The 132,122-nt window shown below is 36.6% G+C and overlaps 29 protein-coding genes and 3 long non-coding RNA genes across 42 annotated transcripts in view; 18 read left to right on the forward strand and 14 right to left on the reverse strand.

Annotated features, from left to right (window-relative positions):
- Window positions 1-857, forward strand: part of LOC118434100 (probable serine/threonine-protein kinase DDB_G0276461) — a 5,504-nt gene extending 4,647 nt beyond the window's left edge. The window contains exon 9 of the mRNA XM_035846895.1: window positions 1-857. This exon is cut by the window's left edge and continues 1,238 nt beyond it. Coding sequence (XP_035702788.1) covers window positions 1-151 — 151 coding nt within the window. The 3' untranslated portion in view covers window positions 152-857.
- Window positions 858-13,838: 12,981 nt separating this feature from the next.
- On the forward strand, window positions 13,839-17,044 carry LOC110842514 (pyroglutamyl-peptidase 1). The gene is made up of 10 exons (XM_022088267.2): window positions 13,839-14,018; window positions 14,184-14,432; window positions 14,508-14,633; window positions 14,729-14,868; window positions 14,966-15,064; window positions 15,217-15,268; window positions 15,372-15,453; window positions 15,553-15,598; window positions 15,679-15,712; window positions 15,799-17,044. The coding sequence occupies exons 2-10, from the start codon at window positions 14,411-14,413 to the stop codon at window positions 15,948-15,950; spliced, it is 753 nt and encodes a 250-aa protein (XP_021943959.1). The 5' UTR covers window positions 13,839-14,018; window positions 14,184-14,410; the 3' UTR covers window positions 15,951-17,044.
- A 5-nt stretch (window positions 17,045-17,049) lies between these two features.
- LOC110842512 lies at window positions 17,050-21,334 on the reverse strand. Its single transcript, XM_022088265.2, has 17 exons — window positions 21,180-21,334; window positions 21,032-21,061; window positions 20,721-20,913; window positions 20,450-20,623; window positions 20,234-20,385; window positions 20,123-20,170; window positions 20,042-20,060; window positions 19,895-19,982; window positions 19,606-19,827; window positions 19,326-19,535; window positions 18,882-19,244; window positions 18,556-18,780; window positions 18,364-18,476; window positions 18,069-18,302; window positions 17,919-17,987; window positions 17,449-17,860; window positions 17,050-17,370 (listed from the first exon to the last, which is right to left on the reverse strand). Exons 1-17 carry the CDS (start codon window positions 21,298-21,300, stop codon window positions 17,164-17,166), a joined length of 2,880 nt encoding a protein of 959 aa, XP_021943957.1. The 5' UTR covers window positions 21,301-21,334; the 3' UTR covers window positions 17,050-17,163.
- Window positions 19,688-20,271, forward strand: LOC118438431. Its single transcript, XR_004836789.1, has 3 exons — window positions 19,688-19,829; window positions 19,905-20,017; window positions 20,131-20,271. It is a non-coding gene; the product is annotated as an uncharacterized LOC118438431 (long non-coding RNA).
- Window positions 21,335-21,348: 14 nt separating the features above from the next.
- LOC110842515 (frataxin homolog, mitochondrial) lies at window positions 21,349-24,986 on the reverse strand. Of its 2 annotated transcripts, none has more exons than XM_022088269.2 (4): window positions 24,584-24,985; window positions 24,116-24,480; window positions 23,891-24,002; window positions 21,349-21,642 (listed from the first exon to the last, which is right to left on the reverse strand). In XM_022088269.2, the coding sequence occupies exons 2-4, from the start codon at window positions 24,457-24,459 to the stop codon at window positions 21,397-21,399; spliced, it is 702 nt and encodes a 233-aa protein (XP_021943961.1). In that variant the 5' UTR covers window positions 24,460-24,480; window positions 24,584-24,985; the 3' UTR covers window positions 21,349-21,396. The 2 variants fall into 2 exon arrangements, with proteins under 2 accessions (XP_021943961.1, XP_035714571.1); XM_035858678.1 differs by lacking the exon at window positions 21,349-21,642 and adding an exon at window positions 22,421-22,979 and having other exon boundaries at window positions 24,584-24,986.
- An 18-nt stretch (window positions 24,987-25,004) lies between these two features.
- LOC110842513 lies at window positions 25,005-27,580 on the reverse strand. Its single transcript, XM_022088266.2, has 5 exons — window positions 27,303-27,580; window positions 26,212-27,208; window positions 25,984-26,144; window positions 25,547-25,773; window positions 25,005-25,454 (listed from the first exon to the last, which is right to left on the reverse strand). Exons 2-5 carry the CDS (start codon window positions 27,139-27,141, stop codon window positions 25,042-25,044), a joined length of 1,731 nt encoding a protein of 576 aa, XP_021943958.1. The 5' UTR covers window positions 27,142-27,208; window positions 27,303-27,580; the 3' UTR covers window positions 25,005-25,041.
- Window positions 27,581-28,233: 653 nt separating this feature from the next.
- LOC110841994 lies at window positions 28,234-29,099 on the forward strand. The gene is made up of 4 exons (XM_022087699.2): window positions 28,234-28,438; window positions 28,507-28,605; window positions 28,706-28,768; window positions 28,846-29,099. Exons 1-4 carry the CDS (start codon window positions 28,352-28,354, stop codon window positions 29,026-29,028), a joined length of 432 nt encoding a protein of 143 aa, XP_021943391.1. The 5' UTR covers window positions 28,234-28,351; the 3' UTR covers window positions 29,029-29,099.
- A 2,678-nt stretch (window positions 29,100-31,777) lies between these two features.
- On the forward strand, window positions 31,778-34,579 carry LOC118438419 (phospholipase A1 VesT1.02-like). Its single transcript, XM_035858635.1, has 7 exons — window positions 31,778-33,166; window positions 33,243-33,391; window positions 33,453-33,716; window positions 33,795-33,914; window positions 33,986-34,048; window positions 34,159-34,342; window positions 34,437-34,579. The coding sequence occupies exons 1-7, from the start codon at window positions 32,910-32,912 to the stop codon at window positions 34,522-34,524; spliced, it is 1,125 nt and encodes a 374-aa protein (XP_035714528.1). The 5' UTR covers window positions 31,778-32,909; the 3' UTR covers window positions 34,525-34,579.
- A 136-nt stretch (window positions 34,580-34,715) lies between these two features.
- LOC110863258 lies at window positions 34,716-36,723 on the forward strand. Its single transcript, XM_022112516.2, has 8 exons — window positions 34,716-35,196; window positions 35,284-35,407; window positions 35,471-35,598; window positions 35,681-35,790; window positions 35,868-36,016; window positions 36,101-36,178; window positions 36,240-36,372; window positions 36,448-36,723. Exons 1-8 carry the CDS (start codon window positions 35,101-35,103, stop codon window positions 36,674-36,676), a joined length of 1,047 nt encoding a protein of 348 aa, XP_021968208.1. The 5' UTR covers window positions 34,716-35,100; the 3' UTR covers window positions 36,677-36,723.
- Window positions 36,724-36,855: 132 nt separating this feature from the next.
- LOC110847614 lies at window positions 36,856-39,260 on the forward strand. Its single transcript, XM_022094593.2, has 11 exons — window positions 36,856-37,431; window positions 37,509-37,632; window positions 37,719-37,754; window positions 37,838-37,932; window positions 38,005-38,032; window positions 38,097-38,178; window positions 38,251-38,402; window positions 38,504-38,541; window positions 38,610-38,655; window positions 38,741-38,849; window positions 38,922-39,260. The coding sequence occupies exons 1-11, from the start codon at window positions 37,381-37,383 to the stop codon at window positions 39,154-39,156; spliced, it is 996 nt and encodes a 331-aa protein (XP_021950285.1). The 5' UTR covers window positions 36,856-37,380; the 3' UTR covers window positions 39,157-39,260.
- On the reverse strand, window positions 39,261-40,357 carry LOC110847634 (microsomal glutathione S-transferase 1). Its single transcript, XM_035858688.1, has 4 exons — window positions 40,144-40,357; window positions 39,984-40,067; window positions 39,798-39,880; window positions 39,261-39,695 (listed from the first exon to the last, which is right to left on the reverse strand). The coding sequence occupies exons 1-4, from the start codon at window positions 40,174-40,176 to the stop codon at window positions 39,452-39,454; spliced, it is 444 nt and encodes a 147-aa protein (XP_035714581.1). The 5' UTR covers window positions 40,177-40,357; the 3' UTR covers window positions 39,261-39,451.
- Window positions 40,358-41,325: 968 nt separating this feature from the next.
- LOC110847625 (TM2 domain-containing protein almondex) lies at window positions 41,326-43,280 on the forward strand. Of its 2 annotated transcripts, none has more exons than XM_035858652.1 (7): window positions 41,326-41,744; window positions 41,835-41,962; window positions 42,054-42,163; window positions 42,238-42,315; window positions 42,402-42,523; window positions 42,602-42,837; window positions 42,926-43,280. In XM_035858652.1, exons 3-7 carry the CDS (start codon window positions 42,107-42,109, stop codon window positions 42,970-42,972), a joined length of 540 nt encoding a protein of 179 aa, XP_035714545.1. In that variant the 5' UTR covers window positions 41,326-41,744; window positions 41,835-41,962; window positions 42,054-42,106; the 3' UTR covers window positions 42,973-43,280. The 2 variants fall into 2 exon arrangements, with proteins under 2 accessions (XP_035714545.1, XP_021950297.1); XM_022094605.2 differs by having other exon boundaries at window positions 42,074-42,163.
- A 984-nt stretch (window positions 43,281-44,264) lies between these two features.
- Window positions 44,265-48,375, reverse strand: LOC118438407 (mucin-5AC-like). The gene is made up of 5 exons (XM_035858622.1): window positions 48,302-48,375; window positions 46,868-47,593; window positions 46,746-46,784; window positions 45,507-46,673; window positions 44,265-45,413 (listed from the first exon to the last, which is right to left on the reverse strand). Exons 2-5 carry the CDS (start codon window positions 46,881-46,883, stop codon window positions 44,557-44,559), a joined length of 2,079 nt encoding a protein of 692 aa, XP_035714515.1. The 5' UTR covers window positions 46,884-47,593; window positions 48,302-48,375; the 3' UTR covers window positions 44,265-44,556.
- Window positions 47,818-56,010, forward strand: LOC110859805 (dynactin subunit 1). Of its 5 annotated transcripts, XM_035858600.1 has the most exons (20): window positions 47,818-48,240; window positions 48,405-48,494; window positions 48,920-48,964; window positions 49,811-50,847; window positions 50,937-51,249; window positions 51,548-51,680; window positions 51,782-51,965; window positions 52,034-52,161; window positions 52,230-52,346; window positions 52,466-52,653; window positions 52,789-53,155; window positions 53,226-53,402; window positions 53,484-53,657; window positions 53,746-53,871; window positions 54,019-54,073; window positions 54,719-54,844; window positions 54,951-55,147; window positions 55,225-55,287; window positions 55,353-55,577; window positions 55,658-56,010. In XM_035858600.1, exons 1-20 carry the CDS (start codon window positions 47,993-47,995, stop codon window positions 55,793-55,795), a joined length of 4,131 nt encoding a protein of 1,376 aa, XP_035714493.1. In that variant the 5' UTR covers window positions 47,818-47,992; the 3' UTR covers window positions 55,796-56,010. The 5 variants fall into 5 exon arrangements, with proteins under 5 accessions (XP_035714493.1, XP_021964495.1, XP_035714495.1 ...); XM_022108803.2 differs by lacking the exon at window positions 48,920-48,964 and having other exon boundaries at window positions 47,819-48,240; XM_035858602.1 differs by lacking the exons at window positions 49,811-50,847; window positions 50,937-51,249 and adding an exon at window positions 49,350-49,379 and having other exon boundaries at window positions 47,823-48,240.
- Window positions 56,011-56,012: 2 nt separating this feature from the next.
- Window positions 56,013-57,194, reverse strand: LOC110859820 (U6 snRNA-associated Sm-like protein LSm4). The gene is made up of 5 exons (XM_022108823.2): window positions 57,022-57,194; window positions 56,854-56,895; window positions 56,607-56,705; window positions 56,337-56,529; window positions 56,013-56,267 (listed from the first exon to the last, which is right to left on the reverse strand). Exons 1-5 carry the CDS (start codon window positions 57,022-57,024, stop codon window positions 56,134-56,136), a joined length of 471 nt encoding a protein of 156 aa, XP_021964515.1. The 5' UTR covers window positions 57,025-57,194; the 3' UTR covers window positions 56,013-56,133.
- Window positions 57,195-57,336: 142 nt separating this feature from the next.
- Window positions 57,337-65,950, forward strand: LOC110842297 (translation elongation factor 2). The gene is made up of 13 exons (XM_022088004.2): window positions 57,337-57,487; window positions 58,143-58,357; window positions 58,435-58,628; window positions 59,105-59,153; window positions 59,292-59,946; window positions 60,266-60,385; window positions 60,533-60,644; window positions 60,760-61,226; window positions 61,482-61,691; window positions 62,004-62,199; window positions 65,182-65,243; window positions 65,326-65,508; window positions 65,621-65,950. Exons 1-13 carry the CDS (start codon window positions 57,485-57,487, stop codon window positions 65,687-65,689), a joined length of 2,535 nt encoding a protein of 844 aa, XP_021943696.1. The 5' UTR covers window positions 57,337-57,484; the 3' UTR covers window positions 65,690-65,950.
- On the reverse strand, window positions 62,423-65,262 carry LOC110842298 (adenylyl-sulfate kinase). Its single transcript, XM_022088005.2, has 7 exons — window positions 64,736-65,262; window positions 64,392-64,630; window positions 64,219-64,330; window positions 64,035-64,153; window positions 63,126-63,966; window positions 62,742-63,064; window positions 62,423-62,678 (listed from the first exon to the last, which is right to left on the reverse strand). Exons 1-5 carry the CDS (start codon window positions 64,866-64,868, stop codon window positions 63,838-63,840), a joined length of 732 nt encoding a protein of 243 aa, XP_021943697.1. The 5' UTR covers window positions 64,869-65,262; the 3' UTR covers window positions 62,423-62,678; window positions 62,742-63,064; window positions 63,126-63,837.
- Window positions 65,853-67,297, reverse strand: LOC118438432. Its single transcript, XR_004836790.1, has 2 exons — window positions 66,914-67,297; window positions 65,853-66,856 (listed from the first exon to the last, which is right to left on the reverse strand). It is a non-coding gene; the product is annotated as an uncharacterized LOC118438432 (long non-coding RNA).
- Window positions 67,298-67,441: 144 nt separating this feature from the next.
- On the forward strand, window positions 67,442-70,393 carry LOC110858633 (receptor expression-enhancing protein 6). Its single transcript, XM_022107465.2, has 7 exons — window positions 67,442-67,591; window positions 67,855-68,019; window positions 68,863-68,985; window positions 69,051-69,074; window positions 69,412-69,497; window positions 69,559-69,715; window positions 69,792-70,393. Exons 2-7 carry the CDS (start codon window positions 67,893-67,895, stop codon window positions 69,818-69,820), a joined length of 546 nt encoding a protein of 181 aa, XP_021963157.1. The 5' UTR covers window positions 67,442-67,591; window positions 67,855-67,892; the 3' UTR covers window positions 69,821-70,393.
- A 148-nt stretch (window positions 70,394-70,541) lies between these two features.
- Window positions 70,542-71,392, reverse strand: LOC110858643 (bis(5'-nucleosyl)-tetraphosphatase [asymmetrical]). The gene is made up of 3 exons (XM_022107476.2): window positions 71,083-71,392; window positions 70,895-71,013; window positions 70,542-70,806 (listed from the first exon to the last, which is right to left on the reverse strand). Exons 1-3 carry the CDS (start codon window positions 71,198-71,200, stop codon window positions 70,600-70,602), a joined length of 444 nt encoding a protein of 147 aa, XP_021963168.1. The 5' UTR covers window positions 71,201-71,392; the 3' UTR covers window positions 70,542-70,599.
- Window positions 71,393-71,415: 23 nt separating this feature from the next.
- Window positions 71,416-76,160, forward strand: LOC110863626 (SURP and G-patch domain-containing protein 1). 2 transcript variants are annotated; one of them, XM_022112974.2, is made up of 15 exons: window positions 71,416-71,553; window positions 71,639-71,898; window positions 72,117-72,165; window positions 72,349-72,461; window positions 72,561-72,944; window positions 73,057-73,180; window positions 73,267-73,886; window positions 73,984-74,131; window positions 74,326-74,372; window positions 74,730-74,814; window positions 75,040-75,091; window positions 75,168-75,290; window positions 75,363-75,523; window positions 75,620-75,749; window positions 75,854-76,160. In XM_022112974.2, the coding sequence occupies exons 2-15, from the start codon at window positions 71,682-71,684 to the stop codon at window positions 75,878-75,880; spliced, it is 2,280 nt and encodes a 759-aa protein (XP_021968666.1). In that variant the 5' UTR covers window positions 71,416-71,553; window positions 71,639-71,681; the 3' UTR covers window positions 75,881-76,160. The 2 variants fall into 2 exon arrangements, with proteins under 2 accessions (XP_021968666.1, XP_021968667.1); XM_022112975.2 differs by lacking the exons at window positions 71,416-71,553; window positions 72,117-72,165 and having other exon boundaries at window positions 71,760-71,898; window positions 75,854-75,880.
- Window positions 76,161-76,845: 685 nt separating this feature from the next.
- On the forward strand, window positions 76,846-79,738 carry LOC110863339 (aldehyde dehydrogenase family 3 member B1). The gene is made up of 10 exons (XM_022112621.2): window positions 76,846-77,292; window positions 77,360-77,516; window positions 77,668-77,784; window positions 77,892-77,933; window positions 78,015-78,071; window positions 78,182-78,270; window positions 78,376-78,621; window positions 78,713-78,956; window positions 79,019-79,227; window positions 79,294-79,738. The coding sequence occupies exons 1-10, from the start codon at window positions 77,233-77,235 to the stop codon at window positions 79,624-79,626; spliced, it is 1,554 nt and encodes a 517-aa protein (XP_021968313.1). The 5' UTR covers window positions 76,846-77,232; the 3' UTR covers window positions 79,627-79,738.
- An 11-nt stretch (window positions 79,739-79,749) lies between these two features.
- On the reverse strand, window positions 79,750-81,994 carry LOC110843591. Of its 2 annotated transcripts, none has more exons than XM_022089566.2 (5): window positions 81,861-81,994; window positions 80,588-81,206; window positions 80,426-80,495; window positions 80,163-80,330; window positions 79,750-80,079 (listed from the first exon to the last, which is right to left on the reverse strand). In XM_022089566.2, exons 2-5 carry the CDS (start codon window positions 81,203-81,205, stop codon window positions 79,940-79,942), a joined length of 996 nt encoding a protein of 331 aa, XP_021945258.1. In that variant the 5' UTR covers window position 81,206; window positions 81,861-81,994; the 3' UTR covers window positions 79,750-79,939. The 2 variants fall into 2 exon arrangements, with proteins under 2 accessions (XP_021945258.1, XP_035714531.1); XM_035858638.1 differs by having other exon boundaries at window positions 80,163-80,354.
- A 108-nt stretch (window positions 81,995-82,102) lies between these two features.
- On the reverse strand, window positions 82,103-87,344 carry LOC110848255 (aldehyde dehydrogenase, mitochondrial). Its single transcript, XM_022095429.2, has 16 exons — window positions 87,085-87,344; window positions 86,531-86,697; window positions 86,226-86,409; window positions 86,123-86,146; window positions 85,558-85,707; window positions 84,202-84,247; window positions 84,077-84,127; window positions 83,936-83,994; window positions 83,797-83,856; window positions 83,574-83,660; window positions 83,480-83,495; window positions 83,219-83,266; window positions 82,884-83,135; window positions 82,624-82,777; window positions 82,492-82,537; window positions 82,103-82,369 (listed from the first exon to the last, which is right to left on the reverse strand). The coding sequence occupies exons 1-16, from the start codon at window positions 87,205-87,207 to the stop codon at window positions 82,277-82,279; spliced, it is 1,560 nt and encodes a 519-aa protein (XP_021951121.1). The 5' UTR covers window positions 87,208-87,344; the 3' UTR covers window positions 82,103-82,276.
- A 155-nt stretch (window positions 87,345-87,499) lies between these two features.
- On the forward strand, window positions 87,500-91,923 carry LOC118438425. The gene is made up of 3 exons (XM_035858662.1): window positions 87,500-87,924; window positions 91,063-91,139; window positions 91,250-91,923. Coding segments are annotated over exons 1-3 (711 nt in total). The 5' UTR covers window positions 87,500-87,922; the 3' UTR covers window positions 91,882-91,923.
- Window positions 88,776-90,736, forward strand: LOC110855057 (piggyBac transposable element-derived protein 4). Its single transcript, XM_035858627.1, has 4 exons — window positions 88,776-89,008; window positions 89,075-89,650; window positions 89,712-90,300; window positions 90,361-90,736. The coding sequence occupies exons 1-4, from the start codon at window positions 88,782-88,784 to the stop codon at window positions 90,538-90,540; spliced, it is 1,572 nt and encodes a 523-aa protein (XP_035714520.1). The 5' UTR covers window positions 88,776-88,781; the 3' UTR covers window positions 90,541-90,736.
- Window positions 91,924-92,060: 137 nt separating the features above from the next.
- On the forward strand, window positions 92,061-98,076 carry LOC110843600 (integrin alpha-PS3). 2 transcript variants are annotated; one of them, XM_035855891.1, is made up of 19 exons: window positions 92,218-92,730; window positions 92,798-92,952; window positions 93,049-93,097; window positions 93,174-93,394; window positions 93,634-93,798; window positions 93,889-94,427; window positions 94,507-94,627; window positions 94,729-94,908; window positions 95,024-95,224; window positions 95,298-95,464; window positions 95,570-95,723; window positions 95,799-96,247; window positions 96,383-96,586; window positions 96,682-96,756; window positions 96,855-96,968; window positions 97,052-97,376; window positions 97,445-97,650; window positions 97,785-97,838; window positions 97,912-98,076. In XM_035855891.1, the coding sequence occupies exons 1-19, from the start codon at window positions 92,528-92,530 to the stop codon at window positions 97,972-97,974; spliced, it is 3,645 nt and encodes a 1,214-aa protein (XP_035711784.1). In that variant the 5' UTR covers window positions 92,218-92,527; the 3' UTR covers window positions 97,975-98,076. The 2 variants fall into 2 exon arrangements, with proteins under 2 accessions (XP_035711788.1, XP_035711784.1); XM_035855895.1 differs by lacking the exons at window positions 97,445-97,650; window positions 97,785-97,838; window positions 97,912-98,076 and having other exon boundaries at window positions 92,061-92,730; window positions 96,668-96,756; window positions 97,052-97,193.
- Window positions 97,976-100,965, reverse strand: LOC110842412 (medium-chain specific acyl-CoA dehydrogenase, mitochondrial). The gene is made up of 16 exons (XM_022088152.2): window positions 100,807-100,965; window positions 100,528-100,627; window positions 100,319-100,440; window positions 100,188-100,233; window positions 100,028-100,104; window positions 99,919-99,942; window positions 99,750-99,830; window positions 99,566-99,683; window positions 99,222-99,343; window positions 99,029-99,125; window positions 98,924-98,967; window positions 98,822-98,855; window positions 98,690-98,757; window positions 98,451-98,621; window positions 98,323-98,385; window positions 97,976-98,184 (listed from the first exon to the last, which is right to left on the reverse strand). The coding sequence occupies exons 1-16, from the start codon at window positions 100,825-100,827 to the stop codon at window positions 98,098-98,100; spliced, it is 1,275 nt and encodes a 424-aa protein (XP_021943844.1). The 5' UTR covers window positions 100,828-100,965; the 3' UTR covers window positions 97,976-98,097.
- Window positions 100,966-101,298: 333 nt separating this feature from the next.
- On the reverse strand, window positions 101,299-103,003 carry LOC110842415 (coatomer subunit epsilon). Its single transcript, XM_022088156.2, has 8 exons — window positions 102,983-103,003; window positions 102,777-102,899; window positions 102,510-102,676; window positions 102,223-102,375; window positions 101,997-102,132; window positions 101,818-101,920; window positions 101,623-101,744; window positions 101,299-101,554 (listed from the first exon to the last, which is right to left on the reverse strand). The coding sequence occupies exons 2-8, from the start codon at window positions 102,870-102,872 to the stop codon at window positions 101,435-101,437; spliced, it is 897 nt and encodes a 298-aa protein (XP_021943848.1). The 5' UTR covers window positions 102,873-102,899; window positions 102,983-103,003; the 3' UTR covers window positions 101,299-101,434.
- LOC110842414 (syntaxin-18) lies at window positions 102,987-104,646 on the forward strand. Its single transcript, XM_022088154.2, has 3 exons — window positions 102,987-103,146; window positions 103,291-103,375; window positions 103,474-104,646. Exon 3 carries the CDS (start codon window positions 103,492-103,494, stop codon window positions 104,584-104,586), a length of 1,095 nt encoding a protein of 364 aa, XP_021943846.1. The 5' UTR covers window positions 102,987-103,146; window positions 103,291-103,375; window positions 103,474-103,491; the 3' UTR covers window positions 104,587-104,646.
- A 472-nt stretch (window positions 104,647-105,118) lies between these two features.
- LOC118433795 lies at window positions 105,119-107,032 on the forward strand. Its single transcript, XR_004833582.1, has 3 exons — window positions 105,119-105,741; window positions 105,899-106,796; window positions 106,896-107,032. It is a non-coding gene; the product is annotated as an uncharacterized LOC118433795 (long non-coding RNA).
- On the reverse strand, window positions 106,850-108,636 carry LOC110855546 (DNA replication complex GINS protein PSF1). Of its 2 annotated transcripts, none has more exons than XM_022103956.2 (5): window positions 108,420-108,636; window positions 108,239-108,339; window positions 108,025-108,147; window positions 107,693-107,909; window positions 106,850-107,594 (listed from the first exon to the last, which is right to left on the reverse strand). In XM_022103956.2, exons 1-5 carry the CDS (start codon window positions 108,501-108,503, stop codon window positions 107,451-107,453), a joined length of 669 nt encoding a protein of 222 aa, XP_021959648.1. In that variant the 5' UTR covers window positions 108,504-108,636; the 3' UTR covers window positions 106,850-107,450. The 2 variants fall into 2 exon arrangements, with proteins under 2 accessions (XP_021959648.1, XP_021959654.1); XM_022103962.2 differs by having other exon boundaries at window positions 108,407-108,607.
- Window positions 108,637-132,122: the final 23,486 nt, after the last annotated feature.

The following is a 132,122-nucleotide window of genomic DNA, read 5'->3' on the forward strand; positions in this document are numbered from 1 at the left end:
TTGTTCGGGGGAAGATGAGAAATTTGGTGGTTCTCCCCCTAAGAGGAAACGTTTGTGGGATTTTGATGCGTCTGATAAAGTGAAAAAGGCAGAATTGGCAGTTTGCTGCGATGAAACGACAAGAACTAGTGGATTTGAGTCAAAGGAGTAGTCCACGTTATGCAAAAAAACAGAATAATTAGGAATATCTAGCCATACATACTTACGATTAGCGGAATCGTGATTAAACTCAATTTCCTCAGCTTTCTCATTATATGATGAGAGAAAATGAGATTCGATAATGTCACGACCTCCTCCTTCCTTATCAGCCGTAACAACTTGAATGTTTGAATTGACTTTACCTTATTAACTCTTTATCACTAAATGCATACATACATATGCTGCATAATCTAAAGCCTATGCTTTAATTAACGAGGAAAGGTTAGCTGAGTGAAGGAGGCAGGATCAACTGCCCACTTTCTTTTCATAAGAGTTAATTATCCGTAGAAAATGTCTTCGGGTCGTTCATCCGTTACAATCGATTCCATTGTTTGTTCCGTTATTTTGACACAAATTACACTCACAAAGTTACAAATATTTATTATATCTACAGGTGAATGGCTGCGATATGCCGTCATCCTTGAAATTGAGCAAAGTATATCATAATCTATTTGTCATTCTTATTGTGATTACGTAGAGAAAGCATCCAGTTTGAATAGATTAAGTCTACTTAATTTTATTTCTCAGCCAAGTAAACTTAATTTGGCAGCCCCAAATTAATTTATCACTCGACTAAGCACGACGAGAGAGGAGATGCGTTCACCGTGAATGCATTTTTTTTCTCATATAAAGTATAAATTGAATCAGCAAGGAAGGAAAACGTGTATATGAGCATTGTTTAATAATGAACGTATATAAATAAAATTGATCAATAAAATGTTTATAAAAAGAGTTTTGCTTTTCAAATGAGCATATTATTTTTATTATCATCCGAATGTTGACCTGTATTTTTATCTTGTTTTTCTTACATATTTATTTCATAAAGGTTAAAATAGGAACGAATAATTTATAACTACCTTCAAGTAAAAGTAAGTTTGAGTTAGAAAGGCGACGACGACCAGAGTTGAGTACATTTGAGAAATGAATGTTTGATTTTCTGAGCAGAGAAAGCAGAACAGTTGGCTGAATGCAAATTACCCATGATGACATTTAAGAAGAAGACCATCATTCTCGACCAGCGTACCATGAGCCCAAGAGCAGAACCAACAACCAGCCAAGCATTGCATTAACTTATTGAAACTTGACATATTAGACATGTGAACGAGAAAGTGATGGGAAAGGCTGTGCAATAGAAATGCACAGTCGCCTTTCTACGTATACATGAATCTTTTGGGTGAGATCAGTGAGACGGTACAAAAATGTCTCTCCAAAGACCTGACTTTTGTGATATATTTCATAAGAAAAAAATTGAACTTGAAAGTGCAAGCAAATTTAATTGAATCAGAATTGCACAAACTTTATGTTTCACCAAAACTTGTATTCCCGTCGACAATGTATGCGCCCTGTAAGCAGGTTATAATGATAAGGCTGGCTTTTCCCGAGTGGTGCATACATATAGCAGCATTGTAAAATGGGAATGTTAAAGTTTGATGATGGGCAATTTATTAGGTTGTGAGTATGTACATGCATATACACACACAATTACATATACATACACAGAAGATGAGCGGTACTGGAGGTCTAGAATTGTCGTTCAGAGACACGGACAGAAGGTAATTTAATCATATTAAAAGGTTAGACGGTGGTCTTCTCTCCTTCACCAAACCACTCAAATAGCATTTGATTAAACGTCCATTCAAACTCAAGTTGGCGTAACGAGTCATAAATCTAAAGCTTTTTACTCCTGTTCAGCTCAGCAACAATAACATAATAATAATAATGAGTTCTCTCTCTCATTCTTGGCCTCTTTCATTTCTCAGTTTGTTTAGCTTATGTGCTTATCCTGCGAGAACTGAATTTACGGAAAGCATAACTATTATTGAACCTTCTCTCCTGTTTAGCACCTCTTTCTTTCCAAAAATTGAGCAACAGCCCAGCAAGAAGAGGGTGAAGAGTTCAACCGGATTTGAGCCTTTTACCACAAGACTCAGCTTTACATATATAGTTCATCTAAAAAATATGATATTTGCGTATGTATGTAAAAGCCCGTTTATCAAGAAAGTCATTAGTGTGAGAAAATTTAACACTTGAAGTGACTAAACATATGTACTATTTATTCTGATGTTTATAATAATTGTATTTTGTAATGTGTTGATAAATGTGGCCTTAATCGAGAAACCAAGGAATGTCCATTAGTCAAATTCAATTAATCATTTTACTGTATGATAATTTAATTAATTAGATTCAATTAACCTAGTCGAACATATATTTTCCGACACCAATACGAAGGGTGCATAATGAATGGATTAGGTTAGGTGGTGCTTGACATATGAATACATGTGTAGACAGGTGTGCTAGTGAATAATTTTAATATTTTCTATGCATTTTCATTGTCCTGACACAACTGCAATCAATAAAAACCTTTTTGTCATGTGACAATAAAGTAATGGGAACCGGAAGCATAATTAATTAGTAGACGTTTCACGTAAGACTTTGTGTGTATTTTGAGTCAACAGAGTCACAGGAAACGAGATTCTTACATATTTATGTAGATCGAGTGAGATGTGCTACAATTATTCTGCTCTGATGGTTGCAAACCTTGCATCACGTCAGTTGGTGCAATAATTATGTAATAATAATGCAATCAAAAAGGGCAACCCATGATGCAGAACATTTTTGGTGATCTATTTTACCCGTGTCAAATGAGAGGCACTCTGTCACAAACTGATGTAATTCACACTTATCATGTAAACTACTACGCAGATAGAAATGCACCCATTTGACTTTTCCGTTGACATCTGCTCCCTGTTGTGCGTGCACATACGTATAAAAGTCAGACTCTGCACAGACCCGTAAAATGTAACAGGAGACGATTAGTCTCAGTTTCCTCCGCCGGTCTGATTGATTTGTTTAGACTTTTAGAATTGACATATGAACACCCTTATACGTATTAAATGCATTCAGTTGCACCCCTTCATCCCTTGCACAGTTGACACGGATATTTCGGTAATACGCACTCCAGACGCAACAGTCCTTGGCTTCCTTTCTGTAATAATAATGATGATGATCTGTAATTGGAGCCGTTCTAAAACATTTAATTAATGAGGCATTCAAAATAAAATAAAAATAATTGCACTGATTTTTATACTCGTGAAAATATTAACCTTATGTCCACCTCCTTAACAAAGACTTTTAGCAGGTCAATGGATAGTTACTGTGAACATTTGCCTACAAATGTACATAAGTACGTATGATGCTGTGCTTTTGCTCAACATTAACAACTTGCCTACTCGTAATACGAGATTGTTTCTTTCTGGATTTACTTTATCGACATAATTAAGGAATTATGTTGGTGTTATTAAAATACTGGTTAACATAATATGACAAGGTAAGCTTGAGACTATCTACATACGGCTTCGTCTCATTGTTGCTTCTGTATAAATAATTCTGGTTCGTGAGATTTGTACGAGTTTGCCCCATTTCCTCCCCAATTACACCATCACGATGGAGAGGGTGACATATAATAAGGTCACAGTGTAATAATGGGAACTATAATCCCTCGAGAGGTAAAAATGGTCATTAATCATTAAAACCTTGTATCCTCTTCAGCCTCCACCAACTCATTTTGATGCATAATGCTTCCATTACTGCGACTTTTGCACAAGTTGACAGTTTTTCAAGTAATAACAAATGGAGGATATTTCAGTGAAATGTAAAAACGGTATTTCGCCCATGAATGAAATTGATGCGAGTGTAATGTGTACTCATTGGGTTGCTGCTGGTTGTATACTCAGTTCGTAAAAGATAAAGCTTCTTCATGCATGAAATTCAGCTCAATATCCTAAATTAATTTATCTTATTTAAAGATTCTGCTGTTCGATCGTCTCCTCTTTTGTCATGAGAATGACAGCCAGTGTTCGAGTGCACACAGATTAATCCATCTCCTCTTCCAACAGCAGCAGAGCAAAGGCTTTCATTGATGTGACTACTTTAACATTCATTAATTTAGTTCTTGGAGTGAGCGAGTGTTAGTTGGTTTGAATGGAGATTGGGTGGCTTGTTGTTTGAAGACTGGAAATGGTTTAGTTAAGCATCACGCTTAAAATGTTTCAATAGAAATTCGATACCAGAATGGCAAACAGGGAAAGTCGCGTAGACCATTTGAATAATTTGAATAACCTGTCGTATTCTGCTAACTATGTAACTAACAACCACACACCAAACACACTTGCATATGCATGCATATTTTCGTGAAGACAACCTCTTTTCAAATATGAATTAGAGTATTTCAGGTACCCACGTGGAAAATTTCCACTGCGAAAACAACATCGCGCAAAATGATCGAACTTAATCTCACTGATTTTACGTATCAAAACGACTTTCTCCACGCTGCAAATGCATAAACATTTATTATAACCAAATCGATGAAGCTCCATCTTGAGAAGTATATGTACAATTGATAAATTAAGTCCTTCCAATACCTTTATTTTTTGGGGTTTCCGCATTGGACCAAATAGCATGTTTAAAACAGATACAAGTTGCAATACTTAAATATAAAAGAAATGGTAATTACGTGACTTTAAACGTTGATGGTTTAAAAAGTCTGTCGCTGCTGCCTTGTTAAACGAGGCATAAAACTGAGTTTCCTTTCAATGCATTATTGAGCCAAATGTCTTGTCATACACGGAGACGAGTATACATATACATACGTAGTTGTAGCATTACAAGCTGTCCCACCTACAAAGTATCTTCTTCCCTCGCAGAGAAATTCGGGTCACGTCCTCTCCAGCATAATTCCCTTATTGGGAGTACTTACACATATAACTGGGTAACTAGCCATAACGAGGAGCATTAAGGATAAAGGAAATTGGGAAAAGCAACTTCACTTGGTGTTTAAGCACCATGCATATTATATGGATGTGATGCCCAATTCGATTCAATACTCTTTGCTCATGGGGAAATCGAGAAAGGATGGAAACAGGAAAAGGTTTTAACATAACATTTATTTTATGGGTGGAAGAACTTGGAGAAAATACAACAAACTTTTGCTGAGGTAAGTGCGTCACAGCTTACACATGGCCATCAGCAGGGCACAAGTGAAAGTACGCTTTCTCCCCGTCCGTTGGGGGGTATTCAGCGTAAATACATGTGTGTGCATGATGACAAAAAATATTTCAAAATTACAACACAGTCAGCAGAAAGAGAGGAAAATAAACAGGTTGGAAATGAAATATTCATTAGAACGAAGAGGGCGCGTTGTTGTGGGATGAATAGAATTGAATAATAGTATAAAATTAAGGTGAAGCCTGCTCATTCACTCGTCAGTCCCATCTGAAGAAGGAGGAGAAGAATGTATTAACCCAAGACAGACAATGCTTTTAACCTGTTTCTTATTTGATGGCGTTTTGTAACAATCAAAAGTTCTTTGCTTTCTCCCCAACCGAGTTTGTGTCGGGTTCCGGTTGCGCGACTTCAATAATTTGTGTCTACCTTTCTCTCTGTCTCTCTTCATTCTCTAAGTCTATTATTTGGCATTCTTCAAATTAATCGAAACTTGCCTCTTCTTCTTCTTGCTCTTGTTTCTGAACTCTAGTGATCATCCCAAAGTTTTTCATTTGTTTCCTTCCCACCCATCCACCCAGCGCACCCAGAGGAGGAACAGCCCCGTCGTCCCATTCTTTGATTTGATTAAGTCAAGTCCTGCTCCTATTTTCATTTGTTGTCTGAATCTTGTCTGGATTGGTTTTACACTTGATGTCGACTTGATTCATTTGTTTCAAATGACCTTTTTTGTAATCAAAAGAGAAAATGGAATCGTGGCTTTTTGGTCAAAATAAAGTTCTCGAGTTATTCCAATTTGTTTTCTACTTGTACATACTTTCTCTCCCATTTGTATTACGTAAATCGGATCCGTCTCATCTTGTGCATCTTGAGACTAACGCTCATCAGTCATCATAAAGACTGCTAAATTTATCTATTTTAGTCGTAAAACCAATGCACACATGATGTTTAAGTTTATTCAGTTAAAGTTAAGGAGGAAGAATTAAACCTATGTTTTCTGTAATTGCTGCGTCCATCCTTTCTAATCAGTGATATTAACTGATTGCGACTATTATGTGCATAAATAGCTGCACACTTACTTATTAATATACACAATACTTTTCGTAGCTTCCATTATTTGGATAATGTGTATTTGTGGACTCTTTAATTTATTAGATGGATAACCAGGGGACAACCACATATTTATGACAAATTACGACACATAAGTAGGTATACATGTGTACATAATACATATGTATGTAAACATTCAATACACATGTAGTGACAAGTATTGGGTCATCAAGAGATGCAATGCTTGATTAAAAAATTAAACTTTGTGAATATTCCTCACTGTATCGTCCACCTGAAGAATAATAAATTGGAGCTGATGTCTGTCAGAGCCAACCAACTAAAATCGGATTCATATATTTATCATGACTGTGAATGCCTGGGGTCAGTTGTATTTAGATGGATGAAAGGTTTGCTTTCCTTTGTCTCTCGGACAATGGACTTATGACAAATAGCTTGCAGGTCTGCTTTCAATTATACAAGAAAATACCAATGTATTCTTGTGTAAAGCTTCGTCGAGCAAGGGCACACATACGAAAGATGAAAGTTCTTTGTAACCTCTCTGTTTTCAGAATAATAAATCATGTAATAATAATTCTACTAAATAGAAGAAACAAAAGTCGAGTGGACAGATGAATTTAACTCGGAGTGAGATTGTACTAATTTGTTAATTGTAATCGTAATCTTGTCACACACGATATTCCGCCAGGATTAAAATTGATTAATCTGCTCAGTCTTTTGTGTATGAATTACTAATTGCTCCATGTATCGTGGGGTCACCTCACATATCTCGCAATTTAATACAAGATAGTGGAAACACCAAGTAAACTAAGGCTAGAATTAGGAGAGACCTGGATCAATACATTACTACATGGTTCGGTATTTATACTTTCCCCACGTAATATTTTTCTTTGCAATCGTCGTGTATGTAATTCTGACAAGGCTCGAGTTAATGGAAAAGTGCAGAGAGTCGAAAAATAGGATTTAAACCAATCCTACAACTTATTTGTGCTCAAGCAAAAGATCCTCCACTCACAACCACCATCTCAATCTGTTTCTCCAATCCGGCTGAAATTGAACGTTAGATAATGCGTATTACTTAAAGAGAATTAATGAAAAAAAATGCTGAGAAAATGCCAGGCTGCCCAGAAAAATCCCAAAAAATGACGAATTCAATCAATCTTAAACCTCCAAGCATTTAGTTTTTGCCAATCTTTACGTAGGACGTTATGTCACTGTCAGTTTTCAGCAGTGAAAGGGCACATCCTTCAATTTCAATACCTGAAATGACTTACGAGAATATACATTTATCTATGTGCGTACATGTATGTATGTATAAGGTTTAATATCTATATGTTGATACTTCTAGATCATAGAAGAGATTGCAAAATTAATTTAGACTCGAAATGGTAAGTATACATATGTCTCAAGTCTCAACCCCTTCATAGCTCAAAGTATTTCAAGAATCAACCAGAATTATGGTACATTTTGTGCGCAGTTTATCTCAATCCTTCCTTATGAATAGAACCGATAATTCTTTAATATTAATAATACTAACTGGACATGGGATATCCATTGTAAGGAACAGGTTACACAAAAATACGCAGACCCCTATTTGACATTTTTCTTAATTCGCTAATTTTAGCTGTGTGAAATTTAACAAACATATTTCAAACCCAAAATATTTTTTTAATTCTATAAGTGTACGAATTTTGGTGAATTAAAATTTTAATTCAATTTCGAAATTCGAAAACATTTATTCTTAAAATTATTTTATACTAATTTACTTTTACAACATGTAATTTCGAGTTTTTTAAAGATTTTTTGTAATTTCGAACAATTATAACAGTCAGATAAAAAACCTGAGAAAACTCAAATTTGCGATGCCCAAGGTTGCTGAATTTGCCGTCGGTGCAAGTTCCGAATAAAATTTCGTGTGTGGAATGTGGGTCATAAAAAATCTTGGTTGAACATAGTTTGGGCTCTCATTGTGGATCAGTAAAAAAATCTAGATTTGACAACCAGCTTATTGCAGATCTACATATATATTTTGGATTGCAATTTCCAAGTGCTGTGGGCTCCACATATGCAGCACTAATCTCATTGGTAATCGATGCCAAGTCAATTACTACTGCCAACACAAGCTCAGATGCAATCTGCCATCAACCAAGAGCAGGCTGAGGGTGACCGATTTAATCCTTTAGCTTTATTATATCCAATTCAGCATTGAAAGCAACTTAATCAAAGCGATCTTCGGGGATTTGGTGGGTCCGAGCAATCCGAGTAAAACTTTGCTCATCAAACATAATCGACTTTGGTACAAAATGACAATTGTGTACCGACAATAAAATATTTAATCTGGATTTAAATTCGGATAAACAAGACGCGTTTGGCGAACTTGGCGTAGATACAATTTGTGTATGTACACAATTCCAATGCAAGTTGTGAGTTTGTACTTGTGTGTTGTTGTCCGTATCACATTCAACATTTGATTTCATTTATTTGTACGCATAACACATCCCAACAAAGTTGATACGTTGATACGTTGTAAGGGCATATAAATGTGGAGTGTCAAGGGAATACGTGTGGATGTAATATTGCACAATGAGGCACAATAGACACTTGGAATGGGATAGGTCCATCGTTTGTTTCCGTATCCCAGGGGCCCCCTGTTAAAAAAAGCCCATATACGTGCACCGATACTTTCCACTGAAATTTTCTCTAAATCTCTCTCATGTATGTACGCATTCAGAAAACTAACGTTTTGAATTATATCCACATCCACAAATCCGATTCGTATGGAAGTGATTTTGTTAATCATCAATACATCCACAAACCTGTCTCTGTTCTATCTCGTCCCCCCAAAAAACATTGTTGTCCAAACACCTAAAGGATGTCCGGAAATAAAACAGAAAGTCAGATTTGTTGGATTTTCACTTTGTCCTCCCACCGTACGTACGTATGTATATGAGGATGATGTTGTTCCTCGAGAATGGAGACTCACGGGAGACAATTTGTTCCGCATTTTTGCCTTGATCAATGGCATCAGTGAATTGTATTATCCTCTCTGACTTCAAAATAACATCCAACATCTTTCACTCTTGTGTGTCTCTCCAACGAGTGTGAAAAACAAACAGACCTAAAACTTTTATCGTTTACCAGACTTGCTCTTTTTTCCACTGCAATGCTACGAACGACATTTGTTATACGTGTCCATTTTAATTTATGGACATACAAATATATGTATGTCGCTCACTGCAAACCCTGCAAATATCCATCCATGCACCAACTTCCCTATATGCAGATTCAATTTATGACGTTATTCAAAATTTAAGTTTAACTGAATAAAATAAATGACTCAGATACCAATATGCAGGAATTTTTGATGTCTCGCCCATGTATTTACTTGAGCACGACAATAATAAGTGCGTAACAGAGCAGCAACTTTTGGTTTCCCATATAATACTGATTGTCTATGTGTGGTTTCCCATATAATACTATAGTATGCTTTCATTGCATGCATTGCATCGTTAATACCACATAAGGACGACAATTGTATTGACCAATAACCTTTCCTGGTCAAATCGTATTATCAACTGCAGACCAAATAATGAGATTTTTATTTCCAAGTTTGACGAGGTGGTCCCTTGGGATTAAATTAAGGAAGCCTTTGGCTTTCCCTGCCTGTACCACTGCCAACTATCGCTTTGCTTTGTTGGGTGGGTCGGCCGGCCGTCAGTGTGCGTGTAAATGTGGTGGACCTGAGGATTCTATTATTCCACCTTAATTGTCCATGCCAGCCAACCTTCTCTAAAGAACAAACCAACCCAGTATTCAAATCAAGTCATAAATAGGCTCATTTTCAGCGTGAGAAGCCTTACTTGAATTTTTTTGGAAGGCACACTTCATTTTTTTTTAGCTTATTCATTGAATATGTCTGTGCTCACACCCGAAAATTGGCACTTTCCTTTCATTTTCTCTCCGCATTTTCCCATTTTTATGGAAATTCACTTTTTATGGAGAGGAACCTTTATTCGACTGCTGTGCTTTTCCAACCATCGCACCACTTTATTATCGCAGTGGCACAAGAGGAGATCGGGCTCGGGAAACCTAATAAAATTACGCATTCTACCATGATCTAACCATCTTATTTAGTACATCGTTGTGCTCTCTGACAAGGGAGTGAGCCCGTTTGTTGGCGATGTAAGGGTTTCAGTGAGCATAACGCCACTAAATTACTTACCTCACCTTCATAACCAAACTGACTGAATCGGCTCTCACTTCATAAAGATATGTATCATGGAACCAGGAATATAGGAAACATCGTTATTAATACTATTGAGCTGAATTTGATCATAAATCTGTACAAAATTACATAAATGCAAATCTGTGGTTTGATTGGATCCCTGAGGATGGGGGGCTGTTGGCGGAGGACGTAGATAAAATCAAATCAAAATTATTGACGACTCACTGTTTTATTATCATTGGGAGAGAAATCCATGATGCTCCGCTGTTGCGTTCCTAAAATAATGAGTCGAGCAAGTAGAGTGTGAATGAATTGTGAAGTGAGATTTCAATTATGGAAATCGGTCTGATAAAATATTTCATTTTCTCATTTCGTCCCTTCGGCTATACGTACAATATGTACCACCTCGGATATTCACTTACTCGCCACTCAATTTTAGTCAGTATAAATAAATAGTTGCCTGTCGAGCATTATAAGAGGGTGATACACAGATATTATTTCCCACCATTTAGATATCTATGTATATATGCACATTCAACGCATCTTATAATTTTTAGTGGTTGGGATTTGGGAAGTGAAACATTTAAAAAAACTGCAGAATAATTGAAACATTCATTTAATCACTTAAAATATAATCCAGAAATATGTAGATAAAAAAAAATTGAAACCACTACAATTTATTGTTCCACTTTTGATTGATGTCATGATTCAATAATGTCATAATGATTCCATGCAGATAATGGATTTATTTTAGCCAGCACAGGAAAGATGGTATTTGCTACGTATGTGTACTTTGGACGTGGTGCTGTAATTTGGAGACGGAAATGACACATGCACTTACAGGAAGAAGGCAGGAAGGGAGAAAGGTGCGTTGCTTCCAATAACTAACAAACATAATACACAATAATAACATCATTATGACGACGATGGGAAAGCGCTTTGTTTGCTGAGCAACTCTATTACACGTACCGAAAAGCGGACACTCCTTGTAATTTACTTATCCATAATTCATCAAGCAATAAATATCCGTATTATCTTGTCTTTGTCAGGCAATTCTATCGTTAGTTGGGATTTTTGAACAATGCAACAATGTGTATCGGCTATAAAGCTTCCACTACATAAATGTCCTTTTGAAGAAATTTAATGCCGTTTTCTCGTCGATTTGTAGTCCTATCATAGATACACACCTACATAATCTGAGGATAAAATCAGTCTCTATATTTTTATAATGCACCTTCATTCCCAAAAAATTGTGGCCGCTAATCAGTGCTACGTCGTTCACCATGCAAACACATTTTGTGTACACTGCACGTGCTTCTCAACCAGTAATGATCTCTCTATCTGAACAACAAAAGTCTTCTTTTTATTGCTCTTCGTTCATATTTACAACAACTATAAGGGTTGCTCCCTTTCTCACTCAAAAGGGTCAAAAGGCTGCAGTGCATTTCATGTGGACATATGCTCTATTTCAAATCGGCTAATTCGTAAATAGAAAGAGGACATCAATATGAGACACAAGTTCGGCGCTTGCCATCTCCATTCGCCATGATATTTTCCATGGCCTTGGTTTGTGAACCGTTCAATCAGTACTTAATTCAACACGGAACATTAAGTTGATTATTTGTTGTTTGCCATTTATTACACACACGAACAATTTCATGCCTTGTTCTTCGTTTCAATTTATTTTATCTTGGAATCAATCTATCCATACTGTCCGTACAACCTGTGTAGCTTGCTTCAAGCAAGCAAGCCTGCTGGATCTTCATTATCCTCATCTCAGGAATATATGCTATACATGTAGCGAGATATATGTACATACATATGTACGTACGTATGTATAGCTAATTGAAATGTCTGTTTCTGAACAGGGTTTGCAAACTACATATAATCACTTGCGATTAGATACATATGAAAACCTTTGCACAGTACTGTTCGGATATGTCTGGTTGCATAATGATCGGAAAGTACGTAGGTATTCGGCATTGTTAAACCGATGTCCATCCAGTTTTATTCGTAGGAAAGAGTGATCGAACTTTCCGTCCCATCCGTATTTATTGCATGACTATCTAGGACAGTGGACAATCGTTAAGTCTCTTGAACCGGAACACCCTAGCTTTCTCTCCATTAAAGTCAATGGTCACCAGTGGACACATGCGATCAAATTAGAAACCCTTCCTTGGCTCCAATTCAAGAAAGATTTATGACAGTTCAACTCATGGACGGACACTTGAACCGCTTTCAAAATTGTACAATTATTTCTCATCAGCAACGCTTTGCTATGATTTAATATTTATTTTTAAGGATTACAGTCAAAACAAGGCTACGCTAGCTTCATTTCTTTCTTGGAATAAGAAAAAGGTCGTAATCTTACAGAATTAATTGTAAAATAATTAGTTTTTAAGCCCTGGGGACATCTCAGTTCTCGTTCGGTGAGCGAGCTACTCGTTCTTTACGATTATTCAATTATTCCTAAGAAATGATAATTAGAATTTGTAATGAAAATTAATTAGTCATTAATTGAATAGTCGAGCCATGGCTTATGGAACAATCAGGTCCGTCAGGTCCGTATCGGTGATGTGTAAAGACGCAAAAAGTGAGAAAAAGTGCAATTTTTACGCATATTTTGATTTTTCCTGAAAAATTTTGAAGGTGAAAATGGGGGTTTTTTATGTATGTAGAAATGATTTACTCATTAATACCTTCGATTTGATATGAGTCGACCCTAGATCATTCACTTTGAAAAACAGGGATTTAGGGTACCAAATGGTAGGTAAGTTTAGTGAGTGAAGTATTCCGGTACTCGCAAATGATAAATAAATATCTGAACCCAGGAAGTTCAATAATGAAACTTATCTACTTATCTACTAGTAATTAGTAGTTACAATAACAATGAAAACTCGTTACATACAAACCTGTGGAGCTTTTAAAATGAGACGATTTTTTAGTACCAAGACTCTAAACTAAATGTAATTTTAATTTCAAGTCATAATAATATATTACAAAACTAATACTTACAATGCAACCAGGGACACAATGATAATACGCTAATTTGCTACATACATATGGGTTCGGATCAGTGAACTAGAGAATCTAACTTTTGGCTTGGTTGACAAAATGCAAAATTTGATGCAAACGCTCGATAATGCCAAAATAATAAGTTTCAGCCAGGAGATTTCCTAAGCCAAAACATCCAATTCAAACGACTATGAAAGCGTTGCATGAAATGGACTGCGAATCTGAGGATCAGGCTTGGAACAAAGTTGTTGCTGCTGCTGATATTTTTGCCTCGAGGCTCGACGACTTCTCTTTATTGCCATTTTTGTTGTTGGGCAAAAGTGGTGATCTGAGAATCTCTGCTGCGCAGCCCTCGTTTGTTGTCATCTCCAACCCAGCGAGAGAAGTGAACTTGCAAAAACAGATGATAATCAACAAAACGCACTTTTCACAGTTTCGGACTACTTTCAGCTGCTCCTCCTCATCTGCTAACAATACCATACACAACCTTCCACATTTTTAAGAAAGTCAGGTAAGAAAATCACTCCAATTAGTATTTAATGTTTGCAATACATGCAGAACTAGATGGTTGGTTATAGGATGTGTATGAATGGCTTGAATATTGTGTACAATTTCACTGAATCTCACTCATATAACAATACTAAATAAATTTTATATTTTGACATCTGTTTCGCAGGTTGACGAGTTGCATCAGTACCAACATAACACTGGACTGGGAGTCATAAGACTCAGGCGAAGAGGTGCAAACAGACTATTTTCGACACTTGGCTCTTCTGACTTTTTTTGGGTCAGCGACTCAGCGTCAGAAGCGCGACCAGGACAAACCTTTATTTGGTTTTTTCAGTCGTCCGTCGTGACAGAAAAGTGAGAACTTGCTTGGTTCCTGTTGTAAAGTTGACCACAATGAGATTTGAAGGGTCGGATGGTGAGATATTTTTTAAATTTGTTTTGAATAATTTAAGATAACAGGAGAGTAATAATATTCTTGTGTATTTTATAGATGTGATGCGATACATTCAACATCGCATTGGAAGCGATATGGACAACAATGGTATTAACATTCTGATCACAGGATTCGGACCTTTCAGAGAACACGTTGTGAATGCGTCGTGGCAATGTGTAGCAAGTAAGTTCATTTCAGAACATGCTTTCTAATATTAGTACTCACCTTCCTCAATTTTATTACCGAGATATAATGTTTGATGTTGCTGTGCCGTGCAGGGATTCCTGAAAAAGGGATAACGGTTCCATCCAATATCAATCCGGACACCCCAATTAATTTAATTCTGTACGAAATTCCTGTGGTGTATAAAAGTGTAGCTCGCATAGTTCCGCAATTATGGGCAAAACATTCGCCTGACGTGAGTTAATCTTAGGATATTAAATAAGTATATATCTATATCATATTTTGAAGATAATATTTAAGGACATGATTTTGTTTTGTTGGTTTACATTTAGCTGGTTATTCACGTTGGAGTGTCAGGGATTGCTAAAGCAATTACGATTGAACAGGCGGCGCACAATTGTGGGTATTCATCCACCGACATTGTGGACAGTGTAAGTGACATATAAAGTAAATTTGAGTCGTTGTAAACATATTTTACTTCCAAACAATGTTTAGAACGACAATGATCAACATATTTCTTTTATGCATACACATCAACGTTGGACTGTATAAGTTTAATACAATTAATACTTTGTATAATTAGATCCCGGATGGAAATGTTTGTGTCGTGGATGGATGTGATGTGATGGAATCTGGTAAGTGGTCATTGTAGACACTAAGCTGTTTTTTTGCAATAAATCTACACATGTACTTTAAACTGATTATTCGAAATTTATATATAATTACTTTAAATGCCAGGATTCGAAATGCGAGATGTAGTTAATCGTATTAATTGCACGGGTTCTGGGGTGCATGCTGAACTATCTTATGATCCTGGCAGGTAATATCAATATTAAAAATAAAATGAATTATACAGTCCATTAGTTGATAATGATTTTATGATAATAATGAACTAATTAGTTTGCGTCTCTTTTGATAGATATTTATGCGACTTCATTTACTACCAGTCGTTAAACATTAACAAGGTAAGGGGTACAGTAAGTGACTTATTCACTAATAATTCTTCATTAATCGTTAATATGAAAATGAATCATTAAATATAAAGGACAGAACTGCGTTCATCCATGTCCCACCGTTAGGTAAATAAATAAATGCATACCCTCAACCGGGTTATTTTGGAGAAGGGCATATGGTTCCTCTGAAATTAATGCTTTGGTATCATTAGGTAAACCATGGAGTGCTGAAGAAATGACGGATGCCATTCGCATTTGTATAACTGAGCTTTTGTACCAGCTACAAGAGCGAAAAGCATTATCTTTATCAACATCATCAAGAAGCAGCAATGAATCTTTCAATTTGGAACAAAATAGACTTTGATTTTCATGCTTTACTAACATCAAATAGTATTGCATGGTCTGTAAAATCGTTGTAATTGATCGTAACTTATATTTATTATTCGATTCTATAGTTTAATAATGACGTACAAGTGTGTATTAATAATGACCATTCTGTTTTGCGTTGATTTATAACTATTATATATAACAGTGCACATAATATAATATTAATATATGAATATGTAAAGCCTCCTGTCATGCGTGTGTAGATTTTATGACTTGCTAAAGAGGCAATGCAACAGAACAAACCCATCTTTTATGTTTGTATTATGATATTTTAACTAAAATGAAAAATTCATTTTTAGTAACAAGTTTATACAGTACGAAAAATACCAAAGTTCAGAAAGTCCGAAGATTTATAATATAGCGACAATGTGTATATATATAGTGGATTAGCGGGTGTATTGTTAACTATTTAGTGTAGTAAGAAATAATAAGACTTAAAGTTGGGTGGGATGTTGTATACACAAGCGACTAATAAATACTATAGATAGCTGGTTACCTTCAGTGCTACACAGTTCTTGCCTAAAAATGAAATATGTATGTATGAACAACAGGCATCAGTGAATATTTAGATTAAGGATTAATGAATTACTCGTAAATATTGATAGATGTGAACTAAATTCGCTTCATTAATCACTCGGGTAGTGTGTTAAGATTATTTTATATTTATGAAATAGGCAGACTAAAGGTTAATAAACGTTTACATGTGCTCATGATTTAAAGTGTATCATATATGTACCGTGTATGTAACTTGGCAAATGTATTATTGCCACTACAATACTGTAGATAGTTTGTAATATTTTGATATGGAACTAGAACCCTCATAAATTGTTAGAAAGAAAGTATTAGGACAGTGTTTGTTTTGAACTAATGTGATTCTGTTGTGAAGTTGGAGCTAAAATTGATAAACAAACAATGCGTCTGCTGGGATAGTGAAGTGCAACTAGTAATTTTCGCGTAGTAAGACGCTACCCATCTTATGCATTTAGACAAGTATGTTTAATTCCATCTGACATGCGACTATCAGTTGAGCCTATTATATAATAAGAATAATAAATACATACCAAAGAAGAACACCGTTGAACTGGAATGATAATGACCACTTGCATTTTTATTTTGCATCTATTTATTCTTCTGTATATGATGACTAATAATTTTATTGACATGGCGCAACGACTAGATCAAAATGTTTTTCATTGAAAAATCAATGCTTTTATATCATTAACCATTTTTAAGAGGTGAATTGACTTTTCATCATTGCAACTAAGCATTTCTTCCTCCGTAGATTGTTTAAACTCCCACCGTTTCTCCAACATTTTTGCAATCACTGATTTATGAAGACCGAGTTTACATTGGCGAATTGTTTGAACCCAGTCTAAGTTCTTAGAGTCCCACAAAATCTAGAATAACATAATTCACAACTCTTTTAGCATTTTGTACATATGTGATTTTGTATGTATGTATGTATGTAAGCAAACCTCATCAAAAGTCCTATACTTGTTTACGTAGTGGAAATCATGAATAATATTAACATTGGTAAAATGAGTACGAATCCGTGGAGCGATTTTTAGGAGATTCATGTTGAGTTTGATTACTTCAGGCATCGATTTGGAATTAGGAACGGAAGGAGTCTTGTCCTTAGATTTAACGGGTGGGTGAATCTTTCCACTTTTGACACCTTCCTTATTTCTCGTTCCAGTAATAACGGTTTGCAACATGGTTCCATGGCTCAGAATAAACCAATACATGGCACGCAGTGCAATTTGACCTTCGACATTTTCCATGAGAAAGTCGGCCTTCAAGTGAGAGATGTCGCACTCCATTGCAAAATCGGTCATAATGTCAGAACTAATTGTGGTTTTGTCGTGGTTTCCTTTTGTGTGTTTCATCCTGCGATAATAATTTATTTTAATTTGAATTATCTATACCAATATATTAATTTGATTACATTGATTCCATTTGAGTGATCAGCCTGTGAACAACTTGGTCAAAAACAGGATCATCGAGGTAGCAAAGCCTAAATAAGCAGATGGTACAAATATGTAAGCCTGATACTTAGCCTATGAAAAAACTAATTATTTTACGATAAATTTCCAACCTTTCAGCAACAGATAACAAGCAAGGGTCCAAATGATTTGATACAGAAGGAACTGGAGAGGGTTGTCTCTTATTAGTCGACCGACTCTTTTTATCGTTTTTAGCAGGAGGGACTTTAGACTCATTTTTCGGCAGGATTACTTCTTCTTCTTCAATGATTGAAGTGATAATTCCGGTTCCAAGATTGAGAAGCATGTACAATGCCGTAATCACAAAGTGAACTGGAACATTATTCCTGGAATAAATTGGAAGATTATTACCTATCAACTTCATGTTTATTAATTGAATTCCTTTACCTGACTGGAATAAATTTTCTGGGAATTAGATCATCCATCTCTTCGCAAACCATGAAAAATCCTCGGGGGATTATACTATTCACTTCCGTGACGCTGTTGAGCAATTCTATAACCTGTAAATATACATTTAGATATATAAATACATACTATGTGCATGGTCTGAAGATTAGACCATTAGATGAAAAAACCAACCCATTGGGTTAGAAGCTCTTCTTCTTTGTCAAGACCAACGTTTAAAGCGGTGCTGACTGAGCCTCGTCTAGTGGACGGTTTCTGATTAGATGAAGAGGTTGCGACATCAGCATTCGTGTTGATATCTTTCATAAGTGAAGGGGGATTTGCTGATGATGTAACAGTGTGCTTACCACACGGTTTGTTCACATTCTCTGATATGACTAATATCAAAGACTGCACGCACTAAATATTTGAAGGCAAATATAAATCAATTGTGTTGAAACAGATTGCATTTATTATTCCTTGATAATGTTAGTCAATAAATCATAAATAATAATCCATACCGTTTTCAAGACAGGTAGGAGCAAGTCTACTAAACTTTGGAACCAAACCGGCCGCTTTTTGCAATTCCATATTTGAGTCTTGTCCATAACACTCCAATCTTCTATTAATGAGAGAACGGGCCGATATACTTGTGGTAAGACATTCCAAGCCAACCCATGGGCAATGATATACAAGGCACACGCGGACGCAACATGATTTGGTAATGTTTTCGGAAGTCCATGGCAGTCTGGATCCATACAGGAAGTATTGTTACACCGAATGAATCCATGCCCTTCAAGCAGGAAATATCCAACAGGGGCAGATATTTTAGGAAATAGCGTGAGTATGAACGATCCAATGAAAACTTGATGCATTGTTACAACCTATAATAACACAGAATATATATAGTAACACTAGAGAATAATACGTGAATGTAAAGCAGTAGTTCACTCTAAGCACCTTACCTTATATACCAAGGGAAAGTTGATGGAAGGCAGGGCACATAACAATTTAAGGTTATAAAGTAAATCCCAGTCAGAATATTCCATTCCACTTGGATAAAACCTTGGACAGAGTAGGGAAATCACAGACATCCAGGATGGTTCGGTCAAATGCGTTTGAGATTTAGTTCGGCTGTCCATTAAACTGCACGATGATAGACCACGTCTGAAATTCTTTATAAAAACATTGCATGAGTGAATTTACAAATTCAACCTAGCAATTGTGAATATCTAAATTAATTACTTTGTAAAGGACTTCTAACGGACAGCCCACTGTCAGTAACGCCGATGCTAAACAGTGGCATTTCATGTGTATAGAAAATAGTATTTTTGAGCTTGAAGGATTCATTTGTCCACAAACGCTTGCCAAATCTGGAGATATGTAAAACAGAAGCTCTTCTACTCCACATAGCACATTCAGGATATCGACAACATATTGCGGAGTTGTAGCCTCAGTGGGTCTAATCTGTAAATTCAGTTTACACAAATACATAATACTATTTTTATCAAACTTGCGGTTAAAAAATGTGTACATTCATGTAGCGGGTTCCCAATATACCCAAAGAATCATTTACGATAATGGCCAAAATTCTTTGAGCAAGCTGTGGAGGCATAATGGACCTAGACCAGAGTCGTTGACAATAAAATTGTCACAAGTAATTCAATTCAATATTACTTACCACATGTCTCTTTGCATTCCTTGAAATTAAAGCAACAAGTTTTAATTCAATTCTCAAATTAAAATAAATTAACTTTATTACCTTTTAAGAAATACATCCACATGGGCACAACAGGACTTCCTCGTTCACCTTTTTTTACCGTAATACATAATAAAGATTATGACCCGTAAATGATTATAAACTAATGATCACCTTCATAATACGGTCGATGGCTCGAGAAACACTGAGATTGTTCGTCGTGAAGTATGAATGCTGTCAACAGATTTCCAAAAATTTGTAGCATTTGCTCGCTTAAAATTTCCGTCAAATTGCAAAAAATTTTGTATTCCGCTTTAAGCTTAGACCTAGAGAATTAGCATTTATTAGAGAAATTGTGAGTAAAATAAATTCAATTATTTAAAAAAGTACTTGTTATCTGCTTCCAACATCTCAAGAAACACCCAAATGTAATTTCTTATCATAATTGCGTTACTGGTTATTACGTACAAATTTTCTAATCGGCCAGTACTCGTGACTTCATCCATGCAGGCAATAATATGACTCCGGATTTTAGGAGTAGCTGCCAAAATAGCATTGATGAACCTATGTATTGCGAAACATTTACAATGATTACAATTTTTCACAAAGTGTGATATAGTAAGTACGTGATTTAAACTTTCAAGTTATTTAAATGTCTTACTGTTTAACAGTGAGCTCATCTCCGCGAAACGGCATTTTTCCTATTCGATCATTTTTAGTAACGTCTTTTTTAAAAACACCGTAGGCGTAAGGCTTGGGAATTTTATTCTTAGTTTCTCTCATAAAAGCATCCAGGTAAATATCAATTGCTGTCGTAATGTCAGAAAAGTCATGGGAAATCATCAAGGGATAATCTACAATTTTCATAAAACGTTATCAATAACAAATCCTCCAAGAAATCTAATATCATAATTGTATCTCGTAAATTACGAGTCGTAATAAGTAAAATGCAATATTGTTGTGCAACCTTACCCAGTATTCCTCCAGCCAAGTGACTGCAAACTATAGATTTAACATAACATAAACATGTACATATACATACGTGTAATGCATACAAATTTTAACATAAAAGTTAGATAATATATTAACAAAATTAACATAGTACACCTTTAATAATTACCTGTATCTGTCTCCAGCTCATCTTGTTGCAGACGATCTCGTTCCTGTCCTAAATTTTTGTCTACAAAATCGAGGAAATTCTTTTCGCCCAAAAATAAATCGGTGACTTTGAATGCAGCCATTGTGAAAGATTATTAGTCATCAAATTGTAACATATTACAATCTCCTTATCAATTTTACAAGCAGTGTATATTTGATGTCCTCAGATAAAATTTAGTTCATTTTGTTTGAATATTACAATATTTTGTAAAATCTACACTATTTAGCCCAACAATCTTGGGAATTTCCGCGTCAAGTAATTTATACAAGGAAACACCATCATGCCGATAAATCCACGTCTTATTAATATAATCGTAACGTTTAGGACCACTTGTTGGCGACGAGAGCCATATCTGACGATTTGGCGTTTGTTTATTAATAACATAGGTGCCGTGTTTTCCCAGTTTGATTGTTAAAACCCCACTCTGCAAGAGAATATCGAAAAAATCAAAAAAATCAATATTAATTATTTAATATCTTTGACCACCACTCCTTTAGGGTTGCTCCACGATGGTAATGAAGGTGATTCGAAATATCGAGTTTTTTTAAATCCTTCTAGTATGTGTTGGGGGACCCTAAAAGATGGTCAAAAACCGTTGTCCGCGATTTTTGAAAATTTCGGTGGGGGCGGTAGGAGGGGGAGTGGCTTTTGTTGAGATCCCACTTTTACGCGCCCGGTTTTGCACGTAGGGACTTCAAATTTTGCACACACATACCTTGGGAAAACCAAATTGCGGACCTTTTTTTCTTTTTTTGAAATAAGGTCTTGGTGACCGTGTGCAGGTCAAAATGCGCGATTCGTTATTTTGGTCTTAAAATGGTCATGTGGGGTGTCGTTGGAAAGCTAAGGACTGTACGAATGCTTCTGAATCACTTTCGCACCCATCTGACCTCAGCGGAAGGTCATAGCGCCGTTTTAAGGTCACAATAAATAATTATTTATTTTGCCTTTGTCATATTTGAATGTTTAGTGCTTAGGTACATACAAAATCTTTAAAATACGAAACATCGAGTCTACGATCTGTGGAATTGATGCACTGCAGTGTTATGAATCATTGTCATTTGTAGTTATCACGATTTCAGTTCGTCATTTTCGACATGAATTTTTTTTGCTTCATGGAATTGTTTTGTGTGAAATACTTGCATAACTATAATCATTCAAGCGTTTTGTACTCTATAAATTCACGAAAAATTTATTTTTGATGCATACAATTTTAAGTTTTTATTATATCTTGTATTTGTTTTTACGCATTTATTAATTACGAAATGTCAAGTATCAAATTGTTATTAATATATGCTGCACAAATTGATGTTTACGTTTATGACCTTTTGGAAAACGGCTTCTACTGCGTTCGAATTTACGCCATTTCAGTGTTGTCGTGATCAATCTTTTTCCCGCAATATAAAACCTACTAGGATACAGATGACGACATATATTGAACTTACACTCCACGGACTTCGGCATAAAATTTCTCGAAGCGATTTTTGCTTCTGACGAGTAGTATTGTCATCCCAATGTAGTACTAATTTCTATAATCAACTTGAATTAAATTTGTTAACTATACATTATTTACATAAATAGATTAATTGTTTATTTTCTATACTTGGGAACACATAACTAGCGCGTGTTTACAGTGTATTGCTTGAAGTCTTCACAAAACTCCACAGCTTTCGCCTCATTTTTTTCAGAACTCCAGGCTGACCGATATTTCGACGACATAACTTTCAGCTGTTTCAATGCTGTCTCTTATATCCTCGGCACCTGGCAAAATATTTTGTCATGTTTCTTAACCATGTCCATAGATTACCTGTCGAACTTAGTGCATGTACAATAATTTTCGTTTCTTACTCACACAGAAAACACAATTGATACTTTTTAGACGTTTCCCAATTAATAATTACGTAAAAACAAATACAAGAAAACTTACAATGCATAAAAAATAAATTTGTCATGAATTTGTTGAGTACAAAACGCTTGAATTTGAATGATGTGTACGAGTAGAGTATAGTTATGCAAGTATTTCGCATAAAACAATTCATGCAGGCAAAAAAATAACATGTCAAACTGAAATCGCGACAACTACAAATGACAACGATTCATAACACTGCAGTGCATCAATTCCACAGATCGTAGACTCGATGTTTCGTATTTTAAAAATTTTGTATGTACGTAAACACTACACATTCAAATATGACAAAGTCAAAATAAATAATTCTTTATTGTGACCTTAAAACGGGGCTATGACCTTCCGCTGAGGTCAGAGGGGTGCGTAACTGATTCAGAAGCATTCGTACAGTCCTTAGCTTTCCAACGACACCCCACATGACCATTTTAAGACCAATCTAACGAATCGCGCATTTTGACCTGCACACGGTCACCAAGACCTTATTTCAAAAAAAGAAAAAAAGGCCCGCAATTTGATTTTCCCAAGGTATGTGTGTGCAAAATTTGAAGTCCCTACGTGCAAAACCGGGCGCGTAAAAGTGGGATCTCAACAAAAGCCACTCCCCCTCCTACCGCCCCCACCGAAATTTTCAAAAATCGCGGACAACGGTTTTTGACCATCTTTTAGGGTCCCCCAACACATACTAGAAGGATTTCAAAAAACTCGATTTTTCGAATCACCTTCATTACCATATCTCGTGGAGCAACCCTTTAGATTTTTGACTTACGCTAAAAGACACATCACCATTATTTATGACGGGAGAACTTTCCAAGATTTCATCAAAGTAGGTGTACAACGCTTCCAGAGTCTCATCCGCAATGTCCTCATACACGTTTTGACTGCAAAGCAACAGAAATAATTACGTGACATTATACAAGTTGTGAATTATAGACAAGCAAAGAAAATGTGTATAAAATAAAATATAATAAAATCTGAATAAAATAAAAATTACTCTAGCTCTTCAGGAATCAAAGGTGTGGAGGCTTGACTTCCAAAATGGAGTAGATTAAAGCCTTTATATAAAAATCGTGTTTGATCGATACATAGTAATCGGGCATCACCAAGACACGTGTTGAGGCTTGATGATGAGCATTTAGCTTTTGTAGAATAATCACACAATTTTTCTCCATTCAAGAAAATCAGGCCTTTTCTACGATAGAAAGTACAAGGGCCAGAAGATTGGGCGAGTGGGGAACCGAACGGCGTTGTGTGTTGACACCGTGTGAAAAGACGTGTCGTGATGAGAAAAAATGGCCGGAACTCCAGAATAACTTGTCGAACAGGAAACGGGTGCATTATCACCAAGAGGAAGTAGAGCTAACAATTGGAAAATAATAATGTGCAGGTAATAAGTGCAGCAGTATCAGTTTCAAATTTTTGTACCGTGTGTGTAGTGAATCACTACTAAAGTGTAACTTACAAGTTGGCAGGTGATCAGCAAATCCAAAACCAAAGTTTTCACAAATCAAATATAGTTTGTAGAAGTAATTGTGCTCATTTACAAAAGAAGCTGTATTTATTATTACCGACCAATGGTTGGCTAATTTCACTTCATTTTAATGATCTTCGGTGTGAACATTTTTTAAAACCAGAAGGTAAAAAATAAAATGAACTTGCTCAAAGTCAGCGGCATAAAAAGCACGTCTCATGTCACTCATCATGAGTTTGCTCCGTGACTGATTGTGAGACTATGAATCGTAAGAGTAGTCTCATGAGATGAGACTCTCATCTCGTGAGACTAAAAAGACTAAAAACTATATATTTGTAATTAATAGAGTACATTTGTATGGTTCACTCATATGGGACATCCAAATGTACTCTTTCTTGGACAATCAACCAGCTAAAAATAACAATCACTTTTAATAAATCATAAAACAATTATACAATGCTTGATATAACATGACAGGAACTGGATTCAGCATCAGCAGCCCCATAACATGAGTTATGGTTATTCGAATTATTAGTTTGAATAGAATTACTAGAACTAGCTATCGACTCGTTGTCATCACCTTTAACACTATTGGAATTACTATTATTTATACTTTGAGATGATGGCTCTTCAATTACAGTTTCAACGTCATAGTCATTGTCACTAAAACTATTTTTTCTTTTTACTTCGCCAAGTTCTTCTTCGTCATATTCATAAATTTCTCGGCCGAGTCGTGCGTATATTCCTCGACTGTTGCTAAAAGTCCGATTGATTAAAAGATCATGTCCATAGTAAAAGTCTGGTGGGCAATGCATAACGAATTTTAGTTGAGCCAGGACGACCATTATTTCCGCAGAATTGGCTGTAATTGCAAATACAATTGCATTATGTATGTTTTGGATAGCTTTATGAAATATATATATATATATGAGTAAAAGTAAAAAAAATCAGTACCAGGTCGATAGTCAAGTAATGTGAATCGATAAGGTTCATCATCATCGTCATCATCATTCATTTCCGCGTCATGTTTTTCATCCTCCTCATTCTTTATTGAGTCAGGATAAGGTTCTCCATAGATAACATCTGCTGCTTCTTGCCGAGGTTTAGGTTCCGGTACAGGAATGATTCGTTTTAATAGTGTCAAGCTGGCACAGTCATCCATGGTTGGAACTTTGATGAATCTGTGGGAACCCAATGTCAAATGAAACTTCTTTCTTTGTTACTCTGTTCTCTCATCATGTCATTTAATTTCTGGCAGTAAAAGTTCTCTGTCGTTGTTGTATAGAATAATTTGCATATGTAAATACATATGGTAATATTACCATATCGTTTTACTCATTATTATACTCCCGCAAACAGTAATCCATGCAACAGTAATTGTATAGTCTCACCCATTAATTTGAAAAAATCTTTGTCTAGTCAAATCTGGATAAAGCGGTCCAACGAGGTCTTGCAATAAACATATGATATCTCCTTCATGGAAAAAGGTGTGGTCGTAATAAACAGAATCAGAAGTTGTTATCCCAGCAGTGTGTTCATATGATTTCATAGGCTGGAATACAAAAAAGAAAGAAAATAAACTTGATAATCTACATTTCAACTAAACGTAAAATTTGTACCTTGTTCAAACGCTTATATATGGCTCGTCTACCTCTTCCCTTTGGAGGTAAAGGTTTCAAAACCTGTTTCCTTATCCGTCGCTCCATCCTCATATCATCGGTTACTTGTTTTTTTGCAACAAGCTCCAACGCCGCAACCATCGCGGCCCGAACAGGTTTCCACTCATGTTCAGGGTCATCATCGTGATACCCGTCGTCATCGTCATCCGATTTTCTTGAGTCGTGGTCCCCATTATTGTCCTCGATTTTCTGCAACTGCAATCTTCTCATATCTTGGCGTTTATCACTTTCGTCTTCAGATTGATCCACGTCTCCCCCACCACGACTACTAACACCACCATGGCTTCGTAGTTTTCTTCTACTGTCGCTGGCACAAGACTCGTCCACATCATCCATATCCAATCCTTCTCCATTATCCGACTCTTCATCTATTTCAGCTTCCGCTGCCGCTTTTCTTCGCCCAAAGGCAGCTGGAGCAATTTTGATTCTTAGATATTGCTGTTTTGGTTTCAGAGTCTTTTTTGATTTGACTGCTTTCCTCTTCTTAGCCTTTTCTTTCTTGGGCTTATCTGATGTATCTGTGATTGTTAAACGGCTCTGCTTTAATATAGATTCCATTATACTACAACTGTACTCGTCTGGAGTGGTTGTGCTTGAAGATGCGATTGAAATGTTGTCATCCTCAATACATTTATCCAACTGGGGTGGAGATGCACCATCTCGAACTTCAATCATCGAAGAATTTCCATTGTTAACATGCTTATTTCCTCCTCCTACTAATTTTTCTAGCTGTAGCTGTTCAATTTTAAGGACAGGAATTCGAATTTCTTTCTCTAATTTAGGGGGAGGGTGGCTTATACTCAAAACGGGAGTATCTTCGTTCACTACTTCCTCAACATTGGCGTCCTCTTGGTGAATAGTGCCACTCATGTTTTTTAGTTGTGGGCTAGCAATGTCAAAGTGGGTTCCAGTTCAACAATTATGCAACCTCCTTGACCTAAGATTAACGACGAGGACAATATCATTATTAATTAACCCAAGTGACATAATGCATAATAAATAGTGAGGGTTTGATCAAGTTGCATACTTACCTTTGCTGACTATATAATAATAATTTGGGACACTTTGCTGAACGCGTAGTAAATGAAAAATCAGAAATAAATAACTAATGGCTAATCAATCATATAACATAAGCAAACAAAGGTTCATCCAGCGGTTTTCTATGTATACAAGTAAGTCAAGACTTTAAAGTGGACGCAGGAGTAACAGAGATTAGATTAATACGAATTAAACAAATTTAATTTTCGTAAGTACAATTTGTATTAGTGTCAGTCAGCAGAATGTAAGGTTCAGAGAAATGTTTATTTACGCCTGTTACCGGTTGGTGTTGAGTTGAGGAGTCTAGTCTCAACTTGAGAGTCTCAAGTTCCCTTCCTTGTTAGAGAAGAATTAAAAAACGTCTCAAACTGCCTCAATCCATACATAATTCATAATTCCAAGTGTTCTGAGAATTGTATGTCTTCAAAGGTCATCAACTACCCCACGGTCAAATAATTACTCAAATTATTATTTCGAGATAATTTTACAAACACATTCGATTAGAATGATATATTTAAATAATTTATGTATTTTTTAACTCCGCTTTTAATTAAAATTCTTACCTAACTAACGTGGTGTTTTCTACATAGTTTTAAATCGATAAATAGGTCAAGGCAAAGATAAAGGACACCAAGTAATAAATGGTCCTATATCTGCAAAAACACTGCATAGCAAGAGAAAACGGGTCCCTTGCCTGGCCTATATTATTCTGACCTAGTTAATTCTTACTGGAGCAATACAATAGCATCCTCTGGTGATTTATGGTCAGTGATCAGTAAACCAGTGTCTAAGACTTTTGAAGGGCCCATTTACCGTTAATATCCTGGTGCTAGGACTGGTGAAATGTATATTATGATAATATTATGCCGTCCTTGCTTGAAGCAGGGAGCCCTTGATCTTGATCTTTGTTGGGGTGACCTAGAATTTCATGGACAGAGGTCCAGATATATAAAGCTTTCAGTTTCAGTTATTTTCCCGTACAAAAAAAATTACTCACAAAATTTCCCTGCGTAACGTTGAATAAGTTATTGTAAAAGTTTAAATGGGAACTGTAACATGTTTGACATTCGCCGTCGCGATTATTGTAATTGGGCAGCTGAACTTGGTGGATGCAACTAAAGTTTATCAAGTAAGTTAATAAAGTGATAAATATGAATTAATAATTGACATATGGATTAATAATCGATTGGTTAAAAGGATTCACAATTTAACCCACTCCAACAATTGATGTATTTGAGATCAGCAGAGGATTATGCAAAGCCTGCCCAACAATCATCAGATTTAGACCACAGCAATGTAAGTTTATGTTTGTATAATAATCCTTGATACGTGTATAAATTAATCACCGTATAGCATGCAAATTGCATGTTTAAATATTTTAATGTTATACATGTAGCACCAACACACTCGAAATGGCAGATGCTTTTTTAGCACACCGTCCTCCGGCCGACCCAATACGGTTTGTCACATTTAATTTGATGAATAATATTGATGACCATAGCCTATTGATTAATGTTGCGATGTGGGTGCTTGCAGTGGTCGAATGGGGCGCTGGACGGGATTGACCTCAGTCCTTTCGACATTGATCCACGGCTAAGCAATTCCCAACAATTGCCATACCAAATCCTCTACCGCTCATCTGGAAATCATTTGGTTTTCGCCCCCATGGCCCGCGCACCCCCTCCGAAGGATGACGCCAACCACGCCATAAAACTCTAATAATTTATATAGTTGGAATAATAATGCGTAATGAGAAATGTAGCCCATAGAAATAAAATTGATTTTGAGAAGATCAAACTTACTACTAATTAACTTTTCATGTCTCATACCTACATTTAATTATCTCATCAAATTGGCTTAAATCTGTGATACCAGTCTGGACTGTATTTATACAATCAGCACTACAAATCAATAGAGGATATTGATCCGAGAAAACTTTATTGTAAGTTGGCGAATGTGGAATTACATGATTCTTGCATATAGATTCTTGCATATGTAGATATAAAACATTGATTATTTTTATCCGCCCCACAGGAAAGGACAATGGTTGGAATAATGGGGATAGGAATGTTGGCATACTTTGCAAGATTTATCTATGACGCTTTCGGTATTCTCAACTTTCAGTATTCAATTTTCAATTCAATTCAATTCAATTCAATTTTCAGTATTCTCAACTGAATGGTCTGTATTCATCATTCTCTTAATGGCATTGTACAACGTGGTGTTGATACTCATCAACCGAGTTCGAGATGTAATCGTCCTCTGGGCTCTTATGTTCATTGTCCACATCCTCGTCCGATTCGTCATTGTGTACACAGAGACAGACCCAGAAAAGGCCGGTGTCCTGGGCCATTCCGCCAGATTCTTCTACGACGCATTTATTTTCAGCATTGAGTGGAGTATATTTATAATTCTAGTATTGTCAGTTTACAACTTGGTCATGCTTGTACTTCGACATATGCAAGATGCAGTAGTGCTGTGGGGCCTGATATTTGTGTGTAATATTATTTTGCGAATAATGCACGGCCACATGACTGACTACTCGTCGGATTGGTAGCTAGCGAATTGAAACAATTGTGGAATAAGTGACACTAAATAATAATACGATGACAGCAAATAATAAACAACTATATTCTGTACTATATTCCCTGCATCTTAAAAATTGTGAGCTGTGTATTTATTCAAATCATAAGTTTTGCACAAGAAAAGTTTGTATTTGAGTCTCAAACTTATTCACACATGAGACGAAAGTCTTAGCGAGGTTTAAGTGCTGTTTTAATCGTTAGATCCGGCGTGCGAGTTGTTTGACCTATTTGACGGTTGAGTTGAATGACGTAAACTCTTGTGCTTGCCTCTATCAGAGTGATTTGATCCATTAGAGGAGTGGTGCGAATGGTATGACCCAGGAGAGTTATGATTTGAAATATTGGCCTTTGGCGAGTAATGCGACGACCCATTCGAGTGGTAAGATTCTGGATTCGATTGACGATGTTGCGATGCCCAGGCAGGTACAGCATTATCTTCATCCAAATTGACTTCATCAATGTCTTCTAAACTATGGAAAACTTCACCAATATCATTTTCTGAAACGATATTATTGACCGAATTTGACTGCTTGGTTGGTGAGGCACCACCGATTAGTGTCTGCCTTATTGGCCCCCCAGATATACTCCCAAGTTTGTTTTGCCCACTTCCCTTCTGAGATTGAGAGTGAGCATAATGCGAGTTGTTACCACTCCCATTGTTGGCAACGCTAGCGCCCAATGGTGATTTTGGGTCCAACGATAAACATGGAGGCATGTAACAACATACGATGGGCATAATTCCATTATTAATTGCGCACTCCAGCGGGTCAGGTTCATCTGGTTCAATTATAAGTTCCACTTCAGTGCAACAATTATCGTGTGGTAGGAAATCAAAGTTGAGCCCTTGATTTTTCTTGACAAATTTTGGTGTCTTAGGTTTGCAGATTTTCTTTGCTTGTGAATCTTTACATCGAGTATCACCTTGGCCTTTACCAGCCGGCCCTCGGGGAGGTCGACCAGGATAAGGATTCGGGTAATTAGTTGTTGGATAGTAGCCAGTATCGTAGCCACCAATTCCTTGCATCATACCCCCCATTCCTGGCATCATGCCTCCCATCCAAGGCATCATGCCTCCCATTCCGGGCATCATGCCCCCCATTCCGGGCATCATACCCCCCATTCCGGGCATCATGCCTCCCATTCCGGGCATCATACCCCCCATTCCGGGCATCATACCCCCCATTCCGGGCATCATGCCTCCCATTCCAGGCATCATACCCCCCATTCCAGGCATGATACCCCCTGTTCGTGGCATCATAATTTCCTCATCACTACTACTCTCATTGCTAGATGTCTCATCACTTTCTTCAGATGATGCTTTCTTTTGTTCCTTCATAGCTGAATAAAATTTGAGATAATAATTAGCTCCTTATAAATTTACACTAATCACATATTGTTATGCATTATTTACTCTTGGGTGGAGGTGCTTTTTTTCTTAATGCAGTTTCAACCTTCTTTAATTCTTTCTCTAATTTATCGAGTGTCTCATTTGGTTTTGGTGGAGGCTTCAAGGGATCTTTTTGTTCTTCTGGCTTCGGTGGCTCTTCAACAGGTTGGGGTTCTAAGTCATGGTGGACACCCTGCTTAATTAATTCAGGTTTGGGATTGGTCTTTTTAAAATCTTCAGCTTTCTTCATCATTTCCTGAGTTTTAAGAATGTTCATCTGTTTTTGCTCCTGCGTCAGAAGTTATTCAAAAAATTAGACTAAATTCAAACCCGACGGGGGGACGATTCCAAATTAATTAATATTTGAATATATGCTTTTGTAACTTCAATGATAAATATATAAAAAATAAGAATAAATTCTGACCTCGGTGGCATCGACCAAAATGATTAAATGTCGATTGGCTTCTTTTTTGGTCGAATCTGGTAAATTGTGCAGGTTATCATTGTCGCTAGCCGTGCGGACGGGGACAAAGGGTAGGAGTCGAGCATCCTCGTCTTTGAGTCCTCGTGGACACGTGAGCGATTGTTTTCGTTCGATGGCAAACTCTGAGATATTATAGTGCAAAATTATATACTACTTACGCATTATAATATAATTTAGTGCAGTGCACTTGATACCTTCGTAGGCGAAGGTGAGGTCGGTGGGCAGGCCTCTGGGGAGGATGGTGGGAAGATCTTCATCCTCATGTTCGTTGTCCTCAACCAAGGATTCTAGCTGGGTCTACAACGAACGAGATAATGTGAGCATCTAATTCCATGGTACAACCACCAAAATAAGTTGTGCGTACTTGGGTTAGACGCTTCCCAAAAGTATGACCTGCTCCATGAAGAAGAGTAAATGCTTCCGAGTTCCGGGCATTTAATCTTTCCATCGTGTTTTATTTTACTACAATAAATTAGAATACTTATAATTTGATGAATTATATGCCAATTAGAGTGAAATGTATAGTTTTAGTGTTTTTACTAAGCTGCAATAAATTCACAACAATCGCATTCATCTCATATATTAGAAATATTACCATGGCGTGTGTACGTACATCTACACGCCATCGTAAATGTGTAAGACGAAGTACGGTAGAACAATTGTTCAACCAATAATGATGGAAACCCGATAAATTCATTCGCAAAAATTATTTGACATCAATGAGTGTCTAGAAATTGTTTATGTATGTAGCACATATATATTTATCATATTCCAGCTATTTTAATGTGCCGCTGATGCTTCACGGCATTGAGGAACTTGTGACCTCAACCTCAACTCCGTCCAAGGGAAGGTTGTGCACACAATTAAATCGAAACACGTATATCGGATTCCCGTTACTTTTTTTCAAATTAAACGAACAATTAATACTTATCCATGAAATGAATTGAAAACAATAATGTTGCGAACAATTATTATTAATACGACTGGAATAATTAGAGCTACATACTTACATATAAATTATGGAGCAGCCCAAATCCTGGTGTTGGATTTTTATAAAAGATTAAAAACTTTGTTCAATTGTTGGTTCAAAACCATTAAATATTTATTATTTGCTAATAAGTAAGAACTACGTAATTAGAAAAACATGGTCCCAAAGTCTCAAGTTTTAACTGTTATTTGTATCCTTTGTCGGTTGGCTAGATTGAAGGCACATGAAAACCAAAAATCGAGTCGTCTGACAGTATCCAACTTGAATAAAGGCCAGAATATTAACAATTTTTCTAACCCAGATGCAGTGAGAAGTTTGGAAAAAGTCGTCGATTCAAATACTCAATTCTCGACTAATGGCACCATTTGTACCAAAGAATCGTCAGATCATGTGCACTTTTATTTGTATACAGCGTGAGACTCTAATCTGCCATTCTTTTTAACAGGATATTAATAAGTGCGCAATACTAACAATTTATTTTTCAATCAGTGACAACCCATTAAAAGGCTTTGAAATACTGGTTGGAGACACTGACAAGCTCAACGAATCTCTGTTCAGGATTCAAGCACCAATTAAAATTTTAATCCATGGATTTGGGAGTGGATGCAATCATATATATCCCAAAAAATTGAAGGATGGTAATTATATGTGCATTTAGTACAATGCGATTATTACTGACTGAATTCTAAATAATCAAAGCTTATCTGGAGACAAACACCGAATTGAATGTGATACTTGTGGATTGGAGCCTTTTAGCTGAACCTCCCTTATATGAGCAAGCCGTAAAGAATACAGGCGTCGTAGCAGTCAAAACTGCCAACCTCGCTTTATTTCTGATATCCGAAAATGCAACAACAATTGATAAAGTGCATATAATTGGGCACTCTTTGGGGGCTCACGTGTCTGGAATTGTTGGACAAAAACTAGAGGAAAAGCTAGGACAAAAGCCTTCAAGAATAACCGGTTAGTTTTGATGTATTAATGCTTATGCACAAGAGTGACACTGCGTTGTAAGTTACCAAAAATACTAAATTCATGTAGGACTTGATCCTGCAAAACCATTATATAATTTCAGCAGATTGGACCGACGACTGGATAAATCCGATGCCGATTTTGTAGATGTCATTCACACATCAGTTTTGGGTTTGTTCAGAACTGTGGGTAATGTTAATATGCATGTAAATAACTCATAGTATCACCATGATTCGTTATCATCTTATCCTAATGAACAGGGACAGTTGATTTCTATCCCAATGATGGAATAAATCAACCCGGGTGTTTCCCGTTTGATCTGGGTAACAACTCATAATGTTATGATGTTATGTTATAGATTGTACTCTATATTAAAATAATTATATTGTTACATGTACGCATAAAACAATTCAACCTTTAATAATATTTACAGCTTGTAGCCACAGTCGAGCCCACGAATTTTTTACGGATAGCGTATATGAATCCAAGAAATATAAGGCGTGCAAATGTTTTAGGAAACTCGGGAGTAAGATTTCGCTGAGTTTTCTGAACAACTGTCACTGTGACGAATCGGACGAAAAAACCTTTGTATTTATGGGCGATGCGGTGTCAACAAGGTATTCAATAGATAAATAAATTTAAAAAAATTCAATATAATCAGATCACCCTACAGTTTTTCATAATTTCATGATTCAATTATTCTTGGCATAGTGCGCGTGGAATATTTTATTTAGCAACGGATGATCGGCAACAACAGGATACTGAAACCTTGCAAACTGTAGTCAATCAGAATGTTTAAAATGTACAGGCATCAGTTGAGACTCGTGAAACAAATAAATAAGGAATCAGATTAATCTCTGTCTGATCACTGGTCGGAGCAACCTGCATATTTTAATCCGTAACTGTATTCGCTTGGGTGCGGCTGGCCAACCACCACGTCCAACGTATATCAAAGAAGCAACCACGTATTGTTGGATTAATCAGATTTACATTGCTAGAGGTCAGGAACCAGTTTAGTAAATGACGACAAGAAGTAACTGCGCTATGATATGCATTTCAATATTGTGTGTGCACACACAAGTCGTTTTTACTTTGGTCACTTTAAAATATGCGAAATTGGATTCGGGCATTGACAAGAAAGACTGAAAATTATACACGATTGCTGTGTTTTATCATCGTCTCGTTTTATTATACGAGATAAAATTTCTGTTGCTAGCAATATGTGATGATCACAAGGCTTTTGGGGTCAGCAAGTTTCAGAATGTCTCATCTTGGTTTTCATATTATCAGCATCGATCATTCAATCTAAATCAGTTTAAAACATAATTGTGCAGTTGTCACTTGCTATTTAAGGGACTAGTTATTTTGGGGCAAAATGCAAAGTTTGACAAAAATGAAGAGTGAGAGTGCATTTATATCTGCATCAGTTTTAACTTTGTTACTCCCCATATCAGTTTACTTGATACTTGTGGTAATGAAAATATAAATTATCCTGCCCATATTTTGTGGTTAGCAGTGTGTCAAGCTCTAAGGTACCATTCTTTATTGCTCAAAATAGGCTGTGGAAATTAAAGGCCACGGGAGATTAATGAACCCACCCGCACGAAATGCAATGTGGAGGTTCGGATATGCAGTACCTACAAATTACGACGACAATCAGCTTTGGTGTGGTGGGGCTCAAAGTAAGTTTGATGACAACTGAAACAATAGGAAAATTAATAATAATTAATGTTACGTGACCGAAGAATATTATGAGAATGGAGAAAAATGCGGCGTATGTGGTGATGACTTCGCTGAACCCAGCCCAAGAGATCATGAAACTGGGGGACAGTTTGCGAACGGTATCGTGGTAAGAAGATACGCTCCTGGACAGGTACACATACCTTGCCATCATACTGACGATGATATTAAATGATGAACAGTGAACTTAATGAAAGATTGTTTATTTACTGTAGATCATTGAGACTGAAATACAAATCACAGCCAATCATTTAGGTTATTTTGAGTTCAAATTATGTCCTGTAAAAGACGAAACGAAGGAAGTGACTGAAGATTGTCTCAATGAGTACTACATTATACGTATATAAGCGTAGTTATCTATGCAATAATTCAACCTCTCAAAATATGGGGCGATATTTACAGAAACACGTTAAAAGTTTTGAATGGGGAAACATGGGATACAAAATATTACGTGACCTCGGATGAAATGGCCAAAGACTTTATTGTAAAGGTCAAGCTGCCACACCACCTCACTTGCAACAGATGCGTAATGCAGTGGACGTACATTGCTGGTATGTACATATACGCATACATGGATAAGATCTCTTAGTATGGCCTTGATTATAGTATCATGCATGCTTTGTCCATTGTTACAGCGAATACTTGGGGGGTATGTCCAAATGGGACAGAAGCCAAAGGATGTGGACCCCAAGAAGTCTTTAAAAACTGCGCAGGCAATAAGAGAATAATTTTAATGTCTTTTGTTAAAATTCTATAAAATAAATAAACTTTTAGACGTTGGGATCATTATGAATTCTGGATCGTGGCCACCTGGCAAGCAACCTATTTTCGTTACACCTCCTCAAAATGCAATTTTAGAACCAGAAAAGGAAGGCGATAATGGCAAAAGAAAATATCTGGTTGTGAAGTAAGTTTAATTTACTTGTACTTTCTTTGGCAGCTAGTAAAATACTTAATAATTGCATGTCTCACTCAACTCAAGGTCTCAAGTTTGTGTGGCTACTAAGGAGAATCCAGGGATTGATGATTGGTGTCAAAAAAATTGTCTCCGGTACCCACAAAACTGCCCAGAAGACAAATGCAAATGTTTACAAGGTTGTCACGCCATTGGCAGCTTTAAGGAAAATGATGGAGCTGACTCCTACTGCCAGTACAACTGCTTAGTAAATCCGCCTAAAAACTGTACTGCTGAAAGGTGTTTATGCTTTTAGGTGAAGATTTGCTTAACAGAAAATAAAATATAACCGTCATATGTTAATAGGGAGGATTTATAGCTCAGTTTCATTTTTCCACCATGTTCATAAATACCTATGCAAGCATACATATCTATAAACTACATATGTGTATATTTATCTATGCATGGAATGCGTGTAGGTGTCTTGATTACGAGACTAATGTTACACACTTTTTATGTTTAATGATCTCCTAGTGTCATTGTGAAAGGTCAATATACTAGGTTCGGGGATGATGACCATGCGCCATCCTGAAAACGATGTAACGTAAAACAGTCTAAAGATGAATAGTAATGGTAACAACCGTATTGACGGATGTTTGTGAAAAACAAAAGTCGAGTCTCTTGCTTGTTGGGTTGTATGTAATAAGGACATTGGTTTGTACATACATGATACGTACGTATGTGACCGCTGAGGAAGTTGATTAGAAATGCGATAATGTCGTAATGACAGTGGGGGCTCAAGATTTGAAGTCTTCCATATCGTTGGGTATATGAATGTGGATTGGATTTTTAACGAGTGTAAATTTGAGCTTGTTCCTCATTTTGCTCAGATTCAGTTCAGGGTGAAGATTTGCAAAACTCGAGAATTTTCAGTATAGGTACTTTAGATTTTGATTCACTGGTGAAATCTCAAACTACAAATTTTTAAGTTAAAAAAAACACAGATTCTGCATTTACATAATGATGCATAAAGTAATTAACTGTTTCTGGATTCTTTCCCTTTTACTTGAGGTAAGCTGAGACTTTTTGTTTAGACGTCTGTCTAAGGGGTGTTTAATAAGTACATACTTACTTATTGTAATATATAGGTTGTAGAAATTAAAGGCCACGGCAGAATGATGAATCCACCCGCACGAAATGCAATGTGGAGGTTCGGGTATGCAGTACCTGTAAATTACGATGATAATCAAAATTGGTGTGGAGGGGCTTCAGGTCAGACTTAATATTTTGCATATTTCATTTTATAATATTCTTATGTGTGCAATTGTGCTACTCTACTTTTGTGTGGAATTTTGCAGTAATGATTGAACAAAACCATGGGTTGTGTGGAATTTGTAAGACTACAAATCAGTATACCTTACTGCATAAAATATGAGTACGAGTGTAATTTATAAGCTTGAAATATATTATTTATGAGGTGGGGATAATTACGCTGATCCATTGCCAAGACCTCATGAAACGGGAGGAATATACGGAAACGGGATAATCGTGCGTAGATATGCCCCAGGACAGGTATTGTGTTTCCAATTCAACAAAGCATATTTCTGAAGTAGAAGAAATTTGCAAGTATTATTACTTTTGCAGTTGGTCGATGTAGAAATCGAACTGACGGGTAATTACATAGGCTTACATAAATAATTAATCGTATATAATCGTATGTAAATATATGTATATAGCAAACCATCAGGGTACCTTTGAATTCAAGTTGTGCTCAGCCGATAATCCTAAGCAGGAAGTCTCCCAGTCCTGTTTGGATGCGTAAGAATAGAATAAAATTTTACCATCGCATTTCATGTGCATATTTGGATTTGATTTTGTTTCTACAACTAGAAATACTTTGGAGTTGTTCAACGCGCATGGAAAGGTAGCAAAGAGATACATGATCATATCACCGGAGAAGAAAAAGACTTTCTTTTTGAAAGTGAAGCTCCCGCAGTATATTAGTTGTTCAAAGTGTCTTTTTCAGTGGACGTACGTTGCTGGTAATCATTTCCAATTTAAATTAAAGCTAACTTTATTTTTATTTAAGTTATATCGTGTTTGTAATACAATTATGCATTATACATAATTTCCAAAATTTAAGCAAATACTTGGGGAACCTGCAAAAACGGCACTGAAGCAGTGAGCTTAAAATTCAAAAAAGGATAATTTTACTGTGAATATTCATTTAAAAATTGCAACTTGAGCAGGTTGGATGTGGACCACAAGAAACATTTATAAATTGTGCAGACATTGGTATTGATATTAAAAGAATTCCCATTGCGCTAAATTATACTTTACGGACTGGGATGAGATTCAAAAGTCGAGTTTAATTTTATAGCCATAATTCCCAATACTGGTGGAAGGCCGCCTGTGACAATTCCACATCCAAATGCCTTGTATTACAGCCAGAACGTGATAACTGGTGAAGTGGAACCGCTGGTTGTCAGGTACATATTACATATTACATGATTTTGGATACCTCACACAAAATATGAAAAATAAATTCGTATGGGGACTAGGTCGCAAGTTTGCCTTGCATCCGGAAATTACACAACGGAACCTGGAATGGACGATTGGTGTTATACCAACTGTTTGAGGTATCCACCCAACTGTCCTCAGGATAAATGTAAATGCCTCGAAAGTTGTGACCCCGTCGGAAGCTTTAAAGAACAGCCAGGTTCTGAAACATATTGTATGGAACATTGTATGAAATATCCGCAAAACTGTAAAGCGGACAGATGCGTTTGCTATTAATGAATTACATAATTATGTGACTCTATAATGTTGACGACAAATGCCTAATTCTAGCACATGTATGTATTATTTCAAAGCATTAAAAAAATTAATTATATAGAGGATTCACGACATAAAGGATTGTTTATTTTCGAATACTAATTATTTGTCAAGCAGTGATACATTTATGAATGTACATGAGTAATTACCCAAAAGATACATCCAGCTTTTACTTCATACTTGAATATTAGCCTAATATTATTAGGTTTGTTTGTGGAATTGCTATTTACGTTCTCAAAGAATTTAAACCTGACGTTCATGCAAAGTGACTGATGATCTTGACCACCATGTAAACTTGGACGAACATGGCCACGAAAAAGGAAATCGCTCTTGCAGGCTGTGGTACCGGAAACACTGCGTAGACCAATGTGTGAAGAATACGGGCACCCGTGAAAACCTTGAACAGCAAATTTGCCGTTCCATAGGCTGGAGAGGTGAAGCAGTAAAGGAAGGCCGTGGCGAAAAATGGGAGAATATTTTCCAGGTCATTTAAATGAGCTCTGCAACGTTATAAATATACAATTAAAAAGCACATAAGTCTATTTGACTAGCATAAAATAAATAAATATAAAGGGATATGAAGAAATATGTAAATTTGATACCGTCGAACCCTCTCTACGTCTGGGTCGTCATATGCGACCTTGGCTCCTTTCACTGAGGATGTATCTTCCGGACTAGTGAAAACCTGAATGCATGGTATAAAAATAAATAGAGGAATGATTCCATAATATTCTAAAGTAATTCTACAGCCCAGTTTATACATATATGACAGTATATATTGTTGGTACTTTTTTTGAGAATCTTTGTCTCGCTGTAAGTGGAATCATGACCATCATTTTTGCCAATAAAATCCCAGCATAGAAGGCGTAAGCCTGTGATAATAAGGATATTAAAATCAATTAACATTATAATTTATTTCTTGATAATTTATGCATCTAGGTCTCATACCCCAAACACTTCTTGGTTAACATCAATGCCCATGGTGAACGAATAATTTCAAAAATTAAAAAGTTTTAGAATTTGACAAGTATGCAAGAATTGTAGTCACAAAACTAAGAAAGATTTCAGGAAAGTTGGAGGAGTTATTAAAGTTAGAGTGGAGAGCGTCCGAAAGTTGAGACTGAACTACGAGTGTCCAGTCCAGTATGTCTTCTTAACTTAAGCTGATGACATGACGGTGCACAAATAGCATTAATATTATATAACACATCATATATAGTATATAATATATACCAATACTCACCAACAAGACTGATATATAATGTATGTATATGGAGAAAGGTCTCGGAGTGGATATTAAAGTCCAAGGTAGCTTGGTTGGATGATGAACATTTTTTTTATAACCAAAGTAAACATCACGAGCTTCATATTATTTACTAATACGGCTTTTTTCCTCAATCAAATTATAGGCTACTATGCTCATCAGCGTATTACTAATTACTAACCATTCCATATTTTTATATACGGGTACAATGTATCGTGGATTTTCCTGATTGGTGGAAGACCTTATGAAATTGGACGTGTCTAATGATAAGCTGATGATAAGTTTATAAACCACACTTGTTCAATATCTGATACACCAAATTGTTGACAATATTAACACCTTCGTATCAGCAAACATTATGTTAAAAAGTGGCACTTGCAATTTAAGTAGATTAGTCATAGATGTATTTAACCTAATTTTAAAAAACTCATTAATAAATATCAATATGAAAACCACAAAATTCTGCATAGCGTTTTTTTGCAAGTCTCATCATGACACATTTAACTCTTCTGTTGCATTGATGAAGCCATATGAACAAGCCGAGTCTCCTCATAATAAGAAATCAACTATTTTAATCTTTGGCCTAAAACCATTAAATCTATATATTTCTAATAATTCCAATGATATAATCACAGCCATGTTTTGTTCCCCTTCAAAAGAGGTTTGCTTTTTCCGTCACAATTTCACATATGTATATTTCACATGTGATTTCATAATCGTTAGATAACACGATGCAGCCCTTACAGTGTTCCTTACATACAGTTCTCCGTACAGTTCCAAAATACTCAAGTTCATCATCAATTAGAGAATTGTGACTGAAAATTGACTTGAGAAATTCAAGTGAGATGAGATGAGACGATGTAACGCGCGATGGTTGTCACTTGTTTTGAACGCATAATGTGTAATAATATTTTGGGAAAATAAATACTGATTGTTATGTAGTAGTATCTATCTGGAATTATTTTATCCTCCGCGATATTTTGCATCTTGTCAGGATTTGATATATACAGGATAATAAATTAAATTCCGAATACAGTAAACAATTTATTTGCGTTCGTCTTTGGTTAGGGGTATTAAAATTGATAACAAATGACGAAAATCCACGACGATTCTTCGGTTAAAATTTAGATAAAGACTAGTTAATTCTTCTCTTATAAAATACATTGCAAAATAGTAAAACCCTAAAAAATACCAAATTATATGCGTGCAATGCGTCAAAGGGGAGGATGCTGCTTATTAATAGGAGGACTCAGCGCCGTGCTGCTATGTACCGTTTACGGACGAGGTATACTTTTTTATAAAAACGCGTAATTTCAATTTGAAATTTTTAAACAAAAATTGGCTTATCAAATAAACATGGCTTTAACACCTATAGATAATCCAAAGAATGGAGGTGGAGGGTTTAAAACGCGTGGAGACGAAAAATCACAGTCAAGCGTAATTAGCCAACATAATTCTCATACACATATCAGCAGCAAGCAATTTGGCAGAAATAGCAATTTTGTAAGTGAAGTTTTATGAATCAATCCTTTATATGAAATCCACCAATTCAATGAAAGAAATTGAAATTCATTACTGTACATGAATTATTGAGGGTCACGTCAAATATTACAGAAAAAATCAGACTCTCCAGGGAATTGCAATAGTATGAACCAACAAGATTCAAATTGCTCCGAAATGTATTCTCAGATTGAGTGTATTCAGGTAAGATCAGAGACTTTTAATGAAAACTGGGTATCTTTATTTATGATTTATGTATTAATTATTTCCGTATTCAGTGTGATCTTGATGAGAAGTGTAGATATGGAGAGAACATTACTATCTCCTGCAAAGTTAAAAATGGAGTCGAGTGTAAAGTAAGTTAGCATTTACTAATTTATATACAGGGTTGAATTTGCATGCATTCATGTAGTACAGCTTATTATTTATATAAATTGTGCAGGGGAGTAAGGAGTTTAAAAGGCACATGATATGCCAGTACTGTTACCAAACTCCCATGTGGCAACAAATTTGCAATTCCATGAAGGGCTGTAACTCCGTTGGACCTCCACCAAATTCCTTCCCGTAAGCATGGCACAATTGAATCATTACAGCCGTGATTATAATTTTCCTGAATATTATAATTTGAAATGGGATTATTAGGGCTAATTGTACTGTCAGTCCAGAAGTTATTTGCCTTGGGAGTCGTTGGTTTAGCCGAAATATGCCATGCAAGTGGAAGAATGGGTACCGCTGGTCCACTACTTTCGTCTTGAGTGTTACGCTGGGTGGGTTTGGAGCCGATAGATTCTATCTTGGACGTTGGCAGGAGGGAATAGGAAAGCTTTTCAGTTTCGGAGGGCTGGGAGTTTGGACAATTATCGACATTATTCTGATTGGTGACTATTAGACACCGAATAATATTTATGTGTAACCAATTAATATCTGGTAAATTTTAGTAATATCTTCATTGTTATTCAATTACAGGTGTTCGCTACTTGGGACCCGCAGATGGAAGTTTATATGTTGACTGATTAGTTAGTGTAGTGTTATAAGTTTGTAAGGTTAAAAAGCTACGCATTTATTTATAAAGTACATAGATAAATGCTGTATTTATTATGATAGTCATTTCAGTCTCATTTATAGTAAACAACCCCTCAGTACTTTCATTGTTAGTAAGCTCGTAAAAATTCTTTCTGCGTTTATTTACTGCCTTTAATTAAGTCAATCTGCTGGTTTAAACGGCAACCGCCCTCCTGTAATTTTATGAAATGCTCTTAACACTTCAAAGTACTTTGAAAATTCATTTATATAAATACCGTCACATTGTTGTTCACATTGAGTAATTCTATGAGTTGTGTTCTTCGTCGCAATGTACTGCCATGAGTTGTTGAAGAAAAAGCGTTTCCGACAGTGGATGATCCATTTGGCGTTGGTTGCACCATTGGGTCGTGAGCATGAGTACCAATGGTAACACCGGGTGCAACTACTTGGTTTATTTGACCTTCGGGGGCTACCCGATAAGCCCTTCGTAGTCGAAGTAGTTTTGCAAGTCCTTCCCAGATTCGAGAAAACACAGGCAATATCCTAGAATGTGGACGATTATGAATATTGTTTTGAATTTGCAAAATTTGCAAAACAATTCTCCTACGGCGTCTACGAATTCTTCTTTGCATACGACGTAGGCAGGCCGTACTCCAAAATCGGCGAAATTTTTGCCAAAATGTTGTAGGATGACGTTGATCTGGATCTCTTATGTATCTTGGCGGAAGAATATGGCTTCTTATTGGGACAGTCATTCTGAAACTAAAAATGCTCTTCATTTTTGAAGACTTTTTGGTATTTTCGGTTAGTTTGATGGAGATCAAGTTAGTTAATTGCTTTAGCTCTTCAATAGAATTCGTGTCCTGAATTTTCTCATCGTCCCCTTGCATTGTTTTGTCGTTAGCATCCTTAACCACGGCATCCGCATCCGACGGAGGTTTCTCTTTGTCTGACAAATGTTGCAAACTCGTCATTGAATTAATATCTACAAATCCGCTGTTTTTTCGGGACCATATGTTTATAAATATCTCTAATTTTTCTTATTTTTCATAAGCTTGCATAAAACTTATATTTTTTTATTTCAAACAAACATATTCATAAAATAAAATACCTTACATAAATCTTCATCAAGGTGCTTGACAACCTTAGGAGATGTTCATAAATTATGTCACGGCTGAAGGGTGTGGGAAAGTAAGAGTTTTGCATGACGGTCACATTTGCGCCACATGTAATGGGGTGCAACGCGTGACAAGGGGGGAGGGTATGAAAAATTGTAATTTTTGCGTGACATAATTTATGTACGTTCTCTTTTTAGTACTGTACAGAGTTTTTTACATCGCAAATCTTCGTGGAAATGTTCATACGTGCATTAGTCAAGTGTTCACTCGAAATGACCTTGCTATCAAGATTACTTGACCCACTCTATAAGGGACGTAACTAAATGTCAAGTTTCTTTTGTTTAATAAATATGATTTTAATACAGAGATATTTGTTCTCTTTGTTATTTTTTTCAATCACAGAAAATTTAGGTCAAATTTAGTATGTAAATCAAATTTTCTCTTCCCAACAGTTGGCTACCGTTCTGACTTTTGACCCTGGTCTTCCAAAAATTGTTCGTTGCGCTTCAAGTCATTTGCAATTTCTTCCAATATTGCTTCTGTTTCTTTGAGCTTTTTAAAATAATTCAGCAAAGCTGGTTCATTTTTCGGGTCTACAAATTTCCCATTTACTTCCAAAGCTTTTTTGGACAATTTAGTTTCTGAAGCATGAACATCATGAAGCGTGCACTCCAAATTCTTTACTACTTTTCTCCTCTCACTGGTTCCCACTTCAGGAATTACTTGCTCTTCCAATATTTTGATCGAGGTTACTTCGTCTTCTGGTGACGAATTCTGGAATTCGTCTAGCAATAAAGAATCATTACTTCCTGCACTATCTATCATGATTGCGTTTAGTTCTTCTAAGCTGTGCTTCAAAGTGGACGCGCTCGCCTGCATTTTGTTGAAATCATTCCATAAAAAGTTCTTGGGGTTTACTATATCCATTGGGTTATTTATAATACGACCATTAATTTCCAGAATAGTGTCAATCTTTCCATTTTTTTCATGATCAACTTCCGTAAGCACATATTTCAGATCAGGCTTGTCTTTACTACCTTGTCCTAATTTTGTTGTTGCTGACACTGGTTTTTTGGCTTCTGCGATTTGGCTCGCCAAGTATACTTTGTAGGGCATTTCTTCTTCCATGTAATTTATGATAATCTCCTGAAGATCTGCAGGATTATGATGGTTTCTTTTGGATCCTCCCCCTTTATTATCGTCCTCTTGGGGGTGGTTGGGTTTCAAAGCGTTGTCCAGCTGCTGCTGACTCGGTCGGTCTTCGATGCTGTCTGGCGGACTACTACTCGAGACCACCGTCTCGGGGGCTGTACCTACTCCTCAGAATAATGTGTGTTCGGATATTTAATTCACATTTTAATACGATTTAGTGAGTAATTATATTTAATTATTCAATATTCAATGACCTGTCGAAAGTGGTGGTGGGGATAATGATTTAGGGATTGGCTTCCTGGATTTCGAAGATTTAATAGTAATGTCCAAAGATGGCGAAGAATTACCCGACGTGGTTGAGGCTGATTTGTCATTATCAATCTTTCCAACCATTGGATTGCCAGTATTTGTTTGGATCTCATAAGGTGTCACCGATGCAGTTGCCTGGTTCAATTCATGCGATGGATTTATTACTTTGGTTGGTTCATCTGCGCCACTTTTATCTAATGCCGCATCTTGTGCAAAATTTGTTACGCTTCTTGGAATGGTATCCATCGAGTCAATTTGTATTGTTATACTTGACCGGTACTGTGGTATGTGCTGTTGACCAGTGTCATCATAATCCAGTGTCGCCTTGTTCGGTTTGGATCTTTCAGCTGTGGACACATGAACTGGCGTTGTGTTATTAGACAAAGTTTCATTCGTCAGATTTTTTGGCAAACTGGTCTTTGTTCTCCTTGTGGGCCCAGGTTTAGAAGGAAAAGTGTCGTCCTTGACGGTAACTTCATCAGCTTTATCTTTATGGGTGGAGTTGTCAATCTGCGGTTTAGTTGAAATAATGTCACTCTTATCTTGTTCAACTGTACTCAGTGTGTCTCGTAATAATTGAGTTTGACTTGGAAAATCTGATTGATCTGATTGTACCAGCTCCGTCAAAATTCCGGTTTCTAAATCTCCTGTTAGAGGGATTGGTAGGGCGACTGACGTCTGACTGTATGGCTTGAGCAAGCCTTGCATCAATGTATAAGAAGGCGTGTCCCCGTTGACCTTGACGTCGCTAGGACTTGGTGTGGTGGCAGACGAACTTGAGGGAGGAACCGATCTGCCTCGTTCTGAACTAAGTGAGCGGGATGACGGCTTTGTAGAATCAAACTTTTCCAATGGATCAATTTCAAAGGACTGATTTTCTTGGTTGATCGTTATCCCATTTGTTGTCCTTCCACTGGTTGATTCTGTCAACTGTACTTGGTCGACAAGGTTAGTTTCATCATCTTGAGAATCGTACGTTTGGGCATGAGCATCGTTCTGCATAATTTTGTAACATTCATCAAGGAATGGATTAGTTGGTAGCATTTTGCACAATTCTGAAATTTTGTCTAAGCGTGCCAAGCATTCTTCATGGGTCAGAGGATGGTCAATGCCTACATTTAGTTTGTGAGCATTAATTTTATTGTAAATTTATTGGTAATAATACACAAGACACTTAAACTTACTCCGCAGTAAGTCAGTCTGAGAGTCTGTCACTAGTTCGCCTAAATTATAAATAGTATTCACATCTGTAATTCTAGATAAATCTTAATATATTTTTTTACCAAATTACATAATATATATTTACCATTTTCATGAACCATTCTGATTGTTGAGAAATTTGATGCACTCGTCCGATTATTATCTACTCGTGGACCTGCGTGGTTGATGCTTTTAGCGTCACTATCCTCATCCGAAGGATCGCATAAAAGATCTGACTCTTCTTCCACGGAACTATCTTTAAAATATTTAATATACCTTCAAGTGCCTTATTTATTACTCAGTTATTTGCATCCCATCACTTAAATCCTGGAAATATATGTAAAGCATTTAGTTTTGTTCCTACCACAAAGTTCTTGACTTTCAGGCAAGCTCTCTTCGTCACAATTTCGTTCGGGGTCAGATTCTCCGCAGAGGAAGTCAATGGCACTTCCCACAGCGTGCACTGCCTTATCTGCAATGTAGCTCCACCCACCCTCCTCCCGCTCCCGTCTCAACCTATCCTCAGACTTGTTGCACAAATTGTTGGTTTCGAAAAGAAAGTCCAGCATGGAAGAGCTTGTGGCGAATTGCAACACGTTCCTGTTGGTGTCATCAAGGAACTCGGTGCAGCAGGAGGACGAGGGCACGGGTTCCACTCGACTATCTCCAACCTTTGCTTGTGACTGGGATTTGGACATGGCCAAGGAGTGTGGGGGTGGTGGGTTCCCATGTCCAGACGAATTTGGGCTACTTTCGAGGTCGAGAGTCTGGGACTTTGAGTATGAGTAGCGGCTTTTATGTGACCTGACCGATTTACTGCTCATCCCGAAATCTGGAAATGGTGATAGAAATTATGTAAAGATAATTCTAAGCTATATTACTCGGCTACTGTGCGAAAGATAAAGGATAGAAAAATGAATATGAATATGTTTTTGTTATATGTAAAACTCGTCAGATTTTGAAGTCTCATTTTCCTCATTATTGTCTCAAATCTCAAAATGTTTTCGTTTACACGAAAGAGAAAGGCCATAGAGAATTAAGTACGGCAAACTCAATATCGTCTATATTTACTTGCTCAATAAACCTAAATAAATTTCACCAGCAGTTGTGCACAAAATTGAGCTTTACCATGAGTGACCTAGCAGAATAACACTTGGATCTGATTGTTCCTTAACTAGTGCCAAGGGGGCGACTACTACTTGTTGGTACCAGTGGCTGGGAAAGGGGCGCAATGGGCGAGCCGACTGTGGGGAGTCGCGTGGAGATTGTGGGGAGGGATGGAGCCCAGGGGACGGTGGCCTTTGTGGGGAGCACGACCTTTGCGAGTGGGAAGTGGGTGGGCGTGGCACTGGACGAGGCAAAGGGCAAGAACGATGGGAGTGTGAACGGAACGGCCTACTTTGACTGCCCACCAAACCACGGCATTTTCGTCAGGATGGCTCAAATCACGCTCGTGGGCGACGAGGGGACCAAGTCCAAGTAAGCAGCCGAGGCCGAGATAGTTATGGTTATCAGTTAGTTTAATGGATAAGTTACCTACCCCTGTTTTCTATATGAATCTTCCTTGGTTATTGATATGTAGCTCATCTACTGTGTGTCGCAATATGCAGTAAAGTTGATCATCTCTCTCTCTCTGTATATAGGTTGAATAGTCCGGCGGTGTCAAGCTTGTCTCCAGAAGATGTCAAGTCTGGAGGAAGTTCCGGTGGTGGGAAGGCGAAGGGAAGCAGCAGGTATTATTATCAGTCATTATTACACTAATTATTTTATTGCCTCTCTGGTCTCGAGGGGATTCTGGGTTTTAGGGGGAACATGTAATCAAGGGAATTGTCGCTAAGGTTAAATTTTTTGAATGATCTGAATGATAACTGATATGTAGTGGTTCAATCATGAGGTGGCTTGTACAATAACTTTCCTTATGGTAATGGTCGACTGATGATTATGCGAAAATTTAATGTTTTTTGATGGACACCCCATATTATAGAATGATGAGATGTAATGTGGGGTAATTAATACGCATGGATAATCTAAAGAAGAATTGCAAATCTTTCTTAACTATTTATGTGACATACTGCTAGTTGGGGCTTGCAATGCAAACATTCTTTGTTCTAAACTGGAATCTAAAAACTTAACTAAGTCTGAACTTTTAATCTTCAAGCAAGCATACCTCATCTCAAGTTCAAAGGAGGACTCAAGTGACACGGTAATAATAATAATTAGCTAAAAAATGCATTTAGTTTCCTATAGAGCGTAATACTTGCACACATTAATTGCTCATTTAAAATATATTACAATTTCAATGACTGATACTTCAATGTTTTAATTTTTCGTGCAATTTGATTTTTGCATTAACTGCATTTATGTCGTTTTAGTAGATGGATCTAGCAAGCATTTTTCGAATTCTAATTAGGCATTTTGAACTTTCTGAGTGTTCATTTTTTATTACATTATCAGTGTACCTCTTGCGTCCGTGTTTAAAAAAATGCGATGCCAAACTTTTTATGCCCCCATCACTTTTTCCCATCGTCAATATAATGTTTAGAAGTTTTCCAATATTCCATGTTTATAAACTTTTATCTTTTTATTAGGCTGCGTAAAGTTGATTTGAACTTGGATGGGTAATTAATCGTTTCTTCTTTCCTATATCTGTACTGTCTTGTCTTGAATCTTTGCCTTGAGTGATGTTTGTCATTTGTACGCGTATCTTGTGTCCTGTCTTTATGTTATTGGCTCGAGTTTGTATGCATTTTGTAATTTTGCAATGAAATTTATCGCGCAATGTGTCTCTTAATTTGTACTTAATGTCGTTTGAACGGTATTATCGACGGACATTTTAAATTATTTATTGAAATGGCTACATATATTAATTTATACCACTGTTGAATAGTTCATTTGCTGTATTCTTGTAACAAATGCTAGAAAATACGGTCTGTCTATGTTCAGCATGCAGGGTGTATATTATTGTGCATTTTTATTTTTTGAAAATGCGACATTTTTAATCTATCGAGCTTTACCGAATCAATCGTCAGTCGTCTTTCATGTCTTGCAGACTTCCTGTTTTCCATACTTCGATCGTGCCATCACCAACAGTTGAGTCCAGTACTCCCATTTCTGGACAATTTGAAGGCACAGCGAAAGTAGCTTCTGCTGCAACTAGTCTTAACCTCTTGTCTCCAAAATCGAGATATGTTGGCGAAACTGCCATAGGAAATGTTGATTGTCGGAGTTCATCTTACGACATCGGTGGTGGACCAAAATCTGATGAATTTTTAAAGTCTCCAAACAAATGGTACAATACTTACAACCCATTTCATCGCCGAAGTACAATTGGCGCAACTAAACTACCAGGAAAAGATGGTGTGTCTCTCTTCAAAAAACCTAGAAGTGTAAGACCAACACTGCTTCCAGGTTCATGTTCTCCCAAAACGTCTGGCCCTTTTCAAGTGAGAAGTGTAAAGACTCCGACCACTCCTATTTCTACTCATCAGAATCAGATGCCATCTCCAATAAATAGATCTAGCACCAAACGGATTTCCCCGGGATTAAAATTCAGCCTGAATCTTCCAAAATCGTTCATAACATCCAGACTTCCAACGACGACAGCACCTAGGACCAGCACTCATTCGCCCAATCAGACTGCAGGACAGCCACAAAATAAATATCTTGCTTCCTATTCTGATTCGGAATCTAAACATTTTGAATTTACAATGTCAAAATCTGGCTCATTAAGCTCATCCTGCCTGTCTTCACATCCTAATAGTAGCATCGAATCTTCACTACTAAGCTCCAAAGCTACTACTTGTTCCAATGTGTCGTCTACTTCAAATAATGAAGAATTTGTCCCTGCGACGGTTTTTATGGAAAACCTCGGCAAAACTCTTATGAACCAAAAAGAATCTCATAATGCTAATGTATCACCATCGAGGCGACATACAATCGAACCTGGGGTTCCATTTACTCCTAAGAAACCCCCTAGGCCGAGTTTGACGCGAATGAGCAATATAAAGTCGACGACCACCACCATAGCCACTGGGTCTCTGCCTGAAGTTGATCAAACAGTCACGGTCACTAGTAATGATAATGATAGTAATAACATCAAAATACAAACTCTAAAATTTTTATTTGCTCTTATGATTTTGATTCGTTGTCTAATTTTACTTTGAAATATTCAATAGCTTGCAAATTCGGACCAAAACGCAAAGAATCTCAAACGGACAGCGTGGGTACAACTAGAAGATTGGAATCTCCTATTGCTGTTGACACCCTCACACTTCGAAAATATCATGGTCGAACTCGCTTAGCCTTCCCAAACGGCGGAAACTCTCCATTAGCTCAGCAACCAGCAGCATATGCAAAATCTCCAATAGTTTCACCAGCAAATGCTACTGGCTATTCGCCAAAGTTTCGAAAGTTTGCTTCTTCTTATGCGCACCACAAAATTGCTACGCGTAACTCACCTGTAGCAGTAAAGTCCGGCTTAATTCATAGGTTTACTTTTTATTATTTTATTATTTCTTTTTCACGGATCAATTTCTTGATAATGCGATCTAATTTTCCGATGTAAATAAGCTCAAATGGTCGAATTGTATGTTTGTAAGTACCAAAGCAAAATATATAGCCAAATCGTGCAAAATATATTTATATATACCCATACAAATATATATATATATATAACCTTGCACTTATTAGTCAGTAGATTTTTTATGTGCATGCTTACATTTTTTTTATTACAATATTGTTTAAATAGGAAAGTAATGACAATATATGTGATCTTATTAATTTATAGGCTTCCCGTGGCCGGGGCCAAAGAGGTCAAACCGTTGCAGTCTACCCCTTCCGGCTCACGAAGCAATTTATCTACTCCGTCCACGAAAGTGGACCCCAGTTCGGGCCCCAGTAAACGGAACTCTTTTGTTGAAGTAAGTACATGCATATTCAAACAAATGTACCTAGTCAGAATTATTGTGGTAAAAATTAATAGCATGCCTGCATAAAAAACGATGATTACTGAATTTGTTAGACTGGTTTCGCTCCGTCAGAACGGGAAATAGTTCCGCAGTACACTCCAGGAACACCTGCTAGTGTTATGGCCACCCCTACAACTCCAATGACGCAGAGTGAAGACAGATTTACTGCAGTTCATGATAACGCCGCTTTACGAGCTGAAGTTAAAGATCTCAACGAAAAACTAGACACCTTGAAAGGTTGACAAATAAATTTACATACAAAATTAAACAAGCAACAACTTTGTTTCATGTTTGATTTTATATAGCGAAAAGAGCAAATGATGTAGAAAAACTTCGCGAACTAGATCGTTTTCGCCTCGAAGTGGAAACTTTAAGTGAATTCCGTACAAAAGTGTTGGAAAGTCAAGCTGCCTTACAAAAGGAGTTAAAAAGGGTATGTGTTTAGATCAAATGTTTATAGAATTATTTGTTTAAAAAATTCACTTGTTGATGCTTTCGCAGGCCAAGAATGAAACACGAGAAGCCATTGAAGCAAAAGAACGCCATGCTGAGGAGATGTCAGATTTGTCCGAAGCTGTCGAAATGGCGACGCTTGATAAAGAAATGGCAGAAGAGAAGGTAATCCAATATATTTCTGTATTCGTTCGTATATATTTTTAGTCAATTTTTTTGGGGGAATCTGAATTCTCCAGTTATTACCATAATTAAACAATAAACACACGATTGGGTTTTTATAGGCTGAGACCTTGCAATTAGAACTAGATCAAGCTAACGAGAAAGCCGAGCAATATTTCATCGAGTTGAAAACCATGAAAGATGAGCTGAGTGGAAAAATAAACATAGAATCAGGAGAAGCGGGCGTTACTTCATTTCAAGTAAAACAATTACAAGCTGAAAATTCACGTCTAAAGGAAGCCTTAGTAAAGTAAGTTTTACTATGGCTTTCAAATTTCAAAGTCTATATTCACTATTATCGTTAAAGTATATAAATATTATTAGCATGCTAATGATTTTATAATGTTCAACGTGTGGTACTACATAATTGCACGATTTGAAACAGGTTTCGCGATGCTACAGCTCATGATAAGCATCTTCATCAAAAAACGATTAAAGACTTGGAAACTGTCAAGACTGAGCTAAAAGAAGCACTTAGATCAAAGGAATCTTTCGAAATCCAAGTTTTGGAATTAGAGGAGCAAGTAGCGGATCTACAAGATCAGACGGAAGCTGCACTTGGAGCGGAGGAAATGGTTGAAAATCTTACGGAAAAAAATCTGAACTTGGAAGAAAAAGTCAATCAATTGACCGAGACGGTTGCTGATTTAGAGGCACTACACGATGTAAATGACCAACTTCAGGAATCTGCCAAAGAACTGGAAATGGAATTGCGAGATGATTTGCAACAGTCTCAAACGATAATCCAAAATGTATTATTATTTTTATATCATGACTCAATGACAAACATGAATGAATGCAATTATACTTACTATTTTGAAGACTGTTCGAGAGCGGGATGCCATGATGGAAACAGTTGCGGATTTGAACTCTACCATTCTCAAGTTTCGAGAAGTTGTTCAAAAAATGACAGATGAAAATACACTATTGCGTCAAAATTTGGAGGAAGAATCCTCCAAGAGCAGTATCCCCGGATTAGTTGAGGATTTAGCTTTCAAAGTAAGATACATATATTTTTATTATAGGGTTACTATTATTTTTTTGTAAATTATCAAATCATTTCTATTTCATAATTTATAGAAAGTATTTGCTGAAACCAAAGCACAAACTACTGCAACCGAGTTGGAACTTCGGCGAATTGAGGCCAAAGAAGCTACATTGCATAGTCAATATTTAGCACAGGCAGTTAAAACTGAAATGGACCAAACTCGAAACTTGAAAATTCAACTAGAGGACAAAGAAGCATCCATTAAGGTTAATATATACATTCATAGATTTACCTCTAGATAAATAAATAGTTGCATACATGGCTTGGAATTGTAATACGTAATAATGTGTTTAGGAGTTACATAAAATATTGAAAGCCAAACAAGAAGAGCTGAGCGAAGCTTCAATTAGAAAGGAATTAGCAGAGAAGAGATTGTCCAACGCTACTAAAGACAGTGAAATGACGATTGAAAAGCTAACAGTAAGTTTATAAACATAATAAAAAGAATGCTGTTAACTTCATGATAAGCTATGAGCTAGATACACTATAATTTAATTAGTAATAAATGTTGCATATGTTGTGTGTATATTTATAACATTTATATTAATTTTGTTTTTGTGTGTACAGAGAAAACTAGAAGATTTGCAATCTGTCCTTCAAAGAAAAGAAAGAGAATTCGAAGGTTGGTTTCAAATTTGAAGTTAGTTTTTACTTTCTAATTTTTTGTCTCGAGAAAGTTTTGCCAAATGTCTTTAACATCCTGGAATATTTGCTCGTCCACCAATCGGGAACAATTAATTTCATTGTATTTCATCCATAAATTCAATTTCAGTAAAAATTTCATTTTTTCCCGACCACACCCCCTGAGTGAGAGGGGGCGTGGTTGTGCGTCTGAATTGATTGTACCAGTGGTGAAAGCAGAAATTGAAAAATCTTTACTGATTAATAAGTTATTGCTTGTAGTGCTTTCAAGAAAGCCACATCCCCTGATATTAAGAGGTGTGGCAGCGTTGTCATATTTTTTCTGATCCAGGCCACCATGGTGCACAATGTACTTATTTGCCTTTAATTTGTCACCATCGTGTAAAATAATTCCGCCTTCATACGCAACTTCATTAATTGTTAAAAATTTCAAAAAAGAAAAGAAATCTATATCAACGTGTGCTAAAACAATATCAGAATGTACAATGACCTTTTTGACTGCGCTTTTTTTGTTGTGTTTATGTTCTGGTATGAGTTTTGCTGTTGCATGCATGAAGCGACGCTCAAATAACAAACAGACTCGACATCACCAAACTAACTTTTACTTTTATTTTTTATTCCGAAGCCACTTTGGAGCACTTCCAGTCCGATATCGAATCTCTACAAATGGAACGAGGAGAACTAAAGGACAAACTTTTATCAGTGACCAAGGAGCGTTTCTTTAAAGAATTAGTTTCTGGAATCCCTTCAGGTATCCTGACTCTGTTGTATTAAGCATAAGCAGTATACATACCTATGTGTCTTAAACAATTAATTAATATATGTTTTTAATTTGTTTATGGTTAATTAAATTTCAGGGTCATCTCCTATGCACTCGCCAAGTGTTGGTCACACTCCTGTTCAGTCTGCAGGAACTCCAATGCTTTCAAGTGGTGGATCAATTGGTGCTTCATCTGATAGTTTAATTGAGTACACAAGATACCTGCAACGTCAGAATTGGCGTCTTCAATCGCAACAGTTGATTGAGAATCTAAGAAAACTTCCTCCTATCCAGGTATTAACGTGGCTCCTACTAATGATTTGTTTATTTCACGAGATTATAATTTATGAATTTCGTTTTTTGATCGGCAGCTTCCAAAGAAATCTGATGATGTTATTAAACAGATGGAGAAAGAATTAAGCCAGCACAAAATGGTACTATTACAAACCCAACGGATTTCAGTGCTTGATTTTCTAATTTTTTCAATTTACTTGGATAGGAGATAACATCCATCGTTTGCGATTCATTTAAAATCTCCTTCGACTCGAACCTATCGGCCTCACGGAAAGAATACTTGCTTCACATTAACGAACTTCGCAAGTCTAAATTAGCAGAGAAGATGGGCGCTTTACAACACAAAATAAATGCCATACGAGTTGAAAGAAAATGCCCTAACATCATCCGTGGAGATTTTGCCTCGTTCCCATCTGAAAGATCGATCAAGGTATGCAAGTTATGCCATAATTTTAGTATTACTCTCTTCAATTGATACTACATTGCTAAGGTTTAAAATTCATCTTGTAGGATGCAGAAAACGAACTGATTAAAGTTGGATCAATCAAGTTTCCGGGATGGGAGAAGAGCAAAGAGAAACCTCAATGTGTTATTGTGAGCGACGAAGAACTTTTCGAAATCCACAAGCTTCTCACGCCTAATCATTAAGGGTTAACTAATATTTATACATATGCTATTAAATGTATTGCCTTTTTGTAATTTATTACTCCTATTCGGGATGATGAGATTATGCTAATTTTAATACGCGTGTAGTCAAACTACAGATATTTGCCTTGCCTCCATCATCAATAAGTGACACTTTAATAATATTTGTGAAAACCTACATGTGACAGAGAATTTAATAAACATAATTATTGCAATTAGATTCAATTAAAGTTGGAAATTAGTTTTATTCTGTACATCTACCACGATCTCTGCAAGTAAGATTAAAACGAGATCAATAAAAAACTTAAGATAAGGCCTGCTTAGTTTAGTTGTATAATAAACTAATTATTTCTGGGATATTTTGGCCCTCCTCCACCCCTTCCTGCGCCTCCTCTGCCACCACCACGACCCCCACGGTCTCCACCGCCACCACCGGAAGGAAGAGAACCTAGTCCTGGTCTTCCAGTGAGGCCACCTATAAGAATGACAAGAAAAGGACCACTTTGTATTATAATATAGGCACATTAGTAACAAAAAAATATACCTCGGGGGCCACCACCCCGTCCACGCCCGCCACCGCCACCTCGTCCCCTCATACCACCACGTCCTCCACGACCCCCACCCCCAGAATTTTCGTCTTCTTTCACCATGTCAATTACCTCATCCGGAATACGAAGGTATTTAATATTCGTTCCCCTAATATAACATTCCGGCATCCTCCAGAACTTATCTCCATCCTACCATAGAAGAATGCATGTCAAGTCATGAATAATAATTCCTAAAGGTATTTGCATCAAAAGAGTAATTAAATTACCCTTGAGGTACATATTACATCCCTAAGACAAATATTCATCCATCCATCACAAGCTTGAAGATGACCGTTGTATGTCTCGCCATTCTTCAGTTCCACCAACTGAACATGAAAGAATTTTACAAAAACAGAAGCCCATAAGTATATAACAAATTAAATCAGTTATTTTGACAATAAAATTGTGAATCATGTAGTAGCCGGCAAATGAAATCATCACATGTCATACATAAAAAACATTACAAAATTTTACCATTGGCATGTATTGTGCTGCACGAAGGAGTGATAACGGTAACTGGAACAAAACAAGTCACATTTATTTGTGAAACACTGTTTTAACAAGAAACTTCAAAATTGTAAATTTAAAATTTAATTTAAAATCATAAAATGTTGATTGCAAAAATAAGTGTGTATCCTTTACCATTGCAATTTAGATATTCCAACTAACTCTCAAACAACGCCAACTTTTCCTTCCTCACTTAAACTTCAATGCAACGAATAACTTATTTTATGTAATTTACAGCAACTTCAAAAACTTTTAAAATTTTAAATTCCTGAAACACTTTATTTACTCGGCTGCCAAAATTTTGAATTGAATCTCGCTCTGTGTTCTCCGCGCATCCCGAGGCACGAGCCAACAGCCTAGCGAGAAAAACCAGGCTGGATGGAATCCATGTCTGCCGCATGCATATTCCGCACGTCGGGCGCGGTGGTGGCGCCCTCATGCCGGCTTTCCCTCGCTCTTGCTCTCTCTGTCAGCAGCAGAGCAAGGAACGTTTTCCAACGTTGTTCTTTCCACTCCAACTCTCCTACGAAGCGGAGGTTCTGCTCCTATCACTCTCCACTTTTGAACAAGCTCTCCACGCAAGAAATACTTCGCAAACATGGTAAGTCCACATTTTTATCCACACCCACTTTGCTTTTCTTCCCAAGAGGGCCCTTGGAGTGGGGGGTTGCGTGGGGTTCGAAAGATTAGACAGAATTTTGGGGGTTTTTGGTAATTTGTAATTTGACATTCCTGGCTCGTGGTGGTGGTTGAGAGAGCGGCATGGCATGCTCTCGCCATTGCTCAACATGCCGTCACTTCATGTGCGTTGTGGCATATGCTGCCAGAAAGGGAGAAAGTTTTTTTTAGAAATGGATGGATTAATAATTGTTGCATGTGGGGTGGGTGGTGGGGTTGGCTCAGGTAAATTAGGAGATGCTTACTTGTACTTGTATGTTGTAGTAGTGTGTACAATATTTGAGATCCGTTAAGAGCGAAAGGAAAGAAATCAAGGTCAAAAACCGTTTCCGGTTTTATGAAGCTCTTTTCAGTTGAATTTAGAACGATATTTTTGTCTAGTAGTCTTTTTGGATACAAATAATGAGTAAATTACTGAAAATTACATGTAAATGTTGTTTTGTTAATAAGAGTATGTGTTCATTCTTAAGTTTTGTTGAGAAGTAGTAGGGGTTAATATATATTTAAAAGTCTCAGAAACTGACTCCTCTTCTTGATGCATTGCAATCAGTGTATTAATGGCTTCATCCCATTTATAGGTGAACTTTACTGTCGACGAGATCCGCGGGATGATGGACAAGAAGAGGAATATCCGAAACATGTCCGTCATCGCTCACGTGGATCATGGAAAATCTACTTTGACCGATTCCCTCGTGTCCAAGGCTGGAATTATTGCAGGGTCGAAGGCTGGAGAAGCTCGTTTTACGGACACCCGTAAGGATGAACAGGAACGTTGCATCACTATCAAGTCTACGTAAGTTATTCATTTAATCCGATTCTACACATGACGTCAAATATTTGATATTGTTCGTTGTATGATTTTTTACATAGTGCCATCACTATGTACTTTGAGTTGGAAGAGCGTGATTTAATTTTCATCAACCAACCGGATCAGCGTGATCCCGGATCCAAGGGATTCTTGATTAACTTGATCGATTCTCCTGGACACGTTGACTTCTCGTCTGAAGTAACGGCTGCTCTTCGGGTCACGGATGGAGCTTTGGTCGTCGTCGATTGCGTTTCTGGTGAGTTCGGTTAATTTTCACTAAATTTTAGTTAGTTGGATTTGTATTGCAACGAAAAAAGAAGCCAATAAATAATTAAAGAACGTCTCCAATAAAAAGTGCGCGGGAGGGACCTTTGCCGTTTTGGTACCCCTTTTTGGGTCCGTTTTTTTTACTGGCCGTGGCAATTTTCCCTGGTCTTCCAAAAATAAAATTAAATCAGTTACGCGTCAACTTAATATTTTAAGACGGAACATTAATCAACATGTTTCAAAAGTATTTTTTCATCCATCCATTGCCGCTATTATTTACTTCGAATGATGAATGTTCTTACTGGTCTGATATTTGTTATGACTGACATCAGAACGGCCATCTGATGTATCGAATTATGTAAACACACCGACATAGCTTAGCTCTTAACAAATTAAATGAATTATATGATTCCAATTAATAACGAGTAATAGTAATTAATAATATGGTGATTTAATTTAACCCAGGTGTGTGCGTCCAGACGGAGACCGTCTTGCGTCAAGCCATTGCTGAGAGGTAATGTTAAACTTTAAGTTGATTTACAAATGATTTAAAAGATCCAAAGCACAACACAATATTATTTAATCAACTGATAAATATAACGACGCTGCGTTTCGCATCGAGCAATAATAAAATTGTTGTAAATTTATTCAGGATTAAGCCAGTCCTCTTCATGAACAAGATGGATCGAGCTCTTTTAGAGTTGCAATTGGAACAGGAGGATCTTTACCAGACTTTCCAACGTATTGTTGAAAATGTGAACGTCATTATTGCAACTTACAATGACGATGGCGGTCCCATGGGAGAGGTCCGAGTTGACCCAAGCAAGGGCTCTGTTGGATTTGGGTCAGGTCTTCACGGTTGGGCTTTCACCCTGAAACAGTTTTCCGAGATGTACGCTGATAAGTTCAAGGTTGACGTGCACAAGATGATGACTCGCTTGTGGGGTGAATCTTTCTTCAACCCTGCTACCAAAAAATGGACCAAGATGAAGGATGGCGAAAACAAACGTGCATTCAACATGTATGTTTTGGACCCAATCTACAAGGTCTTTGATGCCATCATGAACTACAAGAAGGAAGACATTACCAAGTTGCTCACCAAGCTGGGTGTCAAGCTTCTCCCAGAAGATCAGGACAAGGATGGAAAACAATTGTTGAAAGTAGTGATGCGAACTTGGCTTCCAGCTGGGGAGACTCTTCTTCAGATGATTGCAATTCATCTGCCATCGCCAGTTACGGCCCAGAAATATCGTATGGAAATGTTGTACGAAGGACCTCTTGATGATGAAGCCGCTATTGGCATCAAGGTAATAATATAGTAGCCTTTGCATTATAATACCTCCCTCAATATTGTCGATGATGAAAAACGCTTTAAATGTCTAAGCTCCATTGAATTCGAAACTCTTGAATGTTCATGTGTGAGTTTCCACTTTGGAGTCCGCAAGGGCTGAACCCACCAATGTGCTGAAATCGATGGATATTGCGGATTTTTTTAAAGCTGTCTGAGTCTATTTCATAGATATAACTTTTAATTCTCCTAATTTAGTTCTACACACTTTGAGTTTAGTAGCAATTATTATTTTGTTTGATTGCCTTTTAAAATATTCTGTATCACTCTCATTCTAGACTTGCAACCCTGAAGGACCTCTGATGATGTACGTCTCCAAAATGGTTCCCACCTCCGACAAGGGACGTTTCTATGCATTTGGCCGAGTCTTCTCTGGAAAAGTGTCGACAGGAATGAAGGTATACAAAATTGAAAAAATTTGACTTTGTTGGTGAAGATCTTGATTCTTCGTACGACGTAATATGAAAAGTTTAAAATAATTTGCGTAGATTTAGATTTAGGTGTTATATATATATGACAGGGTTTATATGTTCTTAAATCTTTAGGCTCGTATCATGGGACCCAACTACGTCCCGGGCAAGAAGGAAGATGTTGCTGAAAAGACTATCCAGCGTACAATCTTGATGATGGGTCGTTACACTGAAGCCATTGAAGATGGTGAGTGTTCATGCAGATTGTTTGCGACCTATAAAACTAGAATTAAAAATCCGAGTCGAGGGTACCTATTAATAATATGTGGGAGAACCAAATAATATGTTTTGTTACATTTCAGTTCCATGTGGTAACATTTGTGGTCTTGTTGGTGTTGATCAATTTTTGGTGAAGACTGGAACTATCACCACATTCAAGGATGCCCATAATTTGAAGGTCATGAAGTTCAGCGTGTCGCCTGTCGTGCGTGTGGCCGTGGAGCCAAAAAATCCTGCCGACTTGCCCAAGTTGGTTGAAGGTCTTAAGCGTCTGGCCAAATCCGATCCTATGGTCCAATGTATCATTGAAGAATCTGGAGAGCACATCATTGCTGGAGCTGGAGAACTCCATTTGGAAATTTGTCTTAAGGATTTGGAAGAAGATCATGCTTGTATCCCGATCAAAAAGTCGGACCCTGTTGTCTCGTACCGAGAAACCGTATCAGATGAGTCGACCGAAACTTGTTTGTCCAAGTCACCCAACAAACACAATCGTTTGTTCATGAGGGCAGTACCCATGCCGGATGGCCTTCCTGAGGACATTGACAACGTATGTAGTAATTTTGTCCTCGTATTTATTTTATTCACATCGGAATTATTTTTTGTACATAAATTCGTCGAAGCGAAGGACAAAGGCGAATTTATATTTTTTTTCTATGATGATTGTTCCACAGACCTGTTCTTATATACCGTGACTGACACTAGAACGGCCATCTGAGTTTAAATTTGAATTAGTGACAATTAAATACACGTCGAGAATGTTCACGAAATACTAAACAATTATATTCCTGTATATCCGTTTCAGGGAAAAGTCAATCCTCGTGATGACTTCAAGATTCGAGGGCGCTACTTGGCCGATACGTACGAATATGACATTACCGAGGCTAGGAAAATCTGGTGCTTCGGTCCTGATGGAACTGGCCCCAATCTCCTGATGGATTGCACCAAGGGAGTCCAATACTTGAACGAGATCAAGGATTCTGTTGTTGCTGGATTCCAGTGGGCCTCCAAGGAGGTAAATAAATACACTGACTTATGATGAGCAAGTTAATAAATTGAAAGATTAATGTAAACCATCATATTGAGGTTGAGTTGTTCGATTCGATTCTTAAAGTGCCTGGTGCCCACTCCCATTCCCTATCTTTGTTAACTCAGTAGTAGTGAATGCAAGGTGTCAGGAAAATTAATTTCCATTTGCTTAGTGAGTCGATATGACTAATTTTCGATTCATTGTTTAAGATGGAATACAAAATCTACGAAAGTCAAACTCTTTTCAATACGAATTCAACATTTAAACTATGTGCTTATATTATTTATTTTCTAATAGGGAGCTCTGGCTGAAGAAAATATGCGAGGTGTTCGATTCAACATCTACGACGTCACTCTACACGCTGACGCTATTCATCGTGGTGGTGGTCAAATCATCCCAACTGCTCGTCGTTGTTTGTATGCCTGTCAACTGACTGCTTCTCCACGAATGATGGAGCCTGTGTATCTCTGTGAGATCCAGTGTCCTGAGAATGGTTAGTACATAAGAAATTGAATGAATTGGATAGAAAATAAGAACAAAGAAAGTAACCACATGGTTGAATGGCGTATGAAAGCATAAAAATGCAATGCCTTTATTTATATATCAACAGTAAAATTCATATTATCAGTATGCTCTACTGAAATACTAAGGGACCTTCCCGTTAAAAATTTAAAAGCTGCCTGTACAAAAACTCTGTCCCCTCTTTCAATAGTATGTACATTCTCGTATTTCTTATTGTCCCTTTGAATGAGGATGCCATTGTAGGATTGGCCCTTCATTTCTGCAAGAACAAGAGCTGCATGACCCAATCCCTCCTTCCTTGTGCAATCTTCTTTCACCAAATCGAATAGATCCCTCTGCTGATCCGTCCACTGTTTAAAAGAATTAGATGTCTCAATGGTGTTTGCAATCGCAAGCTGCTCATCCGACAGGGGGGTTTGGTAGATGGGTCCTGATTTGAATTGGTCACTACTGCATTAAAGAAACAAGAATTTTAGTATGATAAAATTTAAACATACATGTATGTAAACTAACTGGGTGTAAACAGAATGATCCTCCTCCTCCCTCCTCCTGGACGTTTTCAATCCAACATTGACTTTGTTGTTGGGTTCCACTCCACAATAGATTCTAGGCAGTTTTGAGCAATATCGATCTTTGTTGATTAACGAGGAACTGCTATCATCATCATCATTTCCCACGGTGAAAGTCACTCCATTCTCTTCCAAAATCTTTTCCACCGCTGCCAAATTAGCGTTGTCCATGTATAACTGTTTATGAAGGAACGAATGTGGTTTGATGGGGGCGTCCGAGTCAATTTTTTCCATGTTTCTGAACAGTGTGATGAGCGCGACTGACAACTTCAAATACAAATACAATTATTATTAATTTTCTAAGCACTTATGTACATGGGTAACTTACTGTCATGGAATGAATGGCTGGAAGTCGTTCCGGGGAGGAGAGCAGAATAGATTTTTCATAAATAGGGGTGAAATGTGCGTTAGGGTGTGCAGCAAGATATTTTTGTGTTAGATTGATATTGTAAGCAGATTTTTTAACCATATTTGTCGTCCATTCTGTTTTCTTCACACTCATAATGCTTAACGCTGCATGATAATGAATGGTCTTCTCATTAATATCACGCAAAACGGCGAAATTTTGATATCGGTTTGTTGAATGGTTATTACACAAATAGCCCTCCGATGTTGACCTCGACCAACATTGCTTGCATTTTTTGAGGTGAGGGACGCCCTGGTGTATACTGCCGTAACACAGCGTTGATCCATTCCAATATAAAGGAATGAATTCACCCCACTCGTTTTCTCCGACATCGTTTTTTTGAGGGGTTTTCGCACCTTTGGTTTGGGTCTTACCACGAGTTGATATAGGAATTTTGACAGGGAAAAACTTTTCCATTCCTGCTTTATGAGTATTATAGTGAGTCGTCCATTCCTCAATTAGCACAAAAAATAATGGATCTTTGTCAATTTCTTCATCCTTTCCAACAAAACCTCTTTGAACAAGAACACTTTTTACATAGTCGAATATTGTTCGGATATCACTTTTTCTTGGTAGTTTGAATTTTGTGACGCTATCCCTTTCGTCGTCAAACTCTCCAACACCCAAATCCGAATCAGACGAATATGTCGTTGAGGAGGGCGAAGGTGTTGCTGTAAAGGGAGAAGGAACTGTTGATCTGGGTGAAGAAATGGATGGAGAAAACGGCGACTGAGGTTGAGCGAACAGCGGGTGAATTATTTTTCTAAACGATAAACAGATAATGATTAATAATAGTTCATTCAGTTGTGCATTCCATCACTATTTACTCACATATCCAACTAATCTCGAAACAAGATGTCTCGTCAATTCATCCACATTGTTTCCAATCCGTTTGAGATGAACATCTGGATTTGTGGGTGGTTCGTAGTCCGCATCAATAGGGTTTATTACTACACAAGCAAAATAAACTCAAAACGAGTCAAAATCCACTGTTATGAATAATCAAAAGTTTTACCATTTCTTCTCAGGCCAGTTTCTGCATCACATTCCGCTCTTGACCTATCCACAAAGACATCTACAAACTTCAGTCCGTCTTGCTCATGAGAATCCCTGGCTTTCTGTCTATCCTATAAATGTGCGCAGAATTAGCAACCTAAGCATACAATATTACATTCTTTCATGTCTCACCTCATGTAATGGAGCCACAATGGAAATTATGGACACAAACCCCTCTTCTGTGATCCCTTTGGCGTGTTCACTAGCCAAGTGAACAAAAGCCGACCGATCCTTATCTTCGTCAAAATTCAGATTTTTGCAGAGACCGGCCCTCAAAGACTTCCCGTCTATTTGTTTCACTAAAATCCCGTTGGATTTTAGCATTTTAGTGAGGGCATTGGAAATCGTGGTCTTCCCCGACTTCGCTAGACCTGTTCATACAATCATGATTATTAAGAGATACAAAAATTGCAAACTTATTAAACCCCATTCGATAATAATATTGCAAAATTTTATCAGTAATATAACAAACATACCTGTCATAAGAATTGTACATCCATTGTTTACCTCACTTTCACTTTGCCATTTCATCCTCTTATTACTTGGTGGAGAGGGGGATGGTGACCCAACATGGGTAATTTTACTGGAGGTGGGGGTGGATAGGTCCATTTTAAGTATTATTTTCTTTAATAATACAAATAATCGTACAAAAAGTTGACTGAGCCACTTGTTACAAAGACAACCCGGTATTTGGCGCTGTTCGTAAACTTCATGACGCTGGCCATGAGGGGGAAAAATCTTGCTGTGTTAAAGCAAGACACAGAAAAGGGATCTACACACAAGGTGTAGATCCCTATTCTGTGAAAGCAAGATAGGAAGTTTACGAACAGTGCCTTTCTTGTTTGAGTGGTGTGTGGAGTGCGTGATGGGGCATATCAATACACGTCAACTGAATACTAACTGTTTGGTTTTAATTTTTCAGCCGTTGGAGGAATTTACGGTGTGCTCAATCGTCGTCGTGGTGTGGTCTTTGAAGAAATGCAGGTATTTAAAGCCAACAATGTTCCATTAATTACTATAGAATAGTGTAATATAGTACAAGTCCTACAAAATTTACGTCTTGCAGGTTGCTGGTACTCCGATGTTCGTTGTCAAGTCGCATTTGCCTGTCAACGAATCATTTGGTTTCACCGCTGACTTGAGAAGTAACACCGGAGGACAAGCTTTCCCTCAATGCGTTTTCGACCACTGGCAAGTCTTCCCTGGGAATCCATTGGAAGCAGGAACGAAACCCTACCAAGTTGTCCAAGTAAGATGTCATATTTATTATTAAGCGTTTAAATATGTGTACGTATTTATTTTTACGTTTAGATCAAACTATATTTTCCAATCAATACTCACTTATTTTTTTTACTTTTTAGGACACCCGAAAACGCAAGGGACTGAAAGAAGGTCTACCTGACCTTGCATCATACCTCGATAAAATGTAAAGAGGAGATATTCTATCTAATATCAGGAAAAAAAATAAAAATCGTAAGCTACGTGAAGAAGAGAACTACAGTGGATTGTGTTTGTTTGTTTTGGCAATTTTCTGAGACATTCTACCTAATTTAAATATGAAAGTTATGATAATGTAGCTGGTTGGTACATTGATTATTTATGTTGTATTAAATACTTCTATTGTTGGTTTATAAACAAATTCTTTATCCGGAACATACTAATCTGACAAAATATATACAATTTAGTTAGCAGTTGCGCATTTTCTTCGCGTTAAGTTTTTTGTACACTACTTTTTAAATTAATCAAATCAACAACAGTTATAAAATCTACGTCTACTCCAGAAATACGCAACTTTGCCTAATAAACTGTTAACTAAAAACAAATCAGCCATTGACATCGCTCATTCTATTGTAATGTTATCTGAATGACATGAATAAAAAGTTTAATCTTGTTGGAAATAGGCTTTGTCGAAATATTATCCCCGCGAACAAAATAGGTTAGTGTAATACGTAATACCCACCCAGCAATATTTGCGCTTCACATAGCGTAGTAGCTAATTAAGACATGAACATTTTTAACTAGAATAAAAGACGAGGCACATATATTATTAGCTGTCTTTATACTCACAGTAATCATCCCAATCCTCGCATTCATGAAAATTGGATCAGTTGTTATGAACGTAAATAATTGATGGTACTTAAACGACATAAAAAATAGCGTCATCTGGAACGATGACACCCATTCTAAATCTTTTTATCGTCGATGTAAATCCATAAAGTACCAGCTTGAAAACCCATTATATAACAAATAACAAAACTGTTGTGGGATGTAAACTTTTTAGTACTGGGCACTTTATTTTACAGGACGATATTGTTGTTCTTTTGTGAACGAGTGACCTTGACTGAAACTCTAAACCCTTGCAGTTTGACATTGAAAATAATTAGGGTAGCGGTGTATCGGTGATGTCATACCGTAATATTAAATCCATGTGCTTCACAATGCAGTGTTAATCTAGCCCGAGTCAAAGTCCATTCTAAATTTTTGTCAGATGATCCAGCTACAACTACTTTTCGTAATCGTCAAAAATGTTCCCATGATCCAGTATGCAAAATTTCAGCTTTTTCGACTAGTTTCAAGTGTTCACCCTGTTGATCCCCCTGACAAAAAAAAACCTTCAAAATTTCATATTTGTTAATCTGATCTACCGGATCTACCTCTGCAAGATCAGCACAAATTTAAGGCTTCTGTGACCATTTTCAAATATCAATGGAGTCACTTGGGTCTTCTAAATAGTAATTTAGTCGTTATGATGTTGCATTTCACTTTCACTTTAGCACACAACTATGACCAATGTCCCGAATATCACTCGACTTTTTTGACTACCACCGGTCAACCACTTACCGACCGACTTTCGACAGAATGAGTTTAAAGAGAGCTATCGCAACTTGCGATTCGCAAGTCAGACATACGTACACGATGGGTACATAAACCCGAAGTCAAATGACATTGGCTTTCATGCTGTCTCATTCTCATAATCGTTATGACGAGTTCGTTACATTGCTTGCATATCAGTATTAGATAGATACCTAGTGAGTCATGAAAGCACCTACCTCACTCACCGTCATTATTATAATCCTAGTCATTGCAAACTAATTTGCACATAATATTTGCAAATATGTATGATATGAAAGCCACCACCATCAACCAAACATGTTCCAGAGGCGTGCTAGTGCTAGCAACCACACCGCTCATTTTGTCGTTGGACTCGGTTGGACTCCATATTACTTTATTCTCCTTCCTTTGAGCTTATGCTCTTGTGTTTCTGAGGAAAATATCCAAGTTTCCAACTAATTTTTCATCTTCGTGAAATACTGCTCGATTTTCCTACCCAGGTAATAAAATTTCAATAATACAGGTATTCTAACAGACACGTAAGAAAAGTAAAAGAAAGTAGAGAAAGAAGGCAATTGAACCAATTTTACTAAAAAAACAAAGTTTTTGATCACAATTAATTTGGCAATTGTATTTTTGACTTTTGTTCATTCTATCAGATGCTTTAACGTTTGGCGAACTTTTCTGAGTAAAATTAATCGTCTTATTCATTATTGTGTATTTTTATGCTACATCACTAATACTTATATTATAATTATTATAGAAAGAAGACCAGAAACTTTGGCTGAGAATCGTATCATCATGTCAGCACAAATACAAGGATATCTGGAACAAGTGGAGAAACTTCTTCACGAAAAGAATAAGTTCACCGAAGTTATTGCTCTCGCGGAACAAAAAACCGGTGTCAAGCGGCTTTACATTGTTTCCGGTGAGGCTAAAATACAGACATTTAGAAATAACTCTAAATGTCGAGTGCATTATAATTTAATGTTATTAGTTTACGACAGTCTCATTTCATAATTGAATGACTTGTACTTGTTTGGCAAGTTATTATATAGTAGGAAGTAAATCACAATGCACATCTTCCAGTTCTTTATTAAATTAAAATGGGTAATATGCATCAGCCCTAATTTGAGTATGACGCATATGATATAATAACATATATAGATTTGAGGTCATAATAATTGTCAAGTAACATGTTTTTATCATATTTTTGTCTGATAAGATATCAGAGTAAAATCAATAAGTTTTTCTACTTCATGTTCAACTGTGGCTGTTGGTTGAGTGTTGAATTGACTATCTCTGTTGCAAATGCACGGCAAGTGAATATGCAGTTCGGATTAAGCATTAAGTTATAAAGAAATCATTACACCAGATTGCATAACACATACATGAATTCGCAATCCAATTGGTGGTTGTTGCACATTTTAACTACTACTAAGTAACTAGCTATGGCATGCTTGGCATTGCTTGGCAGGGTAATAGTATTACCGTAATACACCATCCATATTGAGCTTTTGCCAATATCAAACATTAGTGTTACACTTTTAAATTCTAGTCTGGTTTGTATTTTCTTTAAATTCGACCGCAAGTTACTGCAATAATGACGAAACCAGAAGAATTAAGTTTTAGTGGTATTAAGACAAAGGCTATTGCCATATGGGAGAATATTGACAATAATGAGTTAGTAATGTGTGAATATTTGGTATTAATATAATATCCTAACCTAAAATAAAAACAAATAACCATTTGGTGTTTATTTTTCTTCCAGGTGGAGTTGCTTTCATGTCATTGTGGTTGATTTTTGGATATGGAGCCCAGCTTCTATGCAATTCAATTGGATTTATTTATCCGGCTTATGCATCAGTGAAAGCAATTGAGTCTCCTCCAAAAGGTGCTAAGATTATTCTTATACTTCTTTTTAAAAAATTTTTAAAAATTTAACAAATTTTTTTACAGGCGATGACACTAAATGGTTGATGTGTAAGAACTTTGCATTTTTTCTATTAAATTATTAGCCCGAGCTAAGGCTGATGTTTATGTAACGAGTTAACGACTAATGAGATGAGTAAAATTTTCATTAACACGGTATGCAGTAATTGTACAGTATGTGTATTTCTTACCAAGTCAATGACATAAATACAATTACTGCATACCGTCTTTGGTAGCCAGTTTTCAAAAAAATAAATAAATAAAGTCGGAGAAAGGAACTAAAAATTACCAATAAAAATATCTACTTACAATGGAGTGAATAATTAAACTAGCTCAGCTCGGGCTCAAATACTGACCGAGGGTTTTCTGATTTTTTTTTGCTTTTTAGACTGGGTGGTCTTTGCTCTGTTCAGCGTTGTCGAATTTTTTTCGGACATCCTTCTCAATTGGTTCCCATTGTACTGGCTTGTGAAGGTACATTTTATTTATTTTGTGCTTGGTGAGTAATTAATTGCTATTATTTCCTTGAAACTAGTGCGTTTTCCTGATCTGGTGTTTCATCCCACTTGCCACCAATGGAACAAATGTTATCTACAATCGAATTGTGCGGCCACTATTTTTAAAACACCAGGGACACGTTGACAATTTCTTGGGCAAAGCAACTGATGCTGCTGCTAACCTTGTTAACAAGGGTATGTGTATGTATATATGCAATGCATAATATAATTTTTATTTCTTAAATCCTAATGATGTGGTGTCAACTTTCAGCCCAAGACGAGCTCCGAAAGAATAATTAATTTTTGTTTCATTTCGACTGTTTTAAACAAAATCAAATTCTCAATAACACCAATCTTGGACTTAAAACAACAAGTTATAACCTACATTAGTATTTATAATGTACGTGTATATTCCGGAAGAGATGTGATTGAACTAAACTATACAAACACAACGGGAAGCTCAAAAACACCTTGATAATATTATTTCTTGCATTGTTAGGTCATTCTGTTAAATATCGTATGATCGTTAATTCTATATACATAAAACACATGTTATAATATAAATGTTATGAATTATGTATTTCAACTCAAGTACGTACTTATAAAAAATTTAAATGCGTGAAATGAAAACCAATAGTAGGTGCCTCTCACTATTTGTACCTTCACATTTCTTTCACAATTTTCTCATTCGTCCAGTGTATTTTAATCTGAAGTAGGGAAGCCACAAATATTCGAATTTGTAAATATTGTTATCTTTCCTCATCTACTTTCATTGTTAGTGTTAGTACATACTTCTCCATTGATGGCATACATTGTTAATATACAAGTGCCATGTTATCTTACGTAAACCTACCATATTAAATGTTATTATTATTATTCGTGATTCATAGAAAATAAGACATGAATTATTTTACAAAATATCTATCTTGGTGTAACTAGAGTGCGCATGCAAGTGCATGGATTAAAATTCAGAAAAAATGAATCATGCATTTGCAGAGGAAAACTCATATATTGCACAAGGTTAAGTTTTTAACTTTTGAATATTTATTTCATTCAAACTTTAATCCATGCATGGACAATTAACTGCTGAAATGTTCCTTTTCTTTAAGATATTTATCAACTGCTTTGATAGCATCTCCCAAATCCTGATGAGTCAATGTTAAGGCAGTCTCCATGTTCACCCATTTATAATCCTTATGCTCGTCCGACAGCTTGATAGAAGCCTGAGGATTCTTCAGTCTAGCAATCCAGTAGTCTACAGTTTTCGGTTTTTCTTTGACCATGTACTAGATATTAAATCAAGCCGTTCACACGATTACTAGATATGACACACCATCAACTGAAATAATCGTCATGTTTCGTGTATTAAAGCACCTTCAACACAAACGGAGGGTAATTAGTGTCAATATCATATTGATCTTTGCCAAGCCCGGATTCTTCTTCCGTCTCCCGAAGTGCTGTTTGCATTTTATCCTCACCAGGGTCTACATGACCTATAAATAAACGTACCCTCATTACTGGTGATTCTTGTGGAGCAATTTACATATAGCTTGGTGTTGGACCTTTTGGTGGACTCCAGTGAAAATTTTGATACGACGCTTGAAGAAGGAGATATTGAAACTCTCCCAGAAAACGGTAGATCAATATCCCAGCCGCAGCCTTGAGCTGTTCGCCAGCCATTTTTCAGTCTGTCCTTTCTAAATTGTCCTTATTTATGACATACAACAAGTCCGAAGGAAAGAACGAGCCTTGTCAATTAGATAGATCAATCAATTAATTACGAGTATGTAGTACTTACTAAGTACTATTACTTAGTAGATCATTTAGATTTTTAGATGACGAGTTGATGAAAATATCATCGCCTTTCCTTTCGCGCTGAGGATTTCAGTTGTCTCATCGCAATTGTCTCCATCTGAGGAGTGCGAAGTACAAATACGAATTAAATAAACACTGCAAGAAATTGTTTTTAAAAATAGTTTTTTAATGGAATGTTCAAATAATCTATCTTCTGCGGTGCTACACATTTGACGACGGTATTAACATTAACAATTAACAATGGCGAATGCATCATTTAATATTTTTGGTTGTAATTTCAATTTTGACTTATTATTATTTCAGGCGACTTTGTCAATAATATCTGGAAACAATATTTTTTCCGACAATGTTTTACGGCAAGTCTGGAGGAAACGATAGGCATGGTTTTGGTCGGAATGATCGACATGACCAAATGGTGAAGCAACAACAGTTAATTGAGCAGAAAAAACGAGAAATTCAAGCGCGATTAGATGCTGAGCGCAAGAAAGAGTTGCAAGAATGTGAAGCAACTGCGGGGGATACAGATAATGCAGAAGTTGACGTCAAGTCTCCTAGTTCGATCGGTAAGAAATGAATCTGTGGTGTTCGCCATTAATAAGTGCATAGCTAGATTAGGGTGCAACTAGTTAAGTTTAACATTCATCCCAAAGTTTGCATGCCATATAACGGTAGTATGTTCAGGTAATGTAACGTAACTATTCATTGAGCAGCACAGGGCCCTCTATATATAGTTTGTAGTGAGTAATTGAATAGGGTGGAGATTGAGTGTTTTGAAATCTAGTCGCAGGTGCGAGTTCTTCTACTGCATCAACTTCGCCATCCTCACAAAGGTACAACAAACAAATATTCAAGTGTCGGGCTGGTGGTGATGTGATGAGGGTTTTCAAATCGAAACAACGTTGGACAAGACCTCAAATACTTCTTGAATATGAATCTCTGTGGATAATATTATTTAAATAAATTTGAAATGAATAAATTTTCGATTAACAGTTGTATTGTTTAATTATGTCCAGATGCAAAAGAGAAGTGGAGGGGAAAAAACCTGCAGCCGTCCAGTTTAACTTTAATAATGATGGAAGTTTCTTGGAGCAGTTTAAGAAGATGCAAGAAGAAACTATGAAAAAAAGTAAAACTATATACATTTTTTACCAATTATTCAATTTTTGATTTAAAACAAGTCAAGTTTACCATAATTTTAAATAATTGTTTTGCCTGCTGCCTTCAGAGAAAGAAGAGGAAGCAGCAGCGTTAGCAGCAACGGGAGTCGAAATAAAGGAAGAACCTTTGGATTACGATGATTATGGAAATCCAGTGAAAAATAATCCCGCAATTAAAATACTGCGCCAAGAAAATGTTGCTAGACATAGTGGTGGTAGTAATAACAATAGTAACAGTAACAATAGAAGATATGATCCTGATGCCTCCATAGAACAAGAATATTATAATGCTCCACCACCTCCTCCTCCTCGCCCCGGGCATCATCAGCATCACCACAACGTCAAACCATATTTCAATCAAAGACCCAGCAACATGGGCATGGATTATCATCAATATAACAAAGCATCGCCGCCGCCACCACCTCCTCCTCCACCTCCTCTCCCAATCCATGGTATTCTTATGAAAACTAAATACTATGATATACTTCATATATATCTACATAATATTATTCATGGTTATAATAAATACGTTTTATAACTGTTTATATTATTATGCAAAATTAGTGACTGCTCCGAAACAGCTTGGATTTCCTTCACCTCAAGTCAAAGCATTGGCAGCAGTTGTCGCAGAGAAAGGAGACTATATTGAGGATGAACAGCGAATGAAACAACATGATCCGCTGATGTGGTGAGACCTTTGGATTTGTTACACAGTAATGTAAATATCTAATCTGGACATGCGATTTAACCTAATGCTTAATTATTAAATTTAAGGTTCTTGAATAAGCCTGATTCGACGGAATATAAAACGTTTAGGGCTTTGGTGGCTGAAATAAAGTCTGACATTATGACGCACATGCGATACAATCAAGCCCCTCCACCACCACCACCGATTGTGACTAAAGAATTTTCAATTAAACCTGAACCTGGTTTAATTAAGGCAGAACCTTCATTTTCTCCTTTGCCTGTCCAACCATGCTTCAATAATTTCATCAAAATAGAGCCTTCTTCCGGGTCATTACAACAATCCATACCATCTCCGTATTCTAACTTTGTTAAATCAGATCCATGTACAACGCCACCACCACCACCAACAACAACAAAAGCAGCATCTTATGATGCCTTTAATTTCATCAAATCAGAGCAATCAACAGTAGGCCCAACATCAAGTTCGGCATCGGCAGCGACTTCTTATAGTAATTTTGTTAAATCTGAACCAGTTAGTTGCACAGGTGCAATTAAACGTGAAGCGCCCAGTTCAGACAGTGAGGAAACGGAACAAGAACGAAAGGAACGTAAACGAAGAAGCCGCTGGGGACCTCAATCTCAAGCTGACTTACCTCCCGCAGGCGTTGTAACAATTCCATTAGTTCCTGGGCTATCACTGGTCCCCTGTGAGACATAATTTCATGCCATAAATTCTATTATAATAATCGATATTTATTTTAAAATATGATAACTGATTGTATTTGTATGGATTAATACTTGAAGATGGATCAGGAGAGTCTGCAGAAGAGATTGGAATGAATTTGATGAATATGCCGCTGTTACCTGTATCTGCCATGGGAGCTGGACCTGGAGCCTCCATCTCAAAGATAACTAGAACTAATCCACAGCTTCTTGCATATGCTCGTCAAGCGTAAGCAAGTTATTTCACATTAATTAATCCATTATTCGCAATAGATTCATAAGTCAACATTTCTCAGGCTAAGCACAAAAATTTAATTTTAGCACCACGTTTACATTATTGTGTTCACGTTCATGAGAGATTTTTGTTTATTTATATGTGCCTTTATTTAATAATTTACTAAATACATTATTTTTGGTTTAAAGATACGGAAGAATTGATTTGGACGACGATGAATGGAAACAATGCATTGGTAAGTCGATAGAAACAAATCAGATTAAATGCTAATCCTAACTTGTGTCGTTAAGTCCAACTACGACTCATGCATGTAAATATACATACATATGTAGAAAATCAAGTATTTCACACCCTGTAAATTAAATTATAGAAGAAAGTTAATTATATATAGCCCTTAGATTAAACCTTGAGATTGTTTATTAGTATTAATTGCATTTAACTAATTATTTTTGTTTAAAGATCTGCTATTTGCTAATAATTATTGCTTTACGAGTAAAATTCATAATTAATCAATTGTGTTATCGACTTAGAGAGGCGGACACGACAATACTATTAATTTTAAAAACTTATTATGCTATTGGTTTATACCCAGATGCATACAAAATGAACATGGTTTTCCAAGACATTGCCAGAAAGAAAGCAAACGATGAAGAATTAGCTCGAGCTGGAAAATTCAAGTGAGTGGGAATTCCATTATCAAGTTATTGTAGCAAACGAAGCAAATGGACACAAATGTAAAGTGTGACTACTGCTAATTGCACAAGGATAAACGATTTTCACTTGCCCCTTTCTGATCTAGCACATTTATCCTACTCGGATACTAGAAATCGTCTCCATTTATTTCTTCAGCGACGCATTGTCTGTATAGATGAGTATTATTCAATTTTAAGTTGTATTTGTAGACATGAATACGATAGCGATGAGGAGACAGAAGGTGGAACATGGGAGCACAAGGTTTTCATTAAATCATCCTCTTCTTTCAAAAATCGTTGTCAAATTGTTACTCATATTCCACTGTTATAATTTCAAGGTTCGCATGAAGGAAATGGAGAAAACGAGAGATTGGGCTCAAGAACTAACACAAAGTGCCCATGGAAAACATCATATTGGCGATTTTCTTCCTCCAGATGAACTAGCAAAATTCATGGAAAAGGTTAGCATAATGTTGAAGTAATTATTCCGGCTATCGAATTGCCCACAATTTATTTTATGACTTACATTGCAGTACAAAGCAGTCAAAGAAGGCAAACAGCTTGATGAGAGCGAGTACCAAGAGTACAAACTTCAGCAAGATAATATCGGTTTCAAAATGTTACAAAAGATGGGGTGGTCCTCTGGCGAAGGGCTGGGCGCTGAGAACCAAGGCATTCTTGCTCCAATCGACAAGTGAGTGTATAGCTTTTGTAAAGTACAAACACATATATATTATCATTGACAAACCATGGCTTAGTGACCAAGTATAAATAAATAAATATTGCGTAGGGGCAAAGTGCCATCAGATAAGATGGGGTTAGGCGTAGAAAAACCTGGGGACTTGAATGAAGAGGATGACGAATATACTGCTTACAGAAAAAGGATGATGCTAGCTTACAGATTTCGACCGAATCCTTTGGTAATTCAATATTATTTAATATGAATAAGTTAATGTGAAATGATTAATTGTTGATTATAAACCATTTAAAAATTATATAATTCGTGTTATTGATTTACCTATAGAACAATCCCCGGCGAGCATACTATTAGCGTGTGGGAGATTGAAGAGAGGATGAAAAAAGACATGAATCATATACTTTGCAATAAAAATTTGTTCGCATATTAGGTATTGTTAAAATGTTAATCCCTCTCTACTCTACCCCCTATCTATCTATTTAGTACTTTTAAGATACTGTTGCCACTTTTGTCGTTTTGTATCTCACACAATAAGCTATTGGTTGATATTATCATTGTTTAATATATTTATTCAGTATGATATTCAGATGAAATAAAAATGCTTCACTTATTGAGGGAGCCCTTATAAGAAAGATAAGAAAGACTTATTTGTAAGATTTCTGCTCAGACGTAATGCAGAAAACTCCTGACATGCAATATATGTTGCATGCATTAAGGGCTTGTCTTACGGCGTATTGCACATCATATAATTATAAACATATCCTATGCCTATTTGTTGTGGGAAAATGTTTATGCTAAAGTTCTCTTCTCACGATCCAAAACAATGTAAAGTAAATTAGTACAATTCAGCTTAACCCGAAACAAGGATTAGACATTTTGCATGGCACATGTTATGGCTAATCAATATATTCGTTCGTATAGTGGGTACGTTATTGGGTAGGCAGGGGATAACAATCATGTAATCGATTACATAGGAGCCTGTTGGCATTAAATAAATACAAATTCGAGCAAAATTTCTGCACGTAGTATAAAACCATTCTCCTTTCCGTATGCCAAGTAATATTTCAACCATCATAAGTAACACATAAAATTAATTCTATTTTGAGTCTTCCACATTTACTCATTTCCTCAATGTTAAGATATCATATCAATGACATATCCCTCCAGCCAGGCTGAAGGAGTCAAAATGTCAAGACCATTACTTAACTGACTTCTTAAACTTACGTTATATCTTTATAAGACCTATAATAAATGAACTTTGGTATGTATGCATGTACATATAGCAAATGTGTTTTATCAGTATTTGCACAACGCGAAGTAAAGTTCAAGTGGCCATCGATCTGTACTACCAAAATTTGTCCCATATACATAAATAAATACATTACATTATGTTCATATGCGAACTCCAATCTGTACATTTGCAAAATTCATGACATGTACATTGTTCCTGACAAGTTTAGATAAGTGATAAAACATCAGTAATTATTGTCGCTGATTGCAAATTCTTCTGATTTCTCATCATACCAATATCTTTTGCATAGTGATTGATTTGATAGTCTTGTGATTGTCAGCAAGCAGTGTGGGCGAACCTAATTGTAACATCTTTTAATATACAGTTTGATACTGGTGCTCACATATTTTATACCACTTTGACTTCGACTTAAGAATTATTCAAGTAATTAACTCAGGACAACGCATACAAAAAAATGGCAGCCGACGCCGGATTAGTGAATGGTGGAGCTAGTAATAATGAGGGGTTCTCAAAAGTAAGAAAATAAGCATAAACTGACATTGAAAACAATGCCCCTTGAAAATGTCATTTGTGTGGTAAAGATGATGACCGAGATGCGGAAAGTTTTTGAGACTGGTCGGACCCTGCCTCTTGCTTTCCGACTACGTCAACTGGATCGTTTTTATGACATGGTCAATGAAAATTTTGATGACATGTTATCTGCGAGCAATAAAGACATGAGGAAAACAAAATTTGAAGGTAATCTATGAGTAGTAAGGAATCAATGCTAGTAGTTAAGCAATTTGAAAAATTTATGGACATGTAGAAACTTGGTGCATTTCCGTTCGGTCGAATTTAGCAACATTTAATTGTCTAGTATTTTTTATTACTTATACAAACGTCTTTTTAGCTGGCAGTTATGAGCTTGAAATTCTCAAGATTGAGGCAAAAAAAATGAAGAAGAACTTGAAAACTTGGGTACAAAGGGAATGGTTACCATTTAATATATTGGTGCCTTTCGATTCAGGTATGCACATAAATGATGCAATATTGATATATTGAGATAACGCATAGCATTGCCGTTTAATTTGTCGAAATATTGACCTAAATATATGTTTTTGTCAATAATTATAGCATGCATCAAGAGAGATCCGTACGGTCTAGTCCTTATAATTGGTTCGTGGGTAGCAATTTATTAAATTTTGATTGAAAATGAGATTTATTAGAAGAATACATATTTAATTAATTCTAATCAAGGACCATGGAATTACCCGTTCCTTCTTCCACTTCAACCACTTGTGGGGGCTATCGCTGGTGTGTTGTGCATAATTTGTTAAAAATACAATAGATATTTTCGGAGAGATTTAACATTTAGCTTTAATAAAAAATCTATATTTCATACATATTTTCAAATATTCCGATAGCTGGAAATTGTTGCATTCTCAAGCCTTCTGAGCACTCGCCCCATGTGTCTGCCAAGATTGCAGAGCTTATTCCAAAATACTTGGATCCGGTAATAATTACTTACGTATAATTATCAGTCTAAAGTTATCATGTTAATCCCATTTATTTATTATGATCACTGTCATCATTTACTTATTTTTATTGTGGTTTGTAGGAATGCTACAAAGTTGCTCAGGGGGGTGTGCAAGACACGATCCAGCTCCTGGATCAGAAATTCGACTATATTTTCGCGACATCATCGACTTGCATTGGCAAATCAATTATGCAAGCTGCAGCTCGTTTTCTTACACCAGTGACTTTAGAACTGGGAGGAAAGAGTCCAGTCTACATTGATGAAGACGCTGATCTAGAAATGACAACAAAGCGAATTTTGTGGGGAAAATGTATCAATCTTGGTCAGGTATGCAAATCGAGTTCTGATTATGAGAATGGTTCGAATCGAAGTGAAGTGTGACAAAAAGTGAAAGCTATACAAGTTTTTGCTTTTGTAGACGTGCATTGCTCCAGATTACGTTCTTTGCTCCAGGAAAGCACAAACCATTTTTATTGAAAATGCCAAGAAGTACTTGCAAGAGTGGTATGGCGATGATCCCAAAACCAGCATGGATTTGCCCCGCATCATTAATTTAAATCATTTCAAGAGACTCTCAAAGTTGCTGGATGGAACAAGTGGAAATATTGCATTGGGTGGAGACAGAGACTCGGAAGACCTCTACATTTCACCAACACTCGTTGGTATGTATTATAAAACAAGTTTTTCGTATAGTATGTAATCTTATATGAGGAACAATTTCTAGTCGACGTCAATGAGGAGGACATGTTAATGCAGGAAGAAATTTTTGGTCCTATTTTACCATTCGTCACAGTCAACTCGAAAGAAGAGGCTTTGAAATTTATCAAAAGCAGACCAAAACCCCTGGCCCTTTATGTGTTCTCAAAGTCCACAGCCACGATGGATTACTTTATCGACAGATCTAGTGCAGGAGCGGTCTGCGTAAATGACGTGGTACAGTGTTATCCTAATTAAGCAGATCTGACTGACTCTCCTTAACGTGAATCTGTGAATCTATAGGTGGTGCAGAATGCGTGGGACGGGCTGGCCTTTGGGGGTGTGGGTGACTCTGGGATGGGTCGTTATCACGGTCGTTATTCGTACGATACGTTTTCTCATGAAAAGAGTGTCTTGATTCGTAGTTTTTCAAAAACTGGAGAGAGCATGGCTTCTGTCCGCTATCCACCATATTCCACCCGCCACATGCAAATAATTGGGGCCTTTGTGAAGCATTTCACAAAATTCAATATTCCGCAGTATAAACCTCTCGCATATTTGCTAAGCTTCATTGGGGGAGTTGCTTCGGCTATCGCTGTCGTAGGCGCAAGATGGATAACGCCCAAGAAGCGATAAAAATAAAATTATTTACAAATACATACATTGTTAATATTTAGTCTTTTATGTTGTTGATTCCACCAAAAGCAAATTTCATTAAATTACATCAAAGTAACATTCCTATACCATACATAGTAGGGGTACAATTTTAAATTTAAATTTATTTAAAAGGAAAGTAGCAAATAAGCTCCTCATAATAACAGACAGAGTACATTAATAATTCATTATATAACGAAACATCACACTTCTGACAATATGCACAAAATACGTACGTTCATAAGAGCATCCTGACTATTCTTTCGAACTTTTAGATATTACGATCGGCTAACCATCATTGCATGCAGTATGCAGTGGTAGCTTGGGAAGTTGCTGGGCTGGAAGGACGTGACGTGAGCATTTCATCGGTCTCCTGGTTCTGCTCAATAAAATTATCTATATCTTCACGAGAATTTGCATTTTTCTTTAAAGTATCTGTTTCAAATAAAAATGTATATTTGCATTAAAAAGTGTTCCTTTATATCACTATGTTCTTATTTCACTATTTTAAGCATTACCTTGCTTTTGACGATTAGTTCGGCCGTACAAGGTGCGGATCGGAACTCCAAATTTTTTAGCGGCATTAGAATGACGCATTCCACTCTGGACTGCATTTATTGCATTGCAAATTTGATCGTAGGAATACTTCTTGTATTTTTCAGAATTCTTTGACTTTGACTCTTTACCTGAATAAAATGCCAACCAAACGGCTAATTTACTTTATAACTTAGCAGATTGCTTACTCAAATAAATCCAAAAAATGAAATAACTATTGAAATACCTTTTCCTTTTCCTTTAGCGATTTTATTATTATCGCCAGATTGGATTTTTCGGTCTTTAGTTTGGGTGACCTTTAAGAGCGTTAAAAATAAATTAGCTGCACTGACTGCACATATGTAACGTTGACCATGTATTGTGTCACATAACATAATGACCAACAAACCTGAGGATTCTCAGCGCACGATATGTTCCTGGAGCCTTTTTCAACATTATCCATTGCGCATATTGTCGTACTCTCGTCGAAAATTCGATTCCCAAAACGAACCTGATCTTCAACATTTACAGTGGATTGAAGTGCATCCATACAAGTAACGGTAGCACCCTCTACAACAGATTGTTGAATTTCTGTTGGAAGAACAATTCCTTTAATTCTCAATAACTCTGCAGCTTTCAAAAATCCAGCAATTTGTTTCTCTTCTAGCACTACTTTGCCCTTATAAATGAAGGCCAAAATTGATTCCAAATCTAACCGAGACTTGACACCACTAAGGATAAGACAACCAGGACCACCCATATATTCTTTAGGCATTTTCCTAATTATTTTCTCAAAATATTCTGAAGTAGCAGCGAGGATAAGTTTATGGCACGAAATAAAGATCTCCTCAGTGGCGCACGAAAGCGCAATATCGCACATAAATCCCGTATCCAAATACTTTGCAAACGTGTCGAATATTCCTCCCTTGTGATGATTCCACTGGATCGTGTATTTCGTCGTTGCGAGCGGTTTCGACCTCAAGGCCTCCTCACGTCCATGGTTCTCTGCGGTACTTAGGTGTTTCATCCTGTGGATGGGAGGGCGGAGAGAAATTAGCACATTAGTTTCTCGTTAATTAAAAGTTTCGGAAAGTCAAAATACTAAATTATTAAGGGCCCGGGGGAAGATTTACTTGATTTTATGTTAGCAACAATAATTGCCAGGGCCCCAAGATTATTATCGCTCTGTTAGGTTACGACCACAATTAATTGACACCGTTTCTATGGGACACTCACGTTCAAAAGCTTTGGTTTTGTCACTGCTTTTGAAAAAGTTTCCCTCAAGTCCCTCAAGTTTTTGAAAAAAGTTGTTTCTTTTGTTCCATGGATACTCAAAATGCAATTCCTGCCATTAATTTGGCAATTCTAAGCCAATTTGTCCTCACTTTACGACCAAATATCTCCACTGCACAAGAGGGCAGATCGTCAAAAAAAACTCAAGTAAAATCTAAAGATATGATTAACGCATTAAACATAATTTAAAAAATCTGCCCTCTTGTGCATTGCTGAATTTTATCGTCAAAGTTGACGTGATTTCTAAGCAACTTCCCCCAGGCCCTTAATGTTTTTATTATTGCTGTATTGTTGAGTAACATCTATAAAGCAGGCTAAATAATAATTATATATTACACGCCTGGTGAATGCAAATATAAAATTGCACAAAAAAACGTTCAATGGCTTACCTGTTTTTTTTAGAATTTGCGAATCCAAGGGGTATTAAATTGTTTGTCTTGATAAATCTGGATTAGGTCGAATAATGATATGCATGTGGAAGAATGGTTCAGCTTTCTGCTCGCTCGGGGTCATTGGATTGTGGTTCACAATTTGTGAGAGCAGGGCAATCTTTTCCACTCGCAGATCATTGCCCTTTCCTTTGCCGTTAGGATTTGCACAATGACATTTTACGTTGGACTATTTGGCTTACTTAATATACTCAATGATTTGTTTATTATTATCAAGCTTAATATCAAGTATGTTTGACAAAAATGTGCATTTTCAACAAGAGAAAATGCCGAAAGAATAATTAAAGCTCGGATGAAATAATATGATGAAATTGAACCGGCAAATAACAGATGGGCGATATTTTAAATCCAATAGTTTAACTGTTCTTTTGTGGAACCTTGATGGTAACCTGCTTCACTTCAGTGTAGTTGTTCAGTCCGTATTCTCCAAGTTCTCGGCCAAAGCCAGACTGAAAACATTACACATTTCACTAATTAATTACACACTGAAACTAACCAACTTTACTGAAAATTGCACACTTTATCTCTACTGCAGAATTTTATTTTATTATACATCGGGTAAATGTCGTACCTGTTTAAATCCTCCAAAAGGCGTTTGTGGACTGAATGAATCGTAACTTAAAGGAAAGAAAGATTCATAAATTATAAAATTATTTCGTAACATATGTATATTTCATATATAAATTTTTGAGTGAATTTTTACCAGTTCACCCAAACCGTCCCAGCCCGAAGTCCCGACGCCATATGCAAGGCTTTGTCCAAGTCTTTAGTAAAGACAGCTGCGGCTAAGCCATACATTGTGTTGTTTGCACGTTCAATAATTTCGTCGACATTTTTGAACTTGAGGATCTGTTGGACTGAATCGATCAAAAAATATGTATACATACATGTATAATATTACGGTGGATGGATAACAGCATAGCATATGATTGAGTCCATAAAGTGAGTGCATTTTCGTCTAACCTGGTCCAAAGATTTCTTCCTTTGCAATAGTCATGTTGTCCTGAACATCGGTGAAGACGGTGGGCTGAATGAAGTACCCTCTGTCGCCGTGACGGCCCCCTCCAATGGCCAGCTTGGCCCCCTCCTTCTTCCCAGAGTCAATCAAATGCAAGATTTTGTTCATCTGTTCCTCGTCAATTTGTGGTCCTTGAGTGGTGTTCGGGTCGTAAGGGTTGCCCACTATCTTTGCCTTGGCCAATTCAATACTCTTTCCTTAATATTTGTAGAAACACTTTAGAAAAATCGTATCTGAAGGAAAGACCCTGTACGCGAAGGCGATATTCGATAACTCATACCTACGAAGTCATCGTAGATGGCATCTTCCACAAATACTCGAGAACCGGCTGAGTTTGAAAAACAGATTAAATTGTAGTGGATGATGATGATTATTTATATTAACTTTTGTAGTAATAAAATCCGATCTTAGAAATTAGCTAGCTGCCAAATAGAATTTCTTGTGCTTAAATTGTGGTTTACTTTCATAAATAAAGCGACTAAAAATATCAAAACAGACTAAGCATTCATTTATTTGGTTTAGGAGTATTATTAATTCATACCACAGCAGCACTGTCCCTGTTTAAAAATTGAGATTTTAGTACCACCGTCGTGGTCATGATCTACTGTATACCTAAAATTTTTGAAACAACCTACTTGATTGAAGAAAAGGCCAAAATGTGCCATTTGAACGGCATAATCCAGGTCAGTGTCCTTGAATATGATATTTGGAGATTTTCCACCCTAATAAATTGTAGGGGAACTGAAGTTAGAATTTGTGGAGTTGTATATGGTTTGGGTGATCCATATTGTGCGTATGACTTATTTTGCGGTATGATATGCGTATATGAATGTTTGTTAACCCTTTAAAAACACATACCAACTCTAGTGTGACCCTCTTCAAATTTTTTGCAGCGGTTTGTTGAATAATTCTGCCAACCTAAAATGATAGCGTTTGACATGCATTTTGAAAATCTAACAATGAACATGGTATCGTATCATTGTTCATCTAAATATACCTCAGTAGATCCAGTGAAAGCGATTTTGTCGACCCCTGGATGTTCAACGATTGGTTGACCTATTAGAAAATATATCGTTACCAAAAGAATAAAAGTAGAATACATGAATGACAAATATTTATTTGTCGTGCGGAGACTCACCTGCCCCCGGTCCATAACCAGGAATCATGCTAACAACTCCAGCAGGAAAACCTGAAAAAACATGGAAAACCTTACAGGTTTATAAATGGAATTATAATTTAAATTTATGATTAAATGAAACTAACCAGCCTCACGTATCAACTCAGCAACATACAGGGCAGTTAACGGAGTCTATAACATTAGACAGGTTATAAGTATTTATAAGCAATTAGTAATAATCAACTCTAGTAAACATATATAAGATATTGGACAGTAAGGAATAACTGATCGCAGGTTTAAATTGAATTTCACCCCGCTCCCAATGTAATCAAGTGGGCACGTGATTCTAGCGCGAAAATATCCTGCGATCATTTATTCCATAACGAGCAATAGTGGCAGTGCGCTATCCAAAAAATCTTGGACACGACATATCTGCGTAGTTTGCAGAAAATCTGTAATTGACTTTGACCCTGTTTGCTATTTGCAATTTTGCAGTACTTGTATAGATTTATTGTCATTCGAGATCCTACGCTAAAATTAAAAACCTACAGTGCAGACTCCATATAGCCCGAGTCAGGGACATAGTCCCTGACTCAATAAGTCAGAGCCCGCTTCTAAATTCTTTTCCGAACTGACCGACATAATATCACCAACTTCCGTGTTGTGGATGGTTAAAAGTTTGTTAGATAGTTTCTATTATTTGGTACCAAATTTTTGAATTAGTTACAAATCATGTGCCTTGACCACCATGACCAGTGGCTTCTTTAACAACCTGAAGTTCTAAGCTGTATGTATGTGCTATTCAGCCTCCAAATCAAATTTCAGCTCGATATAACGATTTTTAAAAATCAGTATGGGTCACCCCATACTGATTGCACTCTGGTCACTTTGGTCTGGTTGCACTTTGTTCACTTTTAACTTCATATTCTTTAATTAGCAGTCATTAAGTATCATTGTGCCGGATTTCATCTTTTTAAAGCAATTTCTAAAAATCGGTATGGGTCACCCCATAGGGGCGTTCCAGATAAAAATTTTACCAATATCATATCATATTCTTTCATTAATCCTAAGACCCATAAGCAACCTCTCCACCAAATTTCAGTTCGATATGATGGTTTTGAAAAATCGGTATGGGTCACCCCATAGGGTCACTCATGATGAAAATTTTTCCAACCTGAAGTTATTTTTTTCTATTAGGAGCCATTAGCAACCTCTGTACCAAATTTCAGCTCTCTACAACAATTTTGAAATTTTGGTGCATAAGACCCCACCCACTCCGATGACCCCCACCGGTCAACCACTGGACCGATTTCGCCCATCTTCGAACTCGTTTCCTAACTTTGTCCAATATGCATATGGTAAAAATTTCAAGTCAATCGGTTTAGCCGTTTTGGCTCTATCGTGCCGGACAGACAGACAGACAGACGGACGGACATGACGGTTCCATAAGCCCTGACTCGGGCTAAAAATTAAACGTTTTGTCTGTATTAAAGTAAAATTACCTGTTCAGCTGGCTTCATAATTGAAACATTTCCCATACTTAAGCAAGGCCCTAACTTCCACGAAAGCATCAAGAGTGGAAAATTCCAAGGTATTATCTGACCGCACACCCCCACCGGTTCGTGCCGGGTAAACGCAAAATGTTGCCCATTCTGAAACAAATGCATACATTTATATTTAGTTATAAGTATTCATATAGTTTTCGTAGATTAATCAGCTTAGAGCTTCTGGAATCGTCCTATCCGTCTGTGCCGCACTAAGGTACAAATCACTCGACCTATTTTAACCACCTTTTGGTCTTAAAATATCCGAAAGAGGCATTGAACGAGTATAAGACGTGCGCAATCCATCCTGTGGTTGATGATTGAGGGTCATTTAGATGGGAAAACAGCACTAAATCTTAAAAGTTCCTTGATAAACCTTGATATTTGAAGGTGATTTTTTTTAATTTAATAAGGAATGAGAAAAATTACTGGCTCGGGGTACGAAAATTTACTGCGGGTTTTCTACTCGTAATTATTCATCTATACCTCTACCAACTGTAACAATTTGTCAAAATAATTTTACCATTGGGATCACTTTGCCATGATTCTGTAAAAGTAATAGAATATAAATCAATGAATTAAAAAATCATATTTTGTTAATAATAATGTTAGGATAAAAGAAAAACCTTATCCGCCCATCCGGCGTAATATCGGAGAACATCAATGGACATTGGTACATCCAAATTAAAAGAATCGTTGAATGGTTTTCCATTGTCCAAAGTTTCCAAATTAGCCAAGTAGAGCCGATCCCTTTCCATTAAGTCGGCCAGTCTATGCAAAAGCACTCCCCGGTAGGAAGCGTCCATGGTTCTATATATGAGTTAAATATTCTTTATATACTCTTTTCTAGCAATCCTGAAGTTAGAATGTTCTGCGAAATTGTCTTCATATTATTGTTCTATGTGTAATTCTTTCTTTAATTAATACGCACCTCCATTCTGAACCAAGTTTGAACGCCTTTTGGGCTGCTTTCACGGCCAAGTCCACATCATCTTTATTTCCCTCTTGTACTTCGACCACACATTCGCCGGTAGCAGGGTTCAGCGTCTTGAACGTTTTTCCAGAAGAAGATTTTCTCCACTCATTGTTTATGAAGATCTGCAAAACGGCATAACACTTTATAGATAGGCAGACTTATTTAGGCAAAAACTGCAAATGAAAATCAACTCCTTGAACACGAGCAAAATCCATATGAACCTCGTCCACAAGGAATATCAAACTCGTAAGAGATATGATACATCTACATAAATACATAGTTGCACTTTCAAGGACAAGTAACTTCACGTGCAGTGTCCATCCATATATATTTTTTCGTCCAAATACCGAATACAAATATTCCTATTCATATCATCTACATACATAATATATATGAATGTAAATATGTGTTTTTTATCGCGAAAAGTACACAAAGCTTTATTTCTTCTCCGTTTTAATACTATGAGCAGTGATAAGTAAAAAAAACGATAGTAAATAAATAAGGTATACCCCGGTAAACTGGATCTCTGGATTGGGATTCGGTTGTGGTTTCGCCACGGCAGAAAAACTTCCCTTTGATGTCTTCACTGCGGACGCCACTGGTGTGACGAGAGACTTGACGTTTTTAAACATGTTGACGTACCGCAAATTGACGATGAAGAAATTGAAATTGTCCCGACAAAGTTGCTAACAGTATGGCCAATTAACAAACTTCAACTGGAGAGTGGTTTAGTTTTATGTAACTCAAGTGTGCGAAGAAGAAGCGAAGTTCAGGTTTAGCAGCACATTACAAGGTCAACTTGTTGTGTATGTATGAAAATGAACAGAGTTTGGATATGTATTGTAACTGTCATGAACACATTTCGGTTTTATGCATAGGAATGGGGATTTGCTCTGTAAATTATAAAGTGTGTCGCGGATACTCGGAGGTGGGTTACATGTTCTCGTTAAACCGAACCCGAGTTAAATCTTTGTTCAGCTTCAAGTTCATCTGTTGCAGTCAATGATCGTCGACGTCAGAACATCAGAAGGGTTCATATTCACAATATTTAAATATGACAGTTACTACATATTGGGAGTTTTCATTTTTCAAACTCAATAATTACACAGAAATGAACATGTTAACATTGTTTTACTTCGTATTGGTCTTCCTTAATCATAAAATATAGGTGCAGCCTACGGTGTGCAGTGTTCATGGCCCGAGTCAGGGTCAGAGCTCGCTTCTAAATGGTTCTCACAAAATTATTCATAAAATTTACTTCATATTCTTGAGTCTGATGCCTTAGCTTTGTTATAGTTACGTACGGCACCTATGTTTACCTATATTTACCTATACAGGGTGGTTTAAATGTCAGGTTACGATGGAAAATTTTTCAATGGGAAAAATTCGTAAATTTCCATTAGTTACAGATTTGGGATTGAGATTTTTATTAACCTTTTAAAAACGGATTCCACCAATAAGGTGGAGGGCGATTTCGATCTCTTGGCGACGGACTACACCAATAAGGTGTAGGCCAACTTTTTCTCGTTGACGACGGATTCCACCAATAAGGTGTATGGTTACAGAATTCCGTTGAGACCGGGCTACATCAATAAGGTGTAGGAAAAAAATAAAAATAAAGTGACGAAGAAAATTTTCTCAGCTGCTCCATTCTTTCCTCCTTATTTATCGTTGGACTTTCTTCACGCTTGAACTGCAATTTTTGAGGGGAGAGCTGTAATTGGGGGAGTAATTGCATCGTGCTGAACATACAGCCAGCCAAAATTCCAGAAAAGATAGGAAAATATCCAGTAAGTGTTGTATATTTTGTTGTAATATGTATGTGCATAAATGTTAAATATTCCTCGAATATCGACTCAAATTTATTTCACGTTTCAACAGGTACTCTCAACTTTCGGAAATCATGGCTATGCAAATATCGGAAGGTGATGACGACGACCTCTACTACGACGCTGCTTCAGAAGATGATTTTGAAGCTGAGGACGAGTCTGACAGCGATATTGACGAGGTTTAATATTCTTTTCGTTTGTGACCATTCCTCGGATTATGACCTTGCTCTACTTGTTAGGATGAAACCATAAACTGGGATGAAGAATTTCGTCCACCCGTGCATAATTTCCAAGGTCCAGATGATCAAATAAAGGATGATTTTCGCCACCACTTTGGAACATCTCTAGACATTCTCAGAAAATTCATTGATGACTCCATGGTCGAAAAGATAGCTGTGGAGTCGAACAGATACGCTGAGCAAGTGAAGCGAACCTCTCCCCGTGCATTTATTGGTTGGACCCCAGTCACTGCTGCTGATATCTGGCGCTTTCTATCTCTTATTTTGGCCATGACGCTTGTTAAAAAATCATCTTATAAAGAATACTGGTCCACAGACCCCTTAGTTTCGACCACATTTTTTCCTTCTGTCATGAGTCGAGATAGGTAATCTTATATAAATATGTACATATCAATATATGCATTTATCACACATTTTTCATTCTGTACTAGATTTATATCCATTTTGAGAGCTCTCCACTTCGTAAATAATGAAACCGTGCCACAAACCAACCAAGATCGCTTCATTAAACTCGGAAGTTTTATGACCGACCTGCTGATGAATTTTCAACGCGCAATTCATGCCGGAAAAGTTCTATGCATAGACGAAAGTTTAATTCCATTTAAAGGCAGGTTATCCTTTAAACAATATAACCCGAAAAAAAGGTCAAGATTTGGAGTGAAGTTGTTCCTCGTCGTGGATAGCGCAATGCAATTTGTTCTCGATGTTCTTCCATATCAAGGCAAGAGCACGCAGATAACTGACCGCTCGTGGATTTCTCTTGTTGGATTCGGGGGAGCCGCCGTTCTGACTCTTTTGCAGCCATACTTAGATGCTGGTCGTCGCATCATAATCGATAACTGGTTCCACAGCCTCAAATTAGCAAGGATGTTGAAAGATCGTCTCACGTATGTTTTGGGGACTGTACAAAAAAGACGGAAAGGAATTCCAAGAGGTGCAAGGATGACTCGAAAACTCAGAAAAGGAGAGGTTGAAACCTTTAGTGATGGAGACGTTTTGATAGAAAGGTTGGTGAAATATTTCTATTTATTTTTTTTCAAAAATTTAGAACCTCTTTGTACATACAAGATGGCAGGACAGGCGGGAAGTGCTTATCCTCAACACTTTCATGCCCCATGGAATGACGGAATGGCCCTCCACCAACCCCAACAACCAACGAATGAAGCCAGATACAGTTTTACTCTACAACAAGACCATGGGTGGGGTGGACAATGTCGACAAAACGATAAAACCCAACCAAAGTCTCCGCAAGTCATACAAGTGGTATAAAAAGGTCGCATTTTATTTGGTCGAGCTCTCGGTATATAATTCAATGATTATGTACAATACGACCCAAAACGATCAAGTTGGATTCCGCCGTCTTAATTACGAAGCGTTCGTCAAATCAATAATCCACAACATTCTCACGAAGTTCCCCGTAGCACGGAAGCCAAGAGGAAGACCTTCCCAAAGCCGTGTCTCAGTACCCTTAGCGAATATGCATATTCCAGAACGAGTTATGAAAGAAAACGGTTACCCAAGCAAATCCGATTGTTTCCACTGCAAAACAAAATTGGGGAAGAGGACGATTACGCAGTTCAAGTGCCTTGCTTGCGAGAAACGTTTGTGCATTGGTAGCAGCGTCTTCAACTGTTTCAAATTTTATCATGACGAAATGGTAAGTCGAGAACATGCTGTTTATCTTTGCTGAGAATTTATGTAGTGTATTCACAAATAGTTGCAGTTATCGCAGCAGCAGGTATCGCAGCAAGTAGTGCCACTAGCGGATCGCAACGAGTCACAGAACACTGGACAAAATTCACCACGTTACGATTACAATAACTTGTTTGAAATATATAATGCATCCCAAAATCATGATAGTAATGTCATCAATGATGATGATTTACTGTTCGTTTAGTTAATTGTTGTACTACTATGAAAATCAAATCCCACTGTCATGTCAAAAATTTATAGTGTGTGCCATTTGGCTCAGTTATATTGTTGATTTATAATTGAAATTTCATGTTCAAAAAGTGTATAATGTTCTAATTATTGTTCGCGAATCAGTTCTTGGTTCGTAATAAATCAAAACTGCATAAGCAGAATATTCAAAATCGGTTTGCATTAATTCAGTCCTCAACTGATTTTATCACCGCCCCACAACTCGGTCTCAATGGTATTTTGCACCCCAGAAAGTCCGCCCTCAAGAGCAATAGAAACCATTTTAAATTCCGTTTTTAAATGGTATCCAGGTCAAAATTAATTAGTTTTTATAAGGTTAATTTTTATCAAAACTTATGGAACACTGATGACAAAATTATTAAAATATTGGATTTCAGGGGCAAAATTTTGGTAACTAATGGAGATTTGCGAATTTTTCCCATTGAAAAATTTTCCATTGTAACCTGACATTTAAACCACCCTGTATTTACCACGAAAGGATATGTATTTATACACTGATGAAACTCAAACTGCAAATGATCCAATTCATTCCATTGATCGATAGATTAAGTGCATGTAAAACAGGACATTTCTAATTTATATTTATGTATGTACATATAACGTTATGAAGCATATACAATTTTTCGCTAATAAGGCACGCACTAAAAAACTGCAATATATTACAGGTGACCACCCACTCACAGATCATAGCATGGGTTCATCAAATAATTCGCTCAGACTATTTGCAGTTGCGACTTTCGTATTGATAATGTTATCAACATCAACGGGAGAAAATACAGAGAAGATTTTAATTGAATTGCTGAAAAGCGAAACGAATTTATCACTTGGGGATTCATGTACATACAATGCCAATATTGAAAACGACCAGTGTCAACATACGTTTTATCCACACAAGTACCGCATGATCTGTGACATCAAGACTAAAAAATGCAGATGTGTCTATTTCCGAAAGGGAGCAGACTTCAATCCTTTGAAAATTAAAAACAAGATGTGCCTAAGTCCTGAGTATGCTGTTTGCTACCCGTTCTACCCCTTGAATATTACTCTAGTCAAGGGACCCAAGACTTTCAGGATGAATTATACCGCAGCTCATGAGCAGTGCGACAATGATAAGCGGACTGGAGACAAATATCTGGAATGCTCCAGACCCAACAAGGGCAAGTTTGTGCAAACTCACAAAGATGAGCATTTCTGCTTGAAAAAGTCTGATCGATCTGGGGGCGGTCGATTGCAGTTGAAAGCATCTTATCTAATCTTGTGCTTAATTTTAATTTCTCGAATTTTCCCTTATGTGTGACGCAGAACTTGTTACACAGTAAATTGATATTTAAAATCAATATGTATGGTGTCATAAATAAGTTGTTTTATTTCAAGTAGAAACAGCGAAATCATTTACATATCATATATATGTACCACATATGCACTTACCAGTCAACATTCAACATATAAATACATCAATTTTATAAAGTTGCATCCGGCATTTTATATTAAAGCTATAAAATTCAAATCTCAGAAAATTATTAAAAAGGGAAGGCTGTGCATATGCATACGTACATATATCCAAAATTTAGATTTGGCATAAGCGACTACATAGTTTTCATGAAAATTAATTAATCTTATTATTATGCATATGTACATAAGAATTATACTCTTAAATACTCGTATGCACGAGGGTTGGTATTTGGTAATTGGTGTGGTTGACTTGGCTGCTTTTGCTTATTATCTTTCTTTCCGCAACCACATACATATATCTTCATCTTGAGCTAAGGGAAAATTTTCTATAACGGGTACGAATTCTTAATAGTAATGTGTATAAACGTTGATAATATGGACGAATGACGCATATTTCCGGATTATTTACCACATAATTTATTCAAACCTATACATTAAGCGCACATACAAATTATCGTCTTTGAATGACATGAGTTTAAAACTTTTCCAAAATGTTAACCATTCCAGTAGTTTCGTTGATCAGTTTATTCGGTTTCAGCAGAATTCTATCCCAAGAAACCGAAAACTATATTTTCGACATAAGGTATCCTTTAATATTTTCTTACAGCAAAACTGAAGAATTTACTTACTTTGGTGCTACTGTGGCTTTTGCCCCCGGACCTTCGGAGTATGACAAAGATAGGCCTTCTGCATGGTAACTGCCAAACTTTACTGACATCAGTCTGATATTTAGCCAATTGCATAAACACGGTAATCTTTAGGATATTTATCGGAGCACCTACAAAAAACTCTCCTTCAAGTGGAAATAATCAACCAGAAGGTGTAGTGTGGAGGTGTAGCATTGGGCGAGGCTATGAAGATTCCACAGCCAGAAGCGAAATTTGCAAAATGGTTAACATTGATCCAGCCGTCAAATGTAGATTTATAGTTTTATTGACAGTTTTATTATACTTAATATTTTGAATCACCAAATCCTTAAAACTACGATATTTGTCCACAAATTTACATGTAGCACGCCGTGATGGAAATGGAGCCCCATTTCTGGAGGAGCACGACTTCATGTGATGCATTTTTATACATACAACTTATTTTATAATATTCTATTAAATATATTTTTCCCGATTATTCTTCATGCAGGTGGACGGGAGGCAGTTTGGAAATTAGGGAAGGGAGGCTCGTCACCTGCGGTCATCGTCACACTCGTGGGGGCAAAAGTTACATGAATGGGCTTTGCTATTTCTTCAATGAGACGAGTTCCTTGAAAAGCGAGTCTTATATAGAGCAAGACGGACCTCAACCAACGCGGCACTCCCACAGGCTGCTTCCTTTCTTCATTCCAGAGCCGCCAAGGACTAATGGTAAACAACAATAATAATAAATGAACCTTAATTCAGCGTTCTTCACTTCTTGCTAAATGCTAATACTTGGGTATTCGGTACTGTACTACCCCAAAATTGCAGCATGACATTGCGTCTTGGCAAATGTCAAATTTTGAATTCATATGTAACTGAATTTCTGATATGTGTCGAACGCACTATTCGCTGCTGTTTTTTTTATATATATTTATGTATTAATAGACTTGTATGCTCAATTTTAGACAAAGAGCAAAATTTTAATTTCACGACTCCCAAAGAAGATTTGGAGAGTGGTCCGGAATGGGGAATGGGCCAAGTCGGCACATCGCTCCACATCGTTCCGAAGATAAGTGCAAATGACGTCCAAGAGGTTTTATTGGGGGCTCCAGGAGCTAGAATGTGGTCAGGTGAGTAGTTTAATTTAATTGTTGCATGGCATTATATATTTAAGGATATTCTTAAGTCCTATAACACAATAATTTTCGTATATGTAACAGGAGCAGTGGTTCGCTACAGAGATAACTCCTCGAATGAAACAGGACCGAATTTCCGACTAAATCGAGACTTGAAAAGTGCAATTTTTTCAGAGTTTGTAACTGGTCACAGGGGGCTTAAAACTCAAAAGGATGGTCATTGGTTCGAATATTTTGGGTATGGATTATCATCCGGTAAATACTTTGACGAAGAAAAGGTTTACTACGCTGGAGGCGCTCCTAGAGGAAAAAACCTACTTGGTGACGTCGTGATCTTTGACTTTACATATAATAGCAGTACTGAACATGTGGATGAAGAAATCTACAAACGGCAAATTAACCCCATTTTAACCATTTCACCAACAATGGATACATTTGGATCATATTTTGGATCAGTTTTATTCAGTTTGGATGTGGATGGAGATGGCAGGGACGAACTCATGATTAGTGCCCCACATTTCGGTTTTGCACGAACTCGATCCAAGCGTGGCGTGACTCCACAAGAATGGTCAGGAGATCATGGATGCGTTTTCGTCTACTTTTTCAACGCAAACAAGTCCATTGTAAACTAATGCTTTGAATCTGGATGCCATTTATTAACACCTCCAAATAATAATGCACCGTATTTCACATTCACGACAGAATGGAGAGCCTCATGTTATTCAATCCAATACACAAGCTCCTGGGGCTCGATTTGGTTCTTCAATTTCATATACAAATACTTGGACCAGTTCCGTCAGAAATATTTTAAAGGCTCGTACTTGTAAGTATGCATAAGCAATTGAGATATGATGGCTTCCACAAGTTACTCTCACACAAATTAACCACGTCTCAATTGGGAAATAAATGCATTTGTAACAACAGATCTCATAATCGGAGCCCCATATGAAAGCAGTGGTCGAGGGGCAATTTATATCTTCACCTTTGTGTCCCCTAATTTTAAACTTGTCCAGAAAGTATTAGCTTCGGAACTTTCGCACGAACTCTTTGGGTTTGGCTCCTCGATCTCCTTGCCTTGGGATGTGGACTTGAACGAGACTCCTGGTCAATTCAGATTTAAATACATTTATGCAAATATGCACAGTCAACCTTGTTACATTTTTATTCCACTCCACATACTACGAACGATCGTAATTACATAATCCGTGTACCTAAACAGATATTGCAGTTGGGGCTTATCCAAGCAGCCAAGTTGTAGTCATTAGAACCCGTCCTACAGTTTTCATAGAGGGGGAGGTGCTGTTTGAAGATAAGTCCCGTGGCTCAATGAAGGACGGAAAAATATCTAAAACTTCCAAAACCTTTGTTATAAACTCTTGCATCAAAGTTGTGGAAGTTGTTGGGAAACCAAAGGACATTGGTGAGACGCAACAACATTAAATAATGGGCAAGAAAACTGTAATGGATATTGATTAATATTATTAAACTTTTAGACCTGTTTGTGACTCTCACGTTTGACCAACGATTGAGTATAAATAAGACCGTCCCAAGATTACACAAACAGCACGACAAAACATATCTTTATCGGGAAAACATTGACCAAATTTCAAAGGACGACACAATATGTTTTAGGAATTTGGAGGTGGTTATCAATCCCAGTGTAAGTTTATTTTTATACATTTTGCCATATTAAATTAGAGAATGATGAGAATATTGGGTATTGAAAATACTTATTTGGGAATAAAAGGTTCTTTTTAAATTCTAGACAGACATTGACATCTCCAAGTCGTACGAAGTAGTCCAATCCATTTGGTATAATTTCACAATGTTACCGAGCCGATCAGATAAAATGGAAAACATATCAATTTTACAATACAAAATTTCAAGTTTGGGAACAGTAACAAAATCGGGAACAGCAGGTATTTCGTTCCTTATTTATTGGAAACTATATCACAAAAGAATTCTGTTACAACCAGAAATTAATGTCTTAACAGAATTGGCAGATTTCCAACCAAATTTACCATACCCCATCCAGCGAATTTCTCAAACATTTTTTGCCGACATTGCACCGAATGACTGTCAAAAAACAATATGTAAACCTGATCTACGTTTTAAAGCAGAATGGTTTGATGTTGTAAAAAATCTGACGTTAGATTCGCACTCTAATCAATCGAACCCAATAATTTTGGGTTCAATATCCAAAGTAGTGTTCAAACTTGTGATATCCAACTTTAATGAAACTGCAATCAGACCCAGCTACTCTATAGAGTGGCCACGAAATATTGGAGTTGTCGTTGATGATGAGCAAATGGCGAACAAAGAAAAAGATGCATCTGACAATTTATTTGTGTTCTTGCAAACGGACAGTTGCAAAGAAAACAATCTGGCCTCGAAAATAGTTTACAACTGCATTTTTCCCAACGATATCACGCAAGCTGCGCCAGTGAGTACCGCATGGTTTGGTTCCTTATGCATAAATATAATACATTTATTGCTTAAATTGGCATCCTTTATCTTAACCTAATTATAAAATTTAATTTAATTTAATTTAATTTAATTTAATTTAATAAATTTTAAGGTGACTCTAATGATTCCGCTGAGTTTCAAGAATGCTTATGCAACTCAATTGTCAAACAACTTCAACTTCACTATTGATTTTTCTATGCGACCGAAAGATGCGGATAAGAGAACTCCTCCTTTAAGTTCTTGGCTGCTACTGAAAGCAAATTCTAAAATAGAGTTGATTGGGTCAAAGATGAAAGTCACGGGACTGGTTTCTAAAGTAAGACCTTTATGCATATGTGAAAATTTAGTAATTATCAAACTGGCGACTGATACTGAATAGAAACCTTAAAAATTTGAGTATTTGCACTGTAGCCTGGACGAAATCAAACCGAAGATGGAGAAATTTCCGGAAAAACAAAACTTGTTGAATGGAAACAAACTTATTGGGTGAGACTTATTGAGCACACAATATATTGTACTATTTTATACATTATGAGCCTGTATAAATTTATAAGTTACTGCTGTTGGTAATTTTGTTTGGATAGGTTCACGTTAAAGGAATTAGCGGTGTCAAAGTTTATGTCCAACTTGCATTTCCTTATTCCAGAAAAAATTCTGATGCTTCAACGAGTGTTATAATTCGGACTAAAATTGCCAGTGTATGCGTCTAACCAATATGGTTTTAACAAATTGTAAAGATATATGAATATGAGGTACTAATTCCCCTGACATTATTCTGTAGAACAACACGTTTTGTAAATCGGATCAGGAAAATGACCAGCAAATTGAGTTTGCACATGTTGACCACCTGCTCCCATCATCGGAAGCAGGTGGATCTGTAAATGGGGATGACATTAAGCCTTCTGGCATACAAGAAGGAAAAATGAAAATTTTGGGATTTCCGAAAACTTTTAAAGCATTAAATGATGATGCCTTGATGATAAAGTGCAACAAAAATCATCCAGATATTGCATTTGATTGCTTTCTAATAAATTGCGACATTATTGTACTTGGAGAGAGTTCAGTTGAACTGGGATTTGAGCTGACCATGATGAAGAATGACCCTGGTACTAGCAACAAAGTTAATCTATATTTTGTGTACATGGGCTCTTGGACGACTCGATTATTTTTATAGATTTTATGCTCAGCGAGGAACAGATGCAAGATCTTCTGGTCGTGTCGTATGGATATGCCAGGACCGTTTTTGAAGCTGAATTTGTGAATGACACCGCTCAAACCCTTTTCAAGCATGCAATTTCTCCCGTTGGTGCCTGGGTCTATGTAGTTTCAATCATTGTCGGCTTCTTGATATTGCTCTGCATTGGATTCTTACTACATAAGGTGAGACTTTTAATTCGCGTAGATCTTGTGACTGATCTTTGACCAGTCATAATATATACACACACACATACTACATACATATATATGCATACTGTCGTATAAAATGATCCAATAAATTGCATTTTGTGGCTTAGGTTGGGTTTTTCAAGAGGCAAGAGAAGGAAAAGTTGGAGCTATTGAAATCTGAGGTATCGCAATAAATGCAAGGATTGCATATATTTACTTATTATTGACACACTCATGTCTTCTAAATTCTCACAGGCACGAAAAAGTGTAATGATTCCAAATTTTAAAACGGACGAAGTATGTTTGGAACAGCAATAAAATTATAAAAACTTCAATTTATATCATCAATCTCAGGATACGGAATGATTATACTTTTATATTATTGATTACTTGTGAATAAAAATATGTGGCTTTTTAACATTTGAAATTGTGTATTTTGGATTACATGTTTTGCTTGAAACGTCCAACCAATTCACGAGCGATCACAAGTTTCTGAATTTGAGTGGTTCCTTCATATATTTGGAAGATCTAGTATTTTCAGAATAATAATTAATTAGTTCACTTTCTAGTTTTATGAGTGCTATAATTTTTGTACATTGTGTGCTTGACAAATTAGATGGTTTAAAATTCAATTATATATTTTCCATTTAAGAATAAACAACCAACCTTGGCATCACGCATCAATTTCTCAACAGGGTATTCCGTATTGAAACCATTTCCACCAAATATCTAAATAAAACCCAAAGCAATTGTTGAACATTCCTTACATGTTAGAAGTACTTCTGTGATAATACCTGAACAGCATCTGCCGCTGCCTTGTTAGCAGTTTCCCCAGCGATCGCTTTCGCGATAGATGCGAAATAGGTATTTCGTCTGCCTTGGTCAATTTCCCAAGCTGAGCGATACATCATCAATCGCGAAACTTCAATGTTAATTGCCATATCTGCGAGCAGATGTGCTACTGCCTGTAGGTTATGAAATATAGCGATTGATATAATAAAAAAACATGATGTTTCCATTCAAATTTAGGTACCTGATGGTTTATAATTTCAGTTCCAAACGTTTTCCGTTCCAGTGCGTATTTTGTAGCCTCATCCAGTGCTGTATTTGACAATAACTTTAAATATCTAAGATATGCATTGACAAAACAGATTTTATCTTTCACCTCTTTGTGCTAAACCCACAGCTCCGGCTGCAACCTAATTTTATAAAATCAAAGAAATAGAAACGTGCATATTATTACCTTGTAAAATATTTATGAACTCACTGGGGGCCTGGTTTTATCGAACGCCCCCATCGCGATTTTAAAACCTGATTATAATTAAATACATTAGTATGCATATTTATATAAATATTAATAAATATTAATTACCAGCTCCAGTCTCTCCTAGAACATTTTCTTGTGGCACTCGAACGTCTTCAAATGTGACTCCCCTAGTGTCTGAGCATCTTTGGCCCATATTTATTTCCTGAAAATTTAAAGGCACATAAACATATTTAGCACTATTCTATTATGTACGATCGATTTACAGCATTGTAAGTATTATTAACAATAAGAAACAAACCTTGCGTCCAACAGTAAGACCTGGAGTACCTGCTTCCACCAAAAAGCCAGTGAAGGCTCTGTTTGTGGGGACCTTGGGGTCTGAGTTAGTCCTGGCAAGGACAAAGTACCAACTCGCAACCCCTGCAATTAATTTTTTGCATTAAATGATGCCAAAATTTTAAATTCTTGGAAAATTTGCTGCATTCCATTCCCCTTCACTCGATATGAGTCGTAGATTCAGTTTCAGAATTAAACTTATTCCTCACTCTCCCTTAGTCTCAGAAAATAATTTTGTAGCTTTTGTGGGTATTGATGTAAGAAAGAAAGGCAAAAGAAATGAAATTAATTAAAAAATAATTGCACCAGCGCCGGTGATCCACATTTTTTGTCCATTAAGGATCCACTCGTCCCCTTTTTTCTCTGCTCTAGTTTTCAGCCCTGCAACGTCTGACCCCGCACCTGGCTCAGTTACACAGTATGACTGGAAAATTAACAATTAAATATTTACTGTGTATTCAGATTGTAGATCTGTTGATATTAATATTACAGCAACAATTGGTTCTTCACAAAGTCGCCCAACAAACTTTTTCTTCTGCGCCTCGTTTCCCCCCAGAAGAACAGGAGCAGCCTACGCACATAAATACACTATGTGAAATATTTCGTGATAACGAAATAAAATTCATACTCCGTCGATATACGTCGTGTTATTTACTCACGGCAAGTCCCGATCCTGTGATAGCCTAGAATCAAAAGCATATTGGTCTAAGTTTATGTACAAATATGATATAATAAATATGTGGGATATATATAATAATTAGGTAATACTGTCAATATTCCCGAACAGCCATACGAAAATTCTTCGGCAGCAATGCAACCTTCTACAGTTCCAAACCCTTGTCCTCCTGTGTGATAGTAACATAACTGGTTATATAAGTCAACCAATATAATTAGTCAACCAATTTGTGTAAAAACAATGATAAATTACCGTATTTCTCGGGTACAAAAGTAGTAGTGAGACCTAGTCCCCAAGCCTTCAATATAAAGTAAAATATTGGAGTATTGAGGAAATTATGCATCATACCTATAATGATCATATAAAGATAAAGATCGACTCACCTTCTTAAGAATTTCCCAGGGGAAGGCCATAGTCTTATCGAATTCACTCGCTTTCGGAATAATTTCATCCTTTGTAAACTTTCGAAGCAATTGCTGCAGTTCTCGTTGCGTTTCATTGAATGCTGCGTATACCGGAACGAGAAAATATTATGCAAACAAAATTACAAAATTTTCGCGTTTAAAATATATTGCGTGGCGTATATATTTACTGTAGTTAAGGCCAGGGTCTGATGCCGGTACGGCTTGGGCAGACGGCGTGCTCAAAACTGGGCCTTGGGTGGAAACGAGTCGTTGCGCTGATTTTAACAACTATAGCAAAAATCAAATTAAATGACAAAGTTATAGAAAATTATATGCACAATTGTGCATATAATTTCAAGCATATTTCCCATTGTTCTGCTATATAAATAAATGATAATCGTTTAGTGTCCCACAATAATCACAAAATGTTACTATTATTATTATAGTAAAAAAAACTGTGTGCTTACAACAGATTTCCCTTTCAACATTTTGAGAAACAAGTCAAACAATTTGGAAAAAAGTTCAGGCTTAAGATAAATAATTTTTGGACAGCACTGACAACAGCAGGTTTAATTTGACATCAACACCTCTGCATCATAGTATGTATATCATCATATGTAAATATGTAAGCAAATCATTCATTGTGTAAAAGGCAAAGTTGCTTTCCACAACAGCGAATAGTTGTGCAATGCTAGTTTCATGTAGCAAAGTCCATGTTATGAACTGGGTCCAAAGGTTCGTCATCGTCATTAATGGTCATCATGATATTGATGCTCGTTATCTCAATTTATATATTATTGTTTTCGGGGCAGGCACATAGTTCTTTGCATACAATACGTATGTACATAGGTATATATATATTGGTGAATAATGATGCAAAATGATAATAATGCATATTATCAGTATTTAATACTCTGCGAATACAATACCGATGTAAGATATATTTGCAATGACACAGGTTATACATGAGTTGAGTGGAACAAATCAATATTATTATTATATTCAAATTCAAAATTACATGCATTTCAATAAATCTTTACATTTTGGGAATACTTTACCCTGCACACAACATTTTTTGTTAGTGTTGTGTGCTACCTATGCTGCAGTAAATAATTTCGCAACTCTTTCAAATTCGTCTTCTTTTTTGAAATGATCTTGAACGAATGGATGATCAGGGTTAGCATCCTTCAGTTGGGATAAAAAACGGTTGGCAACCTGAGGAGGAATTGGCACAATTAATAAATTATGAGTATGTGCAAGACTAGAGTGACTTCTTAACATACTTCTGGAGGTTTCCCCACAAAATGAGAGTTCATGAAAAGATTTATTAAAGCATCAGCACTATTTGGATCTTTGTCGAGGGATTCCTGAAGGGATGATTCTGCCTCAGCATATTTTCCTTGGGCTGAATAAACATTTAAATATGACCAGTGCATATTTTATGACAATTTTTAAAAACTACTAGGTTCAATTGTTACCTATTTGGCAAGCAGCCAACATATTTAACAGAAGAGAGGTGCTTCCATATTTGTCAATCATTTCTTGTACAATGTAAAATGCTTCTTGATACTTATCTCCTCCCTGTAAATTAAAAGAAATTACATTAATATGTACCATTAGCCAATATAAATTATGGTAACTACAGTAAAGGCCCTACTGTTGCAAGAGACACCCACGCGGCTGCCAACTGTGTTAAAGTCGCATCTTCATCCTTTTCTTGCATATTTTTCAGTTCCTTCTTTGCCAAATCGAGCCGATCATAAGCCAACAATGTTTGAATTGTCAAAGCTGAGCTGTATAAATAGATTTTAAAATATTAGTATTATAGTAATATTAATAATAATCGTGCCACCTGTCTGCTAGTAAAGGTATTGATAACTCACCACTCCAGATGGTCTCCTTGATTCAGTGCCCTCAATGCCCCCTCATAATTACCCACATGATGATAAATCATTCCTGCGACAATGATGAGCGTGACATCTTCAGAAGTAAATCCAGATGCCACCAATTTATCCAGTTTTTCTACAACAGTATCCCTGTAATTTTGAAACAGATATTTATGTTTAGTAACGTAACTTATGTCTATGTATTTATTTACATTTCGTCATTAATCCACAAATGTTGTTGGATAATCTCATCACAACAATTATTGCGATGTTAAGCCACCTACCTTCTCGACAAGGGAGCAGATATGAACTCTGCAAAGAGTCGGATAGGTTGGATGGATTTGGGCGAGGAATTCGTCACTTCGTCGAGCACGACGGTAAACTTTCGGAAGGCAATGTACGCCCGATACATGAAGACGTCCCGAACTGCCCCCACATCCGGACCCAATCCCTGCATCCACATAAGCAATTTAATCATTTAATTATTCTACATATACATAATAGAAAGCATATTGTATTCTACAAGCATTAAAATATTAAAAATTATGTACCTTCAATTTTTGAGCTTCGTTAATGCACTGCTGATAGTTTCCAATAAAGTAGTAATTCTTGACGTCAATCAGGACATCCACATCAGATTGAGCCATCTTACCCTCGGAATGTTGCTCAATTTGCTATTTTATAACAAATTTGTTTAATTACAATTTACAACAAATTGTGGACTAAATTGACAGGTTTTTATTTTAGAACACGTCACCTTATTGAATCGAGTTCAAATCAGGTTCCCGCACCCAAAAGTGGGAATCTTGACTCTTGCCAATCCACATGCAAAAATAAAAATACGGACTATTTAATTTTGATAATAATATTAATTTTTATACTTTTAACTACCAAACGTATCAAATCAACGTCTCATCTTGGGTAAGTTGTTCAGTAAAAGGGGTATTGGAAATGCAAAAATTGTCATTAATTAATTAATTTTATTTTGATGTATTTTCTAATTTTCGAAAAATACTCATGAATTTGCACAATTTTAAATTAAAATTTTAAACTTTGACGATTTAGATTAACCCGGCTTGTGTTCAAGGAGTTTATTTGCGTCAAAAGAGAATCGAATCCCAGAAACGTTTATTATAAACGGGGCGAAAATGTATGAAGTCTATGATTGTTGCATATTATTTATTGGTTATGTATCATTAAATGTGATATATCTAGGTAAATATATTTTATAAAATTGTTTGCATATAGAGTGACCAGTTAAGCGAGATGGACATTACTGCGATATTTAAGTCATGTTTGGAAACACTTCGGCAGACCAATAAGGAATTGTCATGTATCAGCCCACTGGACAAAAGCAATTCTTCCAATTCCAGTTCTAGAACCGTAAAGCCAAAAATATTCCCTGGGAAGAAATCCGAAAACTTTTCCAAAGCTCGGGAACTTTCAGCGACCATCACCAGTTTACGAGACTACCTTTACGACAATCGAAATGCGTATTTGAATATTGCAGCTTCCCAGGCACACAGTAGTAACTCTTCTTCAGTATTCACTGTTCCTCCAGGAAGTGGGAAGAAACCTAGAACTCCTACCATGAGTGATATGGATCGAGACCTGTTGGACAATGACGTTCAAAAAATTATCCATAACTGTCAAAAGAAGATTTTAGAGTATGAAAGTTTAATAGAAATGACAGACACCATCAAGAACAATGTGCATGTTCGAACACACTTGGAAAGCATTTCAGAGTCGTTAACCGCCTACTTGAAGCAAGTAACTACAGTATTTTCAGAAATGAGGGCTGTTAGAGTAAAAAGAACAGTAGACTACCAAAACATGTCCAGGTTAAGTTCTTTGGGTAGTGCAAATAAGGGAACAGATTCATTTATTAATAGATCATCTCACAAAGAGAGCGAACTACACGTAAGTAATCATCGCTCAAAGAAGCAAAATTCTCTTGGATCACAGACTGTTGAAGAAATTGACGGGGTCAAGTCCCCCACAATACCAGACTACTTTCTTGACGACGGTGATATACCTCCAGAAGAGCTTCAACTCCTCGAAGAGGAAAATGCTGCCTTATTAAATGAACTGAATAGTCTAGCCCAGGAAGTGGATCAGATTCAAAGTAACGTGGTTCAAATCGCACAACTTCAAGAGATATTTACTGAAAAGGTGCTGCAGCAGGAGAAAGAAATTGATACTATTGGCAGTGTGGTTGTAGGAGCAACCGAAAATATAAAAGGTGGAAATGAACAGATTAGGCAAGCTATTCAGAAAAATGCAGATTTTAGAGTTTGGGTGCTATTCTTTATTCTGGTCATGTCATTTTCTTTGTTATTTTTGGATTGGTATAACGAGTAATTTTTCTGACTTTTGTATTTTGCAGCAATAAATACATGAATATATTTTCCTCATTTCTAAGCAATGTCCTCCGTGTGCTTATACTATACATTGAATATATATATATATAGTTCCGGTTTGGATTTCCGGGTCATGTCCTAAAAATTAAAGCTTAATAGAATTATGAATTCAAATTCTTCGAAGCCAATTTACCGATTGGACTGATTGGCAACTTGTATGGGTCATTTGTACTCTCCACAATACGCTGCGTATGAAAACTGACGATGACGACCACGTTGGACGCAATACTGACAACCAAGAAGCAAAGCACTTTATTATCTAAAATTTCCAGACCTTGCGTACAGTGTAGAAATCATATTACACAAATTCAGTTTCTTATTGGTATTGCATACGTGCATATATTGAAATATGCGAAATGTGGCAAATTTTTGCCGGCTTTTTACGTGGTTAGCCACAAAACTACCTTTTCTTTCCATAAAAGTCATGCTTAAACCTATCCTTTTGATTTTGTGGGTTGGCCAGTGGTTTTTAAACCATAAGTGACGACTTTTCAGATTTGTCAGAAATTTTTTATGAGACAAGAGTTACTACCAATATACAATGCGTATTACTTTTTCATTAGAAGAGCTGCTCTAAGAAAAGTTGATAATTTCCCAAACACAAAATTGATGACATTTTAAGGCGAAACTTGTTAATTGGACTAATGAGATTTTCCTAGAGACGAAACTATGACATGAGCTCAAATCGAATTGACGGAACTGTACATGATTGATAGAGTATAAAAACTATTGCAATTTCAACATTGATGGCAATCATAGTACCAACGGTATAGTAGTGCCATACAGTGACAGACAATTTATTTTATGTATCTCAATACAGCATTACTTACAACTTGTATAGTTATCAGCATGCAAACAGTAGCAATGTTCCAAACATCTCATTACATAAGAAATCGAACCAACCTCTCCGTCACTTGCAATACAAATAAGCTGGTGAAACACTGGAATGTGATAATAATAGTGCTAGTACTCCTAATTAACTTTTCTAACGATGGCGTAAATGCAAACCCCATCGCAATATTGTCCAGCAATTCTGACATAAACTCTGTAAATCCCTACAGCTCAGTCAGTCTTTATAGTGATACAAACTTTAAAGGTAATTTACGTAAAAAAAAAGATAAAAATGCACGTGGTTAGCAGTGATAATAATATCTCGTGTCCGCGTCTACATACCTTTCTAAAATACTTTTGCAATTTGAAATGCGTCTTCGCACAGAAAAAAAATCATGAGGGTACCATGTTTTATTTGGCAGGGTTCAAAACTGTTCTTAGGCAATCCCAAGCGTGTACCAATCTTATTGGTGCCATGAATGATGACGTTTCTTCTGTGGATGTGGAAGGGGGATGTGTGGTCCTCTGTGAACATTCCATGTGTCGAGGACGATGTCAAGAAATCCATTACTATACTTCGGATCTTTCAAGACTTGGTTTGAACGACATTGTGTCCTCACTTAAATCTTGTGAATCTTGAGAAATGCCAGTAAATAAACTGAATCGTTTTGAAATTTTATCTAAGGAAGTGTTGCATATTTTGATGCATGTGATCAGCTTATTATGTATCAGCATCCCATCTCAACTTTTTCGGAACTCCATGAGTTATTGCTACCAATTATCTATTACCCGGCCGGTGGTCTGTAATCGAGTTGGGATATGGCACAGACTAATTCATAATTGACCCGTTCCGACTGCTAATGAATTTTTAAGCTAATACTAGGAAACCACAACTATCAACACCCATGGTACACACGCTACGATGTCGTTAAGTTATTGCCATCAATTGTCGGTCAGTGCTTATCGTGGTTTAATTTGGTCGGCCTTCTTTCATGTCCATCTTCCTTCCAGTATAAAAGAAGCATACTTTCCCTATTTATTGCATGACGTTCCTAATTTGTATGATTTTTTTGTATACTTTTTACAAAGGCTGTAGATCAGCATTGGTCTTGAAAAATCAACAGACCACTCACAAAGTTTGCGCCTTTCAGTAATTTATAGGAATCAGTAATTTGTCGGCCCTTCTCAAACTCAACAAGAAAAAAATGCAAAATAAAGTTATTTTAGTGCTATTACTTGTGATGGTAGGAGGAAGGTGCAGTAGGGCCGACCCTCTTCCTGAAGTTCATGTTGTATTCTACAGTGACAAAGATTTCAAAGGTCTGTTGTGACTTAATATTCAATTTCTATTTTCAATTAGAATCTAATACAAGGATTTGTTTAATTATTTATTTATTTCAATCCATTATGCATATGTAGGTCTAAGATCTACGTATATTCTCAGTGACCAATGCGCCAATCTCAACGGACAACAAAATGATCACTTCTCATCAGTAAACGTCGAAGGCCACTGTATCGAAGTATGTGAGCACGTTTATTGTCGAGGGCCATGCGTAAAAGTCAGGCATCCAGTGGCAGACTTTAACAATCTCGGAATCAATGACCTCGTGTCATCAGTTAAGACTTGCAGCAGGGAAACAAGAAAATAGAACATAATGCACATAATATATATATTTCAGTTTCAAGGAATCTAAGAAATTACAATCAAGAGTTCCTATGACCAGAAATCTGCTGAATTGTGATTTTAAAGATGCGAGTCATTATAATTTTTAAAGTTTAATTTTTTAAATAAAATTGTTGTATTCTAGCTTACTGAATGCATTAAATACGATTCTGACACTTTACGGCATTAAAAAACGTGAAATAATGAATCGGATTCATGATATGAAAATTATCTTGGACAGGTTAAAAATGTACGTTTGGTACATGAGCAGTTACATATATCTAAGATACATACCTATAGGCTAAACTTATCTACTCTGTTAGAATTTCTATTACACCTTGTCTAATTAAAGTTTCACATTGATATTTTGGTAAATGGTGGACACAATTTTTTCTTAAAACAATTATCTTTCCATCCTCGGGCTCAAATTCTCCGTACTCCTTGAGGACCTTGAACTGCAAAATTATAAAGTTTATTACCTGGTCAGAAATGTACACATCTTCTCACAGGTCATAAACTAATATGTAACTATATCGTAAAGCTTTTAGCTTACATAAACCATATGAGATTTAGGAGGTTCCATATGTTCGGTTAAATCCAAGCCGTCAAAATCTCCGTCTACTCCGATATCACGCATATAATTGGCCAAAATTTTGTTGTAATCCGTAAAGTACTGCAGTTCTTGTTCTGTCATATTATTTTGATCAGCTTCGGGTAAAACACTGCCCTTAATCCATCTCAAATCTCTAATTCTTTCCAATCGGGTTGACCTGAAATTTAAAATCCAGCAAGCTGGTCAAATTATGCGATTAAATGCGAATTAAATTGGGATACCTACATTACATCAAGAGAGAGAAAGGGATCTTTTATTGAAATGCTGCTTACATATAGGCGAGTAGACAGTCTTTATTCCTCTCAAGAGCAGTATGGCGCAAGTAGACACCGGCTGCCTCACCTTGCGCTCCGGTCGAGGTGCTAGAGTTCATCGTAACGTCCAGATTTTCAGTCCTAATCAGCAAGTAAACAATTTTTAAAAATCAGTGGTTATCTTCTTTTGCAGTTGATAAATCCTTCTATACTTTTTCACTACTCTACTCACACATCGTTCTGATTTACTTTCTGTCCGATTCGATTATAATCTTTCTGGTTTTGATCAAATAGCAACTGCATCTCGTCCAATACTTGACGGACCCCGTTCTCCTAATTTAACACAATCAAAAATAATAATAAACTCTACACAAAGTATATATTTAAAACACTAAAATACCCATGCAGCGTACATCATATGTTGGAACACCAGTAACACAACCAGTCATTTGACGTTCTACATCTTTTACCAGTTCAAACGACCTTTCTCCAAACATTGTTTACATTAACGTGGCGTTTAAATACTAGAAACACTACGGTCTCCTAACTAAACTAAATAAAACTGCATGAGTGCTTGGACTGTTGGAATGACAAAGGAAATTGCTCCGTTTTTGATGTCCGCATGCCCGCCAGTCCTTGGGCTAAATGAGGACGATGTTTTGAGACTCTCACTCGACATGGACGCAGCCTCTGTATATCCTTAAATTTATTTAAATACAAATTTAAATACAAATTAAATACAAATTAAATACAAATTTGACTGAAAATGTACCATTTAAAATGATGCATGTTTATTTTTTTGTCCACAAAATAAAACCAAAATGCAGTCCGATTTTAGATGATTAAGATGATGTAGGTTTTTTTTAACTTGCTAAAGAATTTTCTAGACTCTGGCAGACCTTACATTTCTATAAGTGTACAGACGGACGCTGTACTTTCCTTAAAATTATTGTACTATGTATGGTCACAGTTGTTACCCATTTCCGTCATTTCCGCAAGTGGTGATGGGGGAAGGTTTTTTTTTATTAATTACACGTATACGTGAAGTTAGCTTTTGCATGTAACCGGAAATTCAATGGCAGGATTTCCTTTCAACGACGACGAACCCCTTTTAACTAATATTGCATATTTATATGAATGAACGAACCTGTCCATTGATCCGTAATGCGTGGTCGATTATAAGTAATCATCGACTACAAATACTTAGTCTAACCATAAGAAGTGATAGTAGAGCGTAGTATTTGACCCGGTCAACATAAAATTAAAATGTAAGTTGCAGTTTGTACCTGCATTCAGTGGCTATCATTGTTGTTAACCTCATTTGCCTGACTTCACTAGGTCAAAAGCTAGAGGAGCTTTACCACACGCGCGCGACAATAAGTTTTCACTTTTTACGCGAGACAAAAAATTCACAATGTTAGATATAGGGTAGAAATTCAAGGACAACTACGATCTGGTTGCCCAACCCATTAAATTAACCCTAGGGACTGTGACTATTTATGACATAAAAGTTCCGGTTGTCCAAGGTCAAGGAGGAGTACAGTGATGTCCGAAGCTTTGAACGCCAGAATAGCATAAAATCTCTGTCTGACGCCGAAGACTTTGGCCATACAAATGACCTTTCAACTTTAGAAATGAGATGAGCACGGAAAAATGATCCTAAGATGGAGGCCTTTTATAGTAGAAAGCATCACGCGCTACAGATTTCCTAGACATAAGCTAAGGTCAATAAATCGACCTCCCTCTCCCAGCGGTACGGTAAAAAAAGCAAACAAAATTTTCCATTTACCGATGGGAATTTATTTAAGACGGAACCATATTTCCACAAAAAAAGAAGCAGAATTTATTCTGAATATTCTTAGGGTTAGTTGATTACGAAAAGGAGGTCGAATGTTATCTTATCGGGCTGCATTCATTGTTTTGGCGGGAATCGGCGGAATTGGGCAAAAACCGCCCAATTTCCTCGATTATGGAGAGGAGATAGTTTTAAAAAATATTTGATTGACGTCATAATGAAGATGGAACACACCCTCGACCAGTCCATATTGGGTGGAAAGCCACCGACCTTTGTGAAGGGCCCCACAGCAAAAATGCAGCGAAATTCGTGAAAACCTGGCTGACGAAATCTATTTCTGACTTCATTTCCGATTTAAGTTTGTCCTTGGTATTTTCGAACCGAAATTGATTTCACCACCAAATCATGATTAAAATTGAGGAAAAGGTCTGTTCTGAGCCCCATCGAAGTGTCAGGGTCACAAAAAAATTTCTGACCCGGGAATGATACACTTTTTCAATAAATTTCGTGCGTGTTTTTGATAGAGGCTTCTCCTCTGGTAACCAATTTTTCATGGTCATAGGAGGAATATATTTTCAAGTCTGATACATGTTTTCTACGTGAAATTTAACTGGCTTTTCAATGGAATAAAAAGAAATTTGAAATTCCTTAAAACTAACCTAATATAGTCATCTACTCTACTATCACTTTTTAAGTTTAGACTAGGTATAATAATTGATTATTTTTAGATCACAATTACATGATTCACAAGATGCACACAAAATCATGGCTTTTGTGAGGATATTTGTTGTCATTAGATAACGGAATGGCCCGTCCTTTATTGGCTCCCTATCTGTCACATATAATCTAGGGGGTCAACGCGTATTCGCATTATTATCTCGATCGCAAGAATCTCTGTTTCTGTAAAGCAATCCTATCGCGTGATGTCATTCACATAATAATGTCCCTCTAGTCGAATTCGCATCGGGAGTATCGTAGGCATGAAGAAGGAAGCCACATAAATCCACAACTGACATGACCACCGGCTGTGACCCCTTCATCTGGGGGACCATAATCTCCTCCGAGACAAAGCATATCCCTAATAATCCACTTACAGATTTGGACAGTTCAAGAAAGTAACGTCATGTTTTATCTTATTAAAAAAACACGGTTTTGAGTTCTCCAAACCATTAAATTCAATCAATTAAATTCAAAGCAGTTATTCCAGTCTTTTTAATGCTGTTTTGAAGAAATTGAACGTGTAGCCAACTGAAGCAGGATATTGTCCAAATTAAATAAACTTCATCCATCTCACAAAATCATTTTCACCCATGCCCTCCCTATTCTCCTGTTTCATTACTATATTTTTGTCATTCGTATCCACTTTGTTTTAGTGGGAATTTCATGGTGGGGTTCTACTGCCTCCAGTGGTCTTAATGCAATTGTGGCTTCACGTCGTGGAAACGACCGACAAGGTCTGGTCTCCTGATTGTGAGAGAGGGGGTGGATTTCCCATTTCCTTCCCCCTGCATTATCGCGTTATGACTCATTAGCTTATTGTTTAGGATTAGTCTTGTTTAGTCATTGGCAGATACACTTTTCCTTGACTAAGCTTTCTTCCAACTTGGCTCTTCTTACGCATTGGTGTAACATACGCTTAGGTCGCTTCTTTCAGAAGGGTGGGTTGTTAAAGGATGAGCCTGAGCCAGTGAACGAATTTTCATTAAAATAAAGTAATCGCATAAATTTTAAGCGTGAAAAATGAAAAAGAAAGGAAATACTTGTAATTAGATGACTTGTATAGGGAAAGAGAGGTTCAAATTATCGATATTCTCCGAAGAAATCAATGTATTTATATTCCGAGAATGGTTACAAGGCGAATTGATACAGGTGGGTTTAACTGAACTATAAAGCGTCGTCCTCTTTATTCCTTCACATTTATCCAACCCATCAAACGAGCACCAAACTCGCAGCTTGCGACCCTTGCCCTTGCATTGTCATTCAATCAAACTTTCACCTCACTTCCTAAATAGTCTCATAAATAATACTGAAATATGGGCTGGGTCGTAAGTGTGAGGTCGTAAGCTTTAAGCAACACTTTCAACGCCGACAATGTCACGAACAGGAATAACGAAATACATAACAACGACGGGTATATGAATCATATGCATGCATGCATTTTAATTCAGCCTTTGTACAATATTTATTCCAGTAATTTTCCAGCAATTCAATCAAGTTACAATTTCGGCTTCAAAATAACACTAAAGAAATTTCTATAATTGCAAATTAATTAACAATTTGAGCAAGCATACATATTAATGCATATTCATTGGACAAATGGAAATTATTATAAACCCACCCCAGGCTATATTTGATAGCCAGATTGATGCTTTTTTCAGAATGAGCTATGCCTATGAAGCCAATTTCCATTTTACGTGTGAATTAGTTTCTGCTCGGAAACGCTAAAATCTCATTTTCCTCCCCTTTGAATTGTTATAAATTGAACCTTGTGATGTGAAAGTAAAATAAAATGCTGGGTGACATGACATATCCACCCCAAAGCCATATGACATCCGTGTTCTTTGTCATGGAACAGGTGTGTTCAACCCCCACCGTGAATCATCGCAGGTTTTTTTTATAGATGCAAGTTTGAATTGAATATGTGGTCTAAAAAGTTCTATTTTTTCCTGTCGAATTTGACCGAGATACTTTGTGGTCAAGATTCAGGAAAACTTGTGCCGACGACTAACTCAGGTTAAGATAAGTGCATTCTCAATAGTTCTATTTTGATTAGCTTCATATCCGACGTATTCGGAATCGGGTGAAGGCATGGAATTGATACACATACGATATTATTTATTATATATATTTACTGTATCGCAGGTACCGCTGGTGCTCATCTCCTATTGTTCAATTGCGTTGTTGACGAAGGCATAAAGAGAAAGTGCTGTATATTCCGATCGACTTTATCTTCCTCCAGCATTATGTTTCTCAAAGTTTCGCAGGTGCACTTAGCTTCCCCTCTCCAATTTTTGATATCAACACTCGACTCGACACTGACAGTATAATGAAAGGTTACACATGTGACGAACTATATGCATATGTATACGTTCTCTCGTTGCATCGTATAATGATGTACCCGTATATATGTATAACTTCATGTATTGAATTGAGTGGTTTTGTCTGATTTTAAGTAAATTTGTAAACACACTTCTTTCCCCCGTCACATTTCCCCTTGTCGCATTTACTTTTTGTGATTTCTTGACATTTCTCCTTTACCAAACGATACCGTCGTTCCTAGTCCTCAGTAATACCAAATAACTATCAAAAAGTAGACATCCCTGGTGTAAGCGTCTACATTTCATTTCTTCACAAGCTGTGCCACAGTAATTCACGTCATGATTTTGACTTTCTGTTTGCATGCACTCATTCAAGTATTCTGCTCAGTGATGACTAACGTCCCTTCAATTTTCCAATTTCCAATTATATCTGCAAGCAAAGCTTTATTTAAAGAGAAACAGTGCATTGACTATGCATGTTCTTATCGTATATATATGGACCATGTATAGCTGCTGATTGATTAGTCTTTGAGGGTGTTATCTGCTTTCGGTACGCACTCTGTTGAATTTACTTTTTGGTTTATTTAAACAGCCAATATTATGTTTGGCGTGGTTAATATACGTTATAATAATATGTCTTATTTGACAGTCGTCCTGAAGGGCATCATCCACTTCTTGAGTGTGTAGATCGATATCAAAATAATTGGTTGAATTGTAGCCGAATGTGAAGAATTTAGTGCATTTTTCTGCATTGTACGAGTGTGATGCATTATTGAGCGAATCCCTCCTGTACAGAATCCATTAGGTCCCCGTTGTTTTCTCGTCTTCTTCTTCTTATCTTTGTTGTAACAGTTGAAGAAAACTATTTATCTGTCAGACTCAATTGTTTCCTTCTTTTCTCCATCGCATAGGCATCCGATGTTCCTCTAGGTCCGACGGGTATACTCACCACGAGTCGATTCAGTACATGCATACTATTGGTGTTCGGCATTTCCTTCTGATTGCTTCGATTTCTTCAACCTTGGTTGCAGCAACACCTTTATTGACATTGACTTTTCTGGAATAGAAGAGGGTCATTTGTGTCCTGCAATTGGAAACTTGTTTCAACAGAGCAAGTGTTTGGGATGACGTGCTTTAATGCACTCTCCACAGGAATCTTTGCTGGTCCAATCTCATCTTAAATCTTGTGATATCGACAGATCGATGCAGAATGACGGTGCAAAATATAATTTTGATTTCCGTAATAATGAAATGCAGCTGTAATAATGAAATTACTGCTCCAAGACATTTTTAAATGAATAAAGCAAATGTCGGATAACATTGAGCCAGATACGTTGGAAATGCGTGAAAATGACAACTAATCAACCGCTGAAAGGCACCACTATCCTTTAATAAATATATGAAATTGAAATGATTTTGACAATTGCAGGATTTCCGATCACTCATTTATTTATTTTCCACAAAATCGCCCTTCCTGGTAGCGATATATGCTCTATGAAGTAATTAATGGGATTAGAAGAATATGACAAACAATAATGATTTAATGCACAAAGACAGAAATGAATCTGGGAATACTCTACGGAATGGATGGATTTATAAATCAGATGATGAACCCAATGGAATATCTTTAAATACATCTCAACTCAACCAACCCTACAAAAACTCATCTAAATATGTACAACTGCCAAATGTACTGATATCAGCAAACATATTATGTGACAAAGTTACTATCTTTCCCAAGTCCAATAAAATCAGATCATGAAATATAACAGCAAAAGACCAGGCCAAATAAATGCAACGCGAACAATGATATATTTGTTTCTCGCTCGAGATGCTTCACCCCAAATATACTGCAATCACTAACTCCAATATTTGTTATCTTTTCACTTGTGTGTCACATCCTCTATAATAATAATCGTTGCCCCCACTCCCTCACTCACACATGGGCCACAATACATAATGTAACGAGTCATACGAAAAGGCAACATGATAATTCGAAACGAGTGATTCCCTGATTCTCCTGTGGATATGTGCTGTATTATTATGAAAACGGCTCTCTGACACTACGGCACAACACTACGGGGACTGTTTTATGTCAAAAATCCAGAGGCAGCAGATCACTTTAACGGGGCGTGATAGTTTGCTCTGGCCGCTCTATCAGCCAATACAGTCTCTCGCTCAATATTTCTCCGTATGTTTACAACATGCATAATTTTTTGCACAGATTTTTGAGCTTCTCAATCTTATACTGAGATTAAATGTGCACTCAAAAATGTGAAATTTGTTGAATTATAACTATTGATAGTTGGGCAACAAGGGAGCAGGCCCTTTAAGGAATTGATATGCTACTTTTATTTATATTAAATGCCGAATATCAATTTCCATCAAAATTTTGTTTCCTCTCGAGTTCGTCATTTAATATAAATAAAAGTAGCATATCAATTCCTTAAAGGGCCTGCTCCCTTGTTGCCCAACTATCAATAGTTATAATTCAACAAATTTCACATTTTTGAGTGCACATTTAATCTCGGTATAAGATTGAGAAGCTCAAAAAATTGCATTTTTTCCTGATTCGTCTCAATTTGTCATATGCGTAATTTGAGTATGCGTGGTGGGAAGCCACCACCACACATACTCTTCCCACTGGAAACCACTAAAAACATAAACAATGCCAGATGATATTTGCAGTTTTTTGCAAAAAATTCAAAATTCCCACCGAAACTTGTGAACTTTATACCCCACCGAGTTCGTCAGTTTCGCCACTATGTGATTTATGAGGATTAGAATAACATAAAATATTGTCAACTCTTAACTGGTACAATAAAAGACCAGAATATAGTCAAACCAATTGACTCAGTCAACATTCATCTTCTTCCGTTTCCCTCACACGCAGTAAGAATACATACGAACCCTAACCTAACCCACCACATGGATGCAGAAGAAGGGGAATGAAGAGGAATAAATGTGAGACGAGCTTTGTATCAATCCTTCTGCTTCTGCTGATTACGATTGCAGCATTTTCTTGCTTATTATATGACCCTTCCCAACCTCCCAGACTGGGGACTGCCACGCTACTCTCCTGTCAGATCACTGGGGAATAGGTGTAAGGGGACGAAAACATGTGAAGGGCTCAATTTCGTCTGGATAATATCAGAATCGGCATTAACGGCGCAATCAATGACTTGGTTGTCCTCTCTGAAGCTATGTGCACTTTGTGTATCTGTTCCGTCCTCTAGGTTAGATATGGACATGTGCATTGCTTATAAGGTTAAAAAAGAAAGGGGTAGTTGTTCTTTGGTTCGCGAGTTTCGTATAATAAAGTAAGTGGACTGGGAAATAGCGAACACACTGAACATAACCGAGGATGGGAAACTTTGGAAAAAAGTCATGAACTCGATGGTAAACGGAGATTTTTTTACTGTCGATTTTTGCTGTGCTCCATGATGAGAGGAGGGTGTAGCACAAAATAGATAAATACTAGATTTTCATCCCCTTTTATCAAGTACCAGGGTAGCCCACCCTTTCAAGTGGAAATTGGCCTGATTTTATGCGGCTTTTGGGTTATGGATATTACCAAAACGAATTGAAATCCTCTTTTTTGCCACTTAATATGTTGATACAATAACGTTGAAGTCGCGATGAAAGTGTGGGTGCGATTCAAAGTCTCAGCCCTAGCGCACAGTTTTAGGACAAATTTATTTCTTATATAAGCCCAAGTAATGAAAATATCGAGCCCTAGTTGGATTATTCGAGTAAAGTAAGCTTTTAAAATTATCATGGAAATGAGTGGATTTGATGGCCACAGTTGAGTCACAGTTCACAATACATATCTCTCTCGGATTATTTACTTTCAACGACTCTGATGTATTGTGAAATTCAATTTAATTAAGACTAAAATATACATATGTAATCTGCGATCTTATTACGAGACACTGATTAAAACTTTTAGCAAGTGTGTCACAATGCCTTTTTGCCTAAAAGTTATTATTAGATTGCATCGTTTTCAATCTGCTAACGATGACTTCTCAACTCCGTTTAGACCAAGAGACCATTGTCGATCTGAAACTCATCGCCGCAAATGTGCACATAAATGTGCATAGCATGATCTCCATATAATTAAAAAAAGTCGTGCTTTCTTTTCAATCTCTTTTCTGTCTAATTGGTCACATTCCGAGAATAATTTTCCTTTGATGACAGTCTCTTCAAACAAACAACCTCCTCTTCAAAACTTACCATCTAATCGATAGTTCCATCAAAACTCATCATTTGGTGAAACCCTGATCGAGGGAAATGTCCAATGCCTATTGCTAAAAAAAGGGCTGTGATTACATGGTGCTGGATGAACTAAAGCATGATAGCCATACAAAATTCCCCACCACCATCATTATCATGAAACCTGCGAGTGCAATAATAATTATTAAAACTGCAATTTGGGTAATAAAGCACAAATACGTTCTTATTGTAATAAGACGAAGTCCCACCTGCGAATCGCATACGGGATTTTGAACAAAGTAAACATGCGTTCTCGTAATCGTAACATAACAATAAAATAAAAGTTAATGTTCTCTCACTCCACGGTTAAACTCTAAACTGGGCGAGCAAAGTCAAATAAAACATTTGCCGTTGTGAGGCATGAAAGTGGCTCAGACAGTTTTGATCTGATGCTGAGAGAGAGATTTAAAAAAAAAAGATTCAGCAGACTCATGGCCAAGACATTTGAGGTGTTGTTAACGCCAGAAAAGGGTGTTTGTCCATTTGTTTGCGAGAAATTTGAATTGTTTGCCTAAACGCAGTTTTTTCTCGTTTTGTGCTTTTGTGTCCAACACTTGAACCAACAATTTGTTCTTTCTCCACGTGAAAAAGAGAGATGGGCAATTGAGATAACTATGCAATGGCAAAAGTAGCAAGAAGAACTTCATCCAAGACGTGAATGATAATAGAATATGAATTGAATTTTTATGAAATGAGCACAAGAGGGAACGAGCCATCTGAGAAAGTGATTAGTCATAATATTTTATCAAGTCTCTAACGTCCTGCTGAGCTCCTAATATCTTTTACACGTTGACGTGCAGGGATTCAAAATTCAACTTTGCTTTCAAAATACTTTTATTCGAGAGAACACAAACACCGCAACTTTACCACCAACCAAACACTCCAACGCCATTGACATGTACGTAAATAGATATTTTTGTACTTTGTATATATGTTCATAGCATTTTTGTTCAGAAATTTGCAGAAATTGTTCGAAACTTTTAAGGATATTTCACCACGTATTCTCGCAACATTTTTATAGATTTTGTGTCTTAAGTGCATTTAATGAATATTTGAAGGTTTACATGCATGCATATATCACGTTCACATATACATGTACGAGTATGTGTGGGAATTAAGCTTTCTATTTCTAGCTCAATAATTCTTGGAAACTAGATCAGTAGAGTTGATATATTTATTTATTGAAGTATTTATATATAAAATGGAAATAAGATCCAGCCTTCAAATAACAGAATTATATTTTTATAGGAAAATAAGCATCATTATTTGTCTAGCTTTCGAATAAATAATAAGTACTCACAAGAGCTCGGAACAAAGGGGAGATGATAAATAGGCTTTAAGATGAATAATGAGGTTTTTCTCACCTCGCCACAAAATAATCTACTTATTAATCCTATCAACAATACTGCACTGCTGCACATATCCAAGTGTCACATGTACATAATGTGCATATGCATATTATGCATATACATATGCACAACGAACGCACACTAAAACCTGAGAAAGGCTTAAATTGACAAATACCTAAATTCGGTTTTCTAGTCCACCACAAAAGGACGCCACAACTTGTCTACATTGTATAGTTGTGATATTTTTTTAGAATGGCTCTAAAATTATCCGCTAATAATTTCAGCGAATTTTAAACTTTTCGATATAATTGAAAGCATAAATGGTTAACCTCGTTCTTTCTGTTTTTGCATTTATGATCTAACGAAATGTATTTCTTTACTCACATCAAGTTCAAAGATGTATTTAGGTTAATATTAGCTGCTCTCATTATGTTATGTATTAAATAATTTAAAATCATGTGAAAGTAAATTTTAATGATAGCATCTGGCAGAAGAAATTCATATTTTAACATGTGGAACAAGGATTAAATGAGTCTTTATGGTCCCATGCTTTCTATTGGAGCACATATGTATGTATGTGTATATACCTTACAGTGTTGAAATTTTAATGTGAATAAAATTCATGGAGAGGATTATTCGAGCCCTTTCAAAACTACGCTTCCATTTCATTTACGTATTTCGCAGATGAAAAATGGTCCTTATGTTTGACCCGATGAATTAAAAGAGATCCGGACAGACCAGATTTCTTTTCATTTGAGATTTCTGAGCAATCCTTTCAACAAGAAAGCATACCCAAGAACAGAGTATGGAAGAGGTGCTCGAGGGGATAAGCAAGCCTCATGTTAGGGAACGATTAAATTCCTTTCACCGAAAGTTCAAAGTATGTGTTTGCTACGAAAAATAAATTCCTGGGTTATTCTAAACTGGGTTCCTCTCTTTGTTGGATGGAAACCGGCTGTCAACAAGAAAGCAAGCAAAAAATGGGGATTAGTAGTTAGCAGGGATGTTTAATGAAATTAAGAAATATTAATTAAGAATCTGTCAAAATCGGTGTAAAGAGGCAGTATTTCATTTATGCAATTGGATACCTCTCTTTATGATACTCTTAGGCGATTCATACGCACGAAAATACATGCGTAGCTCAATCTACTCATTTTCATGACCGTAACTGTATTCTAACTTTTTTCTTATGCGTATGTGATCTTCAAAGAGTTCCTTTAATAGAAATTTCCCAACAGAGTCCTTTCAATGGTTGAGAAATGTCCTCAACTAATTTGAATATGACGCAAGGCTTAGATAATCGAACTCTGTATGGAAAAGGTATAAGCTGACATGCGTTGTTGTCCATGAATTCGACATTAAAGAATAATAAAGATGCAATACATGCGTTAAGGGCTTTCTGTGGAAGTGCATAAACTTAAAATATGGTATGCAGATAATTCAAGGCAAGCTTCCTAGCTTTATTGTGGTAATGGATGTAACGATATAGGTAACAATGTAAATCAGGAGGACCTCAAGCCTAAGCTGGATTGACTGACTTGGTAGCATTCTATTTTAAAACTGTGTTCAATAAACTTCATTAAAAAGGCAAATATTTGCTCTCGCTAATTCTAATTACACCTGCAACTAATCTAACGCAAAATTGTACTTGTTTATGCCAATATTTATTACCAGAAGAAGAGTTGCACATTCATTGGATTTATTTAAAGCCGAATCAAATTTTAATATATACACTGAAAGTTGACATAGCAGAATAATAAGAAATTAGTGTACAATCTAATATTGCTGAAGATTGTAGACAATAAATTAGTTGAAAGATTGATTGCAACAATACATTCAAGTACTCTCACAAATGATCACTTTTGAAATGCTTGCACAATTCTCATCCCAATTGGGCCAAAAGTGGCTCCCGTTGTATTGTGTTGTATGTAAATAGATATTTATACTAACAAGACGGCAAGTTATACTGTACACCTTTCACAACTGGCCAGGATGCTACCACACTTGCAGCCTGTTAATAACTGTCACTGTGCCAGGAGTGAAATGAAGACACAACGCTAACAATTGACAATGAGTAGATAAACCCAGCACGGCAATAAAAAGTTCTCGTCTGACTGCGAGCTGCAGTTTACACCACGCTGAGGAACATAATACAAATAAATATTCTGCCCTGTTGTGGGTCTCCCAGTTAAGGTGAGTCAATTCAGGAAAAGTGCATGTGCATACACCTCCTCCTCCTCCTCCTCCCTCTGCCACCATGACATTCACTCGTATGTACGATACAGTATTGTGAGATGAACGCTCGTTTTATCTCGAAGGACAGAAATCATTTCATGAGACAGAAATATCCCACAAATCACTTTTTTAAAGAAACGGCTAATTTTCCCCTGTAAAAGCTCTGTGAAGCTACAATAGTGGGAATGGGATTTTCTAAATTCCTATCATATTTGATATCTTTCGTACTATTGAACCACATGCAATGAGATTATTTTATGAATTAATTAAAATTAAAGTGCCTGGTTGGTGGGCGTTATAACCGCAGCACCACCAAGCACTTATTTACATGCAGCGTAAGTAAAATGACTTACGTTTTCAGTTGTAAAAATACCTGAAAAGATGGTATTTTACATGGTTTCACTACATCTTAAATTTCAGCTAGAGTTTCGACATAGTTTCATTCATTTTGACCCCATTTCCACAGGCTCAGATTTATTTTATTCCATTTTAAATCCATAAGAACAGAAGTCGCGACAAATCTCCCTTTTCATATTGCAACTCACTGACTCCCAATTTTAGTCTGACTCTGATCCCAGCTTAATTTTTTATACTTCTAATAACAACGTACGTATCTGTGGGAAGGAGGTTTGACAGTTTTTTATGACAATTTTTATACTAATTCGAGCACTGATTGTAGATTTTACACTTCGATGGATTATTATTAGACTTGTGCATCTATACTGTCAGAATCAGCAACAAAAGTCAACTTAATAGAATTTGGAGACAACATGCTGTGTGAGTTTTATCCAGTCGACACGTTTCAATCGGACCTAAAGCATATTAGTTTAAGTTGCCTGAATAGTACTCGATAACCTTTATTTGCCAACAATACATAAAAATGAAAAAAATCGACTGCAACCTCATCCAGCATGAGCGTTATCCCATTGTGACGCGAAACAATTAATCCTAAGATTAAGCCTGACTTTTCAAAGGAGAAACTAATTATCAATTACAGAATAAGATTGTAAACTATGAAACTGAATACCTAAATGATAATCCCGATGATGTAATACCACCAGTTTCCCCTTCAGAAATTACCAAAGCCCTAATTAATACAAAAAAAGACAGTTTCTCAGAATTGTATGTACCTCTCGCTATATTTAAGAGGTGTAGTAATGTTGTATCATTTCAATTAGCGATATTGTTTACTATGATTCTTCAGTTCTGTTCTATACCCCAGGTGTTCAAAACAACTTGTATCACCCCAATCTATAAACGTAAGGGTAAAAGAACATGCCCATCTAGTTACAGACCAATAAGTTGTTTAAATTTGTATTGTAAATTGTTTGAGCGTGTACTATACCAAAGACTGCGTACCAGAATTGAATCGAAACTCTGTAATAATCAGCATGGGTTCAGGACAAACAGATCTTGTGACACTGCCTTAATTGAGTTCACTAACTATATTTATGATGCCTTAGATAAGCCCAATGGTAAGGTTATCGCTATTTACTTTGACGCACGGTCCGCATTTAATAGTTTAGATCGATCACTACTTATTAATAAGCTCATGGAGCAATACCAATTACACCCTCGATATGTAAAAACGATATATAATTATATGACTAATACTTTATTTAAATTTAAGGGTTCTGATGAGTACTTTGTGAACTCAACCGGTATTATACAGGGTGGCCCGGTTATGCCATTATTATATAGTGCTTATCAGGACGACATCGCCAAAATTATCTATTTATCGTTCATTTTATATGCAGATGATCTTTGTGTGTACTTAGCTGGAGATAATCTAGATGATATGATATGTAAGCTATTAGCTCAGATTGATAGTATCATAAAATGGTATGATGATAACAACATGAAAATTAATTTCGATAAGACAAAATACCAAATATTCCATAAGTGTAAAGACCCCCTCCCTCCAAAATATTGTAATCTCCCCTTAATCCTGAATGGGGGGCAGGAGATTGAACAAGTGACATGCTTCAAATATTTAGGAGTGCATATTGATTCAGTTCTTGGGTTTAATGTTCATTACCAATCTGTACTAAATCGGGTCTCAAGCAATCTTGGCTGTATTTTCAGTGTTAAGAGATATCTAACTGATAAATTACTTAGTATATTTATATCGTGTTATATTCATTCCATAATTGATTATGGTATCAATATATGGGGCGTGAAAACTAATCTGCAATTTGACGCTATCCAGAAAAAGGTATACTCTCTCTTAACAAGTTACTTTCTCCCTAGCTATACAAAAAAATTAAGGAGGTCGAATAAGCGTTGTAAATTCAAAAATGTTTATAGTGCCCTAAATTACAACGAGTTACTAACCAAATGTGACCTTTTGACGGTGCAGGAGAGGCGAGATATGTATCTATTTAAGTATGCTTTCTGCAACCTCAAGCATCTGCAAAGCTCAACTTCAGGTCAGCGTTCTTGGCCACTTCTTGTAGTGCCCAGGGTTCGCACGACATTGGCTCTTAATAATATTGCCTATAGAGCTAAGAAATTATGGAATACGCTGCCACGATCATGGGATTTTAATGTATCTTACACCCAATTTGTTATTTTATGTCGCGACTTTATAATTAATCAAAGGACAAATGAATGATATATATATGATTTTCATGAATTATTTAGTTGCCCTACTTAATTAATTAGATTAGTTTTAGATGCTTATAAAAAATATATGCTACTTGTGTCATGGTGTGTAAACCAATTTGTAATGAATTGATCTCTGTTGACACGTGAATAAAGGATTAACAACAACAATTGCACTGCATGCACAGGGCTTTCGAACATTGATATTTTATTTCAGAATGTATAAACTATGTCGTGCAGTTTATGACGTCTGCTTATTTGCATAAAGTCAGTGAGGTATGTACAAGAGTTTCATCATAATTGATTATTTTATCCCGTACTATGTAATGTGCTGTCATCGCTCAATTTTCAGTGTGGACTAGGTTAATCTATTTGACGCAAATTAAATCTCTAATTTCTGTGGACATATAACTCATTTGATTGAATAATTTGTATCTCCAGCTTCCAAATATCGGTAATACTCAATTTTGTACTCGGATTAATTTACATTACAACGTTCGCAATATTTGAAATTGATTTTATAACGAAGGCATACATAAAATAGGATGTTATTAGCTGAGTACAAGATAGGCCAATGTTATGCATGAAATCCAGAAACTAAAATTCGGCCAAGTAGCTGTATCCATATTTTGCTCACAATGTCAGTGCAAATGCAAATTTTGATCTCATTAATATTATGTTGCAATGGCTGAAAACTAGAAATGAACTTTGGTTTGGCATGAAGCCGTACATTGCAATTTTAGGAAAATCTTGTCAGGCTGCAGCTTAATTTGTTTGCTTTTAAACTATGCAAAGCTCGAAACTGTCAGTAGCAAGTTGGTAAAATTATATGCATATTTAATATCATATCACATATTATGGGATATATTCGATTTAGATTTGATGGGTGACATGCGGTTCTATAATTGGATTATTAAGATGACTCTTTGAGAGGTGAACCTTATGCTTTGCTTTTAAATACTTTAATTCACTCCAAGGTTAAAATAGTGAAATGTACTTATACTCACTTGCTCAATCTAATAAACCGTATCAAACGGAAATAACGAAAGGGTGAAAGTACGTAACAGAGTCTAAAGTCTAAAACTTTAGAATAATACTAAAATTTCTACATTTTTGACCTTCGACCTCGTCGTCAAGCTCATACGGACATCGAAGGTTAAATTAAAATATCGCATGGACAGACCTTGAAAATACTATGAATTTGACACCCCACGTGACCATTGTTGTTAAAAATGTCATAATCTTTGACCGGGCGCCGTGAAATTTTGATCTAAAAGGTCCCCAGCGAATTAGATCAGTTCTGACCCTTTATAAAATCGGAAAAGAAAATTAAAAAGGTTGATCGGTTCGAATTTCGAAAGTTAGAGTGCGAGAGGGTGGACGGACGGACACAACCGAGTATATCAGAAATACCATTCCAACGAAGATAAGCTGTGTGTCAAGAAACTTGAATATAAATATAGTTGCTAATTTGTATTTGTATTTCAAAATTTATTAAAATCCCATCGTAAATAGATATGCACTACATAGATACATTACATGTTTACCTAGATAAACATAAAGGTTGATATTTTTATGATTTGCATGGGTTTGTACATTTTCATTTGCATAAATGTAAATAGTTAGCAAATGAGAGCATTATAATACGTGCATAGGTATGTATGTAGGTATGTACATACAAGCATGCCAACATACAAACAAATATATTTACTTGTTAGCAGAATATGTACTTGTGCCTTAGTTTTTTTTTGGCTTCAGGTGAAAAATCATAGATGACATAATCATAATAAATATATCATTGCTTTAAACCCCACCAACGGCGAAATATGACAGCTACCACTAACTAAGGATAAGTTCGTAAAGAAGCAGAAGGTATCTGGCAGGCTGGTTAAATACTCAATGAATTACCATCAACAATGGACAATAATGCACCCGGAGCATGAAAAGAATAAAGGGCCGTGGAAAATCCATTATGAACTTTATTACGCAACGAATGCACGCACAACTCCAATGAATTTACCCGTAAAAGGTGCATAATAAAGCAGATTAGGATTGTGACGCGATGCACTTATCTTTCTTACGACGTTCACAGTCCTTCAGGTGAAAACCTTAAGAGATTCAAAACCACTGGGGGCATCACACTATTTGGCCAAGGACAAAGCACAGGATGAATGGATGAAGAAATATTGAAAGATCCTTTCCTTCAAGTGAAATACATATAAAAAGCTTAAAATGAAAAGATGATGCTAAGTAATGGACTGAAAAATAAATCCTCTTTATAAATAATTTCATATGTGTATTTGAATGTGGCAGAGAAAGTGTATCTCTAAGATAAAGTCGTTGAAAATCTGTAAATTATTTTAAACTCTATTCATTCCAACAGTTACCCTATGGAAGGATGTAACGATGAACCGATTAATTAGAGCTCCCATTTTATATACAGGAAATTAGACCAGAAGTTCAATGTTCAACAAAATGAGAATTGGTTTACTTTCTTTACTATATGCATTAAGATGTTCATACTGCAACTATGACGTAAAAAGAAACATTGCTCAGCTAGAAAATAAATATTGTTAGCTGGTCTTATTGTGAGCGTTATAGCCAAGAGTATACTGTCAACTGTCGTCATCCATAAAAAGTACAGAAGAACAAATAATCCTTCTTTGTGAATCTTTGCTTGGTGAACAAATCCTATTATTTCTTAGTTTCCAATAAGGTTAACAATACTTAATGGTTCCACAAACTGAGTACAGGGAGTACATGCTAAGAATATTGTAAAAGTGCTTCAGTTTGCCCACAATAGCAGAAGTAATGCCGAATTTCCTTCCATGCTATTATTTTCCCTTGAGTGGGCATCAACTGATTTTCAAGGAAATTGTTCAAAGGTTTAATATTGCTCTATATGAAATATGCAGAAAATTTAAATCCAATTCTTATCATTATTTAGCTATATTTTAATTCGCCCATCTATACATTTATTCAACTTGCATATGTACATAAATATGTACAAATGTAGCTTAATTTATTTAAATCAATGGGATTGGTTGTGTTTACAAACGTATAAGCTTGAAATACTTCCATGTCAATTCATGTTACGTAAATGTTCTAGACAGTTCTTCTATCATAAGTATAAAATTATGGTTGACAACGTTTAAAATCGGAATTTACCATACTTCCAAATGAAATGAAATCTAGTGATCGTACGTTTGACCATGCCTGGGAAGGAACTGTTGAAGTATTATTCATTTCTACAAGAGCATAACGTAGAGTCGTAAAACATGTAGGAGTGAAATTTTGAAATACATGGGTTTAGTACTTTTACATGGATTTGGTACTTTGAGAACACTGAGGAGGGGAGCTTGCGAGGTTGATAATAACAGATCTTGATGCCCTTTGGATATGTGGTAGGGTCCCATGAGTGAACTAAAACCCTGAAGTGGTTTGACTCCATGGCCCCATTTGCGCCCGCCACACCCACTCAAAAATGTCCAAAAAACGCTTTCACTCCAGTTTTCACTCATTCAAATCCACGCCAAAAATCCAATTTTACTCGGATTTTGAAATTTCTTTCACCATTACACTCCCAGATAGTTGCTTTCTGCAATCCAATATCAAACTCAATTTTTTCGAAATTTTTAGTATTTTTAAAAATTGCAATTCGGAATGAGGATTGTTGTAGTAATCAACAACGCAAATTATGCCTGCGAAATAGTCATCAGCAAAATTGAGTTTGATATTGGATTGAAGAAAGCAACTATCTGGGAGTGTAATGGTGAAAGAAATTTCAAAATCCGAGTAAAATTGGATTTTTGGCGTGGATTTGAATGAGTGAAAACCGGAGTGAAAGCGGTTTTTGAGCATTTTTGAGTGGGTGTGGCGGGCGCAGATGGGGCCATGGAGTCAAACCACTTCAGGGTTTTAGTTCACTCATGGGACCCTACCACATATCCAAAGGGCATCAAGATCTGTTATTATCAACCTCGCAAGCTCCCCTCCTGAGGTAGAGAGTAGTTCCAGTTTTTGTTGGTTTACTTAAACCCATTATTCATCATTCATTCCAGTCTCAAAGACTTGATGGAGTGGTCTGATGTAGGCGAGAGAAAGACGGATGGCATGCCTTCACCCAACATCTTCAGTTCTTCCCAAGTCTTATTAAGGATGGAACTCATAATTGGAACATGAAGACCGTGGAACCTTTTTCTTCTTCGAGACTCATCTCAATCTCAATCTCCACTTCACATTTTAAAAGTTGGCCCAATGTTCTTGCAAGATCGTTTTCTTCGTGTAAGTATGCACTTTATTTTAAAGAATATGATAAAGTTGGGCCCAAGCTGCCCCTTTGGTGGAAACAAAAGCAGCATTTACTGTTTAAATTATTCGCTTATTAAATTATAGGGCATCAACAAGAGTAAAACTATCCTGTAATTGATTTCAATACTACAACACTTAGCATATTCGTTTTCAATTTGTAATCCACTCCAGTGAAGAAACTGGAAGTGATGTGTGTGTATAGTTCAAATATTTAATTAACTGGAAGCTGACCAAGATTATCCTCCAAATTATTCTTTAATCACCGTAATTTCATGCTTGAATCAATTCCGTTCTATGGATTTATAATTACTAGTGAAGAAACCAGATTGACACTGCTGCAAAGTGCGTCGTATAGACATAGTTCGACCCTTGCTCTTTATTTCATCCCAGACTAAAATACGTGGACATACACTGCAATGCAACCGATTCGGGAGACAAAGGGGGTAGTGGAAAGGAAGTTGTTTTGATTGAATTGGATTTGACCCAAGACAGCCAACAAACAATAAAGAAGGGCGACGGAGGGTCAATCTTGTCTCGGTTATTACCTACTCCTTTCCCCTGTTTTTTCACCGTAATCTCCAATATCTGCTGCTCTCAGAGTTGTTAGACATGAAATTCGGATTTCAGCATCGTAACTTCCAACTATTGAAAGTAAAACTTTTATCTTTAAGAAATACACCTAAGAATATTTACTTTTCTCTCTCAATCTGATTGCTCTTAATACAGAATTACAGCGCTGTTGGTCCCATGATTGGATCTTACCTTTATTAAGTATATCTGTATGGTAGCAGGGATTGGTATTAATTTTTACATTAGTAAGTCCATCCTGTCCTCAAAGTATTTCATTATCTCTGGGATTTGTGATGATTGAGATTTGTATATACTACATTCCTTTACCTTTATTCTTTATTTATTGTGTAATTGACTTTGACGACAAACCCAATTTGCTATGTATAAAGTATTGTCAATATCGATTATATTATCAAATCGAGGCATTGCGCTACTGAATTGATTACACTGGACTGATGACAGGCAAGCTGGGAAGGGCAATAAGTTGTCTTTTTGGTTCAATTATCTCACGACTACATCTCCTACCAGTCTGCTGCTGCTTCACGACGTTCCTGTCCAGGTCCACCCAAACGAGAGGGAGAGAAAGTACTCCACCTCACTCAACGTCTTCGTTATTACTATTTTATTGGTAGCAGGTATGTAACTACTGCACTGCTAGTTTCTTCAAAAGGGAAACGATAACATGATGATCACAAAAAGTATGTCAACGTCTAACTTTTAACCCGATTGTATAGTAGTTAGGGTACAAAATCATCAATAGTAATTTGAGCGACAGCCATCAAGGCCAATTTCTGGATAGAAAGGGTTCATTAGAAATTTTGACATTTTTCAGAAATATTTCTTACTTCCACGTAATATCGTCGTTGATACATACGCAATTTCTTAAGAATATAGCATAAGAAATAAGTATAGTATGATGCTTTTAAGCATATTTCGATCTAATATCACTTATAAAGCTTCAATCAAATTTTAGCCTAAAAATGATAAATTGTCAGTCTTCCAGCACAGGTAGTGCTCTTACTGTAAACATATTATCCGTCATGCTGGTGATTAGTATTACGAGAATCATAACATATTACATACGCCATACGCATCATTGGCATACATAAGACTTCATTTGCCTGATGAAATAGACAACGATCTCAAAGAGATACGCGATTAATGTCCGTAATATGAAGGCCGCTCAGGTCCTTATGTACATATGTATGTTCACAGCAAATAATAACATAGTTGAGTAGGGGTTGGATTTGTTGCTTCGGCTTGAGAAGCCCAAAATAGACGCTAATAATTGTAATACGATGGCATGGTAATGATTAGGATTATTTCTCAGTTTGATTGAAAGCTCTATGTGTGCAAAGAAAGAACGTGAAGCTTTTGATGCACGGTGATATCATTACCTTTCCTCCGAGTGAATTGAGCTGATGATGATGCACCCACACACACACACACCCACGTCATGCACACTTTCATTGTCAATCAAACCAATTGGATACTTTGATGATTCTGATTAGCCCTTCGCAGTTTTTGAAGTCGAGGGTTCCATTTAGAAGCCTCGTACCTAACGAATTCAATCAATGTCCGATGTTCCGAAAACAAATCAACTTTCTCCCGTGATGCAGAGGGAAATATGAGCTTATCCTCCCTCCATTCACTTTTATTCTTTCCTTGCTCGATACGAACGGGTGCATCAAATGAGTATTGATTTGAGAGTATTTACATTCAACTCGTATTTTGTATCAAACGAAAGGTACGATACGAAAGGAGGGAGATCATTGTGAAATCGAAATTTATACTACAATGAAATGGCGCATCACGTAGAAATAGTTTGTGATATGCTCCGACTCGAGTCTCAAGTGAATGGTGCTTTGTTTGGCCTAAATCAACAATACATGATTCAGTTTAGAGTTTACATCCATCAAACTTCTAATCAAGTATCAAAGTCATCCGTCAAGTCTCACTAGTTCAGTTCCACGGCCACCCTTCTTGTTTTGTTTGTTATTCCTCCTCCTCCAATTCTATAACATGTTGGCTCATGAATATTTTTACTCGTATTGCCAATTGCACTGGATAATAGATACTGCCGATGGCGATCAGCACAGTAATGGACCCGTAAAAAACTTTGAAAAATCAACCAAATAAATACTACGTACTTAATAGAACACATTTTCGATTATTTGGTCTAACGCGAAATTCATTTATTTTATATTTATAACCACCGTATATGAATTTGTGTGCACAATGCAAAAGAAAGTCGAAAATAAACTGAATACAAAGCCAATTTCAACTTCAAAGGGTTTTCGAATACCGATTTTGATTACACATTGATCCGCAACAGTGGACCTATCTAACTTATATTATGCAATCATTTTCTTACTCATGCAATTATGAACTCACTTAACAAAATCGTTAAAGTAGAACTCACTTTAAAATATTAGTATTTTTAATTAAATATTAATTATTTTATTTTATTTATATTACTTAAATTATTATTATGTAACTCTATGGGCCTCGGCCTGGAAGGGTTTAGGATCCAAATAAAAATACAAAAATACAAAAAAAAATACAGTGGACCTATCTTCTTCACATTGTATATTTACAAAAGTATTCGGCAACGTGAGTGTAAAACGAGGTGAAGCCGAAGCATTTGTGGCTGAGTTCCATCTTTGACGAAAATCTGTAATAATTGAAATTTGTTTAGAATTTCGATCACTCTTGTTTATTGACGTAATTAAATTGATAATTTTCCAAGTAGCTTCTTTTAAGCGCATGTACTTATATCGTGTACCATCAAATTTCTCAGATTATGATGTGCATAAGCAACTACATGACTTGTGCTTACAAGATCATTATTGAACATTATTGAAAATGAACTTCGTGTCGTGTGTATGTATGTATCGCTAGTGCATGGGCACTTTCCTCCCCTACCTGAAATTTTATTACTCGTTATTCTGTAGACCAAATTATGTTTTATAATGACACTCAATTACCACCAACAACAGAAATCAACATTATTTTCACTTATTTAGCTTCGCCTTCATCTCATTATTTTCATTCTCTTCACTAAAGTCCGGAAATTGTAAGCGAAACTTGTGACGATACCAACTGCTCCCAAGTCTTGTCGCGTGCAGTTGCTCGTTTCTATGTATATCCTCCTTTATCCTTCCTTCCTTCCGCCTCAAAAACAAATGAAAGACAGAGAAACGAGGAATATATGCTTATACTGTCGAGTCGGAAGCCATGCATTCATTCAAAATTCGGAAAAATAGAATTCTAGAGCGTCAAAGGGGCTGATTAACTTGGAAACAAGTGAACCTATGTATATAAAGCACAATGGAATATAAAGGAGCCTCTCTGCCTCTCCAAGAAGTCGTGGGTGAGCGAGGCATGAGTAAAGTAGTATCCAGCAGCTAGGGAGGCAGGGAGAGGGAGAAAGTAATGGATCGAAGAGAGGGCAAAAGTCCCCTGTGACATGGAGAAAGAAATTCATGTTTTCCAAAACCAATTTCTCCACAGGGTGGTTGGTTGCACCACATCCCTCGGTGATGGGCCACGATATTCCTTTCGTTTATGGGGTCGTCACTCAGAGTGGGTACGAGCACATATTGTCTTTACAAAATTTGAAAAGATCTAACGACAAGGTTTGCCGCTTGTTTAGTTTCTAAAGTCAGGTTCCTTAAGAATTCATAGTTTTTTAGTTCACTTACATAATGTGAGCAGAATGAAAGTGAAGTGAACTAAAGTAAACTCTATCTGTTCCCTGCGATCGTTTACTTTTGTTGCGTTACTTTTTTTGATACGGAGTTATATATTTCCTTGTCCTTGCCTTTTGTAAGTCTATTTCATGTTTACTTTTTCGGTCGGCTGGGCCCACATTAATTCCTAGTAGAAACCCAGCCATGGGACCTGTGGACCTTATCCGCACAAGACATTATTGGGTAGTTT

The sequence above is a fragment of the Folsomia candida genome, unplaced genomic scaffold, assembly GCF_002217175.1.
Source record: "Folsomia candida strain VU population unplaced genomic scaffold, ASM221717v1 Fcan01_Sc001, whole genome shotgun sequence".
Lineage (NCBI taxonomy): Eukaryota > Metazoa > Arthropoda > Collembola > Entomobryomorpha > Isotomidae > Folsomia > Folsomia candida.

Excerpts from the sequence above, each read along its gene's own strand:
- LOC110842514 (XM_022088267.2), top strand. The coding sequence starts at position 14,411 with ATGAGATTTGAAGGGTCGGATG. Across the intron at positions 15,599-15,678 it reads AGTCGTTAAACATTAACAAG|GACAGAACTGCGTTCATCCA; the intron begins GTAAGGGGTACA and ends TTAAATATAAAG. Across the intron at positions 15,713-15,798 it reads CATCCATGTCCCACCGTTAG|GTAAACCATGGAGTGCTGAA; the intron begins GTAAATAAATAA and ends TGGTATCATTAG.
- LOC110842512 (XM_022088265.2), bottom strand. The coding sequence starts at position 21,300 with ATGGCTGCATTCAAAGTCACCGATTTATTTTTGGGCGAAAAGAATTTC. Across the intron at positions 17,988-18,068 it reads TTGTTATCTGTTGCTGAAAG|GCTTTGCTACCTCGATGATC; the intron begins GTTGGAAATTTA and ends CTGCTTATTTAG. Across the intron at positions 17,861-17,918 it reads ATCACTCAAATGGAATCAAT|GATGAAACACACAAAAGGAA; the intron begins GTAATCAAATTA and ends TTATTATCGCAG.
- LOC110842515 (XM_022088269.2), bottom strand. The coding sequence starts at position 24,459 with ATGCACCCGTTTCCTGTTCGACAAGTTATTCTGGAGTTCCGGCCATTT. Across the intron at positions 24,003-24,115 it reads TTGATTCCTGAAGAGCTAGA|TCAAAACGTGTATGAGGACA; the intron begins GTAATTTTTATT and ends GTTGCTTTGCAG. Across the intron at positions 21,643-23,890 it reads ATGGTGATGTGTCTTTTAGC|AGTGGGGTTTTAACAATCAA; the intron begins GTAAGTCAAAAA and ends ATTCTCTTGCAG.
- LOC110842513 (XM_022088266.2), bottom strand. The coding sequence starts at position 27,141 with ATGAGTGGCACTATTCACCAAGAGGACGCCAATGTTGAGGAAGTAGTG. Across the intron at positions 25,774-25,983 it reads AGATTTTTTCAAATTAATGG|ATTCATCAAAGTTCCAACCA; the intron begins GTGAGACTATAC and ends GGGTTCCCACAG. Across the intron at positions 25,455-25,546 it reads ATTACTTGACTATCGACCTG|CCAATTCTGCGGAAATAATG; the intron begins GTACTGATTTTT and ends TTGCAATTACAG.
- LOC110841994 (XM_022087699.2), top strand. The coding sequence starts at position 28,352 with ATGGGAACTGTAACATGTTTGACATTCGCCGTCGCGATTATTGTAATT. Across the intron at positions 28,439-28,506 it reads ATGCAACTAAAGTTTATCAA|GATTCACAATTTAACCCACT; the intron begins GTAAGTTAATAA and ends ATTGGTTAAAAG. Across the intron at positions 28,769-28,845 it reads CCTCCGGCCGACCCAATACG|TGGTCGAATGGGGCGCTGGA; the intron begins GTTTGTCACATT and ends GGGTGCTTGCAG.
- LOC118438419 (XM_035858635.1), top strand. The coding sequence starts at position 32,910 with ATGGTCCCAAAGTCTCAAGTTTTAACTGTTATTTGTATCCTTTGTCGG. Across the intron at positions 33,392-33,452 it reads TCCCAAAAAATTGAAGGATG|CTTATCTGGAGACAAACACC; the intron begins GTAATTATATGT and ends AAATAATCAAAG. Across the intron at positions 34,343-34,436 it reads GGCGATGCGGTGTCAACAAG|TGCGCGTGGAATATTTTATT; the intron begins GTATTCAATAGA and ends TTCTTGGCATAG.
- LOC110863258 (XM_022112516.2), top strand. The coding sequence starts at position 35,101 with ATGCAAAGTTTGACAAAAATGAAGAGTGAGAGTGCATTTATATCTGCA. Across the intron at positions 35,599-35,680 it reads GAAGATACGCTCCTGGACAG|ATCATTGAGACTGAAATACA; the intron begins GTACACATACCT and ends TATTTACTGTAG. Across the intron at positions 35,791-35,867 it reads ACTGAAGATTGTCTCAATGA|AAACACGTTAAAAGTTTTGA; the intron begins GTACTACATTAT and ends CGATATTTACAG.
- LOC110847614 (XM_022094593.2), top strand. The coding sequence starts at position 37,381 with ATGATGCATAAAGTAATTAACTGTTTCTGGATTCTTTCCCTTTTACTT. Across the intron at positions 37,755-37,837 it reads CCATGGGTTGTGTGGAATTT|GTGGGGATAATTACGCTGAT; the intron begins GTAAGACTACAA and ends ATTATTTATGAG. Across the intron at positions 38,542-38,609 it reads GCAAAAACGGCACTGAAGCA|GTTGGATGTGGACCACAAGA; the intron begins GTGAGCTTAAAA and ends CAACTTGAGCAG.
- LOC110847634 (XM_035858688.1), bottom strand. The coding sequence starts at position 40,176 with ATGGGCATTGATGTTAACCAAGAAGTGTTTGGG. Across the intron at positions 40,068-40,143 it reads TTAACCAAGAAGTGTTTGGG|GCTTACGCCTTCTATGCTGG; the intron begins GTATGAGACCTA and ends TTATTATCACAG. Across the intron at positions 39,696-39,797 it reads GACGTAGAGAGGGTTCGACG|AGCTCATTTAAATGACCTGG; the intron begins GTATCAAATTTA and ends ATAACGTTGCAG.
- LOC110847625 (XM_022094605.2), top strand. The coding sequence starts at position 41,660 with ATGCGTGCAATGCGTCAAAGGGGAGGATGCTGCTTATTAATAGGAGGA. Across the intron at positions 41,745-41,834 it reads ATGTACCGTTTACGGACGAG|ATAATCCAAAGAATGGAGGT; the intron begins GTATACTTTTTT and ends TAACACCTATAG. Across the intron at positions 42,838-42,925 it reads TATCGACATTATTCTGATTG|GTGTTCGCTACTTGGGACCC; the intron begins GTGACTATTAGA and ends ATTCAATTACAG.
- LOC118438407 (XM_035858622.1), bottom strand. Across the intron at positions 46,674-46,745 it reads TCAGACTGACTTACTGCGGA|GCATTGACCATCCTCTGACC; the intron begins GTAAGTTTAAGT and ends AACTAAATGTAG. Across the intron at positions 45,414-45,506 it reads CCCACCACCACTTTCGACAG|GTACAGCCCCCGAGACGGTG; the intron begins GTCATTGAATAT and ends TCTGAGGAGTAG.
- LOC110859805 (XM_035858600.1), top strand. The coding sequence starts at position 47,993 with ATGGGCGAGCCGACTGTGGGGAGTCGCGTGGAGATTGTGGGGAGGGAT. Across the intron at positions 48,965-49,810 it reads AGGAGGACTCAAGTGACACG|ACTTCCTGTTTTCCATACTT; the intron begins GTAATAATAATA and ends CATGTCTTGCAG. Across the intron at positions 51,250-51,547 it reads AAGTCCGGCTTAATTCATAG|GCTTCCCGTGGCCGGGGCCA; the intron begins GTTTACTTTTTA and ends ATTAATTTATAG.
- LOC110859820 (XM_022108823.2), bottom strand. Across the intron at positions 56,706-56,853 it reads CAGCACAATACATGCCAATG|TTGGTGGAACTGAAGAATGG; the intron begins GTAAAATTTTGT and ends TTTCATGTTCAG. Across the intron at positions 56,268-56,336 it reads ACGGGGTGGTGGCCCCCGAG|GTGGCCTCACTGGAAGACCA; the intron begins GTATATTTTTTT and ends TCATTCTTATAG.
- LOC110842297 (XM_022088004.2), top strand. Across the intron at positions 59,947-60,265 it reads AAGCCGCTATTGGCATCAAG|ACTTGCAACCCTGAAGGACC; the intron begins GTAATAATATAG and ends CTCTCATTCTAG. Across the intron at positions 65,509-65,620 it reads AACCCTACCAAGTTGTCCAA|GACACCCGAAAACGCAAGGG; the intron begins GTAAGATGTCAT and ends TTTACTTTTTAG.
- LOC110842298 (XM_022088005.2), bottom strand. The coding sequence starts at position 64,868 with ATGGACCTATCCACCCCCACCTCCAGTAAAATTACCCATGTTGGGTCA. Across the intron at positions 64,331-64,391 it reads TTGTGGCTCCATTACATGAG|GATAGACAGAAAGCCAGGGA; the intron begins GTGAGACATGAA and ends GCACATTTATAG. Across the intron at positions 63,967-64,034 it reads TTTCGAGATTAGTTGGATAT|AAAAATAATTCACCCGCTGT; the intron begins GTGAGTAAATAG and ends TTTATCGTTTAG.
- LOC110858633 (XM_022107465.2), top strand. The coding sequence starts at position 67,893 with ATGTCAGCACAAATACAAGGATATCTGGAACAAGTGGAGAAACTTCTT. Across the intron at positions 68,020-68,862 it reads GCGGCTTTACATTGTTTCCG|GTGGAGTTGCTTTCATGTCA; the intron begins GTGAGGCTAAAA and ends TTTTTCTTCCAG. Across the intron at positions 69,075-69,411 it reads TGACACTAAATGGTTGATGT|ACTGGGTGGTCTTTGCTCTG; the intron begins GTAAGAACTTTG and ends TTTGCTTTTTAG.
- LOC110858643 (XM_022107476.2), bottom strand. The coding sequence starts at position 71,200 with ATGGCTGGCGAACAGCTCAAGGCTGCGGCTGGGATATTGATCTACCGT. Across the intron at positions 71,014-71,082 it reads TCACTGGAGTCCACCAAAAG|GTCATGTAGACCCTGGTGAG; the intron begins GTCCAACACCAA and ends GTTTATTTATAG. Across the intron at positions 70,807-70,894 it reads ACCCTCCGTTTGTGTTGAAG|TACATGGTCAAAGAAAAACC; the intron begins GTGCTTTAATAC and ends TTTAATATCTAG.
- LOC110863626 (XM_022112974.2), top strand. The coding sequence starts at position 71,682 with ATGTTTTACGGCAAGTCTGGAGGAAACGATAGGCATGGTTTTGGTCGG. Across the intron at positions 74,373-74,729 it reads TGAATGGAAACAATGCATTG|ATGCATACAAAATGAACATG; the intron begins GTAAGTCGATAG and ends GTTTATACCCAG. Across the intron at positions 75,291-75,362 it reads TAGCAAAATTCATGGAAAAG|TACAAAGCAGTCAAAGAAGG; the intron begins GTTAGCATAATG and ends CTTACATTGCAG.
- LOC110863339 (XM_022112621.2), top strand. The coding sequence starts at position 77,233 with ATGGCAGCCGACGCCGGATTAGTGAATGGTGGAGCTAGTAATAATGAG. Across the intron at positions 78,271-78,375 it reads TTCCAAAATACTTGGATCCG|GAATGCTACAAAGTTGCTCA; the intron begins GTAATAATTACT and ends TGTGGTTTGTAG. Across the intron at positions 78,957-79,018 it reads CATTTCACCAACACTCGTTG|TCGACGTCAATGAGGAGGAC; the intron begins GTATGTATTATA and ends AACAATTTCTAG.
- LOC110843591 (XM_035858638.1), bottom strand. The coding sequence starts at position 81,205 with ATGAAACACCTAAGTACCGCAGAGAACCATGGACGTGAGGAGGCCTTG. Across the intron at positions 80,355-80,425 it reads CGCTAAAGGAAAAGGAAAAG|CCGTTTGGTTGGCATTTTAT; the intron begins GTATTTCAATAG and ends AAAGTAAATTAG. Across the intron at positions 80,080-80,162 it reads AACTAATCGTCAAAAGCAAG|ATACTTTAAAGAAAAATGCA; the intron begins GTAATGCTTAAA and ends TATTTGAAACAG.
- LOC110848255 (XM_022095429.2), bottom strand. The coding sequence starts at position 87,207 with ATGTTTAAAAACGTCAAGTCTCTCGTCACACCAGTGGCGTCCGCAGTG. Across the intron at positions 86,147-86,225 it reads ACGCCGGATGGGCGGATAAG|AATCATGGCAAAGTGATCCC; the intron begins GTTTTTCTTTTA and ends TTACTTTTACAG. Across the intron at positions 82,778-82,883 it reads GGAAGAAATCTTTGGACCAG|TCCAACAGATCCTCAAGTTC; the intron begins GTTAGACGAAAA and ends TGATCGATTCAG.
- LOC118438425 (XM_035858662.1), top strand. Across the intron at positions 91,140-91,249 it reads GATCGATAGATTAAGTGCAT|GTGACCACCCACTCACAGAT; the intron begins GTAAAACAGGAC and ends AATATATTACAG.
- LOC110855057 (XM_035858627.1), top strand. The coding sequence starts at position 88,782 with ATGGTCGAAAAGATAGCTGTGGAGTCGAACAGATACGCTGAGCAAGTG. Across the intron at positions 89,651-89,711 it reads GGAGACGTTTTGATAGAAAG|ATGGCAGGACAGGCGGGAAG; the intron begins GTTGGTGAAATA and ends TGTACATACAAG. Across the intron at positions 90,301-90,360 it reads AATTTTATCATGACGAAATG|TTGCAGTTATCGCAGCAGCA; the intron begins GTAAGTCGAGAA and ends ATTCACAAATAG.
- LOC110843600 (XM_035855891.1), top strand. The coding sequence starts at position 92,528 with ATGTTAACCATTCCAGTAGTTTCGTTGATCAGTTTATTCGGTTTCAGC. Across the intron at positions 95,225-95,297 it reads TGGGAAACCAAAGGACATTG|ACCTGTTTGTGACTCTCACG; the intron begins GTGAGACGCAAC and ends TTAAACTTTTAG. Across the intron at positions 97,839-97,911 it reads TGGAGCTATTGAAATCTGAG|GCACGAAAAAGTGTAATGAT; the intron begins GTATCGCAATAA and ends AAATTCTCACAG.
- LOC110842412 (XM_022088152.2), bottom strand. The coding sequence starts at position 100,827 with ATGTTGAAAGGGAAATCTGTT. Across the intron at positions 100,234-100,318 it reads CCTGGGAAATTCTTAAGAAG|GCTTGGGGACTAGGTCTCAC; the intron begins GTGAGTCGATCT and ends TTTATATTGAAG. Across the intron at positions 99,684-99,749 it reads GTGAAGAACCAATTGTTGCT|TCATACTGTGTAACTGAGCC; the intron begins GTAATATTAATA and ends TTAATTTTCCAG.
- LOC110842415 (XM_022088156.2), bottom strand. The coding sequence starts at position 102,872 with ATGGCTCAATCTGATGTGGATGTCCTGATTGACGTCAAGAATTACTAC. Across the intron at positions 102,376-102,509 it reads TCTGCTCCCTTGTCGAGAAG|GGATACTGTTGTAGAAAAAC; the intron begins GTAGGTGGCTTA and ends TCAAAATTACAG. Across the intron at positions 101,745-101,817 it reads GTTGGCTGCTTGCCAAATAG|CCCAAGGAAAATATGCTGAG; the intron begins GTAACAATTGAA and ends ATGTTTATTCAG.
- LOC110842414 (XM_022088154.2), top strand. The coding sequence starts at position 103,492 with ATGGACATTACTGCGATATTTAAGTCATGTTTGGAAACACTTCGGCAG.
- LOC110855546 (XM_022103956.2), bottom strand. The coding sequence starts at position 108,503 with ATGTTTGGAGAAAGGTCGTTTGAACTGGTAAAAGATGTAGAACGTCAA. Across the intron at positions 107,910-108,024 it reads GACTGTCTACTCGCCTATAT|GTCAACCCGATTGGAAAGAA; the intron begins GTAAGCAGCATT and ends TTTAAATTTCAG. Across the intron at positions 107,595-107,692 it reads CTAAATCTCATATGGTTTAT|TTCAAGGTCCTCAAGGAGTA; the intron begins GTAAGCTAAAAG and ends ATAATTTTGCAG.